Source organism: Ambystoma mexicanum, chromosome 2p (genome assembly GCF_040938575.1).
Source record: "Ambystoma mexicanum isolate Mex_15411 chromosome 2p, UKY_AmexF1_1, whole genome shotgun sequence".
Lineage (NCBI taxonomy): Eukaryota > Metazoa > Chordata > Amphibia > Caudata > Ambystomatidae > Ambystoma > Ambystoma mexicanum.
The window spans coordinates 516216651-516360829 of record NC_090923.1 but is presented as its reverse complement, the minus strand read 5'-3'; positions in this window follow the sequence as shown (position 1 = coordinate 516360829).

Below are 144179 nucleotides of genomic sequence, written 5' to 3'. Positions count from 1 at the left end.
GCTGCTCTACATATTTTATCCCAAGTCTCTTGATCAATTTCTTCGCCCATGTCCCTCTCCCATTTTAGTTTAAGCGATTCTGTTGAGCCCTTTCCAGCTTCTATTAGCGTTTTATATAAGACTGATATCAGCCCTTTTCGTTTCCGTCCTGGCGTTGAGTATGGTTTCAAACGGGGTGAGTTCACTTCTCAGCTTGTCAGAACACCTTTGATCGGCAGGAAGTGGAATACGGACAGTCTGCCTATTCCGAGTGCTTCCTCCAGCTCTGGGGGTGTGATAAAGGAGTCCTTTTTTAGGAGTTGTCCCACGCTTTCCAGCCCAGCCTCATACCAGGCTTGAAACCTCTCTACATTAGGGATCTGGTCATTGATGCCCAGAGACCAAAGATGGCTTAATGGTGATGGCCATGTAGTGATTCTTTCCATGTCCCTGCCTTCTTGCCATATGTCCCATATGGTTGCGAACAGTGGGTGTGCGTTGGATTTCTTCAACACTCTCCTTCTAGGGGACCATAGCCACTCCGAGATTGTCGCTGGGGACAGGTAGTGATTATCCATAGAAATCCACTGGGGTAGTTTTTGGTTACAAAGATGGGGGATGAGGACTCCTAATTGGGATGCTTCGTAGTATTTTTGAATGTCTGGGAGACCCACGCCACCCTTGTCTTTCGGCAGTGTCAAGTTGGAGTATGCAATTCTGGGTTTTTTCCCTTGCCATAGGAATTTTAAGATCGCCTTCTTGACTTCTGCGAAGAAGTTGGGTGCATCTGAATGGGGAGCATTTGGAAGGGGTACAGAAATCTCAGGAGGCAGGTCATTTTTATCACGTTTAGGCGCCCCAACCAGGATATGGTCAGTTTGTTCCATCTAGCGAGGTCTGCGTGAAATTTCTGGATAAGCGCTGGAAAATTGGTCTCATACAATTCTTTCAGTGATTTTGTGACCTGTATCCCTAGGTACTTCAATTTTACGTGTTCTATGGTAAGGCCCAAGGGTAGATATCTTTTGGTGTTTGCCTCAATTGATCCCTGTAAGGGGAAGAGTATTGATTTGGATTTGTTAACCTTAAACCCGGATATATGACCATATTCTTCCAGGCGGTACAGAGCCCTGGGGATGGATATACTGGGATTTGTCACATGGAGAAGTAAATCGTCAGCGTACAGCGCTACTTTGAATTCCTCATCGCCAAGACGCATGCCTGCCACTTGGGTGTCTTGTCTCACTTTCTGGGCCAGGGGTTCTACGGAGAGGGCAAAGAGAATAGCTGATAGGGGACAACTGTCATGATCTCTGCTTCCAAAAGATCAGGACTTGCCCGACTCCCTTGGAAGCAGACCCATAACCCCGGTCCGAGTGCCAGCCAGTCCCAATTGGGACCTTTTGGACCCTGTCCTGGCGCCAGTGGCACCAGGCTCATAAAGATGCCCAGTCCCAGCGCTGGAAGCGCCGGGCTCATAATGCTTGTGTGGATTTACCTGCAGCACACCATGCTGCTTACTTACCTGCCAGTTGAGCCCCTGATCCTCTTCTGTTTGGGACTACTTTTCCCGTTGGGTGGGGCAGGAGCCACTCCCTAGGTTCAGAACACTGGAACTCTTCTGGAAAGCAGGAACTCTTTTCTCACCTAGGCGAGGCTGTGGAAGGAGACACCTAAGCACTACAGGAGGCTATTTAAACCACACCCCATGGATGAATCTTGCTTTGCGTTATTCTGCATTCTCTGCAGCAGAACGCTCATCGTGTCTTCTGCTTCTGATCCTGATCCTATGCCTAAGGGAAGAGAGGCTTACCATCCTGGAATCCAGTCTTCAGCAGCACCTGTAAAGACAAAGAAAGAACAGGTTAGCACTACGGTCTTCAGTGGCAGCGCATCTCTTACCTGGTCCATCGGCTGTCACCAAGGCCTCGCGCTGCATTCCGGCATCTGAAAGACAAAGGCTTACCTACTCTTCGCATGCTCCGGAGGTCTTCGCACTGCATTCCGGCATCTGAAAGACAAAAGCTTACCAGCTCTTCGCACGCTCCGGAGGCCTTCGCGCTGCATCCCGCATCTGAAAGACAAAAGAAGGTGCGTTTAAAGACATTGGGCAACTTTATTACTCACTTGCCATTACTCCTTCCCACGCCGAATCCAGAGGGCATTCCAGCACCCTTCAGCTTCACTAAAGCTCGGAACTTGTACCTACAAGATAAAAGGGACAGTTAGTGCGCATCGTGATGCAGGCTACAAGCGCTTACTTACGTGCTTCCAGGCGCTTCTATTCCTCACGCGGGTTCGATCCTCAACTCTCATCAGCCCGCCATCCGCCATCGCCGGAACCCTGCAAAACAAGAGATAACATTACAAAAGACTTTTAAGACATTTGAAGTGCCCAGAACTTACCTTTCGTGCAGTTAACAACGGACAGCAGTCCTCTGAGGTCAAGAGGCCTGCACCCTTATCCAGTGAAGAAACTGGTTACGGCACCCTGCCCCGAGGCAGATGGAGAGCTCGGCGTTCACTTACCTAAGGTGAGGGGGTTAACCTTTGGGGTTCTACAGGAGAAGAGAAAGGGAAGAGGAGAGAGGCACCCAATAACCCCACTTCATTAATCCCATATTTTCTATCTGCAGACATCTTACTCTTCGAGTCAGACATACAGTGCACAGAGGTCCATCCCAAAGAGCCAACCGTGTGTTACACATCACCTTTGAAGATACGGCATTAACCCAGTCAAGACCAGCGCCTCTGCGGGAATCAGGTGAGCGTTACAGAACGCAAAGCCCACCGCAAAACTCCCACCCAGGCGCTATGGAAAAATCGGATACCGACCAGCTAGCCCAGTTACTTGGGGAACTAAGAGCAGAAGTGCATGCAGCCCGTCAGGAAACAAATGCTCTAAGAAGGGAACTGATTATTTCCAAGGAGCGAACAGACAATCTCGCTAGACAATTGCTACAGTCACAAGCCGGACAAACTCTGTTACCCGCATCAGGGGCAAATCTTCCTTCAGCATCCTCTACGAACCCAGTGCAGATCAACCTACCTGGGAATGTACCTCTGGCTCCGCCCGAACGATTTTCTGGTGACCCAAAGAGGTTTGCAGTATTTATTAATCAGTGCCGGTTGCACTTCTTATGCCGGCCAGCAGCCTTTCCAACTGATCAAGCTAAGGTAGCTTTCGTGCTTTCGTACCTTAGTGGCAATGCGGCAGACTGGTCGATCCCTCTAGTTAATCAAGATGATCCGGTTCTCCATGATTTTCAAGCTTTTCAGCTCAGTATGGAAAAACTGTTTGCAAGACATTCACAGGGGCAGGCCTTGGACAATGAGCTCCCTTCATTGCGACAGGGTAATCAAGACCTGTTGGCTTATATTGCGTCTTTCAACGGACTGATAGTGGAAACTCGATGGCCTGAGGACAAAAGGATTACGCTGTTTTATAGAGGTCTACGTGGAGAGCTCAAAGATGTGTTAGCCCAAGTAGTGAATCCCCCGCAAGACTGTTTGGACTATATTGACTTAGTCGTTCAAATTGACCACAGACTGCAGAACAGGAAGGCCGATCGTTCCAAGTTTGATGCTCGAATATTTTCCAAACCACCAACTCCTACCAAAGTAGTAGACTCCGGGGAACCCGTGCAAATAGTTGGCCTGAAAGGACCACTAACACAAAAGGAGCGGGAAAGGAGAAAACATCTGCAATTATGCCTCTATTGCGGAAACTCGGGGCACTTTCTTCGGGACTGTCCGGTGAAACCAGCCAAGAAGGCAGTAGGAGCTGCAGTTACCAGGGTCACAAACTCTGAGCAGGGAAACAACCTCGCCCGACAAGAATAGAGGTCCTCTTGCCGAGCGTTAAAACCAGTTCCGTGACCTCGCATTTCGTGATACCTATAGTCCTCATTAGCCCTGAACATCCGGATCGATTACATGCGATTGAAGCTTACGTCGACAGCAGTGTCATCGCCAATTATGTGGATCATGAAATGGTTTTGAGGATGAATCTGACTCTTTGTCCAAAGGCTGTAAAGGACGTCATTACTACGGTGGATGGTACGGAGATAGCCTTCAGACCAGTAACGCATACCACCCAAGAAGTGACGCTAGTAAGTCAAGATGGACACCATGAGAAGATCGTGTTCGATGTGATCAAGGCCCCTCAGTTCCAGATTATTCTAGGAATTCCTTGGTTAGAGAAGCACAATCCTCAGATCGATTGGCGAGCAAGAACGGTTCAGTTTCCAGAATGTGTCTCTACTTGTCACCCTCAACCTGGTGTTGCACTGGCAGCAATTTCCTCGGAGGCTCCCCAGTTATCTCCTGAATACTTAGAATTCCAAGATGTTTTCCGGAAGGATCAGGCTAACTCTCTACCTCCTCATAGGTCTTATGACTGCCAGATAGACCTGATACCTGGATCTACTCCTCCTTGTAGTAGAATTTATGCCCTCACCGAGCCTGAGAATCTTCACTTCCGACAATACCTGGATCAATACCTAGCGAATGGGTTTATTCGTCCTTCCAAGTCCCCTGCTTCCTCAGCTTTGTTCTTCGTTTCAAAAAAAGAAGGGGACCTTAGAACTTGTATAGATTATCGCGCCCTGAACCAGATCACCGTTAAGAATAGATACCGTTACCTTTGATCCCTGAACTCCGGGACCAAGTCAGAAAAGCATGCATATATACAAAGCTGGATCTTAGAGGAGCCTACCACTTGGTACGAGTAAAAGAGGGCGATGAATGGAAGACGGCCTTCCGCACCAAGTATGGGCTATTTGAATATCAGGTCATGCCCTTCGGACTTTGCAATGCCCCTGCCGCCTTTCAATATTTTATGAACAATGTCCTCAGAGAGCTCATAGATGTGTGTGTTGTTGTTTACATTGACGACATCCTCGTTTATTCTTCATCGGAAACTGAACATCGGAAACACGTGAAAATGGTCCTCGAGAGATTGCGTCAACACAAACTTTTCGCTAAGTTGGAAAAATGTGTTTTCACAGTGACTGAAGTTGAATTCTTGGGATTCATATTATCACCTAGCGTAGTGCGTATGGATTCAAAGAAGGTCAATGCAATTCTCAAATGGCCATTGCCATCCTCCGTAAAAGGTGTTCAAAGCATGTTAGGCTTCGCTAACTTTTACCGCAGGTTTATCCCCGAATTCTCTCGAATAGTCCAGCCCATCACCGCCTTGTTAAAGAAAAACAAACGTTTTGAATGGTCTACCGAGGCGGAACAAGCTTTCCAGAATTTGAAGACTAGATTTATCTCTGCACCAATCTTAAAACATCCTCGCCCAGAACTCCCCTACATCGTTGAAACTGATGCTTCGAGCCTTGCCATGGGGGCAGTTCTATCACAAAAGGACCCAGTAACCAATCAGTTGCATCCCGTGGCATTTTGGTCCCGCAAATTCTCGCCTCCTGAAATCAATTACACTATTACTGATAAGGAACTTCTAGCTATCAAGTCCGCCTTTAAGGCTTGGCGGCATTATCTTCTGGGGGCCCAACACACCGTTACTGTGATTACAGATCACCGAAACCTGCAATATTTGAAAACCGCAAAAGCTCAATCCTCTAGGCAACTCCGTTGGGCACTATTCTTTGCCGAGTTTGACTTCATAATTACCTATCGACCTGGTATAAAAAACGGTAAAGCTGATGCCCTTTCTCGGATGGGAGTGGAAGAACATTTGATCAATCCTAAACCTGTACCTATCATTCCCGAACAAAGAATTCTAGGTGTAATCGCCACACAATCCATAGAGGAAGTTAAGGATAAAGCCAGGCTACTGGTAACTCCAGCAGACATACAGAATTGGCGTCTGCAGGGAAAGGACTTTACGGTGAAGGACAGCCTATTATATTTCCAAGAACGGTTATACCTGCCCAGCACAGATTTACAGCAAAAGGTAATCTCTTGTTATCACGATTCTTTAATGGAAGGACATCCCGGTATGACCAAGAACTCGGAAAAGATCAAGCGCTACTTCTGGTGGCCGTCTTGGAAAAAAGATATCAGAGACTTTATAATGTCCTGTGGAGTATGCGCCCAAAACAAGAGTAAAAAGGAAAAACCAGCCGGCCTCTTACGCCCTATTGACATCCCACCTCGCCCTTGGCATACGCTTTCTATGGACTTCATCACCGATCTACCTCCATGCTCCGGATACAATACGATCCTAGTAATCGTGGACCTATTCTCCAAGATGGCGCATTTCATTGCACTCAAAGGCTTACCAACAGCAGCAACTCTGGCCCGAGAATTTCTCGAAAACATCGTCCGACTGCACGGTTTTCCTTCAGTTCTCATTTCGGATCGAGGTAGTCAATTTATTTCTCATTTTTGGCGAAGTTGCTGTCGATCGGCTCAAATTGATGTGAGACTTTCGACCAGCCACCACCCTCAAACCGACGGACAAACTGAGAGGACCAATCAAACACTGGAACAGTATTTGCGCTGCATGCTACAACAAACTGAAAAAAATTGGAAAGATATCCTTTGGATAGCCGAATATGCCTACAATAACTCTGTCCACTCGGGAACTGGGAAGACCCCGTTTTTTCTTTTATACGGTAGTCACCCTCGAACCTCGGAGTTGGATCCACTCCAAGATCTTGGAACACCATCAGTAGACCACCTGCATTCTACAATCACCCAAGCCTTTAAGGAAGCCGTTTCTCACCTTCAAAGGGCTAAAGAACAATACAAGAAAAGAGCAGACCAACATCGGAAGGAAGCCCCCCAATATCAAGTAGGAGATCAAGTCTGGTTATCCACCAAATATCTACCTCTAAAAGGACCACGCACATTCAACCCAAGATACCTTGGTCCCTATTCCATCACTACCATAGTAAATCCAGTAGCGGTCAAGTTGGACTTGCCCCCTCACATAAAGATACATCTGGTCTTCCACGTCTCTCTATTAAAACCCGTGCAACCTCAAACCCGTCTAACTAAATCTCCAAAACCTATTCTAGTTGATGGAGAACTCGAGTTTGAAGTCAAAAGCATCCTGGATTCCAAGATCTCCAAATCTAAACTATTTTACCTGATTGACTGGAAAGGCTACGGTCCCCAAGAAAGATCCTGGGAACCTGCAGAATATGTCCAGGCCCCTCGTCTAATCAAAAGATTTCATCGAACATTTCCTGACAAGCCCAAACCCCCGGAGAAGCCCGGTTTGGGAGGGGCCTTGAGGGGGGGTGCTGTCATGATCTCTGCTTCCAAAAGATCAGGACTTGCCCGACTCCCTTGGAAGCAGACCCATAACCCCGGTTCCGAGTACCAGCCAGTCCCAATTGGTACCTTTTGGACCCTGTCCTGGTGCCAGTGGCACCAGGCTCATAAAGATGCCCAGTCCCAGCGCTGGAAGCGCCGGGCTCATAATGCTTGGGTGGATTTACCTGCAGCAGACCATGCTGCTTACTTACCTGCCAGTTGAGCCCCTGATCCTCTTCTGTTTGGGACTACTTTTCCTGTTGGGTGGGGCAGGAGCCACTCCCTAGGTTCAGAACACTGGAACTCTTCTGGAAAGCAGGAACTCTTTTCTCACCTAGGCGAGGCTGTGGAAGGAGACACCTAAGCACTACAGGAGGCTATTTAAACCACACCCGATGGATGAATCTTGCTTTGCGTTATTCTGCATTCTCTGCAGCAGAACGCTCATCGTGTCTTCTGCTTCTGATCCTGGGCCTAAGGGAACAAAGGCTTACCATCCTGGAATCCAGTCTTCAGCAGCACCTGTAAAGACAAAGAAAGAACAGGTTAGCACTACGGTCTTCAGTGGCAGCGCATCTCTTACCTGGTCCATCGGCTGTCACCAAGGCCTCGCGCTGCATTCCGGCATCTGAAAGACAAAGGCTTACCTACTCTTCGCATGCTCCGGAGGTCTTCGCACTGCATTCCGGCATCTGAAAGACAAAAGCTTACCAGCTCTTTGCACGCTCCGGAGGCCTTCGGCGCTGCATCCCGCATCTGAAAGACAAAAGAAGGTGCGTTTAAAGACATTGGGCAACTTTATTACTCACGTGCCATTACTCCTTCCCACGCCGAATCCAGTGGGCATTCCAGCACCCTTCAGCTTCTCTAAAGCTCCGAACTTGTACCTGCAAGTTAAAAGGGACAGTTAGTGCGCATCGTGAAGCAGGCTACAAGCGCTTACTTACGTGCTTCCAGGCGCTTCTATTCCTCACGCGGGTTCGATCCTCAACTCTCATCAGCCCGCCATCCGCCATCACCGGAACCCTGCAAAACAAGAGATATCATTACAAAAGACTTTTAAGACATTTGAAGTGCCCAAAACTTACCGTTCGTGCAGTTAACGACGGACAGCAGTCCTCTGAGGTCAAAAGGCCTGCACCCTTATCCAGTGAAGAAACTGGTTACGGCACCCTGCCCCGAGGCAGATGGAGAGCTCGGCATTCACTTACCTAAGTGAGGGCGTTAACCTTTGGGGTTCTACAGAAGAGAAAGGGAAGAGGAGAGAGGCACCCAATAACCCCAGTTCATTAATCCCATATTTTCTATCTGCAGACATCTTACTCTTCGAGTCAGACATACAGTGCACAGAGGTCCAGCCCAAAGAGCCAACCGTGTGTTACACATCACCTTTGAAGATACGGCATTCACCCAGTCAAGACCGGCGCCTCTGCGGGAATCAGGTGAGCGTTACAATAACTCTGCCTGGTGCCGTGTCTCTCCCCGTTGACAGAGACTGAGGCTTTTGGTGCAGTGTAAACTGCTTTTATCCCCCTTCTAAATTTCGGTCCTATACCCACAGCACGAAGGACTGCGGCAAGGAAACTCCATTCTGCTCTATCAAAGGCTTTTTCAGCGTCAATGGAGAGTAAGGCGGGGTCGCCTCTCATGGTTTGGGAGACTGCGACCAAATGGAGAGTCTGTCTCATGGTGTCTGCGCCCTGCCGCCCTATTATGAACCCTACCTGGTCGGGATGGACAAGATGGGGCATGTGGACCTCCAATTTGGCCGCCAGCACCCTGGTGTAAATTTTAGTGTCAAGATTAAAGAGCGATATGGGGCGATATGATCCGCAGCATTTGGGGTCTCTGCCTTCCTTGGGGATAAATGATATGAGCGCTCGGACGAAGGAGTCGGAGGCCTTTCCTGTGTCAAGGATTTCATTGAATAGAGTGGTTAGGAATGGGGTTAGGAGGGTGCCAAAGGTTTTATAGAAACCGGCAGTGAATCCGTCCTCCCCCGGGGATTTACCCAGTGTTAGTCGTTTGATCGCTTCGTATATTTCATCTTCAGTTATGGGGGACTCGAGGTGGGCCGAATCTGTAGCAGCCATTTTTGGAAGATCAGTGTCGGTGAGGTAATTGTCTAGCTCTTGTGGGTTTAGGTCTACTTCTGAAGAGTATAGGGACTCATACAAATTTGCAAACAAATCTGGGATGGAGGATGCATGTTGTCCTAGATCAGGGGTTGCGTGAGTGATCCCCTTTAACCTCCATTCTGCCCGTTGCATCCTGAGCCAAGCCGCTAACAGCTCATCGGCTTTATCCCCCTTTTCATAAAATGTCTGCTTCAATAAATGTAGCTTGCGGGCTACCTGGCCATGCTCTAGGTAACAGAGTTCCTCACATATTTTCTTGGCCTCTTGGATCTTATCAGTGTCCGTGGTGTGCCTGCCCTGGCTTCTCTATCTAACTCAAATATTTCACTTCAGAGCCCATTTTCAATGAGGGCTCTTTCCCTTTTCTTCCGGTCCCCCTCTCATATGAGGGTCCCCATCCAGGTTGCTTTGGACGCTTCCCACACACTCTGTTTGGAGACCTCCCCGATATCATTGGTTTTAAAGTACTCTCTAATCTCTGTTTCGAGTTCCTCTCGGAAGATGGGATCTCTCCACATGGTCTCGTTACATCTCCATTTCCAACCCTTGATTGGCAAATGTTCCCATTGCATATCAACAGTGACCATGTCATGGTCGGACCATGTTATAGGGGGAATTTCTGAACCTGACGTGTTGTTGTATAGTGCGTGGGAGAAGTAGATGTAATCTATTTGGGTGAAAGTATTGTGCGGGGGTGAGTAAAACATGTATCCTTTTTCATCTGGATGTATTGCCCTCCATGTGTCAACCAGCGCATATACTTGCATCATACTCACAAAATCATTGTGTTCTCCTCTCACAACAGTATCAACAGTTGGGTGCCCCGCTTTCCGCTTTGTGGTCTGCCCATAAATTAAAGTCCCCACCTAGCATAATGTGGCCAGTGGCCTCCAACATTATTTTGGGGATAGTTCTAGAGAGGAATCGGAACTGTCCTACGTTGGGAGAGTAGATCGCGGCGATCGTTACTTCAACCTTCTCAATGGTCCCCGCCACTAGTAAGGCTCTCCCTTCTGTATCTGACCAGGTCTTGGAGACAAGGAACCCAATTCCCTTTCTGATAAGGATACCCACTCCCCCTTTGCGCAGTGCTCCCGAGCCCCAAAACTCCATGCCAAAACGTTTACCCAGAATGGGCCTCTCCTCCCCTTTCATATATTTAGTTTCTTGTAAGAGTAGGATATAAATCTTAGCCCTCCGAAACTCCCTTAGCACTAATGACCTCTTGGTAGGTGAGTTAAGTCCTTTAACATTGAGTGTCCCAACCTTCAAGGGGCCCCGTGTGTTAACATCAAGGGTGGTCATCTGTATGTGACATTGCAATATTCACCGCAATATGTCGCCACTCCCCGTGTTACGGGTCCTCAACCATTCTTAATATTTCTACCCTCTCAGCAGTAAGTAAAGATTCTGTGACAGTCACAGCCTCCCCTGTGTCTTGTGATTCCCCCTCCCCCTCCCTTTCTCCCCTTCCCCCCATATGACGGCGTCCGAGCAGGTCCAGTTAGCTTCACTGAACTTGCAATGAACCACCAGCAAGGACCAACGTCACGCGGTCCTTTCGTTAACAATAAACATCACATTAGTCTGAGCCCCAACCCCCTCTCTAACTACAACTTACAGCCATTGAATATAACTTTTCCGTTGGACTGAAAGCAGCCTCTGTCTAAATTGTACCCATAGTATCGAAGTAGTTGCTGCTGGTCTAGTTCACTTGCCCCTTCCGGAGAGTTGTTACCTCTCCGGAAATTTCTTGATCCTTTGACTCTCTGTCTCTTAGGTCAACAGAGTTCCCAATCTTGCCGTCGCCCTTAGGGGCGTCTCCGTCTTCCCTCCGTTCACGAGCTTCGACAAGTTTGGATATGCACGTCTTTATCTCCCTTTCCGATTGCAGTCTGATTCTTGTGCCATTGTGTTCGAAAGAGAGCGCGAAGGGGTATCCCCACCTATATCGGGTGACCCGCTCTTTCAACCATTTCGTCAGGAGGCTACACATCCTCCGCAGCTCCAATGTCATAGCAGATAGGTCTTGATAGATAGTTATTTGGGCTCCGTTAAGGGTAAGCGCACCTCCCCGTCTTGCCTGCTCGAGAATCTTCGCCATGTCTTGGTATCTGTGAAAGCGGCCGAGGACTGATCTCGGGCCTCCCGGTGGACCACCGGCCCTATGGATTTGCTCGGTTCTCGGTTCATCGATCTCATCGTCGGCTGCCAAGATTTTGATGATGTCGTGGAATGTTGCTTTCAGGCCTTCCTCCGTCTCCCCATCGTGTTCCGGGATCCCAAAAAACCTTAGGTTGTTTCGTCTCTCTAGATTTTCCAAATCGTCCATCTTTAGTCTGTATCCTCGTCTCGTAGTTCGAGATCTGTGATTCTGTGTTCGAGTTGTATTTCTAAAGTGTCTATGGAAGCTTGGTTATTTTCCACTCCCTCTAATCTTTCCTCAATTTTGTCTATGCGCTGTGTGATCTTGTCAATCTTGCCACCTATATTGGCCCCCATATTCTTTATCTCCGTCAGGAGAGCTGCTATGTCACCTTTCGTGGCTGCTGTCTCTCCATGTGCCGCAGATTCCGTTGCCATCTTGGGGGTGGTAGGTTTATGGTCAGAGGGAGCGTAAGCATAAGTTGCTAGCTTTATTTTGGCTTGCATGTATTTGGAGACTATGTCTCGTTGTCTCAGGTTGGGATATGGCATGGAGAGGATGTATGGGCCTCACTCTCAGGTTATGCTGCGTTCCTCCACAGTTTTTTGACGTTCATATGTAGACAGTTGTTCTGCTCACCTCCCAAAGACAGGCATGTCGCCCACAGTCTCCAGTGTGTGGTCCTCGTGATTCGCAGGGTCCCTTATGTGGAGGGGGCGTCCTCCTAATTCTGATTCGAGTCAATACTGGGCACTTGAGAAGGCGCACGCCCCTTTTTTTTCGGGGGCCCTACCCTCAGTCCCAACATCTCTTGCCCTCTGCACTGGGAGGGGCAGGTGGTATGCAGAAGCCAGGGGGTTCTGTGACCATAATCAGTAGGAGCTGGTTAATGAGCCCATGGTTCCAGCGTTCACTTCGCTCCATGCCTTTCTATCCTGCAAATTGCAGCGTGATGACCTCCTTGTGGTCAGTGCATAAGGTGCATCATCGCATTTTTAGTGTGAAAAGAAGTTATGGCAGTCCTGAAATACATTTCTTGTTATCAGGGGTCCAGGGGCAATAATCTTCTCGGAAAACACACTCAAGCCTCTGTCATGTCACCACCATAACAGTTCAGAGACATGCTCACTGCTCCTGTAGCCTGCTGCCCCTGATGGGGTTTCCAGAGGGGTGGCAAAACCCAAGTTCAGACTCCTTTGTGGTTGCCTTGGGCTAGGCTGTGGAGCGCAGGGCACTGCGGACCGTGGTTTTCCTGGGGTGGGCAGGTGCTCTGCAGTGGGTCCTCGCTGCTGCTCCAAGGATCGGGGCATGCATCTATGTGCAGCAATGTGCTCGGCAGCTAGGGCAGGAGCTGTGCAATACGCAGAGCTCCCATAGTTAATCAGTATTGTTTCCTTGGTAGGTTCATAGAATGCCGGGGCCCCAGTCACGGGCACGGCGATCTGATGCACCGCGGCCGCAGCCGCTCGTATGAGCCGCATTTGGCTGGAGGCGTGGCTTACCTCCTGGGAGAGTCCCTTGTATGCCTGGCGGTCCGCAGGCCGGGGGGGTGACACTGAGGGGTCTGTGCCGGGGGAGCAGATGTGGGTACTCCAGAATTGAGGCTTGCGGGCCGAGGAGGAAACGCTGACGGGCACCTCTCAGGTCAAGCGTTCTTCTCCGAGCGGGCCCGCTCTCCAGCATGGCCACGCTGGACCGTTTCACTTTCACTTCCAGGCTGTCGTTAAGGCGACACTTTAGACAGAACTTTCTTGGGCTTCCCAGCTCCGATTTTGTTCGGGTTTTCTTCTGTGCAGTGGGGGAATGTTCTGATACACATTTCTCAGGTCTTTCTCTATGAGGGGGTCGTGGTGTGGGGGCTCAGGTCACCTCGCAGACCTACAGAGACGGAGCTCACACTGGATAGGTGATCATCCGTGCACCCCCTGGTGGCCGATCTTGTGCCACATTTTTGAATCAGCCATTCCAGGATGCAAGGTTTTTAGAATTTTTTGTTTTCCCTTTCGTAAAATGTAATGTATGTACTTGGTCACCTATCTCCTATTCTTTAATGGTTTATTTTCTGTCATAGAAAGGTTTGGCACCTTCAGCTGCTCTTTCTAGATTTCTTTGCGCAAATGCAAATGTGTGTTGCAAATGCTTCCTCAAATCCACATATTCATGAATTGTAGATGCATTTACTAAGACGTGCTCATTGGTCCTGTACAACAAATGTTGTGGAAATCTATTTTCCAGCCTGTGATTAACTCATGTTATTGGTGTGTATCATTAGCAAAGGACAGACACAACCTATTTGCCTTTACCTTGCAAGGAAAACAATATGCATGGGAAGAGTTCCCTTTGACTATATCAACAGTGGTAGCAAATTTGGAATCTTTCTGAATAAGGCACTTCCAAATGCAGCTGAGAGAGGAACTGCAGTGTATGTGGATGACATCCCGATGAAGAATGAGGACTTAGAAAGCCATTTCAGTAAAATAAGACATGTACTAAGTCAATTACAAAAGGCTGGGGGAACAGTATCATTGCAGGAAAAAACAGTTGTGCAGACAAATATGACATTTCTTGGGACATGACGTCACAGACCAGGGATTGAAATGGATAGATGCTTTATGTCAATGTGTTTTACTTGCATGTATGTGGGTGTAGGAGTTAATGATTGATGCAAAAATGAATGTGGCAATGTTGCAGTGTTATGACTACACCATATGAGCAGATTACTTTTACCCCTTTTTACCACATACATATATTTGTGGGGGTCTTGAATTTTGCCATTTTGGGATTCACAATTTTTGCATTCAGTATTTTGGTATGATCCCCTCAAACCATGAGTGCCAACCATATGCCAGATATTGGAATTTTTTGGGCTGGTTAGTGTGATACAATGGGCAGGTCATGTTCCCTTCTCACTTGATCTTTGTCAGTCCTCTTGTCTTTTTTGACGTACATATGATGTGGGAAAATGCCTTCTACAGAAGCAAGTCTCAGAGGTCACCTTCATCTGGATTTTGATACACCTGAGGCAACTTCTCACAAAGCCCAGACCCTTACCAAGAAAACTGGCAACTTAATGGACTGTGTGTTCCCTTTTCTGGCCCTTTATCACTTTCTTATCTCTAGGAACTGAATTTCAAACCACAGAACATTCTATCCAACCCCCTTCAAACACTCACTACATGCTCATTCCTAGTGGAACATTTCCTCCTCCTCTTTCTAGCTTGTGTTGGTCACATAATTCCACCTGTAACTTTCCGACATTCTCCTACATGCTTGTACCTCCACCTCTCCCCGACGTGTCCCTGATGAATCAGGATTTTCACTATTGTTCTCTTCTCTTTCAAGTTCATTCACTCTTTAGGCCTAGGCTTGCTGTCTATGGGAACCAATATCTATACTGATATCACTCTCCAATATCGCTCTCCTTTTATGCTTTAAATGTTCCCCCTGCCTCCATTCTCTCTTCTCTTCTCCCAATATTCTTTGCAACTTCCTATCTCCAGCTAAAGTTCTCCTCCAATGTCACCTCCCTTACTACTCTGTTGTTGACTCCTGGTACTCTTAACCACACCCATTATCCCCTTGTCATTAATCACCTAGTTCTTACATTATTTTATCTTCTCCTTCACCTTCCCCCACTATCCTGCCCCCTGCTCTACATGAGTCTGCTCATTTGTCGTGTACCACCTGCCTCTAAAGTATTTCCTCCTCCATCTCCACAGCCTTCTTTTGCCTTGCAATTTCATATGCCTTTTACTCCACCCTCAGTTCTTGGTTTTCTAGGATTGATTGTACCTGCATCTCATGATCGGCTTCCATAAGTCAAAGACCAAGCCTATTATACATTTTGCAAACCCCTGCTAGCACACTGGCTCTGGTAAACGGGTGAGACCAGTCTCAGGTGGGACTCCAGCACATTACACTACATTGTAAATTTCTGAAATGAGCAGAGGGATCACCAGCTACAGTTCTTCCAGATACTAATGTCCATATTGCTTAAAGCACAGACACGTCAGGTAGCACAATCTGACAAGCCCCGGCCCTCCATATGGCGGATGGTGGGAATGCACAAGTGGTCACCCAGAACACCTCCAGACTCAGCATCAGACCATGGGTGGTGGTCCTGGGGTCCTTAGTCACCCCAAACAACCTCCAAGGCACAGGCAGGATATTTTGACACAGTACACACTATATGTGAGTTGTTTCCTTCATATAGCAAGATCCAAGCACTGTACACCACATAGTGATATGGTACTTCAAGGTACTCCCCAAAAAGTATGCCACCTTATTCCATCATAATCATTTTGTGTCACCAGAAGTGTTGGTGGCTCCAAAGAGCTTGACAACAAGGGGCGGCGCTCCTCTCATGTTTCTCTCTGAAAAATAGACCATATTTACTTCTAATGTGTGTTCTACTATAAGGAAAAGGTAGGTGCTCACAGCTAAACATTTAATGGTGATTTAGGTGTATTCGTTAAAGGGGTGAGATACTAGAGTTACTTCTTTGGAAGAGAGATATCAGTGCTTTAGTGAAGGGGTGCGTGTTAACATACAATTGTGATGAAGTGGTACCTTCAAAAGTGGCTCATTTTGTTACTAGACATTACACCTGTGAGTGGAAAAATTATAGAGCTGCTGTCAACACTGACTTAGAGTTCGTCTGCACCTGTGCAATTGACAACAGGTTCAGATCCCAACCTAACCTTGCTACAATCTGCCTCCAGCCATCTGCATTCCCCTGTGATAAAGCCCTGCCACCATACCTCGATAAAACATCCACAGAACCACTCAGTAAACTTGTACCACTCCTGGGGATGCCTCATGCAGCACTAAGAAAAAATACCTCAGTTATTTGTCCATTTGCAGTTATGGAGCAAACATGCTAGGAGACTCATGCTTGCACACGCATAACCCTGCCTCCCCAGAATATCAGAGGCCTTTCATTCACCTCTGCAAATCCCATGCTACACAACAATGATCAAGGCTTCTTTTTATATTCAAATTTAACCCAACCTGTGGATTGTTTTATTGGGCTACACGATAACCTATGCATAGTTGTGCAAAGAAAGACTAGGAGGAATATACATATTGTAGAATTAATGTATCCATATACATGAATGAACCCTACTGAAAAATGGACTTGGACCTGCATTAGCTGAGGGAACAAATCATGAGAAAGACAAAGCAGAGGAAGAAGAGAATGTAGGAACCATGGCTTGTTATTAAAACTAGGATAACTAGACAAGGATTTAGAACTAGGGCCATAAAACAGGGATAAAACAGTGAAATGTGGGCGCATAGCCATTTGTTCTTGCCATGAAGGGATTGTTTCAGTATTGTGGCCCCAACATGTTTCTGCAATGTGACCAATACAGTTACGTGATTCACTCTCTATCATTTAGCCACCAGTTGTTTCATTGTGCTTTGACAGTGTTTGTGGAGGCACCTTGGGCCGAAGGTAGATTCATATGTCCTCATGCATGGCTCATTGAATGCGATTGGTGAACTGGAAGTTAGAACAGTGAACTGCCAAATAAATGGCTACAGGGACTCTGTTTTTTTCCTCCCCTTCAATGATATCAACAATATCCCTGATTTTATTTCTGTATAGACCTCCATCACTAGCTCTTCTCAGTGCTTCCCATCAGTAGTGAAAATGCTTATTTGCACCCAATAAGGGTAGTTGGTGCATATGTTACACTGCAAATAGTCTGAATAGCAACCTAGAAGGCGTTAATCTAAACCTTTAAGGTGAACCAATTCAACCTGTCATTAATTAATTAATACATTAACTTTTTATAATGCACTTAAAACCAGAGATCAGTCTCTAAGCGCAGATCAGGATTTGAACTTGTGTGGCTCTGCCTTGTCTTGCTTCCAAGACAAACATGTTGCCCCTGATCTACTCTCCCGTCATTGTTGAACAAACAAAATAATGTGCAGGACAGAGCATTTGTTTCTATAGTAGTGCAGCAACTGAATGAGCGATACATTAAGGGATTGATTCCTGTAAAAGTAATTAGTTAAAGGCTCTATTTATGAATATAAATACTACACAGTAGGTGTTTAGTCACTACATTACTTAAACGTAATTTGCAGATTCATACAAGGCCTATGTACTGTAAGGTAACTGGATGGGCATGAATATCATCAGCCTAAATGCATACATTGGATGAGTTTGATCCTCCTTGGATGACCAATGATCCTAGAGGGTCTGGCTCTGGCACTTGAATCTAGTCCTCCCACCATGTCATATTGGCTATTTTGGATCCTCAAGTTGACCATTGCACTTTTAGTGTTTTTACATCCTCCTCTGGCATTTATGTAAAGACATCATTCTATGTTTACATTTGGTATTGCCAGCCAGTGTTTTCTTCTTGGTTGCAAATTCAGTAAGACCTTCTAAAACCTGCCTCTGAGGTGCATATTCCTCCTACAGCAATCACAAGTAACACTGCTAAAAAGCAGCTTCCGTAAACATCACTGAGCTCTCCTTCTGTACTCCTGGTGCACCGCCCAGCATTGAGCACATCTACATTATTAGTGTCATGAATGGTTGATCCCAAGTAGGCAGGAATGGCTTCCCTGTAAGTTGTTAAGTCATGCCTTCAAGGTAAAACACCCATAGACAGTTGGCATGACAACAAAGAAAATAAGGCTTGCAGGAAAGAGCATCTAATGATGTGACAATGATTCTTTTAGAACAGAAGCAAGATGGATTTTCAAAATGCCACAAAGTCTGAACAAAGTGCCCCTTTGCAAGTGCAGCAGTAATGGAAAAAGTGGAAGTAACGGAATTACACCCACTTTTACCATTCTGACAAAATACAGGTATCAGCAATTGGTAGTAATTCCATCAGAGGAGTTACCGTTGGGGAACTAGTGCCAGAAAAACAACAATAATTCCATCAGGGGCCAGATTGAAGAAATTTTGCACGGGTGCAATGTTTACACGGTATTACCAACAAAGTCTGCCCTATTTTTAAAAACACTGGGACACATTATAAAACCATTGCAACTCAACATGGCCAGTTTGGCATATTGAAAGCACCAGGGCAAAAATTACTCTAGTTAAAAACAAACATGCATATTCACTAAATTTTTGCACCAGGGCAAAATGTGCCTTCTTGGAATACATAATGGTATTAGCACTAGGGCAAAGTTTGCCCTGATGCAAAAATGCATCAAAAATGTATCTTTTTAGCACCGGGGACATTTTAGCTCTAGTGCTTTTAATATTTCAAACTGCACTTGTCGAGGTGTAATGTATTTTCATTGTGTCCCAGTGTTTTTAAAAATAGGGCAAATTTTGCACCAGTTGAAAACTTCTGTAATCTGGCCCCAGATGGCCATAATTCCCTCAGAGCTAATTCCATTTGCAGACCACTGAAAACTGGCAGTATTTACTTCAAAACACGAGTTTACCTCTACCAAATAGGTGGAGGTAGCTGATGGTAGCTGCCCCAATTGAATAAAAGGACCCCTCAGGCGGACCCAATAGCCTTCAACATTATTATGTAAGTGATGCACCTTCCCCAAACACACTTCCAAAACCATGCAACTCCTGGCAGTTGCAAATGTTGGCATCCTCTCCTGCCGCTGCTCCATTCTTGTAGGGTGTGTGAATGACATTTCTGTGCCTCATTTCTCTATAACAACCATCAGCAGCGTCATCACCATCATTTGTGTGTAATGAGTCATCATGATGTAGATGTCACGTCAGGTCAAACGCAACAGAGAATTGGGACCAAGGAGTCACAGGAGAGACATAGGGGGTATACAAGAGCAGGACAACCCACGCCCCAGTCCTAACAGCTGACACAGAGCTCACCCTGGAAGTTGATGCAGGCTGACTGGTGGTGGTGGTGGTGGTCACAGGACGTTCTCCAGCATGAGTTGAGGCAGGCTGACTGCTAGGAGTTGCAGTGAGGGAAGGTCCTTTTGGGAAAGTATTTGACTGACTGAATTCCCTAATTGGGCAATAGGCCAATAGTGCAGAAATTAAATTATCCCTCTCCTCATGTGTCCATAGTTTGATCCAATATGGGAACAGTCCCGTAGCAGATTATTTAATATGCTTGTATATAGCTTTTGCTCAAAACTGTCAATTAAATGGGGTTAGGTTTTTTATATAGTATGTCATGCAATCCAGTGTGACGAAGAGTGCTGTTTGGCTGTGACTGACTGAGCTGATCTATTCAAAGCTGCAAGAGATTATCGACTTTGGGCATTTTTAAGGGTATTTTAAAATAAATTGACTTTAGGCCATGCCCCTTACCACAAGAACATTTAAAAAAGAGGTTTTTGCACACACCCATGTGCACCCAAGAGTGCGAACCAGAATGCTGTTTGGCTGTGACTGACTGGGCTAAGCTGTTCAAGACTTCAATGATAGATCAGCAAGGAATATCGAGGCTTAGTACCAACAAAAATGAAATCTGCAAGTCACAAAGTCGAAGTTACAAGTATGCCTTTTATTCTGTACAGATACAAATATGAAAGCAGATAGCTATCTGGCTCTCAAGTACCTAGCAGTATGTACCAGAAGACACTGTGAAGGGAGAGAGTACTGGACATTACAAAACTCTCAGTATTTATACTTTCTTTCCCAAACCCGGTTACATTGTCCCACCCCTCTTCAAGTTACACAGTTGCTAGTGTTCATAAACAGTTCACATGGCAAATACAGCATTGTTGTTTCCAGGTTTAAGACACAATCCTTTACACACGAAATACAATGATGACAAGCTGTGCTTTGCTTGGCTGTGTAGACTCTTCCTTGTTCTTGAGCTTTAGGGTAAGCCTAGTTCCAAGAGATGAGCACAAAAGGTTACTCCCAAAGCACATGGCTTTAGTTGCTTTGCATTGTGTTCAATTCTTTAAATGAAGATGAGACTTGTAGACACAGATAACACTTTGAATGGCAGTTCATCTTGATTATAAGGTCTCTTTGCACTGAACAAATATTCAGCTTTCAGCAGCCTTAATGTTGACATAGGCACAAAGTTCACTCTACTCCGTAACAGCTAAAAAACACAAGTTAACCATTTCAGGACAGAAAGCAGGAGTTAGAATAAAAAAGGCAGACGATTTTGAGATGGCGGCGAAGTCAATTCCATTCAGGGCATTTTAGACGTGGTTTTCTGTATAATGCGAATGTGCTTAGGTCAATGTTTATAATCAGACGGTATTCATGCGAATATGGTTTAACAAACCATCCTTTTGGCCTAAGCCAAGAGCATTACTGAGATATTCGTATTATCAAAAACCATGCATCAATATCCATACATCCTGAATCACATTCTTCAAAGACATCAATTGCCATTAGCTCTTTGATGGTAATATCCTGCATTTCTAAGGCATTAGTAGCTTTCTCAGGCACATGTGTCCTGGGTCTTAGTGTACCCATTGTTTGTGCACAACATCCTCCTATCATGGAACATATGACAGGGAGACATTGTACACAACAACAACAGAACAGGAAAATAATAAGGATTATCATAAGGAATGCAAAGATTTTCCAACCCCATGATCGCAACAAATCCCAGAACCAAGTAATAAGATTCCAGTTTCACTCTGGGACATGTACTTCAGTACTCAAGGCATTTAAACTTTGGATTGCCTTGAATATAGTCGCGGAGGAGTCAGGTACAAAAACACAACATGCAGATCCCACCATTTTGCATACACCACCACGCTCAGCTTGAATGATGTTTAGCACCATTCTATTTTGAAGGGCTACTAACCTAATTGCCTTTTGCTCTAGCGTCATGTTGTACAAAATACTAGTGGTCCTATTGATGGTCTTTTTCAGTACCCTTGCTAGTCTTCTGACATCTCAGAATTCATTATTTGACACCAAAATGGCATGAAGGATTTTGCCACATTACCCAAGAATTGTGAAGGTGTATCACCATTCTAATCCCACCTTGGGCGAGCTTTGGAGATTTCAAAGGTGGTAGCATCATATACTCCTGGCAGTATTATACCTAAGTAACAAGTACCCTGCCAATATCTGGGTAACCAAGGGTATGCCTCATTGCGGCAATCAAAATACACATGGTCTCCTATATACAAAGGTATGTCCTCACTAGTTAGATTTGCAATACTAGTACAACCCTCAAATGTATCCATTGGTCGATAACCATCTCTTTGTATGCAGAAATCAACAGAATTGGGACTATGATTGATAGTATAGGAAGGGGGCATGGCATCCTGGTTGCCTACTGGAGTCATTTTGAAGGAAATCAATGACTGAAAAGGTCTAGAGAGTCTATCAGAAGGCCTAATAGAAGCAACATTGAGCTTGCTCATATTTGCAAAGATAGAACTTCCTAAAGGTGTTAAGACCACTTTTCAAATTCATTGAGTTGAGTCCCATCAAAATTCTCAGTAATACTATTGTTCCAACGAGCAAAGAATAGTGCTCTAAGTGAGGCAAAGCAAAGGAAGAGGTTGAATATACCATTCCAGTCCCTTTTCCCCATGTTGCAACAGGTGCGAACACACCAGCAATTTGTTTTATTCAGAATCGCATGGGTAGCGTTCATAACCATTGAGAGAGTGTTATTATGGCCACCCTGTCTATGTTGTAAGTCTAGAGGAGAAAGAGTGTGCAGATGCATGAAGGGTGGAGGCACAGTGGGGACTTTTTCAGTGGGTAGCAGAAGATCAAGCAGATGCACTCTTTCGAGATACCAAAACCCAAGTGTAAATACAATTATTAAACAAGTTACTACTAAGGCCCAAAAAAGTTAGGTCCTCAGGGACCATGACCTTTGATGGACAGATTCATCTTTAAACAAGTGACCAGTATCTTTTCCAGAACGAGCATGTTTAAGAATGGGCATTGTTTCTCAGAGTCCATTTAGAAGCCTCTCCGTTAGGCTCTTTTAATTCATCCGTCGGTGGCCCCCAGTCACGTGGCTTTTGTTGGTCCCTTCCTCTTATTTGAAGCAGCAGAGGAATGACAGGGGACTGATTCAACAATGATCTTCTTGTAGGTGCAACCAATGCTGTACTGTAAGTCTAATTTCTGGACCGCAGATTGTACCTCAAGACTCCAGGTACAGTGTGATCTGCAAACGAGTGTTGTTGTTTCCTGAAGGCAATGAGGTCAATGGGGGAGCAGAAGCAAGATTGCTCGATGGTGAAAAAGAACATGCAGAAGAAGCAGCAATCTGCCCAGGCCCCACAGGCTCAGGAAGGATTTCTGGGACACCCTCCGTGTCAGTTAGAACAGGATTGTTGTGAGCATCAGGGTCACCATTCCCTTCTCCTTGCATCTGTCATAGACCAAAGGAAAAGGAATCTTCTTTGTATGTGTCGCATGGATCCATTTCTTCTTGCCGGTCACTCGGATGTCAGTCTGTGTAGCCAGGAAGACTTGGTGCGGTCCTCTCCAGCGTGGTGCAAGACAGGAGGCTCTTTAGTTTCACGAGCATCCAGTAACCAGGTCGAAGTCAATGACCTGGACCCTTGTAATTTACTAGGAGGGATCCTCGCACCTGTTGATGAATCAAATACAAGTTCTGAGTTAACTGGTCACAATAGTCAGTAACAAGTACATTTTCGACATCTTTCAGTAATTTGGGCTTTGGGATCTTAAAAGGCCATAGAAGGGAGGCCAAAACTACTCCTTGGTGTCGGGGTTCCTTTGCCACTATTGTGCTGTAGGCATACCAAGCAATTTTGGACAAGACGTTCAGCAGTTTTTGGAATATTTACATTAACCCAGACAGGTTCTAACATTTTGCAAATCTTTTTGGCACATATGTGAGGTGGACCATGAACCATTGTCACCATAGCAGTAACATAAGCATTGTGCAGCATCCATTTTAGTTTTTCAGTGTCTACCCAACAACTTGCTGGACCCCCAGCCCACTGTTTCATTGCATCTGGAGTAGCATCATCTTGAATTTCTTTTATGCAACCAACTCCTTCATTTATCACACAAGTGTTAGTGACCCCTTTTGTTGGGTCTAACATATATATTTTTGAATGAAAATCAGTCGCAGTTTGTTTGGCCATTCTGTCAGCAAAAACATTTCCTTTTCCCACATCGTCTGTTATTCTCTGGTGTGCAGCGCACTTCATTATTGCTAACTGTGTAGGAAGCACAAGAGCTGAAAGAAGCCGAACAATCTAGGTGCCATGTTGTATTTTAGTTCCATGTGAGGTCAAGAAACCTCTCTCTGCCCATAGTCGACCAATGTTGTGAACCACCCTAAAGTCATACTGACTGTCCGTATATATGTTCACACTAAGCCCTTCAGAAAGTTCACAAGCTCTGGTCAATGCAATAATCTCTGCAGCCTGCACAGAATTTTGCAGAATTCTTTTGGTTTCCACTACCGTGTTTAAAGTGGTGATTGCATAAGTTTGAAGCAGGAGCCATCGCAAAACAGCTCCCCTTGTGATTTCTTTAAGGGTATATCATTTAAATCAATTCTGCCTTTTGTTTCTTGCTCCATGGTATAGAGGCAGCCATGTGACAACTTGTCACTGCAAGCAATTTCTTGTGGAAGAGGCAATATTTTGGCCGGATTTAATAAGCAACATCTCTTAATTTGAATATGTGGTGCAAATAGAATCAGCTTGTATCTTGTTAATTGTGCTGATGTGAGATGTTGTGTTTGCGTTCTGTTTAATACAACGTCTTCAGAGTGATGTACCATCACAGTTAGGGGGTGACCGAGAACCATACTCTCACTCTGTTTTACAGATGCAGCGGCAGCAGCAACAGCTCTCAAACATCTCAGCAAAGCGCATGCAACAGGGTCAAGTGTGGAGGAAAAAAAACTGCACGGTCGATTCTTTCCCCCATGCTCCAGTGTTAACACAGCCGAAGCAATGCTTCACATTCATGCACATACAACACAAAGGCCTTTTCATAATTTGGTGTGACCAAAACTGGCGCTAAACACAACGCAGCCTTTAGCAGATCAAAAGCTTTCTGGTAATCCAAGTTCCACAGTAAAGGCAAAAAATGCCCTTCTTTATCAATGCCAGCATTGGAACATTTGGGATCCGCTGTCTACAGTATGAAGCCATACCTATCAAGGCTCTGACCTCTATCTGTGTATTTGGGACAGACATGCTAGAGATGCTTTGTATCCGTTTAGATGTCAGTGTTCTTACATCCTTCGACAGGAGGTAGGTAGCCAAAATTGATGACCTCCTGTTGACAATATTGAAACATTTTTTAGTAAAGCCTTATGTCCATGTTGTGCTGGATGAGTAAGCAGCAACATGGTGCCCTCTTTGCAAGCAACTTCAGAATCAGCAGCTAAAGGTAAGTCGTCTACATACTGTAACAACATTGCAAGTAGAACGTAACTCAAATATATCAAGCTGTTCCTTCAATGCTCTATTGTAGATGATTGGACTCTCAGTGTACCCTTGTGGTACATGAGTAAATGTAAACAAGCATCCTTCTAGGGTGAACACGAACAAATATCTACTGTCAACATGTACAGGGATACTGAAGAAGGCATTCTTTAAATCCACAACACTAAAATAAGTAGCTGAAGCTGGAATCATGTCGATTTTGTAGTCACATCAGGTACATTGTTGGGGCAACAACCTTATTGATATCGTGCAAGTCAATAAACAAATGAAACAGAATCAAATTTTCCCCTTTCTTATAGACTGGTAAAATCGGACTATTACACACACTCCCTGCTATTTCCTCAATCACACCAATGTGTAAAAAATCAGAAACAGTACTCTTCAAAGCCTGCTCACCTTCTTCTTATATTGTGGAATACAAAGTAATTTAACACCTGGTTCCAACACAATTTTAACTGGTTCAATTTGTAAAATGCCAACATTATTGTCAATAAATGCCCAGAAACATGTTTGAACTTTTATGAATTCAGATGGTAAAGGTCTAGACAAAAACTGTGGAACAGAATTGTGGTTGAGAGAAATTGTTAAATGCACTCTATCTGGAGAACAATCCATTACAGCATTCAATTCTTTAATTCTTTCAACAAATTTAACCCTATTAACCCTAAAAAATATTCACCACAATTTGTCGTCAAAAGAAATAGACATGAATCATTAAATGGCCCCAGTGCAATTGGTAGGGCTGAGAGACTGGACTAACCACTGGTGTACCAGAAAAACCTACAGGAATGTTATTCTGCCCTGACAGAGGAATATCCGGAACCCGTGACTGATCAATGGAAACCTCTGTGGACCTGTATCTATCAAAAATATATGCTTCCTATTCCCCTCTTGCATCTCAACGTAGGGCCCTTTTTTATCAACGGGAATACGTATAGGTTCCAGACTCTGCTTTTTTATCAAAAATGTTCCCACTATTGACACTATGTTGCTGAATATCCTGTGAAGATGACTTGATTCTGAGTGAACTAACTTCTACCAGGACCCCCTATCCCAGGACGGCCCCTGGATCGTCTACCCATGGCACCATATGTGCTTCTCGATCTTTGCTGATTAGCCGGGCATTGTGCTCGCCAATGGCCTTCCTATCTACAATAGCCACATTGGTTCATGTGTACAGGATCCAGTTGTGCATTATTCTGTGGCATAAACTGACCTCTAAACTGCATATTCCCACCCCTAGTTACTAGTTCCTCTAACAATTTGCTGCAACAATACTTTAATTTTCTACCTTCTCTTTTTCCATATTAACCCTATTCTCATAGTACTGAGCCATATGTAATACTTCAGACTGTGATTTCACTTGCCAAGCGCTCTCGGAGGTCATGATTTGTGATTGAATTTATGGCAACAATCTGCGCACAAACTTGTCTACAAACAGCCTTTTCCCTGACTCTGTACTTAAGTCATGACCACTGAAATTTGAAACCACTTGTTGAAATCGATTTAAAAAATTCAGTAGCACCTTCAGATTTCCCTAGAATGCAAACTGTAAGCTTGTCCCACCTATTCTTCTTTCTGGGACCAAAGTTTTCAATTTAGCTACTATTCTGTCTGGCAACATCAATATCACCTGCAGCGGTTTCTCACCAGTGTTCCTTTCCCCATCTATTTGCACCAAGTTAACCCATGTATCACTCATCCCTGCCTGATCATCTGTTTCCATAAATCAGCAGGTATGATCAAATCTATATCACAGAGCGTGAAAACTGATGAATGCAAGACAGATTCAATTTCTTTATAAAATCCTGTTGGATTCTTCCTAATATCTGGAATTGTTTGTCTGATGCTATTCACTTCCTGTCTAGAAAATGGGAAATGCACAAACTGTGAGACATAATGTGCTGCAATAGTAGTGGCTGGTGTGCCTGCTGTTGCATCAGCTGGAATCTCTACTTTGGGAACAAATGTCAGAGGAACCTTCGTCATTGACAATTGTAAAGTAGGCAATTCTGAACGCTGATTAAGCAACAAAGCTAAATCTAGTGACAAAGTAGTCAAAGCAGTATCAGACGAAAATGCTCTTATATAAATGACCATCAAATCTGTGGGACAACAAACCTTTCTCTTCATAAACTCATCTTGTAGATACTCTACCATCACCTTTAACACTTTCCTTTGCATTGCAGGAGAATACTGACTAAACGTGTCATGCACTTCAATGGGAGAAATTGAAACATCCGAAATCCATCTAAGAGAGTCTCTTGTGCAAATGCGCGTTTCTTCACTCACTGCTTTCAATGAAGGAAGAAATTGTTTCTGCACATATGAGGCTTCCAACCTATTACCATCTAATTCAACATTATGTAACCGCTCTAGCTCCCTTTTGAAACTCAAATACATTCTCAACATGCTCATGTACTTTCTCTGCAGTGTCCCTTGAGTGGGCAAGGACATTCAAATCCCTCAAGCCCTGTGGGACATTCATGTCCATCAAATTACTCCAAATATCAGCTAAATGCGTTCCCATCCCCTCTATCAAAACAGCCTGTTTGGGAATACTTTCTTTGACAGAAATCGCAACTAAAACAACTGATTCTTCACCCTCTTCTATATATTTCTTAGCCCATGCATACAATTCTCTATTTCTAGCTTTAGATACTTTGCCACGAGTCACTATTCTAGAATTCGCAGTCGCCCCTTCAATCACTACAAGTGGAGCAGAACAACTTGGAAAAGAAAGTTCAGACAACTCTTGTTCAATAGGTAGTGGAGACACTACCGCTGGTGGTCGAGATGGCATTATGGGAACAACAAGTATCGGTAAGGGTGGAGGTACAGGAGGAGGAATAACAACAGAAAGAGGAGCAACAGCAGGAAGAAGAGGAACAAAAGCAGGAAGAGCAGGAACAACAACAGGAGGGGGTGCAACAGCAGGAGGAGGCACATAAGGAGAGGAATATATTTTCTGTACCCCAAGTTGAAAAGCCCTATCCATACTTTGAATAGATTCTGGCTGTTTCTGTTGATCATTCAATTCAGTGTTTGACATGTGTCTGTGTGCATGTTTTTCTTTATTCTTAAATTGTTGCATAGCTTCCTTTCTCCAATCTTTAATTACATCAAATGCTGCAGGCGTAGCCTGTTTCTTCAACAATATGGACTCTAAATACTCTATGAGAGCAATTTCAAAACTACAATAGACTGGGCCCTGAGGTTCTGGAGCACATCTAGTTTGTCTGTGCCAAATATCAATAAATACAATACTATTTAGGATGTACTTACAGTAGATTAAACAAGCCGGCGACCCAACAGGTGGCGCTGTTTGGACTCGTCCCAAAGATTGTCTATCTTTGCGGAATAAAACTCTGAAACAGGAAGACAATTTCCCAGGCATGTCAGATCACTGGTGTTACCTGGCATTGTTTGTACTCATGAGAACAAAACTGCAGCCAATATCAGGGTTCTTAGGAATCGGGGCACGACTCACCTGATTTCAAAGATACCAAGGATCCGATCGGATTACAAAGGATCAACGTGGCTCGTGATTTTGGCAAAAATACCTGCCTCGTTATGGGGACCCTCATCAAGATGTCCTCCTAAACTGCTTGTTCACTGTCCAGGGAACGGATCGTGCAGTACTGTTGAGGTGTCGCGTCTCATACAAAAAGGGCCCCTTTTTCAACCTCCGATCCTGGTCCGGTAGCCGCGTCCTTGATCAGCGAGGACACATCAATCTTGAGGGTCCCTATTTGTGTGCCATCTGATAGATCAGCAAGGAATATCGTGGCTTAGCAACACCAAAAATGAAATCTACCAATCACGAAGTCAAAGTTATAAGTATAACTTTTATTCTGTACAGATACAAATATGAAAGCAGATAGCTATCTGGCTCTCGAGCGCTTTGCATGCACTGTGAAGGGGGAGAGTACTGGACATTACAAAACTCACAGTATTTATACTTTCTTCCCCAAGCCCAGTTACATTGTCCAGCCCCTCTTCAAGTTACACAGCTGCTAGAGTTCATGCATAGTTCACATGGCAAATACAGCATTGTTGTTTCCAGATTTAAGACACAATCCTTTACACACAAAATACAATGATGACAAACTTTGCTTTGCTTCGCCATGTAGACTCTTCCTTGTTCTTGAGCTTTGGGGTAAGTCTAGTTCCAAAAGATGAGCACAAAGGGTTTCTCCCAAAGCACACTACTTTAGTTGCTTTGCATTGTGTACCATTGTTTGAATGAAGATGAGACTTGTAGACACAGATAACACTTTGAATGGCAGTTCATCTTGATTACAAGGTCTCTTTGCACAGAACAAACATTCTGCTCTCAGCAGCCATGCAGGCCGATTCATGGAATCAACGTGCGCCGAAAAAACGGTGCACGCGTGCGAAAACATGCGATTCTCAGTGAAATAGCGAAAATCGCAGTGCAAGTGCGATTATCGCAGGGAAAGTGCGATTATCGCACAGAAAACATCGCACATCAATTCATGGAAGTCCGTGCACGCGCAAAATGTGGGATGTGCGCTGAAAAAGTGCGCGGCGCACGCTGGCCACGCTGGCGCACAGGTCATCGAACGGTGTGCGATAAGGCCACAGCGATTTCGCACATAGCGCGGCGCACATAACAAAAGTAGGCGTAACACGGGGCGTTACACGCAGAATGGGGAACAACTCGTGAAAATGTGGGCGTCACGGGGAAGTACAGGAGGCAAGTGCGCAGAACGCCCACACGCTTGCCTACAACACGTATTCATGGAATCGAATAGGGAAAAACAGCGCACGGCCAAAGACGCGCACAGGCCCATATATGTCCGCCACACAAAAGCAGGCGGTAGCATCCCTGCACAAGAAAAAAAAAGTGTGCCAAAGTTGTACATGCGCACGAAGTACCACACGCGATCAGGCCCGCGGGAGCGTGTGCGTGTATTTCAGGGGAGCGCAAGAAGTTTCACACGCGATTGGTCTGGGTGCATGTATTTCAGGGGCTCGCAGGTGTTTTCACACGTGATTGTCCAGGGCGCGTGTATTTCAGGGGTGCGCGAGGAGTTCCACACGCGATCGGGCCTGGGGGAGCGTGTGCGTGTATTTCAGGGGTGCGCGAGAAGTTCCACACACGAATGTCCTGTGCGCGTGTATTTCAGGGGTGCGCAAGAAGTTCCACATGCGATCGGGCCTGGGGGAGCGTGTGCGTGTATTTCAGGGGTGTGCGAAAAGTCTCACACGCGATTGGCCTGGGTGCGTGTATTTCAGGGGCTCACGGGTGTTTTCACACGCGATTGTCCTGGGCGCGTGTATTTCAGGGGTGCGCGAGAAGTTCCACACACGATCGGGCCTGGGGGAGCGTGTGCGTGTATTTCAGGGGTGCGCGAGAAGTTTCACACGCGATTGGCCTGGGTGCGTGTATTTCAGGGGCTTGTGGGTGTTTTCAGACGCGATTGGCCTGGGTGCGTGTATTTCAGGGGTGCGCGAGAAGTTCCACACGCGATCGGGCCTGGGGGAGCGTGTGCGTTTATTATTTCAGGGGTGCGCTAGAAGTTTCACACGCGATTCGCCTGGGTGCGTGTATTTCAGGGGCTCGCGGGTGTTTTCACACGCGATTGTCCTGGGCGCGTGTATTTCAGGGGTGCGCGTGAAGTTCCACACGCGATCGGGCCTGGGGGAGCGTGTGCGTGTATTTCAGGGGTGTGCTAGAAGTTTCACACACGATTCACCTGGGTGCGTGCATTTCAGGGGCTCGCGGGTGTTTTCACACATGATTGTCCTGGGCGCGTGTATTTCAGGGGTGCGCAAGAAGTTTCACACGCGATTGGCCTGGGTGCGTGTATTTCAGGGGTGCGCGAGAAGTTTCACACGCGATTGGCCTGGGCGCGTGTATTCCAGGGGTGCATGAGAAGTTCCACACGCGATTGGCCTGTGTACGCGATTCCATTGGACCAAAGGCCCTGAGAGCGCAGGCACGTCTGTGACGTGACACGCGCGGGCGTGTCCCTGTACCCGGGGGAATGTTACAAGACCAAAAACTGCATGTCCGAGTGTCAGCCCGCGTAATTGGAGGATAGTGCCTCAGTGCGTATACACGGAAGTGACGTTGGACGTGTGGTGCGTTTTAAAAGGTGCGTGTAGTACGTCATTTCCTTCTACGTGCTTCCTGTGGAGAGCGAGTGGGTGAAATCGATACTTCTTGTCGGTTCACACGCGATTTACTTCACAGCGTTTCTAGTTCGTACTCCCTATTACCTTTGTCAGTATTTTTATGATTTTCTCTTCTACCTGTTTCCTCAAACAGCGTTGACTTCTCCTTTTGTCCTATCTCCTCAGACAGTGTACAATTCTTCTTTTGGCGGGGGTGTTGCCAATGCGCACACGCGCGTATTTTTCATGCTCTTTTCCCAGGCAGACGGTGAGTCGCGCATGTATTTACCAACTATGCGAGCCCCGTGTAGCGTACCCCTTCAGAGGTCATTGTAGGCTGCGTGTGACACGCATACGTTCATTTTTGTGTTTCTGGGTGCCACAGCATAGTGCAGGTTCCTTTTCCCACGCACGTGGTCTACGAGGGGTCGCGTGCACGGCATTTTCTGTTTTAGGGGTGCCTGTGCGTTGCGTGACCCGTCATCTTTCCCCAGGGGTTATATACAGCCTTGCTAGAGCACTTGGGTACGAATTACATCTAGTACCCTACCCCTTTCACCCCCAATTGCCCAGGACAATTGTCCACTGCAACTCCCATACGCACAACTCCATCAGTGCCATTGCTGGGAGGCGAGCAAGTGGTAAGGGTGGCAAAGGTGGCCGAGCCTCAAGAGGTGGGCGTGGTGGGCGCGGTAGGGGACGTGGCCAGGATTTGCAGACTCCCCCAAGCCCCCCACATGTGGAGGACCAGTCAGGGACACACATCCCCCCCCATGGTTGTGGGAAACGTGGCTGACACCATCCCTGCTCAGCCCTTGTTGGACCGGCCCGTTGTGGCACCTGACCTAGCACAGGGTGACTCCCAGGCTGACTTCCAGGTCGCCAAGTCTATGCCATGGGTGGCGGCGCAAGCCAGTGTCACCAGGCCACGTGGTACAGGGGCAGCCATGTCATATGCTGCCCTGAGTAGGCGGGGTGGGGAGGCTGCAGGGGCAGCTGCAGCTCCGTCCACCCCAGCTCTAACTCCCCCAGCAAGGACAGTGTTGCTCCCGGTACATCAGACTCAGGTTCCCCCTGCCATCATCACACTTCAGCTAATGCCTGCAGAAAGTCATGTGGTCAGTGTGCCATCGCACACTACTACTACACAGTCCACCGGTGCTCCTGCCTCTACTGTCCAGAGCGGCGTAGGGCACTCCGGATCCCCACCACCCACAAAAAGAAAGAGGAAGAGTGCTCGTCCAGTACAGGCTGATGACCCCGACACGGCTACACGGTCCGGCACGCCAAGGAAGCCTAGCTTCAATGATGCCGAACTGGATGCACTTGTGCAGTATGTGTCCGAACATGACGCCGAAATGTTGGTCACTTCAGGGTGTAGGATTACACCTGCTCGATGTCAGGCACACTGGCAGTCCATCGCGGACAGCATAAGTGCCCTTGGGTTTATGAGGCGCACAGCTGTTGAGTATTACAAGCGCTGGAACGACCTTAAGCGTAGGGCAAAGAAAAAGCTGGCCTCAAGTCATGCCGCAACTCTGGTGACTGGAGGTGGGTCTCCACTAGAGGACATAGAACTCACTCTACATGAGCATGTTGCTGGGACCTACGTCACAGAGGAGCAGATCCAAGGTGTGGGAGAACTGCCAGATTACGAGGCATTGTCCGGTGAGTGCACATGCATGTGTGTGTGTGATCCATGTGTATGTAGTTTGTGGGAGGGGTTCTGGTTGAGTGCCAGGTCAGGGTGTGTGTGCCTGAGTGTTTTGTCCCACCCATGTGCTTCATCCAATGCATACTGCGCCCCGGGATTTGGGTATTACAGTATCCCTTCTGGCCACAGTAGGCGTTTTGCACTACATTGCGCCAGTTGCCCTTGAAGTGTCATCTTGCTACCACATTGTTCCGTATTTAGCTGTGTTCATACAGGCTGATTGTAGGAATTCACCTGGTTCTACTGCGCATCACTCTGCCCTATTGTCACATATATGACATGCCCATGGTACATGCCATCTGTGTGATGGCATGTGTCATGTATGTGTATTGGACATGCCAATCACAGGCCAATGTGTGATGGCACTGCTAGCAAGCATGCAGCTGATCTGTTGCTCTCCCATCTTGGTGTCATCAGTGTCTGACATTTTCCTCAACTTTCAACTCATGGACAGTGCATGCATGGGAGGGTTATAGTCATGTGGGATATGTGTAAATCAAGTACTGGTACTGTAGCTTGTCTGGCCTAATAGCGTGCCATGGTGCTAATGCTTGTTTCCATTTTTGTCTTTCTTGTTTTTGCAGAGGATGACGCACCTGATGCTGTTGAGGGAGAGGAGATGGTGCAGGCCCAGGAGGGATCTGAAGCACGACCAGGCACCAGTGGGGGACGTGGTTTGGTGGTGGGGGAGAACCCTCTCTTGCTGCAGGCCATATTGTCCCGGGGTGTCCCTGGCTGCACCTCCCCAGAACTCTTTTCAGGTGTTCATTCAAATAAGGCCTATGTGGATTCGCAGGTATGTGTTCATGGAAGGGATACTGTTCTGTCCGACCCACCTGCACCAGGGGTAGAGCCCACTATGGGGATGTCAGTGTTGGTAGGTGCGCCTGTGGTGTTTACGGATGCAGGGCCACACTCCGCAACATCTGATCCTGTTCCTGGGCCAGCAGTTCAGAGGGGAAATGCAGTCCTGCAGCCTCAGGCAGTGCCGACACAGCAAGGCGCAGTTTGCCTTGCCCCAGACAGGTGTGGTGCCCGCCAATGCGGTGGCCGTCCGCCACCAGGCAATACTGCATGGGAGCAATCCATTTACGGTATGGTCAACCAACAGGCAGCATCATCCAAAATGATTGCTCAAGCCATGGAGAGGGTGGCCACTTCCATTGTCCCCCCAGAAAGGCAGATGGAGCTACTACAGCAGGCAACAGACTCCATTTGCCAATCAGTCAGGGAGGACATGTTGGCGTCCAACAGGGACAGACAGGCGGCCCTGGACAATCTGAGGGAATCAATTTCTATAGATGCCCAGGGACAGAGGGAAGCCCTGAGGGGAGAGGTCCGGCACCTCAGGCAGACTCTTGTGGACCTTGAGGCTTCCACTGTCACCAGGACGGAACGCTTCTGGAGCGCGTCACCCGTACGCTCTCAGCAGAGATGCAGGCAACTCGGGCGGAGGTCCGGGCAACACGTCGGGTGTTGCATGGGGATCTCTGCATCATATCCCTCCAGAACGAGGCCTTCCAGGCCCGCATGCTTGCTGCCATGGAGGACCAAACTAGGGCATTGCGTGGGCTGCCTCCCATGGCACCACCACCTCCTGTGGCAGCAGCAGCAGAGGTTGAGGCGAGCGAATCCAGCAGTGAATCTCCCACTATTTAGTAGCCGTTTAGGCCATGAGCCCATGGAGGTGTTTTTTTTTTTGCAACATTCACGCAGGTGGCTGTTGGTGGGCACCCTGTCCTCGGACCTCCTGGGTGGCCTTCCACACACCCCCTGGCCCACACATGGCCATTTTTGATTTTTGATTTTTGATTTTTTGTTGCAGTGTGTTGCCTTGTGTGGCTCCCGTGGGCATCCACTGTATTCCGGCTGGGCACATGCAGGCTTGTCCTGAGTTTGGGTTAGATGCTTGGGTCAGTGAGACACACGCCCCTCCTGCTTCCCGTTTCCATGGGCTTGGAAAGGGTGTGCCCAAGTGACAGTGAATTACACAGTGACGTTGGACTCCCATGAGCTGTGTGGGCAGTCTGTAGTTAATACTGTGTATACATTCCTAGTGCATATTGTTGTTGTATTGTGCACTGCATGGTGTATTGATGTGTGCTTGTGCATCCATGTCTCCCTCCTGATTTTCAGGCTCATTCCTCATGTCTTCACAAGGCCATCCACTTTGGAGATGGAGCTCTAGTTGTGAGCAGTGGACTTCCAGATGTGTGTGGCAACAACACTGTACAGGTGGAGGTGGTGGATGTGCTGGCATTCTCATGTTGTAAGACTACGCATCCTTTGCCTTAGTACTGTCATGTTTATGCTATGTCGATTGTATTGTGGTAAGTATTTGGTCATGTGTGTTGTTGTTTCTACATTCATGTGGGCATATTGTGTGTGGCCAATTTCCATTAGGGACACTGTACTTTGTGACACGTGTCATGTTTGGGGGATGACTTTGTTTGCTCTCACATGGCATGTCATGCCATGGTGTGTTGGGTGGCGGTGCTGGGGAGGGGTTGGGTGACATGGCACTGTTGTCATGTTGTGTCTTGCAAGGGGGTAATGATTTTAGCAGCATAGAAGTGTGTCTTTTGAACACAGCATTGGTGCTGTTTGTGTCGGTTGGGAAGCACACAATGGAACACTTCCAGATGTACAATCTCAGGCTGGTATGGTTATGACAGTTGACTGTCCATTGAGACATCATAATTGTCAGTAACAATCATCATTGATTGTCAGCTGGTATGTGCCAGGGTTGTGTGCACTCCACAGGGGTGTGATTTTCTGTGAAGTAATTAGCCACGAGCTGCGTACGAGCTGCCTCACCCCGTGCCCTTTCCCCTCCCATGCGCAGTGGGCATGCATGTGGTTGGGGATGTGGGGGCACCACCATGTCCACCGCCAGGCCCCGGCGTGTTGCAACGTTGTGCAGGACACATGCTGCCACTATGATCCTGCACACTACTGGGGGAGCGTATAACAGCTGCCCGCCAGAACGGTCAAGGGAGCGAAAGCGTGACTTGAGCACTCCGAATGTGCGCTCCACGATGCCCCGGGTTGCAATGTGGGCTGTGTTGTATCTTACCTGGGGTGGCGTGGTGGGGTTCCGAATTGGCATCATCATGTGGGTGCTGAGAGGGTAGACACTGTCCCCTGGGGAGGTGGTGATGGGTATCATCAGTGGGGTTGTGACATTACTCAGTATCTGACATGCATGCATGCGCAGTGGCATTTATACTCACCGAGCAGCCATGTATCGCCAATGCCGCCCAGCTTCTATGTCCTGGTTTAGGGTAGACATTCTGTAGATGAAACTGTCGTGGGTGGAGCCTGGATAGTTGGTGTATACTGAGGTGATGATTACCTTGGCATCACATACTACCTGGGTGTTGATGGAATGCCAGTGCTTGCGGTTTCTATAGATGTGCTCAGTTGCCCTGGGGGGACTTAGAGCCACATGGGTGCAATCAATGGCACCTAGCACTTTGGGGAATTGTGCCACCCTGTAGAAGTCCTAGGCAACAGCCTGCCTTTCTGCAGGTGTTCTGGGCAGGTATATGTGCCTGCGGACTGATGGGTGTGCAGTGATGATGGCCAAGACCTGGTGTAGGCAGCGTGACTGCGTGGCCTGTGACACCCCCCCACTATGGCACTTGTCCGCTGAAATTATCCAGTGGCCAGGAAGTGCAGTACATTGAGGACCTTCTACAGGGGGCTGAGTGCTTGGGAGCACAGGGTGGTTGATGTGAGGTCATCCTCCCACTCACTGACCAGGTCGAGTATTATGTGAGGTGGAAACCTGTACCTCCCATACACATGGTCATCAGGCATCCCAAAAGGCTGGTTCTGGGTGTAAAAATTCTGGCCCGGACTATCCTCCTCTTCCTCCTGCGGTATCCCACGGCCACTGCTGCTAGGAACGGTGTGTTCATCCTGGCGTCTGAACTTGTTTGCTGTTTGCGTGCATTTTTATGCTATGCGGGTGGACGTACGCCTACTTCCTGCTGGCGTACGTGTTTCCGGATTGGACACGTTTGTTTCCATGAATACGTGTTGTAGGCGAGCATGTAAAACTTCCTGCGCAGCCCTGGAATACCTGCACCCAGGCCAATCGCGTGTGGTACTTCTCACGCACCCCTGAAATACACGCACACGCTCCCCCAGGTCCGATTGCATGTGAAACCACCCGCGAGCCCCTGAAATACACGCGCCCAGGCCAATCGCGTGTGGAACTTCTCGCGCACCCCTGAAATACACGCACCCAGGCCATTCGCGTGTAATACTTCTCGCGCACCCCTGAAATACAAGCACACGCTCCCCCAGGCCCGATCGCGTGTGAAACCACCCGCGAGCCCCTGAAATACATGTGCCCAGGCCAATCGCGTGTGGAACTTCTCGCGCACCCCTGAAATACACGCACCCAGGCCATTCGCGTGTAATACTTCTCGCGCACCCCTGAAATACACGCACACGCTCCCCCAGGCCCGATCGCGTGTGAAACCACCCGCGAGCCCCTGAAATACACGCGCCCCGGCCAATTGCGTGTGGAACTTCTCGCGCACCCCTGAAATACACGCACACGCTCCCCCAGTCCAGGTCGCGTGTGAAACTTCTCGCGCACGCGTGTTCCCGACACCCGTAATACGCGTTCCCCGCTTTGCGTTTGCTGTTTGCCAGTCCGGTAAACTGGTACAGGTTTGGCGCAGCCCTTTGCGATGGTTTTGCGATCTTGATGGCTTTTCCTTGCGCAAGGGCGTTCTTGGGGGCGTAACTGGCGCTGCTGCAGGGTCGCTGCGCCACTCTGCGCCACGTCTGCTTTTGGAGGTGGGAATCCATGAATACGCTGTGCGCGGAAATTGATTTTATCGCACGCGGCTGGAGCAGACATTTGCACGGGCACGCTGTGCGCCAGCCGCGTGCGACACTTTTGAGAGGAATTACATGAATCGGCCTGTTAATGTTGACATAGGCTCAAGGTCCACTCTACTCAGTAACAGCTACAAAACACAAGTTAACCATTTCAGGACAGAAAGCAGAAGTTAGATTCAAAATGGCAAGCGATTTTAAGATGGCGGTGAAGTCAATTCCGTTCAGGGCATTTTAGACGCGGTTTTCTGTATAATGCGAATGTGCTTAGGCCAATGTTCATAATCAGACGGTTTTCATGTGAATATGGTTTAGCAGCAAGATACGACGGATACTTACGAAGAGCTTCTCTCCTTGAACAATTGGATTACTCCTCGGATTTACTTACCCAAGTACATTTTATATTTATTCACAGAGATTATCGAATTTGGTCATTTGAAAGGCTATTTTTAAAGTGAATTGATTTTAGGCCACACCCATTGTCACCGGTACATTTGATTAAGATATTTTTGCGTGTACCCAAGTGTGCAGGCCAGAGTGCTGTTTGGAGGTTCAGTTCGTCGGTGGGCATAGGGTGTTACATTTTCAAATTTAATTTTATTTTGTGGGAGAACACATTTTTTACGAGACAAGTGCTGGGGTTTTTGATGTAGAGTTTTTAACATAATTCGTCCACACTTTTGCTTTCTTTTCATTTTCATTTGATTTCGTAAACTGAATTTAGAAATCTATTTTCTTGTTTACTCTGATAATGGTATGTCTTATGCATACATGCTAAAGACAACTATGCCACAATGTGTTTTACTGCACCACGGCAGGAGAAAAATTGAAAGGAATCACTAGAGAATATGCACTATTTTAAGAAACAACTGTCATCCCACTCTAAATTGGTCAGCATACATCAGCGATCAAAATCCTTAACCTTGAACATCAGGGGATATTGGATTAAATTAAAAGATGAGGTTGTAGAAGAAGAGCCAAAAGCCCCTTCCAAAAGCTTTGCCCCATGTTACCTATATGTTGGGAACCAGAAATTGTGACAAGTGCAGTACCAGTGAGGATACCTATACCGCAAAGAATTCTTGAAACTAGCTATCCATTGGGACACCCTATATGCATTCACGAAGATATGATGGTCTTCTGTACCAGAGTCCCAGAAGAAGTGTGAAAATGAGCAAAAAAGAAGACTGGTGACGCCATGCGAAGCAGACCTGACACACCCTGAAAAGATACATAAGACAAAAGATCATAGACATGAAGATGATCATGCAAAGAAATGCTGCAGAAAATACAAATTAATTGTACACTTGTACAGATGCAGTAATGCAAGTAGACAGAGTCATCTTGAGGCTGGCAACATAGTGAATAGATTGCGGCGATGTACCAATGTATATACATAAGAATGGATAGAACTTGGATGTTCCACAATGCACGTTAGCAAAGCTTGAACCCTGTGAATGGAAAGGGTTTCAGTGTGGATCAGTTGGAAAATAGCTAGGGGCGAAGGAGAATTCAAGAAAGGCTGGCTGGCCCAGCACCAAGAGTAGAGGTCACTGTGAGCCTGGTGGTCTGTAAAGTAGCTACATGAACGTGAGAAAGAAACAAATTTCTGTTTGAGGTGAAATGAAAAAACACTGAAGGCATCAATAGTTTGTCATTTAATAGTATTATATGCATCAGAGAGCTCGAAAACATGGTCTCCAGTCACATGGTCAGATTGAAATAGACTTTGAGTCGAGCTGCACCAAATCAGAAGATAGAACCATGCCACACTCTCTTTCATTCTCAGGCAAAGGGAGCTTCTGCAAGGCCAAGTTCAAAACCTTAATCGAATGGCAGACAGAGTGATGATAGATGTCAGGCTAATTGGGTGGGAAGCTATGGTCAAGACCAGTCCACAGGCACCTGGTGTACCAGTCTGGATGCCGCTCACGTGTGGAATATTCCAGAAGGCTACAAGGGTGCCAACCAATTATAGAGGGCCATGTAACAGAGAGCCCTATAGTTTGTGTAACCAATGGATCATCATGTATTTTGTGATGATGAAGATGACTTGCACTAGAGGAGGGCTTAGTTGTCCACCTGATGTTAGAGACCCAATCGCATCCCTGTCAGTATGGAACGTATACTTATATGTTCCCTGGAAGCCTATCAAATCCCCAAATAGGTTTTTGTAGTGTGCCACATAGTGTGATGTCTGTGATGACGAGGTTTGACTACAAAAGTTGTGTTTTTTATGAAATTCATAGAGATCATGCTTTGCAACATCCGTTGATGTCCGTTGTAACTCCATGATTTAGACAATTGAAAATAAAACAGTACTAAGTTTTTCCAACTTCCTGAGTCAGTTTGATTATTGATGTATGAGTAAGTTCTGCATCCACATCCATCTCTAAGTATTGCTACCTCGTCTTAAAGGACCCAGGTCCATGGGTTCAGAGTGAAAAGTAATAAAGCAGCAGAAAGGCAAGCAAGATTAGAAGAGGGGGCACAGTGGGACCAAAACCCAGAGAGTTTTAGGGAGTTAGTAACACATTTTGATGATACACCCGATTCAGCATTAAGTGCAGAAATAGATCAATGTGTATCAGTACTAGCAAGGGAGTAGGGCATTTATACAGGCTAATATGCTACAGACACCCTTGATTGAGTGTAGAATACAGAAGGAATGGATTGAAGACCAAGTACCTCAAACCCCGGTTGTCACGATAGACCAGGTTAATTTCTAGAGAAGATTTAGAAAGGGCTACTTTTTTATCCCAAAAGCAACATTTGGGGCTGCAGCCCATTTGTATGGACTTATCAAAACAGAGGTCCTTAATCATGCAAGATTTGCAACCACCCATTCAATTAAAAATAATAAATTCTAAGGATCTGTTTCCTACACTAGCTACAGCTTCAATAACAGACTGTGGCCCTCATTCCGAGATTAGAGGTAGCCATGGGGCTATTTGCGCTAGGACCACTATATTGTGGCTTTTTTACATGGAAAATCTTGTCCCCCTGCACAAGACATCCATTCGCCTGCAGGAGCAATTATTTGCTCCTGAGGAATATGCAAAAGAGAACCAATTAATTAATAATTTGGACAAGTCAAATATTGTTATTTTATCTCCAAAGAAGGATTCTAAAAGAACTGTAGTAAATTGGTTTTAATATAAGAAACCATTACCCGTACTTAATGAATATAGATATCTTGGAATGAAAACTAATAATAATAAACAATAACCCCCTTATAGAATGGATCACAGGTGATAAATGGAGACTGCTGCCACCCAGCTCCTATTATCCATAGGAAGTATGATACATTTTCTTCCCTTCCTGTTATAACATTCTATAAACAAAAGGTGGTAACTATGTTGATCTATGGGGCTGAGACTAAAATGGTTGAATATACACCAGACTGGAACAGATTGGAAGGCTTGATTTGGAAGAAATTATATGATTTGGGTTAGAACTATTATCATTAAAAATCATGAGCTTGTGGTGAGCCTTGACATCACTTAGGAAATGTATCCTAAATCAGCATATTATGAATTCAATAATTCCGTCTATTGCTTATTTTCTTTTTAATTATGTTTTCATTTGTATATCGCACAACAGGACTCAGGCTCGTGTCACTGTTACATAGGTAAACAGTATATTTAGTTGCAATGGTACATACAGAGAGTATTAAAAATATTACACTGTAGACAAATTGGTTACAGTGGCACAAGAAATAATTACATTGGTGTACAAAGTTCAATAGGTTACAGGGAACATGATTACGCAGGCTTGAGGCACAGAGCGGGTGTGCAGGCAGAGGTTAGGTAAACAACCATGTTTTGAGTGCTTTGCGGAATGCATGGTGTGAGGGCTTGTTTCTAAGGGTGAGTGGCAGGTAATTTCATTGTCTGGCATCAATGAAAGGGGAGCTAGCGCCACATGATTTGACTCATTTTACTCTGGGGATTGTGAGACGGTGTGAGAAAGGTGTTTTTGTGGGTCTGGAAGAGCCTGTTCTCACTAATTTCGAGGAAAGGTATGGGGGAGATGTGTGAGTGATGCAGTTGTGAGTGATGGGGATAGTTTTTAAAAGGACGCGTTCTTTGATGGGGAGCCAGTAGGCTTTGCGTCTGATGGCAGATATGTGTTCTCTTTTGGAAATATTGAGAGCATCTCGAAGTGCAATGTTTTGCATTATTTGGAGTTTCATTATGTTCTTTGCTGTAGTGCCAGCAAAGAGGACGGTGCCGTAATCCAGTCTTGAGCCTGTTATGGCTCTGGCGATGGAGAGGCATATCTGTTTGAAGATGAGATTGATTGTTCTTTGCAGTCTTGGAAGATCGACTGTATGGAAACAATGGCTGCTGCGGATATTACATCACATGTATTGCTAACAGATCCAGATCGGGCAAAGATTAAATTATGGTTTTATGACTCAGGGTTAACATGGGAGGGATGCAGTGATTATAGTATGTTTAAAAATGGCCACTTTGAAATGAAGTCGATGAATCAAATGCCTTTGGATTTATCAAAAGGTCCATGTCCTAAATATAGAGCATGGTTTTTAAGATTTTGTTTCAATGTATTGCCAAGTAAGGAGATCATAGGTACACAGTTAAAATCATCAATGGATCAGAGATTGTGCCAATTTTATCTGAATCAAAATGAAATGGAGATGTTGAGGCATATTGTTGTATCTTGCCCAAAGCTTTTAGATAAAAGGAAATTGTTCTTACATTATTATTTTAGGGAATACATATTTTTAACAGAGGATAGTTTATGGGTGATGATTTTTTAGTCGACAACACATCTCTTTGATCTAAGCTAATGTATAATGAGGAGAAGGATTTTTTGCACTGTGGCCTAGAGTATAATTGAGGGAAAATGGTAAAAAGGGTTGTACTTGTTTTATTAAGTTTGTTGTAAATGTATATAATGTAAGATTTGTTCAATCAATTCTTAAATGAAATGATTTTATATGTATAGAAAGGTGGGATTATTTTTTCAGCCGTAACAATAAAAACGTTTTTTTTTAAAGATGCTACAGTTGCTATAGCCTTAAATTCAACTTCATGAAAGGCTATTGAAATTACTGTGGTGCTCAACTTTTCTTGGACACTGTGGACTATTAATACAAAACGTCCTGCTAAAACCATGCAGGATATTCTCTGGTAGTTTGCTTAGTGAGATAATCAGTAGAAGAGACCATTACAGTTTATTTAGCATACATTAACATAAAAATACTTCTTGTGTCCAGTATCTGTGCTTTTATTTTTCCTCATTGATACAGCATACCCCGACCTCAGGGATATTCAAATTCAGTTTTACAAAGTAATAATTACAGCAAAGGGACTAGCTTTGTAATGCCCTTAGGGTGAGGGATGGGAAAAGGACATAGATGTTTTGGAGGTCTTGCGGGTATTCATATCCAAAAGTGTAGAACGCTTAGAGGAAAGGGGAAGTGCCAGCTATGGTTAAGGCCAGCAGATAGCTAAGTGAACGGCTCTGTGATGAGGTGTAAAAACGGGAACCCACGTCTAAGAGCCAAAAGAGGGCATCTATGAAAAGAAAAATGGTTATAGGTTCAAAGGGAAGACTTTTAAAAAAAGAATAATGTTGAGCATTAGATGTTTAGTTATTTTTGACCCGCTTGTGGCTTTTTCCCGGTCTGGGGTCCACTGCAGGTCACTTTAAAGGGAGCACCCACAGCGTAAAGTGTCCTCCCACCAATCTCCTTCACCTTGAAGGGTGAAGCAATGACATTCGCTGTGATGTGTGTCTGAGAAGTCTAAGAGGGCAGTATGTTGTGACCTTTTGCTTGAGATATGCATGCCTTCTTTCCCATCAAGCCTTGTGTATGACGCATAGAGTCCTAAAAATAATACAGCAGCAACAGGTTACTTGATGCACAGAATCATTGCCAGTGTGATTTAGTTCCGGGTCCTCAAGCGAAGTCTCAGTCTTGTCGCCTTGATTTGATTGATCTGGAGATTGTGATTGAGGTATTTAAAGATCTCAGGAAAAGGCTATTTCAATTGTCCCTCTAAGATATTGCCATATCATTTTTTACCTAAATTGTGTTCAAGAGCAGTAGGACATTCTTTGTGATGTGCAACTGGAAGTTGGTTTTCCTGGACAAGCACTGCATATTTTCAAAGATAACTTCAATGTTTTGGCAGTAGATAACAAGGCCCTGAGAAAGATGCCATGAGAAGCCAGACATTGTGGGAAGTAATGTCAAAATATAAAATTCCAGTTTGGGAGACAATTAGGCATAGGAAGTAATCAATCTCTAAAGAGAGGCAAAAAGAGCTAGAATAAGAACATTAACCGGAAAAGAGCGGGGCTTGTCACACATAGTAAAAATGAGAGAGTGAAGGGGCAGATAAAGACATGGGGTAAATGAAAAGTCGGTCACGGAGAAAAAAAGGGCATGTGTGTGTGTGTCGTGTGCATGCTCTGTGGGCATTTGTATGTGTGATTCTATCAAAGATGCACCAAAGATAACAGTCCAATATGCATTATTTGGCAACGAATGTGGGAATTGAATGTCAAACTTATCAGCTCCTCATACCTGTTTATTATTTACATTTTTGCCTTAATGTGCCCTAATGTCATTGCAGGTTAAAAACGACATGAATCCTAGAAACATGTTCACATTGTCACATGTTTGTTTACCTTAGATTACATGCGGGAACACCACTCAATGGCACCAAACCTTAATACCAACGCCCAAGATACTAACTCTCACAGATATCCTTTGTCCAATCACAACGCCTGCCCCACCTTCACATTGGGAATAACAGTAAAACTCAACTGTCCTTCGAAGGTGTTAAACCTGGAGACAATATGTATTCAGAAAGTTGTGAAAGAATGTTATTTTGTGATCTAAACTGCAGACGTTCTGGAGCAATCCTGATTGGTCCTGGTATGGTGTTTCAGTAGGCTAGGGCAGAGCACAAAGGCATGTTTCTGTTTTTTCTCTTTGCATGCCTGTTTAGTCTTGAACCTCGTAGACTGTGTTCCACCTTTGCCCGCGGCTTTTGTGGCTTGGCACCTATTGGAATGTGTCCCAACGGAACCTTTGAAGCTAGGTAGGCTGTTGTTCAGGCAGCCTTTGCATAGCCCGTTTTGAAGGGTATCATGTCTGGGATGGGTATGAATAGCCAGTGTAATTCTTTAAGGAAGAGGGTGGTATGTTCACATTTTTTAGTTCCCGCTATGAGGCATGGCACACTATGTTGAACGGCCCTTGGGGAGGGGCAGGTGTGTGGCATGTAGGGCTCAAGTTGAGGGTACATGCGGGTGGACATAGTTCCCCCACTTTTTCAGAGGGCACCTTGATATGCTCATTTCAGGTGGCACCAGATTCAGTTGGTATGTTAATGAGTCCCCTCACTTTTGTTTTTAGAACGTGACCCCTGGTGGCATGTACAATGGTGAGGAGGGGTTAACTTCGATCAATGTGTGAGATGAAAAGGGCCTAGATCATAGTTCTGAAGCCTCATGTAGGAGAAGGGATTTATTTTCTGCAAGAGTACTAGTTGATACCAGACTACTTTGCCTTTTTATTGATATGTTGCCAGAAAGAGAGATTGCTGTTAATAATAAATCTGTGTGATTTGGCCTATGGGGCCAACTAAACAGTGAATCCATCAAGTCATTCAGCCACCCTTCGATAGCCTCCTTTTTTGATAGATGGCCTAGTAAGAGAAATTTCATTTTGATGGGATTATGTTTCTTATGGGTTCTTGTCATCAAGCATGATGGTGGGGGGGGGGGGTTTGTGGCTTCACATTTATTCAGTACAATTCACTTTGAGAAATCACTGAGTGTCATGGACATATTCATAACTTGATATTTAGGGTAATTGAGAAGAGACCTGAGTGGATTCATACATAGATTGAAGATCACCAGTGAGAGTATTGATCCCTGGGGCATTCTACAGCTCACCAGGCAATGGTTCCCAAGTATTCCATTGGGCTTCAGAGGAGAAACATATAGTCAAGCACTGGAGGTTTTCCATCCAATTTCCCACCAAGGTTGTAATTCAGCAAAAGTCGTGGTACATCCGATATCACCACCGATACCATCACTTTTTACTATTACAGCGATACTCATTAAGAGATAGCTGAACTAATTCTTAAATTCATATAGAATGCAGAGTGTTTCAGAGTATTGTAATTGGAAACTACTGATATATACAGATACACCATATTTATTAACTGCTGAAGTATTTACTGAAAGGAAATAGCATTTTGCAAGCATAACAGGTAGGGCTGTGTGTTTCTAGCACCAAGCAGCTACGCTGTTACACTCACTGAATTTCAATTTAATGGAATTGAACAAACCTTGAAATTGAGAATGAATATAGTGGGGCAGAGAATGTAATTGATTTTTGTCATTTCATTAGTCACAGAACCATATCTTTCTAAAAGGAGCATAGTTGATGAAATTGTTTCATGGAAAAAGGAATAGGGTTTTATACATGGGTTTATTTTGCTGAAGTCAAACACTTGCCATTCATGACAGGAGATATGAAAAAGAACAAGGAAACTCTAAAAGTCACCACACTGACATATTTTTAGGCTCAATATATGCAACCCACCATCAGGCCTCTCGACCTACTACAATACACAAACACAGCAGGGCTAATTTATAATAAATGAATTATTGTACCGCTCCCGGCATGCTCAATTTATGCTGCATGTGGAAAATAATTCATACAAAACCAGCCACAAGTCCCTGGATATCAAATACAACATTGGAGGTGAAAAACTAAACAAAACAATTGTCCACAGATTTTGCTGAAAATGATATCAAACCTTTGGCAGAAAGGATGCCAGGGGGAAATTATATATAAGGGGAAGATTTGAGTGCATTTAAAACTTGAGTTAGAACAGGGGGAAGTGACTAGTTTGTGTGACTTTTGTTACAATTCTGTATGTGCTTCCCTAATTTGTATTGCCCTACCATTGCCACTTTGGAACAACATACACTGAAGGTTAGCCTAACGCAAAATCAATCAAGTCAACCCAAGACTAACCCTGCTAATAACTCTCTAACAATCTGCATACCCACCACACAACCCAGACCTCACCACAAAACAACCAAACTGCAGGCACTCTACCAATTCTTCACAACACCCAACACACATATGAAACACCTGCATACAACCACACACAAAACATCACACAATGACAATCAGCTAAAACCAGACGAGCACACAGTGACCGGTTTTTCCAAATTGAAGCTACCAACAGCAAATCAAAGCTCTTTTGCACGTTTCCCTCTCATCCCTATCTAACTAATGATCCCTGCCTCCTTCCTTTTCAGATCTGCCTGAGTGCCTGTAGACCATAAAAAAGGCCAGCAGTGTGGTACAAGTAACAATAACATCTATCCCCACTTGCCCACCCTACCGCCACTCTCTCTAACCCCATCTGGCCACCCTTGTATTGTATTGTATTGTATTTTATTTTATATAGCGCCGGTAGCCCGTGGGCATCAGGGCGCTTGCACTTACAATACAGCAACAACAAGACAGACATAAAGTAACCAACACTGCGGCCTATTAAGGACCCCGAAACATTGCTTTCCCCAGGCTCTTCATCTGAAGAGGTATGTCTTCAGGTGCTTCCTGAAAGTAAGGTGGTTCACCTCTGACCTCAGCACTTCGGGCAGGCTGTTCCATAATTTGGGGGCCATCACCACGAATGATCTGCCCAAGCCAGATTTCAGCTTGAAGTTAGGGACTGACAGCAAACATTTTCCCTCCGAGCGTAAACTTCTCCTCGGTATGTAGGGCACTAGGCTCTTTTTCAAATATACCAGCGCTGAGCCGTAGAAGCACTTGTGCACCAAGCAGAGGGCCTTGAACTTGATACGCTCTTCAACCCTGAGCCAGTGCAATGATAGTCTATCTGCTGTGGTGTGGTCTTTCTTCTTTAAGTTCTTGACAAGCCTGACCGCATTATTCTGGATCACTTGGCAGCTAGATAAGTCCTTAGAAGAGGCCCCCAACAATAGAGCGTTACCATAATCAAGCCGTGATAGAATAATGGCTCTCGCTATCGTGGCCATGTTACCTTCATTAAGGAACAGCTTGATAGCTTTCATTAATCTCAGGTAATACGCTGTGTTCTTTTGCAGGTAGCTGGTCTGGGCATGGGAGTCGACCGCAGAGTTGACCATCATACCCAGTGTTTTCACTGTAGGAGCCACCAGAATGGTGGCATTTTTGATTAGAAAAGAATTGTACTCAGGCCCCAAATTTGCCAGCTGGCGGCTGGAACCGAACATCATCAATTCGGTTTTTGAGTCATTCAGGCACATCCAGTTTGCCTGCATCCAGTCGTCTATTGTCATGTAAATCCTGGCGATCAGTTCACTGTCCATAGCGTGGTGTCTGCCCCCCAGTTCCAGTATGAGTTGGGTATCGTCCGCGTAATTCGTGAACGACACACCTGCTTCCACCAATAAGCTACACAAAGTGAGCATATATATATTGAATAGCATGGGAGATAAACTAGCACCTTGGGGAACTCCAAAAAGGATGTCACAAGGATCAGAAAAACTGTTACCCCAGTGGACTCTGGCTTGGCGGTTAGATAGAAATGAAAAAAGCCAGTCCAGGGCTCCTTCAGAGCACCCCACGTTTTCTCTAAGTGCCTTGATGAGTAGATGATGGTCCACTAGATCGAAAGCGGCACTTAGATCAAGGAGCATTAACAACCCTAACTTGTTCTTATCGAGCAAACTCAGCATCCGATTCTGCAGGTCCAGCATGGCTGTCTCAGTACTGTGAGACGCCCTGAAGCCTGACTGTTGCTGGTGCAGGACTTCCTGGATTTCTACAAAATGTTGGAGTTGCTGTGTTGCGACCTTGTCTAGGAGTTTAAGTATGAAGTTCGAGTTAGTTATCGGACGAAGGTTAGCTGGGTCCTTGGGATCCAAGCCAGCTTTCTTTACAAGCGGTGTGATAGTGACTTTCTTCAGATCTCTAGGGACTGTGCCCTCTTGGAAAGATGCATTTACTATTCTCCGAAGGACCGGGGCAAAAATGTCTTTGTGTTGGAGGATGATACTAGGAGGTAGGATGTTTTCTGCACAAGTAGTAGGATTCATATTAATCAGCAGCTCAAGCATATCTGCCTCCGAAATGGGGTCAAATTTGAAAAGCTGTTCTCTGATAATTGCCCTCATTTGTGTTGGTGGCAAATCCTGTTTAGCAGAGGATCTAGCCTTAATAATGTTTTGTCTGGCTTTATCCGTTTTGGCTTGAAAAGCATTTAGGACCGTATTGCAATCTGCCTCTGTGGGCATAAAAGGAGGAGTGATGGACGCAGGTTTCTCAATACTCTTCAGAATATTGAAGAGTTTGCTGGTCTTGTTGTCTGCATGCTCTATTTCAGAATTGAAAAATTCCGCCTTAGCTGTCTTAATTTTGTCCCTATATTCCTTGTCTTTGCTTTTCCATTCATTTTTGCTAACCTCAGATTTATCTATGGACCATTTTCTTTCCAAGGACCGTTTTTCCTTCTTCAGTGAGTGGAGCTCTGGTGTAAACCATGTTTGGCTGTTGTTGTTTTTCCTAGCAAACCTTGTAGTGAGGGGTGCTTCAGACTCCACCAGCTCGAGAAGATGCTTGTTATATTTGTCTAGAAGAGTATCACATGAATCACATGTGATTCCCCAACAATCTCTAGACCATCCACCTTACCTCTACTCTCCCTAACCCCATCTACCTACCCTACTTCCACTCTCCCTACCCCAACCCGCCCACCCTACCTTCAGTCTCTCAATCTTAACCTGCCCATTATTTATCTACTCTCTCTACTCCCACCAGCCAACCCTACCTCCACTCGCTCTAGCACAACCCACCCACACTACCTCCACGCCCTACCCCATCTTTCCACCCTACCCCCATTCTCTCTAACGCACCTAACAACTCTACCCCACTAACTCTAACCTACAGTCTATCATCCACACCCACCCACCCTACACCACTCCCTCTAAGCCCACCACCTAGCCTACCCAACTCTCTCTAGCCCCACCTACATACCTTACCCCCACTCTCTCTACTCCAACCCACCCTACCTCCACTCTCTCTACCCCACCCATACACCCTACCTCCTCTCTTTCTACCCAACCCACTAACCCTAAGTTACACACTCTCTACCCCCACCCACCCTACCTCCACTCTTTCTACTCCACCACCCTACCTCCACTCTTTCTATACCCACACTTCCTCCACTCTTTCTACCCTGACCAACTCATCCTACTTCCACTCTTTCTACCATTTACTCTCTCTACCCCATCCACTTTACCTCCACTCTTTCTACACCCACCCACCCTACCTCTACTCTTCCCCTCCAACTACCCTACCCCATCCTACCATACCCCACTCTCTTTCCCCAACCAGCCACCCACCCTAGCCCCACTCTCTCTACCCCAACCTATCCACCCCCACTCTCCCTACCCACAGCCATCCTACACCCACTTTCTCTTCCCCCAGCTACCCTACCCCCATCTACCCCAGCCACCCTACCCCCACTCTCTCTACTCCTAGTCACCCTACCCCCACTCTCACTACCCCACCCACCCTACCCCCAATCTCTCTAATTACACCCACCCATCCGCACTACCCCAGTCTCTTTACCCCAACCATTGTAGCCCCACTCTCTCTACCCCAACCACCCTCCCTACCTCCTCTCTCTCTACCCCATCCACTCACTAAACCCCCACTCTCTCTACCCCAACCACCAACCATACCTCCACTCTCTCTACCCCATCCACCTACCTGACCCACACTCTCTCTATGTCCACCCACCCTAGCCATGCTTTCTCTGCTCCCACTCAACTCTCTCTACAACCCACCCACCAACCCCACCCACACTCTAGCCACTCTCATCCTTACTCTCAAACTCTCACTTCATTTCTTACCCTCTCACTCTCAACCTTTATCACTCATGTTTCCTATTGCTCATCATTGATGGCATCCTCAATCAATTGTTTCCTCCCTTGCTCTATTTGTTTCCTCCTCATTCTCTTGCACACCTGTATGCCTTATTGCAACCTCCTTTGAAACTTTGAACACCCCTCCTTACTCCCTGGTGCCTAGCAATGCATGACCTTTTTCACAGTTCTGCAAAACTGCTTTCTCAGCCAAAAGTGCATGTTCAGCCTGAAAACATGTTATGTGAATCAGGGCAAACAAACAAAGTGTCCATCTTTCATGGACCCTCCCGTCCCTTGCAGACCCTATAAATACTGAAAAAGATGTTTCAGTCAAATTTACACCAATACCTTCTATCTAGTTACACAATATTTATACTCAGTAATTAGTGCCACAACTTTTGAAGAGATTTGAATTACCTCAGTTGGTACTTTATTCAATACATAAAGGAATGTTATGAATTTTGCATGTCAATAGATACTTAATTCGATTCAGCATTCATTATGTTCATGCATTTTCTCAACATAAAAAGCAATGTTTAAAGCATGAGTTCATATCAAAAACATATCAATACAAATAATAATAAATAAGGCTCCACGCGTTTCAAAATAGTTCTCTCTTCTTCAGGAGCAAAAAGAACTTTGATACTCAATATTTTTGTGGTCAAACTGTGTTCAGATAGTAATTACTCAGTACTTTTGAGTGTCCATTCATACCAATTTGAATTAATGGGAACTTCTTCTAGTAATGTACCAATTGAGTTACTGGTACAATTTCTCAAATTTCAGGATTCACCTGTAGAGTGTATAATGGATTTGTGTTAATTATAGTTAATCGTGTATGACATTTAGTTGACGTCCATGAAACAGAACCATCTACCAATGCCAGTTGATTGACACAGGCAACTCACATCTCAAGCCATACTTTCTATTATGCTGGTGAGTAATCAGCAATCATTTACACCACTATCACTACACAAGCCATTAGCGGTTCCTAATTTTAAATACCTGTATTCTAGGTTACCGTGACCAACCTTGACTTATTATCATTTTTTTTAAAATAACATGTCATACCTGATTAACTATAGTTAACACACATCCAATATACACTCTACAGGTGAATCCTGAAATTTGAGAAATTGTACCAATAACTCAATTGGTACATTACTAGAAGAAGTTCCCATTAATTCACATCGGTATCAATGGACACTCAAGAGTACTAGGGAATCACTATGTGAACACAGTTTAACTACAAAAAGATTGATTATCAAAATTATTTTTGCTCCTGAAGATGAAAGAACTCTCTAAAAACGCATAGAGCCTTATTTATTATTATTTGTATTTATATGTTTTTGATATGAACTTATGCTTTAAACATTGCTTTTTATGTTGAGAAAATGCATGAACATAATGAATGCTGAATCGAATTAAGTATCTATTGACATGCGAAATTCATAACATGAATAAATTACCAACTGCGGTCATTCAAATCTCTTCAAATGTTGTGGCACTAATTACTGAGTATAAATATTGAGTCACTGGATAGAAGGTATTGGTGAGAATTTGACTGAAACATCTTTTTCAGTATTTATAGGTGTGCCAGGGATGGGAGTGTTCATGAAATATGGACACTTTGACATATCTGTTACTGACTTTCGATACCAGAGTCAGCTATTTCTCCCTTGAACCCTTAATATGCATTAAATTTGGAAGAACTACCTCACAGCTCTAAATTGATGAACTCCAGGATATCACAGATACAATACGGTGTGCTTTATCACTTCTCTATTTTGAACTGTGAATCAGGGCAAGAATTTCCTATTCAGTGGGCTTAAGCTGCATGAAATGATTCTTGTTGGGCAAACTGCTTCGAGTACATCTCGAAGAACCTGCATATTGGGTGGTACGATTTTGACAAACCTTTAGAAGTTTTCCAGAAAAGCTCCTAGAAAAGGTGTTGTGTGTTCCACAAAACACTGGCATCAAGCTAAGTCACAACTAATGCCACATAATGCACTCGGAAAAGATATTGTTTTGACTACAGGACGGTTTCAGTTTTGTTTGACATTCTTTAGGGGATGAAATGTGCTGTCGATCATCATGTGGCAACAGTTCATCCATAACTCTTGTTTGGGCGTTTACCGGCTAAAACACCAGGACAACAAAACAATAGTAACTTGATTTCAGTTTGAGTGGCTGACAGACAAAGAGCAGATTAACCGTTCACTGTGCTGTGTGAAGGACTACTGAGTGTTACTGCTTCTATTGAGTCAGACGACATGATGCACAGATGGGAGAACTAACATTCATAAACATGAACCACCACTAACCCTGGCAGACCCCTGCCGGAAGCATCTGTCCTCACATGTGCAACATGACATAACTTCGAAAGGTCACATGGCAAGATCAAATGATAACAATGTCAGGAGGAGAAATGTTGAGTGGGCTTTATGTTCATGGGCAAAGTTGGTGAATACTCACAAACAAATAGCAAAAGGTCAGAAATGAGTGCAGATCAATAATAAGAGCTTGCAATACTGTATGACATTTATTTTATAGTATTAATTTTGCACTTACATCCAAGCGATGCTCAACAGTTGCAAATAGGCAGGACAAATAAATGACTTTAAATAACATTAGTGCCCAGCAAGGGACAATCAGATTGTTTCAAACAATCTGATTGGCCCTGGCCGGGTCATTACCCAGCCAATAAAGCCTGCCGCATGCCTATCAGAGCACTGAGTACCGCAGAGTTTCTTCCTTTCTTCACTAGTCACAATCGAAAAGGAGAAGGGACTATCTGTAGTCCCTTTCCTCTGTTTCCATGGTGACCCTTTTCTTTGTTTTCTTTTTTTCCATCTGTTTAGGTGCCGTCATGGAAAGGGAGAAGATACTGGGCCTCATTATGAGATGTGCGGAATGGGTTTAACGGTGCCGGTAATGGTGCCGGCGCCGTTAAACCCAGTCCGCACTATTATGAGGTTCCCTCGCGGGACCCGTTGTGGACGTCTGGTTTATCCAGACGTCCATAGCGGGTTCCTCGAGGGAACCAAGGAGCTAACAACGGCCCATTATGAGTGGGCCCATTGTTAGCTCCCTCCCCATTCCCACCAAGCCCTCCAAACTAGGAATGGCCCGGTAATTCCCCATTCAGGGAACCCGGACCCGGACCCGATTTTGGAGGCAACCATGGCACTAATAGCGCCATGGCTGCCTCCAAAGTCGTAATGAGGCCCACTGTGTGTAGTCCCTTCTCCCCAATCCATGGAAGCTATTTTTTGCTTTTTTGCTTGAGTGTAAATTATCACCCTGCTTGGGCTTGTAAATATTGCCTCAGGGGCATTACCCGACCGGTAATGCCCCCCCCCTTTGGTTTCTAGTGCTTTAGTTAGTCTACTTTGTCATCCAGGAGGGAATTCTTTACCATGGCCCAAACATATAAGGCACCATATAAGGCACCAGCTATGTGTGCTGGGCCTATGGGATCTTTGGCACAATCCGCAGAAACTGACTAACTCTATTAAAATGGAAGTGAAGTTGGCCGCTCGATGGGCCTCATAAGAACACCTCATAAGCTCATGTTCAGAACTGAACGTTGGTTTGAAATATTGGACTGTGAAAACTGTTCAAGGCACCAAACAATGGGCCTCATACTAAGTCAGCCAATGGGGTAAAAAAGTGCTGGTATTCATGGATACCAGCACTTTACCGCACTGGACTACTACGGGTTTTCCGGCGGGGCACCTGGGTTGCCTTCAGCTAAATACTGGAGGTAAGCCAGATGCCCTACCAGAAAAAAAGCCCTCATTATCAGCACTGGCAAAGGCGCTAAATCCCCTCATAGAGTCCTATGGTGCTCCATGAATGGGGATTTACACCGTCACTCCGGCACCTGTAATCTGGCGGCAATGCTGCCAGATGGATGACAGAAATGGTAACTACATTTTCTGGTATCTTGGCAGCTCTTCTGCTAGGATACCGGCAGCTTCAGACTGAGGCCCAATATCTTTATTTAATGACACCCGCATACGCACGTACACTGTTTACAGAGCTTCGAAATGGTACACTTAAGGTTGCAAAATTCACCTGTGGATGGAAAGATCATGCCTCAGAAAACTGCCCATCGTGTGATGCATGCTCAAAAATGATAATTCACTTTTTGTTTGTTTGTTTGTTTGTTTGTTTATTTTATTTCTAATGCGCTCCAGACCCGTGGGTAGAAGGGCGCAGCAGGTAGGATAATGCGAAGCTTACAAAGTTGCCAATTATACAAGGTACAGTAATATTATACAAGTTATACAAGGTACAATAATAATATACAAATTATACAAATCCGGAGTCGTAAAAGTCAGTGAATTGCATAAAGGATGGTACAGGTAACACATCATAATTCAACAGGAGAAAAGGGACCAATGTCGGGTGTCATGCCTGGGAATAGAGTGGGCCGGTGACTAGTGGTCCTTCTAAATAGTGGGTAAGGTTGATCTGCTCTTAAGTTGTTAGGTAGTGGATTCCATGTTTTAGCAGCTTTCACGGGGAAGCTATTGCCACCACTCGTAGTTAGTTTATATCTAGGTACTACTAGGCAGTTGGTGTTGGTAACTCTAGTTGGTCTGATAGAGGTTTTTTTCTGTATTTTGTTCATGAGGTAGCTTGGGGCGGCATTGTTGAGAGCTTTGTGTGTCAAAGTGATCATTTTTAATTGTATTTTGTGGTTTGTGGATAGCCATTTGTATTGACGTCTGGTGGCGGAGATGTGTGCTCTTTTATTTATGCCAAGCGCTGCTCGCAAGACGTTGTTTTGGAGCGTTTGTAGTTTCTGGATTGTTGATTTATTAGCACCACTATAGAGGGCATTGCAGTAGTCAATCCTGGAGAGAATGAGTGCTCTGGCCAGGATCATGCAACTATTGTTAGAAAGGAAAGGCTTACCTGCTCTTATCAGTTTGCAGGTATAGGCGGTGGTGGAAGCCAAGGATTTAAGCTATTTATCAAATGAAAGTGTGGAGTCCAAGTAGAAACCAAGGGTTTTTACTTCCTTGGAGACCCTAATAGAATTTCCGTCAATATTGAAGGAGGAAAATTCCTGGCCTAGTTTTTTGGTGTTTATGTGTGTTCCCAAGATTATCAACTCCGTCTTGTCGTCGTTCAAGCACAAGCCATGGGTGGCCATCCATGCTTGGACAACGAGATATATCCTGTTCACCAACTTCAAGTCCTTCCTATGATCCCCAGAAAGTGGGAGGAGAATCTGTGTATCATCTGCATATTCTGTGTAGGTGATACCCAGAAGGTCCAAATCGTCGAACAAGGGTTTGGTGAAGATGTTGTATAGGGTTGGCGAGACACAGGAACCCTGGGGAACGCCACACAGTATAGGGGTAGGGTCAGCTGCAGCCGATGGGGAGAATACTCTCATTGTTCTTTCACTAAGGAAAGATTCTAACCACTTGATGGCCTCAGGAGAGAAGTGGGCAGCAGAGTCCAGGTGCCTGCAAAGGACCTTGTGATCGACCAAGTCGAATGCGGCTGAGAGATCGAGTAACAGCAGGAGTGCTGTTCCCCCCCATCTCTCAGCTCATGGACTTGCATCTTTAAGTCGATTAGGGCGGTTTCCATTCCATGTAGTGGGCGGAAGCCAGATTGTCTAGCTCCTAGGAGCTTGTGCAGGTAAAGGTGTTTTTGTATCTGGATATAGCCGGCTTTATCCAATATTTTAAGGAGGAATGGCACTGTAGTAATGGGGCGATAGTTGGTCGGGATGAGTGGATCTAAGGTCTGTTTTTTGAGAAGTGGGAGCACCCAGGAGTGTTTTAAATTGGCTGGGATTGTACCTGATGTGAAGGAGGCATTAATTAATGTTGAAATGAATGGTGAGAGGTCTCTGGCAGCATCTTTTATTAACTGTGCTGGGCAGATGTCGCCCTTGCAATTGGATGGTTTGAGTGAGAGAATGATTTTTTCTACTTCTAGTGGAGAAGTTTTGGCAAAGTGAAGTTTGTTGTTTGCCTCAAGTGAGTCACTGTGTGGTGAGGTATTAGGGGAATACTGTAGATTGAGCATATCTTTTTTTTGTTGTATTTTGGTTTGGAGTGTATTAATTTTGTTTGCTAGCACATTTTCGATGTCTGCGCACCAAGTCTTATCGTTGGTAACTAGATCTTGTATGGCTATTGGTGACTGTAATTCTTTCAGTATGGAGAAGAGTTCTCTCATGCTGGAGTTTGAGTTAGTGATCCGTTCATCATAGGAATTCTTTTTGGCAAGGTGCACTTCTTTTTTGAAGTGTGAGGAGATGGAGGTTAGTTTCGCTTTATTTTCAATTGAAGGGCATAGGCTCCATGAGTTTTCACTTTTTCTTTTTAGAAGTCGTAAGTCTCTTAATTGGGGCGTGAACCATTTGTTAAGGTGCGCTTTAGGTTTGTTTTTCTAGGTTTGATCGGGGCAATTTTGTCCAGTGTGTTGAGCATAATCTTATTATATTCTTGGACTAGAGTACTAGGGTCTAGATTGTCAGGTAGAGCGTTTAGCGTGGGTAGGATAGCAGGGATGACTTTTTCCACTGTAATACTTTTTTTATTTCTAGTTAGACATGGTGGTGCTAGCAATGAGACCGTAGGAGAGGGTCTGGCTGTGGATAAATTAAAGGCCACGAGTGAGTCATCTGTCCATGATTGAGGAGAGATGGAGGTGATGGAGACTGTGCAGTTGTAGTCCGCTATCCAGTCCAGTGTTCTCCCTTTAGAATGAGTGGGTTTGTTGACTTTCTGAGTCAGGCCTGAGGCGTTGATGATGTTGGCTATATCTAGGGCTTGTTTGTCCATAGGATCATTAAAGCCAAGGTTAAAATCTCCTAATAATAGGAGTTCAGAGGTAGGTTTAAGGTTGTTGGTGATTAGACTATACAAGTCCTCCTCAAAGGTGCCGAGAGGACTGGGGTGTCTGTATATTAGGTGGATTGTGAGAGTTTGTATGTTGTTTATCTGGAATTTAACCGAGATATTTTCACAGGATTGTAGGATTTGAGGAGGGGATGTTCTGAGAGAGAGGCTCAATTTAGAGATAATGGCGATTTCACCACCTCGTGAGCCGTCCCTATCTTGTCTTGTTATTGTATAACCTTCTGGAATGGCTAGCATTAGCGATGGGCCAGCTGCGTTGTGTAGCCAGGTCTCAGTTACTGCCAAGAAATCTAGATTATTTTCTGTAATAAGGTCGGCTATGTCGAGGGCATGTGCGACAAGGGATCTCACATTGAGGAGTGCTCCTCTGAGTACTATTGTCTCTTTAGACATGTTGATTTGGCTGTGGGTGGTTAAGTTGGTGTCTATGGACTTATACTTTTGTCTTTTAGTTTTAGTGGCATTTGTTGTTACAGTCTGGTGAGGCTTTTGTAGATAGTTTGTTTTTAGGTTAGTTGGTGGTATGGTTCTTCTCGGTGGTTCATATAGTTTTGTGAGTCTAGCGCAAAGTTTAAGATTTCAGTCTAGTAAAGTGCGTGGGAGGGAGGTGATGGTTTCACCTCTGGCGCTAATATTATTCGGTAGAGAGGTGGTAGGGTTATTAGTCACTATGTTAGTCAGCGTGTGTGGGATAGGGTCTGACTCCGAGGAGGAAGAAGCAATGTGGTATTCCTGGGTCATGGTGATAAAGAGTAGAGTAGCAGCTATAATACTGTAGTGCAATGATGGATACAGCATGTTCCAGCGAGTCAAGATATGTGCACGTGGGTGCCTGAGACTAATGGTGATAGGATAGGACTAGCTAGTCTTGTAGTGTTGGTAGGTACAGTAGTAAGTCATAGGAAGCTAGTTTGTTGGCACAGCTAGGTTCAATGGCAATAGGCAATCAATGGCAAGGCACATATGGGCTAAATGGGGCATTCAATGGCAAGGCACATATGGGCTAAATGAGGCATTCAATGGCAAGGCACATATAGGCTAAGTTATATAGCATATAGCAAGGTTTGACTAAAAAGCAGGAAGGTAGCATCTAGGTTCAAAGACACAATGTGGCTAAGATGCAATGAGGGTAGCATCTAAATCCAAAAGACACAATTTGGCTAAAATGCAATGGTGGTAGCATCTAAATTCAAAAGACACAATTTGGCTAAAATGCAATGGGGGGCAGCATCAAAATTCAAAAGACACAATTTGGCTAACATGCAATGGGGGTAGCATCTAAATTCAAAAGACGCAATTTGGCTAAAATGCAATGTGGATAGCATCTAAATTCAAAGGACACAATTTGGCTAAAATGCAATGGGGGTAGCATCTAAATGCAAAAGACACAATTTGGCTAAAATGCAATGGGGTAGCATCTAAGTTCAAAAGACACAATTTGGCTAAAATGCAGTGAGGGTAGCATCTAAATTCAAAAGACACAATTTGGCTAAAATGCAATGTGGGTAGCATCTAAATTCAAAAGACACAATTTGGCTAGAATACAGGGAGGGTAGAACCTAAATTTGGGACACAGTATGGCTACAGTGCAATCAAGTCATGCCTAAGTTCAAAGCATAATTTGGCTAGAATGATTAGTATGATGCAATGAGTACAGTGAAGGAGCACATTAATGTGTGATGGCGCATTTAGGCTGGGAGGATGGTAGTGCAGCGCCTATGGGTGAAATAGGGCACATAAGTGGTCAGATCACCAAAGCAAAGCAATTGAGGCAGCTGAAGTGCATGAACCAATATGACATTTAAGAGCAAACACTGCAGAGGTATGCAGAGGTGCTGCGGACGAAAACAGTACCTAGGTTCAGGGATTCTTTGGCGCCTGGGAAGCCAGGTGGAAGCGTTAGTTGAAAGAAGTATGTACGTCAAGCAGAGGTTCTGGCCGACGGCCTGACGGCAAGTGACAGGCTCGGGACAGGCAAAGTGAAAGCCTTTGTTTGTGTGGGCCGGCTCAAACTCGCCTGCCGGCTCGTGATTGGTGCATAAGAGCACCAGGAGGGCCAATCAGGGTTCAATCATGCTGTGATGGAGGCGGATGCACCTCGCACCGATCTGGCGGCCATCTTTGAGTTGCCACAACTCGTGGTGAATAATGGTGGCAAGAATCGAAATTGTAGCAAAACGATACAAAATGGGTGAAGCTGGCTCAAATACGGGCCAGATGCGACTTCTGACAGTGGTAGCAGAAATATTGTTATTCTGTGAGAGATATAATGATTTGTGACGAATATATCTGTTGCCTTTGTTTAAAAAGGCTGGTGTGCACAGTGCTATAGATGCTTTAATTTTATGCCAATCAACTAATATTGTTATTGACATATACTTTGTGGCAAGATTTGTGTGCAGAGCTTGGCATCTCAGGAATCGTATACATAAGTAATTTCACGTATGTGAAATATAATGAATTATGTATAAGAACTATGTATGTGTAACGCTCACCTGATTCCCACAGAGACGCTGACCCGAACTGCTACCGTTTCTTCTATCGTGAGGCACAGGGCCCGGAAGATGCTCTGGACGGGGCCTCCGAATTTGGATTGCCTGGCTTGTAGAGTAAGTTTTCTGCAGGTCGAAGAAAATGGATTGATTACCAGCTGGGGTGGATATGTGTTAAAGATGTCATCACCACTGTGGATGGGACTGAGATCGCCTCCGGGCCGGTAACCCATACCACTACTGAAGTGACATTACTAGGCCAAGACGGGCATCGGGAGGTAATAGTGTTCGACGTGATCAAGGCTCCGCAATTTCAAATAATTCTGGGAATCCCTTGGTTGGAAAAACACAATCCTCAGATTGATTGGTGAGCAAAGACGATAACGTTCCCAGAGTGCTATCTACGATCATCAGATATTGGCCTAGCGTCAGTAACGGCCGACAGTTTGAAATTACCGCTAGAGTATCGAGAGTTTCAAGATGTTTTCCAAAAGGAACAGGCTAACACCTTATCGCCCCACAGGTCATACGATTGCCAGATAGATCTACTACCCGGTGCAACTCCTCCTTGCAGCAGGATCTACGCCCTTACCGAGCCCGAGAACCTTCACCTGCGCCAGTACCTGGACCAGTACTTGGCCAATGGTTTTATTCGTCCATCGAAGTCCCCTGCATACTCGGCTCTGTTCTTTGTGCCAAAAAAAGAAGGTGACCTCAGAACCTGTATAGACTACCGCGCTCTGAATCAGATAACAGTAAAAAACAGATACCCTTTACCTCTGATACCGGAACTCCTTGACCAGGTGAAGGATGCTTGCATATATACAAAACGAGACCTACGGGGGGCTTATAACTTGGTACGGATCAAGGAAGGCGATGAATGGAAGACAGCTTTTCGCACTAAATATGGGTTATTTGAGTACCAGGTGATGCCTTTCGGACTATGCAATGCACCAGCGCCTTCCAATATTTTATGAATGATGTCCTCAGGGAGCTCATTGACGTCTGTGTTGTCGTCTACATAGATGACATTCTTGTTTACTACTCTTCGGAAGCAGATCACCGAAATCATGTTAAAACAGTACTTGAAAAACTTTGCCAACACAAACTATTTGCCAAACTTGATAAATGTGTTTTCCATGCCACTGAAGTCGAATTTCTGGGTTTTATCCTGACACCCAAAGGAGTCCACATGGACTCGCGAAAGGTGGACGCTATTCTCAAATGGCCATCACCTACTTCTGTAAAAGTCGTTCAGAGCATGTTAGGCTTTGCCAATTTTTATCGCAGATTCATTCCGGAGTTTTCACGAGTGGTACAACCCATCACGGCTCTCTTAAGAAAGAATAAACGTTTTGAGTGGTCTGAAGAAGCTGAACAAGCCTTCCAAGAGCTAAAAGCCAAGTTTACTTCTGCGCCAATACTGAAGCACCCACGCCCAGAGCTCCCTTATATCGTCGAAACCGACGCATCCAGCTTAGCAATGGGAGCGGTCCTCACACAAAGAGACCCAGAGACTAACCAATTACCTCCCGTGGCGTTCTGGTCTCGAAAATTCTCGGCGCCTGAGGTTAACTACGCCATCACAGACAAGGAACTGTTAGCTATTAAATCCGCCTTTAAGGCCTGGCGTCATTATCTCCTTGGGGCCAGACACACCATCACGGTGATCACCGATCATCGGAATTTACAGTATCTGAAAACCGCCAAGGCTCAATCCTCTCGACAGCTCCGCTGGGCCCTGTTCTTTGCCGAATTTGACTTTGCTATCACTTACCGCCCCGGCAGCAAAAATGGCAAAGCAGATGCTCTTTCCCGGATTGGAATGGGAGACACCATTGTCAACCCAGAGCCTGTACCAATAATTCCTGAACAAAGGATCTTGGGCCTAATTTCTTCACAATCCATCAAGGACATTGAGGCAAAAGTTAAACAATTTCTGAACCCAACAGACTTGCAGAACTGGCTACAAAAAGGAAAGGATTTCACTTTGAACAATGACTTGCCTTATTTCCGAGGACGATTATTCCTACCACACGCCGACTTGCAAAGGCAAGTAATCTCCTGCTATCACGATTCATTGATAGAGGGTCACCCTGGCATTGCCAAAACAGAAGAGAAAGTGAGAAGACAATTCTGGTGGCCTTCGTGGAGAAAAGACATGAAAGAATTTGTGATGTCCTGTGGTGTGTGCGCTCAAAACAAGGGTCAAAAGAAAAGACCGGCTGGTCTTCTCCAACCATTAGACATTCCACCGTCTCCCTGGCACACCCTTCCTATGGATTTTATCACAGACTTACCCTCCTGCTCCGGGTACAACACTATTCTCGTTATTGTGGATTTGTTTTCCAAGATGGCCCACTTCATTCCGTTAAAAGGATTCCTTGAAAACATTGTCCGGTTACACAGATTCCCATCGGTACTAATCTCAGATAGAGGAAGCCAGTTTATTTCCCATTTTTGGCGTAGTTGCTGTCAATTGGCTCAAATCAATGTAAGACTCTCAACCAGCCATCACCCCCAGACCGATGGTCAAACTGAAAGAACTAACCAGACTCTCAAACAATATTTACGATGCATGCTACAACAGTCAGAGAGCAACTGGAAGGACATCCTTTGGATAGCTGAGTATGCATACAATAATTCTGTTCACTCTGGAACCGGGCAAAGCCCCTTCTACACTTTGTATGGAATTCATCCTCGAACTTCCAACCTCGACATCTTTAACAACTTTTGGGCAAAGAGGTAGGTTCATCCTGGAAGCCAACTCGCGGTCCACATAATTTCCTATAGCTCCACTGTCCAAGTATGCCTTAATTGCATGCAATCTTTCTGGCTGCTTTGGATTTACGAGGACCATTGGCATAATGAAGTGTGAGGTCAAAGAACTGGTTTTTAAGATCGGCAAGCGGACCTCTACGCTTGTCGGGCAAGGTCGTTTCCCGGCTCAGACTTTTCGGAATTCTTGTCGGAAGCTCCTACGGTCTTCTTAGGTGGTTTTACAGGGCAGTCTCGAAGGAAAGGCCCTGAGTTCCCACAATAGAGACACAGTTTCATTTGCCGTCTTCTGTCACGCTCTTTCTGGGTTAAGGGGCCCTTTACATACCCCAATCTGCATAGGTTCGGTGCCATCGACACTTTTGGAGTTGCTCTGAGTCTTAGTGAAGATTCGGGTTTCAAACCTGGATCGATCTGCCTTCCTGTTTTGAAGCCTGTGATCTAATTGGACCACCAAATCAATATAATCCGAACAGTCCTGAGGTGGATTTACGACCTGGGCCAGGACGTCTTTGAGTTCGCCGCGTAGACCTCGGTGAAATAGCTTGATTCTTTTCTCCTCGGGCCAACCAGTTTCCGCAACTAACCTATTGAAGGATGCAATGTAGGCAAAGAGATCCTGGTTGCCCTGTCATAGGGAAAGTAGTTCATTGTCCAGGGCCTGCCCCTGGGAATGCCTTGCAAAAAGTCTTTCCATACTCGTCTGGAAGGCTTGGAAATTCCGAAGGATTGGATCATCTTGTGTAACCAGTGGAATTGACCAATCGGCGGCACTGCCGCTAAAATACGAAAGTACAAATGCTACCTTGGTCTGGTCATTCGGGAAGGCCGCGGGCCTGCAGAGAAAGTGCAATCGGCATTGATTTATGAACACTGCAAATGTTTTAGGGTCTCCAGCAAAACGTTCAGGTGGTGCCAGTGGCACATTTCCAGGTAGGTTGATTTGAACGGGATTGGTTGAAGTAACTGGGGTAAAATTCCCCCCTGAATTGGGCAGAGGGGTTTGCCCCGCTTGGCTCTGTAATAACTGTCTGGCAAGATCGTCAGTTCGTTCCTTTGACACTATTAACTCTCTCCTGAGGGCGTTCGTCTCCTGGCGAGCAGCATGAACTTCAGCCCTTAATTCCCCCAGTAGCTGGGACAGTTGATCTGTATCAGAAGTTTCTGCATTGTGGTAAACTAGGGTGTTTTTCTCCCCTCGCAGGATTCTCAAACTTAGGTGGCCCTGACCTACTACGCATTACTGTTTGCTCTGCATTGTGGTAAACTAGGGTGTTTTTCTCCCCTCGCAGGATTCTCAAACTTAGGTGGCCCTGACCTACTACGCATTACTGTTTGCTCTGCATTGTGGTAAACTAGGGTGTTTTTCTCCCCTCGCAGGATTCTCAAACTTAGGTGGCCCTGACCTACTACGCATTACTGTTTGCTCTGCATTGTGGTAAACTAGGGTGTTTTTCTCCCCTCGCATGATTCTCAAACTTAGGTGGCCCTGACCTACTACGCATTACTGTTTGCTCTGCATTGTGGTAAACTAGGGTGTTTTTCTCCCCTCGCAGGATTCTCAAACTTAGGTGGCCCTGACCTACTACGCATTACTGTTTGCTCTGCATTGTGGTAAACTAGTGCCCTCCACTCACTTCCTGTCTGCACACTTGTGTCGTCCGCCTCCCATCCTATTCCATGGTGCTCTCTATCTCGCCTATCTACTCTAACTGCTTCTCTATTGACTATCCTGCTCTCCTCACTAAATCCGGTAGGAAAAAGTTTAAAAAGGACATCCTGGTCTCCAACCCAGGCCTCCCTATCGCTGACACCTACACGAGCGCCTGCTCCAAGGAAACTCTCACTGACATCCTCTTTTTCGTGCCTTCACCTGACCTATGGACCCTTCACATGGTCGCTGTGCTCTCTCCTTTCTCTACCTCTCCCATTAATGGTGGCACCCGCTGGGATGTCCTCTTGGCCCCTTTCCACTCCTCTAAAGCCATCATTAATGTCTATGCTAACGGGACCGTCTTGGTCCAAGGCCCTCAGGCCAACCTTCACCTCTTTGATAGACGCTTCCCATGCCTTATCAACTTCCTCTCCGCTCCCGCTGTCCCCCCTCCTCTGTCCTCGGCTACCTTGCCTCTCCCCTCCCTCCCTGCCCCTTCTCTTGCTCCCTCTTCAACTCCTTCTCTAACACCTCCGCAGGGCGTACCTCTGATCTGTACCCCTCCCCGGAAGTCTTTCAAGGATGGCAACCCTCTCCACATTGCCACTCTAAACTCTCGCTCTGCCATCAAGCACTCCTCTGATATCTGTCGCCTTCTTGAGGAACTGGACCTCGACGTCCTCGGTCTCACTGAGACTTGGTTCACTGCCAGCTCTGCCACCTGCTTTGACACACTCCTACCTGACGGCTACAAGATCCTCTCCGTGCCCAGGCCCAACCGTTCAGGGGGTGGTGTTGCCCTTATCTTCCCTGAGTGGATTCCTGCCACTGTCACTCCTACGCAGACCTACTCCTCTTTTGAATGTCTTGTCTGCCGACTTTCTCTCTCTCCTAGCTATTCCCTTACCGTGGCTACTATCTATCGGCCACCTGGCCAAATTTCCTCCTTCCTCTCTGAGTGGGCTGACCTCTCCTCCTCACTCCTGTCCTCAACCACCCAACTCCTCTTTCTCGGTGACTTCAACATCCACCTCGATGCCTCCTGTCCCCCCTCAGGTCTCTTCCGCGAACTCTGCAACTCTCTCTCACTCTCTATTCTCCCGTCTGGGCCTACTCACTCTGCAGGGCACACTCTTGATGCTCTGATCTCTTCTGACCTTCCCCTCTCCCTCCCTCTCTCCACTCCTCTCTCTTGGAGCGATCACTTTCTCCTATCCTCCCACCTCTCCCTCCCTACCCCACAGGCAAAGCCACCCTCCTCACTGCCACCCACCTTCTCGGTCATCCGACCCATGAAGCGCGTGTCAGCTGAGGCCTTCGCTGCTACCTTCTCAGCCCCTTCTCCCCCCTCGGCTGACTCCCACCCTGACGCAGCCCTCTCCATGCTCTACTCCTCTATATCTGATACTCTCGATATCCTTGCCCCCGTCATGAGAATCCGCCTGAAGCCCAAAGCCAAATGCAACTCCTGGTATGACTCGGATCTTGTCACCCTAAAACGCAAGTGCAGGGTGGCAGAGAGGAAATGGCGTGCTTCATGTTCATCCTCTGACAAACTGGCCTGCCGCCTGCTCCAAAGGCAATACCGGCTCTCCGTTCTCACCAAGAAGAGAGCCCTTATCCAAGCCCGCATCTCTGAGGCATCTAACAACTCGGCCGAACTCTTTAAAATCTGCAAGGAGCTGGCCAACCCTGCTGCAGTCTCTACCTCTCCTGTCCCCTCCCAGGCCCTCTGCACTGCACTGGCCTCGCACTTCATCTCAAAAACTCAGGACATCCTGTCCTCGCTCTCCTCCTCTCTCCTCCCTCCCTCTCTTCCCTGCTCTTCCTCTTGCTCTCTTGCAGCCGCCCCTCCGCCCTCCTTCTCTGATTTTCCACCTTTTTCTGCTGATGAGGTTTCCAGACAAGTCCGATCTATGAAAACCTCGTCTAAACAGGTTCACCCCTGTTCCTCCAAAACCATCAAGGACCACATCGACTCCCTGGCTCCTGCCCTAGCTGACTTTTGCAACCACTCATTCGCCTCTGGAGTCTTCCCATCCCCCCTCAAGCACTCCCTTGTGCACCCCCTCCTCAAGAAACCCTCTTCTGACCCCTCCTGCCCGGCCAACTATCGCCCAATCTCCATCACTCCCTTCCTGGGCAAGCTCCTGGAGAAATTGGCCATCTCCCAGCTTAATCTCCATGCTGAATACGTTGGTAATCTTCATGACCATCAATCCGGCTTCAGAGCGGCCAGAAGCACGGAAACTGCTCTCCTGAACATCCGTGAGGACCTGCTCCTGAACCTCGATTCCAACACTCCCTGTGTTCTCATTCTGCTCGATCTCTCCTCTGCCTTTGACACTGTCAACCATGCCATCCTGCTCAACCGTCTCCGTGATAACCTGGGTATCACTGGTCAGGCTCTGGCATGGCTGACCTCTTTCCTTTCTGGTCGACCCTCCCAGGTCCAAATGGGCTCCTTCCTCTCTGACATCTTTTTCTCCACCTGTGGTGTCCCCCAGGGATCCAACCTCTCTCCCTGGCTCTTCAATCAGTATCTGGCACTCCTTGCCCACCGCATCGCCGCTCTCTGCCCCCACTTTCAGTGCTATGCAGACGATACCCAGCTCATTTTCAGGCTACCCTCGGCCTCCTCCTCTCCTTCCCTCGTCTCCGACTGTCTGTCTTCTATCCAGGAATGGTGTGCCGCCAATGACCTCTGCCTTAACGCCAGTAAGACTGAGATTCTACTCATCGGCACACCCACTCCCTCCTTTCCTGCAGCTCTCTGGCCGGCCTCCCTTGGCCCCCTTCCTGCCACTACCTGCAAAGCTAAAAACCTCGGGGTCATCTTCGACTCCACACTCTCCTTCTCTCCTCATATTTCCGACGTCTCTAAGAAGTCACATTACCAGCTGCACCTCCTCAGAGGTATTCTTCCCTTCCTCTCCTTCCCCCAGAAGCTCACGGTCTCCCGAGCCCTGGTTCTCTCAAGGCTGGACTACTGTAATAGCCTCTATCTTAATCTGCCTGCCTCCACTCTCCGCCCTCTGCAACTTATCCAGAACAGAACTGCGAGACTTGTCCTTGGCCTCAAGCCCAGGGACCGTATCTCTCCAGGACTGAAATCTCTTCACTGGCTCCCAGTGGCTGCGAGGATTAAGTTCAAAACCCTCTGCATTGTCCACAAGGCCTTCTGGGGCCTGGGGCCACAATACCTTCAACTCTCTCTTCCTAAATATCTGCCTTCACGAGCCCTTCGCTCATCCGTCTCCAACTCTCTCATGGTCAGCCGCTTCTCGAAGCAACGAGCTGGGGGCAGATCTCTCTCCGCAGCAGGGGCCTCCCTCTGGAACAGCCTTCCTGCCTCCCTGAAACTTGAGGAGAACCATCTCCGGTTCCGGAAGCACCTCAAAACCTTCCTCTTCGCTTCTGCCTTCTCTCTCCCTCTCCCCTGCTAAACCTCCTTAACTCCCCTTCGAAGTCTGCACTTAACCTGCATCTGGGCCACTCTGTGACCTCGGCCCAGGGCCCAGCCACTCTCCACTTGCACTGCCTCCCTGGCTCCCCCTGCACTTCGGGACTGTCACTGCATCCCTACAGCCGCCTTCCCAGCACTTGCTCTGCACTTACCTCGCACTTGCCACCAGCTGGCCCTTTTATTTATTATTTATTATTTTATTACGCTACTTACCCTGTATTGCACTTTCCCCCCCACCTCCTCCCCCTGCACTTCTCCTTTTCCCATTACCTCTGCACTTGCGCGATCTGAATGACACCTGGCCTAGTAGGATCGCTTGTCTGTCTTCCCCTTGTTTCCCCCCCTCCCTGCCTCGTCGCGCCTTGAAACACTCGTGTATAGGCGCGTTACAAATACCATATCATATCATATCATATCATAGCGCCTGGGTAGGAGATTATTGGTAGTCTTCGCGTTCTGTAACGCTCACCTGATTCCCACAGAGATGCTGACCCGAACTGGACTGCTACCGTTTCTTCTATCGTGAGGCACAGGGCCCGGAAGATGCTCTGGACGGGGCCTCCGAATTTGGATTGCCTGGCTTGTAGAGTAAGTTTTCTGCAGGTCGAAGAAAATGGATTGATTACCAGCTGGGGTGGATATGTGTTCCCACCAATCTCCCGTTTCTCACTCTTCTTGACCCCCAACTTGGTTTCTGCGAGCTCTCACCTTAGGTATTGTAAAGATGAGCTCTCCATCCTGCTTCAGGTGCAGGGGTGCGTAGGATCCAGTTACGTCACTGGATGGGAAATAGTTGCGGACACTGTGTCCTTTCGTCTCGCCTGCGGTAGCCGTAAGTATGAGTCTCTTTTCTCCACAGGAGCCGGGGCCCAGAAATCTAAAGCAGGTAAGTCTCTTGGTGAGTATTTGTTCTCCGTGCTTAGTTAGTGCTCACCATGTATTCCTCTTATGCAGGTGCTGGGATGTAGCTGGCGTTGTGGCCGCGGTGGAGGAAGGTAAGCGAAAGAAAAGCGACTGTTTACTTCTAATGATTGTCTTTTTCTGCTTACAGGTGCCGAGATGCTGCCGGCGACACAGCCGCTGTCGCGCGTGATCAATCACGTAAGTAAGTGGAAGAAATGTGGCCGCTTTAGAGCGGGCACCTCTAATGACTGTCTTTTTCTGTCTTTCAGGTGCCGAGATGCTGCCGGCGTCGTGGCCGCGGTGGAGTTCGACGAGGCCACGGATGGGTAAGGCAAGGCGGCGCGGCTGCGAGCGTTTGAGAGCGCTGCTAATCTTGTACCTTTCCTTTGCAGGATCGTCGGAGGTAGGATTGCTGAGGCCGGATTCCGGTAAGTATAATTTCTAATGCTCGCCTTCTCTTTTCTTGTCTGTTTGCAGGTGTTCCGGGTGCTGGCGGGCGTGTCAGGAGCCAGGATGCAGGAGCCGACTCAGTGAGCATCCTGCTGCTGATGCAGAATAATGCGAAGCACGTGTATTCCATCGGGCGTGGTTTAAATAGCAGAGAAGTGCTTCAGGTGTGTGTTCTTCCACCGGCCCCACCCAAGTAAGAAAAGAGTTCCTGAATAGAGGAAATAGTTCCTCCCAGCCCTGATGGCTGGGGACTTCAGCCAGACTGGATTGTTCTGGGTAAGTATGCAGCATGGTCTGCCTCAGGTAAGTCCACCCAAGCATTATTACACAGTTTATCAATATGAGCCCGGCGGCTATGGCGCCGGGACTGAAGTCCTTTATGAGCCTCGCGCCAAAGGCGCCAGGACACGGTCCAAAGGGCCCCTGTAGGGGTCTGCTGGGTCTGGAGATGTGGAAGAAGGGTCTGCTTCCGGGGGAACTGGCCCAGTCCTGGCTCCTCGGGAGTAGTGCTCATGACAGCATGCTAAAGACACATTTGTCAAATGAATCAATAAAGTAATTATAAGTTTAATTTTAATGAACAGAAAGCAATGAACTAGTTATAGTTGTATGAATTGATTGAAGATCAGAAGATATGTTTTAGGAGAATAATGAAAGGAATGAGGTGTAGGGGAAGTGCGGATGGAATAAGGTAAAGATCAGAGCATAGGAGTAAGGAAAGCAAAAGAATTGAAAAGAGAAGGGCACAACGGGGTGGGGCAGTGTACAGATCAAAGGCCCTGAGAGGGGGCATGATATGATATGACGTTCTAAGTCATTTATAAGGTGCTTGTACACAAGTGTTTCTAGGCGAGACAAGACAAGGGAGGGAGGACAAGACAAATGATCTTACTAGGCCTTGCGTCATTCAGATCATGCACGAACGAGAAGTGAAAGGGGAAGGGGAGGGGGGAAGTGCAAAGGAAAGGAGATGGGAAATCAGGGCCACAATGCTCTGAGTAAGTGCAGCCATGGCAGTGTGGCTCTGGGTAGTTCAAGGAGAACAAGAGACTGCAGGGTTACCGTTACAGCCCCTAAGTACGTGGTAGGCCTGGAGGCAGTGCAAGGATGACTGATCAAGAAAGAGTCTGGCACCCAGTGAGACTCTGAGGGTAGCCAAGCAACCAGTTGGTACAGCAGATAGGTAGTTCAGGTAGGTCAGCAGGGGTGGGAGAGAGCAAAAACAGAGGAGAAGAGGAACATTTTGAGCTGCTTCCGGAACGTCAGGTGGTTCAGCTCAAGTTTGAGAGGGGCAGGGAGGACTTTCCAGAGGGAGGCACCTGCAGAGGAGAGAGATCTACCCGACTCTATGCCTGGAGAAGCGTCCAACCCTTAGAGAGTTGGAGGTAGCTGAGCACAGGGTTTGAAAAAGCAGGTACTTTGGAAGAGATTGTTGGATATTGTGCGGGCACCGTCTCCAGAAAACCTTGTGTATAATGCAAAGGGTTTTGAACTTGACCCTTGAACCCACCAGGAGCTAGTAGAGAGATTTAAGGGCTGGAGAGATACGGCCCCTGTGCTTTAGGCCAAGGATCAGTCTTGCAGTCCTGTTCTTGATTAGTTGCAGAGGGCAGAGAGTAGAGGAAGGTAGATTGAGAAAAAGTCTGTTGTAGTAGGCCAGCTAGAGAGAGTCAGGGCTCTGGATACAGTGAACTTCTGTGGTCAAGTGAGAAAGTGAGAAAGGGAAGAGCCCCTTTGAGGAGGTGCAGCTGGTAGTGGCACCTCTTGGCGACGTCTGAGATGTGAGGAGAGAAAGAAAGAGTGGAGTCAAAGATGACACCAACGTTTTTTGCCCAGCAGGAAGGTGAAGGAAGAGGCCACAAGGTGGGCGGCCAGGGAGAGAGTGGAAGCATGGGCAGGGGTCCCAATGAGAAGGATCTCTGACTTAAAGGGATGCCCTGCATGAAATCGTATCTAGGTACACCCTCCATCTGTACACCCTCCATCTGTGCAGCCACATTTGTTTCTGCATGTTTTTGGATGCCCTGCATACAATCCAATCTAGGTACACCCTTCATTTGTACAGCCACTCTTCATATTGAACGGTTTTTTAATGCTCTGTGAAAAATCCATTTTAGGCACATTTACTGTCCAATCTGGCATGTCACATTCTCACGCACAAGTCTCTGTATTCTCTGTCAGCCGACGTCATACTACCCTCGACTCACCCCCCTACTGCCTTCTCACCTTAGCACCCAACATTGCCTACCTTCTGTGCATACAAAGTGTCATTCGCAACCAACCTAACATGACCTGTTAGCCCTCTGCTGTAACTGTACTCACTTTCCACTTAACTATTACGACCTGGCTGCATTTGGTTGCAAGTATAATTTGGATCCTAACAGCTATGCATCTTGTTACCCAGTGCTCAATTATGCATCCCAATACCTCAGTACCCATTCTGACCTGCACGCTATACTGAATATGCATACTATTTACATGTTTCCTTTTACCATATCCCTCTGTATACCTAATGTAGCCCCTCCCTCCTTACTATCAGACGTGGCTTGCCAGTTTGTACACCTACCTGATTATGGACACCTTTGTATACATGATGTAACCCCTGTACCATGAGGCGTGGTTTTCCAGTGTGTACACCTACCTGATTATGCCTGCCGTTTGTATACCTGATGCAGGCCCCCTGTACCATGAGGCGTGGCTTCGCTCGACTATGCTCTTCAAGAACCACTCTTATGTTGTAACCTGTATGATTTATCCTGCACTTTGAAGCAGGTTCCCTGGCACTCAATGTAACTCCCGCCCTAATGCCTGAGGCTTTGGTGCGCTGCTATAAATGAAAAAATAAATAAAATAAATACTGGCATTAAGGCAGAGATCGTTGGAGGCCCACCAATGCTGAACTGCGGATAGACAGTCAGGAATGATCGAGAGAAGAGAGGAGGCTCAGGGGAGCCTGAAGGAAAGCTGAGTGTCAGCCGCATAACTCTGAAAGTTAGAAGAGAAGGTAGAGATCAGGTGGGCCAAAGTCGCCAAGTAGAGGTTGAAAAACCAGGGTGAATGTATAGCGCCCTGGGGAACGCCACAGGTATAGAGAGAGGCAGTGGAGAGAAAGGGACCAAGTTGGACCTGGGAGGGGATGTCTAAGAGGAAGGAGGTCAGCCACTCCAGGGCCTGATCCATGATGTCCAGGTTCTCACAGAGTCGATTGTTTGATCAGAATGGCATGGTTGACAAAGGAGGAAATGGAGCCCAAAGAGGAAATATGCAGAGTAGCTAAGCTATTGATACATTTAAACACAGGTCAAAGATAGTAGCTATTAATTGGTAGGAAATGCAAGTCATCCAAGCGAATTTCCAGAAGATGACACAGGCAGCAGTGAGGAATCTGGAATAGAAGACACAAGGCAGAATCAAAGATGGAAAATGTCATAGGCTCGGATGCCAGGTAGAATTAGCAGAAGTAGCCAAGTTATTAAAAAAAAGGGTGAGAATAAGAGTTGTGGTAGAAGAAAAAAGATGAATCTTGGTGAAGTTGTAAAGTTGAAAATGTCAGGAACAATCAAGAAAAGAGATCTGAACAGAAAAGGATAGTGTCCTCAGCGGACATGAAGGTCAAGAGCAGAAGAAGAACAAGTAAGCAGATTGTGGGGAAAGCAAATAAACTGCATAGGGCGGCTTAGGAAGTTGAAAGACAGTCAGAGATGGAAGAGTGAAGCTGATTAGTCGAGGAAGAAAAGGGCGCACATAATAAAAACATTCGGCATAGTTAGTTTAGAATAAGAGGTGACACTAGAAGAAAGAAGTACAGTGTAGAGGGAAAATAGTAGCTCTCCAAGAAATGAACCTTTGCGGGACACTGAAACGGAGATGGAAAGTGTGAGAGTGTAGAGGAAGGAAGGATTGGCAAGATAAAGCTTTGCTCAGGAACTTGCTCATTTGGTTATTTGGGGGGACTGGTTAGCATTCAACCTATACCTGAATAACAACACGATGCTGTAGAATTTGCCTTGCCAATGCATTGTCAGCAGATCCCTTGATTCATCACCACCAGACAATGTAGCCAATGATTGCCACCATGTTAGCTCATTCAGGCTGTGCTTACCAATATTGTGCTACTGCTACAAGATTACTGCGCCACTAGATGTCTGCAGTGTCAGCCACGCAGCCCGTATATTGTCTGGTACAAAAGCTGCTGGTTATGCTTTGGACTTCTAAGTAGTTGGAGGACTGAGGAAGATTGTCACCTGGTCCAGTAAACAGCATGTCTGTTCTCTCTGAAAGAACTGGCTTCCAACTCATCACTTCCTTTGGAGGGTCTTGTGGTGGTGAAATTCGTGAATGGTGACAGGTACAAGTTTATGTTGCACTTTTCGACACTCAAATGTGTCTGTGCATGGCCATTATTCCCAATATTCTGTAAGGGAATTTGACTGCCTCTAACTGACTTTCCGCCATACGACGCTGTATGCCCACTCACTGTCTCCACCGTACCCCCTCTACAATCTATGTCTCCTGTTCCAACACTGTACCCTGTCCTAAGCCTCACTTTCCCCTCGTTTTTCCATCTTCTTCTCACCAACTTCCCTATTTCTGCTAGTAACCTAGGAATTATCTTCAATTATTCCCTTTGCTTCTCTCTTCATATCTCGAATACATCCCATTCCTGTCGCTTTGGTCTGTACAAACGTACTGCTTAATGTTTCGAGACCCCCCATTTTCGCTCTGTTTACCTCCTTGCTCTTTCTCTCCAAATTTCTCTTGCAAATCTCCTCTCTTATCTTTCCTATAGCTGACATTCTCTCTTCCCCGTTCACTGTTTTCTGTCCCTTCTTGAATAATGTGTCATCTTTATTTTAATAATTGTACCATTGTGAAGTGCTCTTGCGAAAACGTTTCATACATTTAAATAAAGAAAAACACACACATAGAAACCCTCCACCTGGTTGGAATTTGCAGAGATGGTAGGTAACTCTGCATTCTTACCTTGGACAGTCTTACCCTCAGGCAAGACCATGTGTATACTGTTATTTTTATGGATGATGCCTGTCACTTCTGAAATTTTGTCAGGATCTCCTGTGCCTGACTTGTACATCTTCTATCACAGGCATGAGTTCAGACTACTCCTCACGAGACTCGTGTAGGGGGCCTTGCATGACCCATGTTGTTCTACCAGAGGCTCTTGCTTCTTCTGAGGCAAACCTCCCTTTACTTTCCACTAGGTTATGACAATCAAGCTCAGCCAAAGATCCCATCCCCCATCACCACCTGCTAGTAAGTGTTTGAGGGTATGCACAGCTACAAATGCTGTCTCCCACAGTAGCATGGTTGCTATGCTTGCTTGTTAGCTTCTGCCAGCTACCATATCATCTGCATTAAATGGCCCTTCTTCTGCAACGACCACTGCACCAGATGTTTCACCTCCTGCTCAGCCAGCTCTGGCAAGCACTCCATCACTGGCTCTCAACCTCTAATACTGCAATGCCCTCCTCCTATGGCTATGACTCCTCGGGTAGCACCTGGTGTGTGATGATGACGCTGCCTTGCTTGTGACTACAGCCTCAGCTGGTTGTCCATGTTTGTTCCGTAACTTGGCATCTTCCTTATTCTGGAGGAGACTTGCAGCTCTTCATCGTCTATTCCAAATTGAGATTTCCTTGCCTTGCTCTAGTTGTGAAATGTTATATCTCAAAACTAAGGCAAAGGGTGGTGACTAAGGCAAATGAGGAATTGTAGAGGGCCACAAAAAAATTGAGAAGCGTTCCCAGGTTCACAAAAGCGCTACATGTAGAGAAAAGTAGAGAAAAGTGTTATTTTTTATGTTCATGTGAAACGGAAAAAGAACAAAGGGCAAGTAAAACACTTACGTGCTATTTCCTTACTTTTTAAAAGAAAACATGAGCGTAACAAAGAGATGTACACAAAGGGCTCTAAAAACATTTCTTCAAGGAAAAATGATGAAAGCAGTAAAATGACACACACCACAACCTGGTCTCAAAACACAGAAAGAAATGTCTTTTTGCCCATTTTTTTTGTGAGTCTGCATTGTACAGCAGCTTCATACAGCCTCAAATAAATAAAAATACACAGGAACAGCAAGTGAGTTCAGCCATTTATAGGCGGTTTGAGGCTTTTGATTGGCCTGTTGAACTATTGGTAGTCTTGACGGCACCTCGAAATCTGATGAAATATTTGGCTTTCCGACAACCCTGCCTGCATCTTCCAGTCTGATCAAACTTCTGCGAAATGAGTTGAGGAACCTGCAGAGCTGTTTTTTGATGAAGTTGGAGAACACCTACTTTAAAAGTATGGAAAGTCTTAACAGGGAGATGGCAGAAGACAAAGTCTAATAAAGAAGCAAACTGCTCGGATAAGCAATGTCAGAGCGAGAGCAAGGAGCATCATCAGTGGATTTCCAAAAAAGAAAAAAAAAGAAACGGTTTACTGACTGACCTTTAATGGTGAGTTTACCATAGAAAAACAAGTCTTTCAAAAAAGTTGTCCTTAATTTAAATTAAGGTTGCACTGATTAGTAGATTTAAGAATTCAACCGAATACTGAATAGCAGGACAGGTTTTCGGCTGGAGCCGAATACAGAGCCAAATATTGATATTTTTAATAACTAAAACTATTCAGACAAGAAAAACACGTTGTAAATCAATAACACTTTAAAATGTGTACATCCATTATTTGTTGCATTTCACTTCTTTGTTGTCTACAGGGGAGGTTTGTCCAACCCATGAAAGGAATACATTATTAGAAAATGAATCGTTTAATAACAGCACAGTTTGTTTTTTGTGCATTCATAGGAGCCGCTTGTTGGGCAGGATTGAAGTAACTAAGACTAGCCCAAAAGTATAGTTCACATGTATGCCCTCATTTTGAGGGGAGACTGGGATGTGACTACTCAAACTTCAAATGTTCCTTTTGGGCCTGTCCATCTTTAATCTTCTAGCTCCAGTCTAGCACCGAAAAACAGAAGGAATGGTTACATCAATTAGCACCCTGCTGACTGCTGAAGTGCTACTGAACACAAACCTTTGGGATGTGAAAGCCGTGCTTTCTACCTGCAGTACTGAGAGGAGATGAGACATTTGGAACATTTATTTTCATTCATTGTCAGAAGTCTTCTTCTTAGTTTTTTGGGTGGTATATGTTTGTGAAAGACGCCAGCTAAAAATATATAGGGAATGCTGAGTCTTCCATGGTTCTCAGTTGATTCTATAGAGAAGGGACGGTGCTGACTTTCAGATCTTTGATTGGCATGTGCATGTTTCTTTTCTTAGTTGATTCACTTGTACATCAATTTGGTCTAATGTTTCTAAATTGTAAAATTGCCATCATTACAAGGTTGTCGGTAACCCACCAGTGCCACCAGTGGGTTTCCACCAGTACATTACAAGTCCCGGCGGCCCGGGATATCAGGCGGCAGAAAATGTTGTGCCCTATTCCCGTGGAGTCGCAGAGGACTCCACGGGAATGGGTGCACGGAAGCACTTGTACTGTTGTCAGCAGTGCTGGTGCTTCCATGGCAACCCTGCCTACTGGGGCCAATGCGCCCACCAGGTCAAACCTGCCGGGCACATCTGCTCTGGCAGGCAGAGTCGTAGACTGCCAGTCGTGAAAGGGTGCCGGTATGTTGCTACCGGCCCCCTAGTTTCCAGACCGGCAGACTCGTAATGAGGCCTCTTGTCTTTATTACATAAATATCCCTTTGTTTAACTCTCTAATGTAGGGAGGAATATTTCTGCAGCCACAGACTGGGGCATTTTGTTTATCAAATATTGAATAGCCATATTCTTTAGTAACATCTGTCACTTTTACCCAATACAAAGCGATTCATTTTGGCAACATGAGAAATTTGAAGGGCAGGAATTGTCATCAATGTTTCGATATTAGAAGCACCATGCACACTTCCCACGGAGCCATTTTACTTGCTTTAAAACCTTGGCCTGCAAGTTGAATAAAGCTATTTGCTGCAGGCACACTACCTCCTCAGCTACTTTACTCAGGGTTTGGAACTTCCTGGGATCTTTGCAGTAGTTAATCCACTTCATTGTATTACTTGGATTGGGAATGGGTAGGATTGGAACCCGTAACTTTCAGATTACTCACAGAGGTCATCAGTAAATCAATAAGCCCCTAAAGCCCCTAAAGAAAATACATTTTCCATTAGCTGCTTTGCAAACTTTTGTTTCAGCTCAATGGTTTTATACTGCAAAATACCAGGAAACCGGAGACATCTCATTGCACACTCAAAATATTGTGAATGTTCCTTCATCTCACCGGTGCCCAGGAAACCACCAGAGGAAGTCTGTCTGTCTGTCCAGCACATGAAGGGCAGGGACTTTGTTTGCACTTTCACACCTCTGTACTCAATCAAAAAGTGACAGCAGCATTTGTTTAATGATCATTTTAAAGGATTAACATAACATGACATGCCTGAATGGTTCCAGGCACAGACGACAAAGCAGTACTTAATGTATTTTATAGGAACCTAAGTATTTGGTCTAAACCAAGACGCTCATTTTTAGGTGGACCTATTGGAATGTTGGTTGCTGCTGGACAATGGGAACGTCCCCCTTACTCCAATGTCAGTAGTGAATGGATTTCTCTGCAGAATGGTCATCTGGAAAGGGAGAGAGGGGGACGTGGCAGTGGCACGATACCTTGGGCCAGTAGACCTTGCTTGCCCTTAGGGACAAATAGGCCTATGGCATAGTTTACTTCCCCTCTCAGGGTACCGAATAGGCCCAGGCAGTTCGAAATGCCTGCAGCTCACACCATCGCACTTGACATGATTGAGAGCCTGTTGGAGGTCAGAAACCATTGCATCTGCTTTGTTTGCAGGAATGGGCAGTGAGTAGGCATCTGTCCCAGACTTGAGAGTAGCACATTTAATGGACTGGAGATACTCGCAGGCCGAGGATCCTGTTGCTGCCACTGTTAGGGGAGGGAATGCTGCCTTGTGGGTGTTGAGAAACCATTGTTCCAACATTGAGTATAACTCAGCAGGATTCACTCAGATGCTTCCCAATGGTATCATGCTGGCACAGCAGAAGTGAAACAGAGGAGGGACTCAGGACCCTCAAAGTTGAGAATCAGCATGGCAGAGCGTATCGTTCATGTCGCTGCTCTCCTCTTGGAGTGATGGGGTTCATTCTGTGTGGGCCCTCCCAAACCCCATTGAAAAAGAAATCAATCTGGAGTGCAGATGAGCTATAGCAACATAGTAACATGACCCGTCTTGGCTGCCCAGCTGTCCAAGGCAGCCTAGCGATAACATCAGGGCCGCTCCTCATGGCTGTGGGTCTATGAACATCAACTGAACCTTTTCAAGTTAGGTGACAGGTTAGAATGGTGGAGATAGTGATCAAATGTGTTCTAGCTGTGATCTGGAGTTATAATGCGCTGAATATGCCATTCTGAAATGAAGGTGTTAAAATGTTTCCAAATTAGTTACTAGCATTAATGTGGTAGATCCATGGCAGTCTGCATCTACCCATGGAGGAAGCTTAGCGGATGTTTCAGAAATGTCATTTAGAGATTGCAGTAGACATTTGCCCGAGTGCTTTCCTTATTTCCCATTCGCGCCGGAGGGGGTAATGCATGCAATACAAATGCTCCCCATAATATGGTAGTCATAACATCCAAATGATGTTGGTGGGGCGCTTTGAGGAAATGCCAACTGCCAACTCTGAAAAGCCCTCACTTTATTACATTGTTTTAATGTTGTATTAATTAATAACATTTTGCATGTAATTCCATCTCAGAAACTATGGCCCCTATGATTAAGCCCCATAACAAAAGCATAGTGACACATGTACCCTGCTCATCAGTCTCCTGATAGGCAGCCCCTTCTTTCCAGTGGCACACAGCACATTTGGAGACAACATGTGCCCTCTGGGCAGCTGCTGTGGCAGCCAAGTCGTTGAAGCACAGAGGATGCTTTTCAACCTACGCCTTTGTTCCAAAGCTACATAATTACGATGCATTATTATCTTGGAGGCAGTTTGATCTTTAAGCATAAGCCTTGCATGAGTTAGGTGCATGGTGGCTGATATTTCACATAATTATTAAAGCCACGTCTCATCTGAATCTTACATGCGTCAATGATGTGAGCCCAGGTAAGCTGAGGAAGTATTCTGTGTATTCTAGCCCAACAGCCTGTCTCTGCTCTGCCAGCAGGACAGGAGACTGAAAGACCATGGCCTGATTTACAAAGCGTTTTTCACTGGGATTCTGCCATTGTACAACCTTTTTTTTAAAATCAGGCCCGTGTCTCTCCTTTGATCCTTTGTGAGGTGGGTAACACATCTCGCCAACAGTAAGAGCAACTCAGAGGAATCTATGTTCAGTTAGTTCTGTCCTAGGCCCTCTGCAAGATCTCTGTGTTTGGGACTCCACTGTTGGAATGGAAATAACCTAATTGGAACATGCCTGTTACTGAAACGGTGTTGTCATCTAGTGTGTTACTAAGACAAACATGTGATGGAGGTAAAAGTTAATTTCCTTTCCCGTCTTGCAATCATATTAAGTTACCATAAATTAGGAGAATCCTGATATTAGGAGGCCTGAGAAATACTTTCTCAGTGCAATGTTTTTGTTTACATATATTAATGTGGGGTTTGTAATAACGAGGATTCTATAGAAATGCACTAAGAACTCATGGTTGTAGTCCACTCCTGCAATCATTCTCCATAGCAAGTGGGCCTTATCTGACATGTGATTTCCCCCACATCTGGACTGGGCGAGGCTGATTGCATCCCCATTTCCAGGACACAATACCTGTATTCCCTCCCTCAGACGTGTTGCTTCTGAATCTAAAAAGTGAGGGTTAACCGTCATCTATATAACCGTCACATTTCAGAAAGTCTGTGGTAGAGGTTGGCCGGCGTGTATTTCCACCTTTGACCTGGTAGAAAAGGCCAACCAGCAGGATAGATAGAGAGGAAAGACCGTTGCTTCACATGCATCTATGCTGTGCTGAATACCTTGGTGTTTTTAACATGTATTTCATGATTTAAAGACTCTGCTAGGCAAGATCGCTCACTTCAGTATTTTTCTTGAAAGTTTCAAATGATTCAACATTTTAATTCTAGAACAGGCCCCTATTATATTTGTGGTGGCTTTCCGAATGGGAATTTTGCATAAGCCAAAAAAAAATGTTTACACCATGTGGCATCCCCGGATATCCACACCATTATAAAAAAAATGGATGAGCTGTAGTGAATGCCTACTTTCATAAATACTGCTTGCAGTATTTTCAGGAAAGCTGCATGTTTTACTTGTATGCATTTTCTAATCCATCATCATCCTTACTTTGAAGATTTCAATGGATCTCGCACACCAGCAGTTCATTTACTTTTTTAACTGAACACACGTGCCAATTCCAACCGTTTTGTGGCAAAGACACGCAGAAAGTAAGCAGTTACCCTGGCTCAAGATTGACGTCGAATTACGCAGCAGAAGGAATTTAGCCGGAAGTAAATTGCGAGTGTTCAAAACCAGCTTCAATAACTTTGTCATCGATAAACCTTTGTCTCTTTTTCTTAAGAAAGCACTTGCCTAGTGTGCATTTGTATTGCATGCAGTTTGACCTTCATCTTTTATATGTAGCACAATATAAAACACCTCATGACAAAAATATAGATCATTGGTCAGCGTTGCTTTTCAGAAGAGACATGTAACTACTGTCGCTAGAAGAGAATCTGGAAATCATAGTTTGGCCATAGAGCATGAAGGCACAGCGACGAGTCAGCAAATATAGCCAGGAACCAAGGTGAAATTGTCCCCACATATCTCAGAAAACAGCATGTACAGCAAACAAAAAAACAAAACAAAAAAAGAATTTCAGAGCCATTGAGACAGCACAATGCAACCAGGAAAAGCAGCGACAGTTCATACTGTTTAATTATTAGAACTGTTTGAAGGGCAATTAGTACGTTTTTAATAAAGCATTACTTTTAATCAGTGTTGTATGCATTTTCTTCCTGCTGTAAAGAATAGAATGAATATAAATTAATTATATTATTATGAAAATTAGGAACTTTAAAATACTACATCCTAATTAATATTGCATAAAACAAGATTGAGCTATTGTGAAACATCTGTGAAAGCTAAACGGTGTTTAATGACACAACCATTCACGCAGACAGACTTATAGAGGATAAACACATTTGTTTCAGTTGGCTTAAATATATTTTCATATTAAATGAACTATAGATTTAGATATAAAGCCCTGTTAAGTCCCGCTTTGCCCCGGGTTGCTCTTCAAAAGTTTCTGTGGACACTAATTACAACGGATTAACAGCGTACTTCAAGTTCCAACAGGCTCCTCTTACCTGTTACTGGGCGGAGCTATATAAACACGACCGTGCGTGCACCGCGCGCGCACACCCGTGTAAAGCCCTGTTAAGGCCCGCTTTGCCGCGGGTTGCTCTTCAAACGTTTCTGTGGACACTGATTACAACTGATTAACAGCGTACTTCAAGTTCCAACAGGCTCCTCTTACCTGTTACTGGGCGGAGCTATATAAACACGACTGCGCATGACCCGCGCACGCGCACCCGTGTAAAGCCCCGTCAAGTCCCGCTTTGCCACGGGTTGCTCTTCAAATGTTTCTGTGGACACTGATTACAACGGATTAACAGCGTACTTCAAGTTCCAACAGGTGAAGATTGAAGCAAGGACGCTCTTAGAAGTGTATACTTTTTATAAATTTGACTTGTGACACGTCTTTCTTTTTATTATTCAGGCTCCTCTTACCTGTTACTGGGCGGAGCTATATAAACACGACCGCGCATGCACCGCGCACGTGCACCCGTGTAAAGCCCCGTCAAGTCCCGCTTTGCCGCTTCGCCGCGGCGTCGCGGTTAGCAGAGCGAGTGAGTTTCTTTTTATTTTTATTTTAATTTTATTGTTTTTAAATTATTATTAGCAATTGACATTATTGTAACACAGCCAGCAGGGGTGTATTACAGGCCTTTTATTATTGGCTTGTTTTGCTCTATTACAACGAAGATAAAGAACAAAAATGTTTACCTTGTGCACGGATATGCCATGCCCGGAACGTTTACGTGCTCTTTTCCAACCTGTGCTCAAAGACAGCCCTGTGCTTGCTTCAAAAGCAGTTCGTCCATCTGCAAAGGATCCTAATTGGGATAAACGCTCAATGAGGAAACGGACTCGATCCAAAACTCTAACTGGTGATCTACAAGACTTTGGATTTGCCTCTTTGCATTCTCCATGCCCTATGGCACCAATGTTAGAATGCATACATTTAAGTGTTTTGAACATGGAGGCACAGCCTCTCCCCGCTGTTCAAGACTGCTTGGCTGCACTGCAACCTTTAATGAGTTCACCGACGGCACAAAATATGAATGCTGACAATGAGGCAGGTAAACAATTATGTAACATTTCCTTGTCAGACACTATGTTGCTTCAGAATGCTCAGTCAGATATTGTTAGATCAGCACCAAAGCACTCTAATCCTGCTAATGCTACAGATGATGCAATTATTGATTTAGAGTCATCAAACTCTTGTTTTACGGCCAAGGAAGCTGAATCTAATCTCTCGAAATTGCCAGCATTATTTGAAAATGAAAATATTTCGGAATCTGAAACTTCCATATCATTTATTCCTCCGACTCCGAGGAGACCAAACAGAAAAAGTCTGATTGAAACCTCAAGCTCCTTCTCCAAAAAAGCATCTCTAATAACACTTGAGATAATGAAGACTGCACTAATGTCTCTTGCCAAATTATTTGAAGCTTTGGACTCAAAGGTAAATTTACTTCACACTAATGTTGAAAATATAATGAGCTGGCAAAAAATATTTAGTGATTCCATGGCCCAGAGAAAAGTGTCTGATGACGGTGTTTATGCTCTTCTATTTAATCAACTTGCAGAGATACTATCAGTGCAAAATAAGTTTACTAACCGATTAGATGTGTTATCAAGTGTAACTGAAGCTGGTAAGAGCACACAATGCTCTAAGACTGTTGTTCCTTGTGTTGAAGGCATTATACCAGAATTGTCTGCAGATGTGGCAGAAATGGTACCTTTACCTCCACAGTTTATGGCCACGGATGCATTGGCAGTTGTCTCTGTTGTTGCTCCTCTCATGCCTAAAAAAGCACAGCCTCGTAAGGAGGCTTATACGATTTTTGCAAAAAAAACAAAAAAGCTAAACTCTGAACCTAATATAAATTTTAAAAAATCAAAAAATCAAAAGTCCAAAGGAGTGGCCTCTAATGGACAAACAAGACAGTTTTTTAAATCTCTGTCAAAACCAGTAAGAGGCTCAATGCTAGTATCGAATGCTATAACCAAAAAATATCTAAACCTGATGCAAGAAAGGAAAAGAACGGAAAGTAATGGTGTGAGTAGTCCTCGAGTTGATTTAACACATTCTCCGTTGGATGAGCTGGTGCAAGTGGTGGAAGACATGGAAATTAGCTAGGGGAGTGTGTTGCCAAAGATTCAATCTGCACCCACTCCCCAAGCTAATTTAGTGATTAATGATGAAAAATCTGATTCTACACTTAATAGACAAGAACACAGGAAAGCTGTAGATGAGTACATGAGTCCATTTCATCCAGCCCCGATGGTGAGCCATCCACTGCTGCAAGTGAGTTCCACAAGTGCGGAAAAAGCTGGGCTGGGTGCTGATACAATTGTAAATGATGTGAAGCTCTTAAGCACTCATGATGCAAAGATTCCAAATAATAATTTGCTTGAAAATGTATGGTATCCGACTCTCAGTACCCTTTGCAGAATAGTATTCTAAGTACAATTAAAGACTGCTTAGTAGCTCTAACTTCGGAACAGAAGACTCTTAAATCCTCGATGAAAACTCTCATCAGTAATAAATCTGACTTTGCAAGTACCCAAGATGTAAGAGCTAATTTCTAGAGCGTCACATTTAAATCTATAGCAGATGAAAGGATTTGTAATTTGCATGCAGAAACTTCTGTTAAAAAAAGAAATACTTACAAAGGGAAGCTCTAAGGCTAAACAGCCTCCCCAAATGTATTCATTATTTCTTAGCTGTCGTGGTGATTCATTTCCATCTTACACCATGAATAGAAAGAGCGTCATGCAAATATTTTCTGTTATTCTAATTTTGGAAGAACTCTCTACAAGTGACATTGAGCAGGTAGAATTTCCTGATGATAATGACCCAACTGTTTTGTGTCTCTGAATAAGATCTCACATTATTTTTAATACCATCTGGTCTGCAAGATCTGCTCTCTATGACTTGGGTTTTAATTTAATTCCAACTACTATAGAGACCCTGCTTGCGGAGGTCTCCCAACAGTTAGGAAGACAGGGGGGTAATGGTGTTGATCCTATGGTTCAGGGCTGCTGTTGTAAAAAATGTTAACTAGAAGTCGATGAACCTTGTCCTCCAATTCATAAAGTAACAATTGTGAGCTGGAACACAAGAAGACATAAGCACCTACTGAACAATTCGAACTGTAATCTAAGGGTCATGATATAATTCTGTTGCAGGAAACTTGGTTAACTGCCCCATTCTCTTGGGACAATCATTATGTTCATTTAGTTCCTACTGTAAAAGGTCAAAAAGGAAGACCAATGTCTGGCCTAGCAACCATCTCTAACATAACTACAACAAATAATATAGCAGACTGGCCCTCCCCGAACTCCTATTTACATTGTTCTACACTATTGGTTCAGAAGCTAACATTTGTAATAGTTAACATATATTGGAATCCGATGGCAATCCTAACTTCCACCTTTTTTAAAGATCTTAATGCTATTATGGAAAGAATAGTTACTATCCCTAACGTATCACATGTTATCCTGGCCGTTGATCTGAATTTACATCTCTTTGCACCAGCCAGGAAGAGAGGTTCGGAGCGGGTTACTCAATGGCTTGAATTTGTACAGACTTGGGATTTCATAATGTTAAATGGTGCAGTAGAGTCTGACATTCCACCCTCTTATACCTGGTTAGGTGGATCTCAAAAAGCAACCATTGATTACATGTATGTGGATAGAGGATTATTTGCTAAAATATCCAAGTTCAGTATAGTGCCAACTGCATCTAGTGATCATTTGATGCTGACGGCCGAAATTATGATCCACTCCCATAATAAGGCCCAATCGCAACAAAAGCAGCTGAGTAATCTGACTGTAAATTCTCAACAAAATAGATTACAGTGGAGCAAACCTGCATTAGAAGCATTTGCTTGTAGTGTGATAGATGATCACTGCTACTTAGAGAGAGACCTGACCGCACCTGAATACTACGACAAAATGCATCTATTTGCACTTTCAACCGTATCTGGTGTTAAGAAATCTAATAAGCCCTACGCTCACATTTTTGACCAATCTGTCAGATTAAGGAAAATGCTATTTCGGAAACAGAAAAGACAAATACTATCTCTTCCGGCGCATTATCGTGAGTCATCTTTACGCAAAATAAAGACAAACTATAAAAACTGGATTCATGCGCATAAGGCAGCAATGTATCAAAATGATGATGAAAGGTGGTTACAAATGATTAAGTCTAAAAATACCTTGCAGATGTGGAAGTTGATAAATGCTGGCTCAGCCTGCCCACATCTGATATCTCAACTTAATGGCGTTTCAGGAAAAAGGTGGGTGAGCTATTTTCAAACATTTATGAACTTCCACGTAATAACATCTCACAATTGCCATATGATCTTGCTCATAGTTCTTTTTCTATTAAATTTGATTATGCAGATGTACTTTTCTATATAAATAAGGCCAGCTCTTCAAGAGCTCCTGGCACAGATGGCTTATCAAATTTTGTTCTCAAACAGAATCCAGAGTTATGGGCATCTATCCTATACGCTGTTTTTCAAGCTGTTCAATTTAAACAATCAATTCCGTTGTCATGGTGTAAAGCTATAACAGTGCCAATATACAAAAAACGTGATCAAACAAATCCTGCAAGTTATCGACCGATAGCGCTTCTTCAGGCCCCTGGTAAGATCTGTAGTAGAATTGTCCTAAGAGACATTAACATCTGGGCTTCAAGTGTGAACCGTTGTGATCCTTTTCAAACTGGATTTGTTGCAGGTCTCAGCACTGCTATTAATATTACGACACTGATTGCAATCAAAGAATTATATGCAGTAAGAAATCAACCTCTTTATTTGGCGTATGTAGACTTTCGAGTCGCTTTTGACTCTGTAGATCGACAGTTACTTTTTGAAAAGTTGATAAGATTTGGCTGTCCTCACTCACTAGTAACGATAATATATTTACTCCATTCCAATACTTCAATGCAAGTTAAAAATGAATTTGGAGGGATTGCTCTCTGAAGTTATTTATGCTAGACGTGGCCTGAAACAGGGCTGCATACTTGCTTCCACACTATTTAATCTGTTCCTATTGGATCTAGGAATTGAAGTCATGGAAGTAAGGAACGATGCACCAAAACTTGGAAATCAGCCTATAGCATGGCTCCTTTATGCTGACGACTTGGTTCTTATCTCACAGACGCCAAGTGGCTTACAGAATATGCTTAATAACTTAGATCAGTATGTCGGCAAAAACAACCTAACTTTAAATTTGGAGAAAACACAAGTTATGGAGTTGGGGAGAAACAAAATGAGGCAAAAGATATATTATGATTGGTTTTTGAAAAATCAAAAATTGACACTAGTAGATGAATATAAATATCTGGGTGTTATATTTAGTAACTCCTCTACAAATAAACCACAGCAGAACCATCTAAATGGCAAATTGTTCACTTTAATTGAACAAGCTAAGATTCTTCAATATAAGTATAGGAAATGTTCATGTGCACATGTCCTTATATTCTATCAGCAAAAAGTAACTCCTATTATTACTTATGGGGTGGAGTCGTGGTCACCATCTAATCCTTGCTTCTGGAACAAAATTGAAGCAAAATTTTGGAAGAAAGTTTTGGATCTCCCCAACTCAGTCCCGTCGGCATTGTTGCGGTTTGAATTAGGTATTTTATCTATGCATATACAAGTGCCGTGGAAGAGATGCTGTTTGTTTCGAAAATGTATCATGCGTTTGGCTAACAATAATTTGTTGACCGTATTAGCAAATTATTTAATGCGTTCTGAGCATTCATTTCCATCCAAATGGAGAGCCGTTGTTCTATCTGATTTGTCTGAAGCAAATATAACACTAGATCTCTTACTTAATAACCCAAATAAAGCCAAACTTAAACTACATCAATGGGACTGGCACTTGACGCAACAGAGTTGTCTAAAATTGAAAGATTTTGATAGAGCACTATTTGGGCATAAAATATTTTGACAAGCAGCAGATTATCTATTAAAATGTCCTTCATCCAATCTAAAAAAGCAGATACTAAGATTTTGTTTGAATTTATGGCCCACAAATCAAATTCTATTGAGAAGAGGCCTTATCTCAATGGAAACATCCCATTGTCGATTTTGTAAAGTGATAAAAGTCCAAGAAACATTGAAACACAATATTAATCAAGTGTGTTGCTTTGAGAAAACAAAGAGAAAGTATTATTAATAAACTGACACGGTCAGATCACATAATACGCTCAAATGATGATCTATGGCATGAGTTATTCGCAACATCTAAAATATCATTAAGAATAGCGACCATTCAATTTCTAAACACAGTACTGTATATAATGTGTTTGGGTTAGTAGGGTGATGTGTTACTGACTAAGCTAATTGTACTTATTGGAAACTTTTAGACATATTATCTTATTTCGTATGCAAAATTGTGATGTTTGATGCTTAAATATGTTGTAATCTTTCTTTGTTTTGTAATTTTTGTTTTGAAAGGTTAATTATTTAGCCAACCAAAATAAAAAAATAATAAAAAAAAAAAAAAATAGAATGTTAGACTATCTATTGAGCAATATGGTTTTGGATGTGACATCTGAACTCTGCATACACGGAATGTATGCCACCTTGCACAAGAATTTTAAAAAATACTTCGGATTGATCCGGGTGGTCACCAGGGGGAGATTTTCACCAAAGATAAATTGGTAGAGTAAGTGTAAAACGATATTTGATATAAATATCCAGGATCGTAAATGGCAACTGAGACGTGAACTCAGGGCTTGTAGGGGGGCAGATTATTCTTTGGCAATCTCTTACGAGGTGTTTGTATAAAATTTCTTAAACGACAGTACCATACTTGGCTCTTTTATTATCGAACATCACAACAAAGAGGGAGATGGGAAACATTCATTCAGATTCTTGGCAGCAGAGATACTCGTAGAATTTGGCAATCACTGACTGAGATTGACGGTGGACTACTAAAGAAAGTAATGAATCCAATCCCCTCTGATCAATGGGTACAATATGTGAAGGGTAAGTTCTACAATCCTAATATTCATTCTTATTGTAATATGAGACACACAGATACTTGGCCTCTTCCTATGAGCTTTAAAAGTATTAAACAAGTGATTTTAAATTCCAAGTGATCGAATGCACCTGGTCCAAACGGTCTAGCTGTCATGATCCCTGCTTCCAAGGGGTCAGGACTTGCCCCACGACCTTGGAAGCAGGCCCATAACTCTGATCCCAGGAACCAGCCAGTCCCGATTGGGACCTTTTGGACCTTGTCCTGGCGTCAGTGGCGCCAGGCTCATGATGGTGACCGGTCCCGGCACTGGAAGCGCCGGGCTCATATCTCATATTAGGTAAGAGTGCTTGGTGGACCTACCTGTAGCAGACCATGCTGCTTACTTACCAGCTAACTGGTCTCCTGATCCTTCTCTGCCTGGGACTACTTTTCTGTCTGGGTGGAGCAGGAGCCACTCCCTGGAAGCAGAACACAGGAACTCTTCTAGAAATCTGGAACTCTTTTCTTACCTGGGTGGGGCCGTGGAAGAAGACGCCTAAGCACTACAGAAGGCTATTTAAATCACACCCGATTGGTTCCACGTGCTTCGCGTTATTCTGCATCTGCAGCAGGACGCTCACCGTGTCAGCTCCAGGAAACCTCCAGCTCCAGATCCTGTGAATACGAAATAACCTGCTGGGATCCAACCTTCAGTCTTCTTCAGTCTTCTGCAGCTCCTGCAAGACAAGGGCACAGGTTAGGCTAAAGCAAAGGCAGCGAATCTACTTACCTAATCCAACGGCAGCATCCGAAGCGCCTTTTTCTGCCTTTCTCTTCCGGCATCCGACATCTGCAAAGAGAAAGAACATCGGTCAGTAATATTTAACTACAGAGCCTGCTTACCTGTGTTACGTTTGCTTCCAATCTGTTCGCGCGGCTCCTCGGCACCTGCAAAGACAAAAGAGACATTACGGTGCATTCTACAGCGCTAGAACAGTCTTTCTACTTACGTGCCATTAGAAGGATAATCTTCATCGCCACAGCATCTACAAGGGAAAAGACATAGACTTTAAAGACTTAAGACTTTTGAAAGGGAAGAGAACAATCTAAAAGGAACTTTATTTCTTACAAAGGCACGCTCGTGCATTAACGGCGTCATCGCTCTCAGCAAATCCTCTGCTATCAAGAGGCAGAGCTCGCATCCAGTGAAGCAACTGGACCCAGCGCCCCTGCACAAGACGCAGGATGGAGAGCCCGGCAATTACCTATATAAGGTAAGCGCAATATCAACCCAGTTCCACGGGGAAAGAAAGGGCGAAAGGGGCAAGGAACTTTCCAAACCTTCCAAACACTAATACCTTGGTTTACCCTTGCAGACATCTCACTCTTCAGCTTAAACTGTCGGTGGGAAGGGGGCCCAGTCCGGGAGCAAAACGAACCCTGCGCCTAACACTGAAGACAGTATCCTCGCCAGATCAAGACCTGCGCCTCCGGGGGAACCAGGTGAGCGTTACAGAACGCGAAGCCTTACCACATAATTCCCGCCCAGGCGCAATGGAAACCTCAGACACAGACCAGTTGGCCCAATTACTCGGGGAGTTGAGGGCGGAAGTACACGCTGCACGTCAGGAAACAAATGCCCTAAGGAGGGAGTTAGTGGTCTCCAAAGAGCGAACAGACGATTTGGCTAGACAATTGTTGCAAGCCCAAGCTGGACAAACTCCTCTACCAACCCCAAGTGGGGGCCACGCTCCTCCAGCTTCTTCGAATCCGGTGCAAATCAATCTACCAGGAAATATACCTTTGGCTCCGCCCGAACGCTTTTCAGGTGATCCAAAAAGGTTTGCTGTGTTCTTCAATCAATGTCGCTTGCACTTTTTGTGCAGACCCGCCGCTTTTCCAACGGACCAGGCTAAAGTGGCCTTCGTGCTCTCTTATCTCAGTGGCAGTGCCGCAGATTGGTCTGTTCCTTTAGTGTCTCAAGATGACCCCATTCTCCATAACTTCCAGGACTTCCAAGCCAGTATGGAGAAACTGTTCGCAAGGCACTATCAGGGACAGGCCTTGGACAATGAACTTCTTTCACTACGACAGGGCAATCAAGATCTTCTGACTTATATTGCATCATTTAACAGACTAGTGGTGGAAACCGGATGGCCGGAGGATAAGAGGATCACACTGTTTTACAGAGGTCTGCGTGGGGAATTAAAAGACGTTCTGGCTCAAGTGGTAAATCCTCCACAAGACTGTTCCGAATATATCGATCTGGTAGTGCAATTGGATCATCGTCTACAGAATCGGAAAGCCGATCGATCCAGATTTGAAACCCGACTTTTTTCAAGGCCACAAAGTTCTACGAAAGGAACTGATTCTGTGGAACCCATGCAAATAGGGGGTGGAAAAGGACCTTTAACCCAAAAGGAGAGAGAAAGGAGGAGACAACTGCAATTATGCCTCTATTGCGGAAACTCAGGGCACTTTCTTCGAGATTGTCCAGTGAAGCCCAAGAAGAAGATAGTAGGGGCGTCTGATAAAGGTACCGAGAATTCTGAGCCGGGAAACAACCTCGCCCGGCAAGTGTAGAGGTCCGCTTGCCGAGCGTTAAAACCAGTTCTTTGACCTCGCATTTCATCATGCCCATGGTCCTCGTGAGTCCTGAACAACCTAATCGTATGCATGCCATTAAAGCATACATTGATAGTGGCGCAATCGGGAATTACTTGGACTGTGAACTGGCCGCCAGGATGAATCTATCTCTTTGTCCAAAGACAGTGAAAGACGTCATTACCACCGTGGATGGGACGGAAATAGCTTCCGGACCCGTAACTCACACCACCATGGAAGTAACGTTAGTAAGCCAAGATGGGCATCAAGAGAAGATCGTGTTTGATGTGATCAAGGCCCCGCAGTTTCAAGTCATCTTGGGAGTTCCTTGGTTGGAGAAACACAATCCTCAAATTGATTGGCGAGCAAAGACAATCCGGTTTCCAGAATGCGCTTCTACCTGCTACCCTCAGCCCTCCACCAAACTAGCTGCAACTGTTTCTGAGAGTCCACAACTGCCTCCTGAATACCAGGAATTTCAAGATGTCTTTCGGAAAGACCAAGCTAATTCTTTGCCTCCCCACAGATCATACGACTGTCAGATAGACCTGATTCCTGGATCCACTCCTCCATGCAGTCGGATTTATGCCCTTACTGAACCTGAAAATCTCCACCTAAGGCAATATTTGGACCAGTACCTGGCTAATGGATTCATCCGTCCTTCGAAGACCCCGGCCTCCTCAGCTCTGTTCTTCGTACCAAAAAAGGAGGGAGACTTAAGAACGTGTATAGACTACCGTGCCCTGAACCAGATTACAATTAAGAACAGGTATCCATTGCCATTGATCCCAGAACTACTTGACCAAGTCAAAAACGCCTGCATATATACTAAGTTGGACCTCAGAGAAGCCTACCACTTGGTGCGAATAAAGGAGGGCGATGAATGGAAGACGGCCTTTCGTACCAAGTATGGACTGTTCGAGTATCAAGTGATGCCTTTCGGGTTGTGTAACGCACCGGCCGCATTCCAGTTCTTTATGAATGACGTGCTCCGTGAACTCATTGATGTGTGTGTAGTTGTATATATTGGCGACATTCTGGTTTATTCGTCCTCTGAGGCAGAACACCAAAAACACGTCACCGCAGTACTGGAGAGGCTCCGCAAACACAAACTTTTTGCAAAATTAGAGAAGTGCGTCTTTCATGTCACTGAGGTCGAATTTTTGGGATTTATTTTGTCACCTAACGGAGTTCACATGGACTCGAGGAAAGTAGACGCAATCATCAAGTGGCCCTCACCAACATCTGTAAAAGGGGTTCAAAGTATGTTGGGCTTCGCCAACTTCTATCGCAGGTTTATTCCAGACTTCTCTCGGGTAGTCCAACCCATTACAGCTCTCCTCAGAAAAAACAAACGTTTTGAATGGTCTACCGAGGCAGAACAAGCCTTTCAGGAGCTAAAGACTAAATTTACCTCCGCCCCGATTTTAAAACATCCCCGCCCGGAACTACCTTACATCGTCGAGACCGATGCCTCCAGCCTTGCTATGGAACAACCTAATCGTATGCATGCCATTAAAGCATGCATACGATTACAGAGAGATCCAGAAACCAACCAGTTGCACCCCGTGGCGTTTTGGTCTCGCAAACTATCAGCCCCAGAAATCAATTACACCATTACTGATAAGGAACTGTTGGCTATTAAGTCCGCCTTTAAGGCCTGGCAGCATTATCTCCTAGGAGCCCGACACACAGTCACTGTCATTACTGACCATCGTAATCTACAGTATCTTAAATCAGCCAAAGATCAATCCTCCAGACAACTTCGCTGGGCATTATTTTTTGCCGAATTTGATTTTATAATCACCTAACGACCAGGCAATAAGAATGGTAAAGCGGATGCCCTCTCTCGAATTGGAGTAGATGAACACATGGTTAACCCTGAGCTCGTACCTATTATTCCTGAACAAAGAATCCTGGGTCTGATCGGCATGCAATCCATTGAAGAAATTGAAGCCCAGGTTAAACAACTTGTAACTCCAACAGACATACAAAAATGGCAGCTTCAGGGGGAAGACTTCACAGTAAAGAACGACTTATTATACTTCAAGGAACGACTTTACCTACCCTGTACCAGCTTACAAAATCAAGTCATCTCTTGTTATCACGACTCCTTAATGGAAGGACACCCCGGTATGGCCAAGACCGCGGAAAAGGTCAAGCGTCACTTTTGGTGGCCATCTTGGAGAAAAGACATCAGAAACTTTGTCATGTCCTGTGGAGTGTGCGCCCAGAACAAGAGTCCTAAGGAAAAACCAGCAGGCCTCTTACAACCAATTGAAATCCCACCTCATCCCTGGCATACCCTTTCCATGGACTTTATCACCGACTTACCTCCCTGTTCCGGATACAATACAATCCTGGTAATCGTAGACTTATTTTCAAAAATGGCACATTTCATCCCACTAAAGGGGTTACCGTCAGCAGCAATCCTGGCTCGAGAATTTCTTGAAAACATTGTTCGGTTGCATGGCTTTCCTTCAGTTTTAATCTCAGACAGAGGAAGTCAATTCATCTCCCACTTCTGGCGGAGTTGCTGTCGGTTGGCTCAAATTGATGTGAGGCTTTCCACCAGTCACCACCCACAAACCGATGGTCAGACCGAAAGGACCAATCAGACTTTGGAACAGTACCTATGCTGCATGCTGCAACAGACAGGAGGAACTTGGAAGGACATCCTTTGGATAGCCGAGTACGCTTACAATAACTCAGTCCACTCTGGAACCGGAAAGACCCCGTTTTTTCTTTTGTATGGTAATCATCCTCGAACCTCTAACCTGGATCCACCTCAGGATCTTGGAACACCAGCAGTTGACCACCTACATTCAACCATCACCCAAGCCTTCAAGGAAGCTACTACCCACCTTCAAAGGGCCAAGGAACAATACAAGAAAGGAGCAGATCAACATCGAAAGGAAGCCCCTCAATACCAAATAGGAGATCAAGTCTGGTTATCCACCAAATATTTACCCCTAAAGGGACCACGCACCTTTAACCCAAGATACCTGGGACCCTACTCTGTCACTGCCATAATAAATCCAGTAGCGGTCAAGTTGGATTTACCCCCTCGCATGAAAATGCACCCAGTCTTCCATGTTTCACTACTAAAACCTGTTCAACCAGAAACCCGATTGACTAAATCTCCTGAACCTATCCTAGTCGACGGAGAACTTGAGTTTGAAATCAAAAATATCCTGGATTCCAAGATCTCCAAATCAAAACTACACTACCTGATTGACTGGAAAGGCTACGGCCCCCAAAAAAGATCTTGGGAACCTGCAGAACATGTACATGCACCCCGACTAATCAAGAAATTTCATCGAACATTTCCTAACAAACCAAGACCTCCGGAGAAGTCAACCTTGGAAGGGGCCTTGAGGGGGGGTGCTGTCATGATCCCTGCTTCCAAGGGGTCAGGACTTGCTCCACGACCTTGGAAGCAGGCCCATAACTCTGATCCCAGGAACCAGCCAGTCCCGATTGGGACCTTTTGGACCTTGTCCTGGCGTCAGTGGCGCCAGGCTCATGATGGTGACCGGTCCCGGCACTGGAAGCGCCGGGCTCATATCTCATATTAGGTAAGAGTGCTTGGTGGACCTACCTGTAGCAGACCATGCTGCTTACTTACCAGCTAACTGGTCTCCTGATCCTTCTCTGCCTGGGACTACTTTTCTGTCTGGGTGGAGCAGGAGCCACTCCCTGGAAGCAGAACACAGGAACTCTTCTAGAAATCTGGAACTCTTTTCTTACCTGGGTGGGGCCGTGGAAGAAGACGCCTAAGCACTACAGAAGGCTATTTAAATCACACCCGATTGGTTCCACGTGCTTCGCGTTATTCTGCATCTGCAGCAGGACGCTCACCGTGTCAGCTCCAGGAAACCTCCAGCTCCAGATCCTGTGAATACGAAATAACCTGCTGGGATCCAACCTTCAGTCTTCTTCAGTCTTCTGCAGCTCCTGCAAGACAAGGGCACAGGTTAGGCTAAAGCAAAGGCAGCGAATCTACTTACCTAATCCAACGGCAGCATCCGAAGCTCCTTTTTCTGCCTTTCTCTTCCGGCATCTGACATCTGCAAAGAGAAAGAACATCGGTCAGTAATATTTAACTACAGAGCCTGCTTACCTGTGTTACGTTTGCTTCCAATCTGTTCGCGCGGCTCCTCGGCACCTGCAAAGACAAAAGAGACATTACGGTGCATTCTACAGCGCTAGAACAGTCTTTCTACTTGCGTGCCATTAGAAGGATAATCTTCATCGCCACAGCATCTACAAGGGAAAAGACATAGACTTTAAAGACTTAAGACTTTTAAAAGGGAAGAGAACAATCTAAAAGGAACTTTATTTCTTACAAGGCACGCTCGTGCATTAACGGCGTCTTCGCTCTCAGCAAATCCTCTGCTATCAAGAGGCAGAGCTCGCATCCAGTGAAGCAACTGGACCCAGCGCCCCTGCACAAGACACAGGATGGAGAGCCCGGCAATTACCTATATAAGGTAAGCGCAATATCAACCCAGTTCCACGGGGAAAGAAAGGGCGAAAGGGGCAAGGAACTTTCCAAACCTTCCAAACACTAATACCTTGGTTTACCCTTGCAGACATCTCACTCTTCAGCTTAAACTGTCGGTGGGAAGGGGGCCCAGTCCGGGAGCAAAACGAACCCTGCGCCTAACACTGAAGACAGTATCCTCGCCAGATCAAGACCTGCGCCTCCGGGGGAACCAGGTGAGCATTACAGAACGCGAAGCCTTACCACATAATTCCCGCCCAGGCGCAATGGAAACCTCAGACACAGACCAGTTGGCCCAATTACTCGGGGAGTTGAGGGCGGAAGTACACGCTGCACGTCAGGAAACAAATGCCCTAAGGAGGGAGTTAGTGGTCTCCAAAGAGCGAACAGACGATTTGGCTAGACAATTGTTGCAAGCCCAAGCTGGACAAACTCCTCTACCAACCCCAAGTGGGGGCCACGCTCCTCCAGCTTCTTCGAATCCGGTGCAAATCAATCTACCAGGAAATATACCTTTGGCTCCGCCCGAACGCTTTTCAGGTGATCCAAAAAGGTTTGCTGTGTTCTTCAATCAATGTCGCTTGCACTTTTTGTGCAGACCCGCCGCTTTTCCAACGGACCAGGCTAAAGTGGCCTTCGTGCTCTCTTATCTCAGTGGCAGTGCCGCAGATTGGTCTGTTCCTTTAGTGTCTCAAGATGACCCCATTCTCCATAACTTCCAGGACTTCCAAGCCAGTATGGAGAAACTGTTCGCAAGGCACTATCAGGGACAGGCCTTGGACAATGAACTTCTTTCACTACGACAGGGCAATCAAGATCTTCTGACTTATATTGCATCATTTAACAGACTAGTGGTGGAAACCGGATTGAAAAAAGATCCAGATAACTGGGCTCAGATCCTTCTAGCTCTCTTTTCCCAGGTTTGTCGCTCTTGCACCGTTCTGACGACATGGCAAAGGTCGGTGCTGATCCCGGTTCACAAAAAAGGTGAATGCAGGCAGGTCACCAGTTACCGACTTTTGTCCATGCTGGACGCTATGGGCAAGGTTTTTGCGAGCCTGGTGCTTAGAGAGTTGGAGAGTTGGAGTTGGAGTCTTGGATAACTGCTGAACACGTTCTTCATCACACCCAGACTGGATTTAGACCTGGGGCTAGCACCACTCATAACATCAAAGTGTTAGACTCACTCATTAATACTCATTAATACTACAAAGAGTAATAAAGATTCTACTCCATACATGTTATTTGTTGATTTTACTAGTGCATTCGATCAGGTCATAAGAGAAAAACTTTGGATTAAGTTGATTAACCTCAACTGTCCTGTCTGGCTAGTTCAAATTTTAATAGCACTACATAGTGAGAACAGGGCTATGGTAAGATTAAATAACGATGGTTCTGTGACTGAACCTATTACTATTAATATGGGAGTAAAACAGGGATATGTAGCTGCGCCCACGTTATATAATCTGTATATCTCTGATTTACTTCCTCGTATGAGACTAAGGTCAAACTGTCGCCCTAGACTGGGGCCAACCCCTGTGGTAGGCATGCTCTATGCAGATGACCTGATACTGTTCAAGAGCTTGCTTGAAGAGTTAGCACAGTACTCCTCTGAGCTGGGCCTGACCATAAACTTGAGGAAGACAAAGGTAATGCAGATTAGCACTAAGAGATCTATTCGGCTGGGCATCGAATCAAACTTGGGCCTGATCGAGTTTGCTGATTCCTATCCGTATTTGGGTCTGGAGTTTGACATAACTTCTAATTACAATAGGATAATTGCATGTAAGAAAAGAAGAGCTAAAATACTAACACTACAGGCATGTAAATTCTCAAAAGGAAATGCTGGCTTCAGCCTGGCAGGTACTATAAAGTTATATCAGGAGTGCTTTGTCCCAGCTGTACTCTATGGCCTTGAAGCACTAGCTATGCAGGACCTAAACTGGCTCAATATTTTAGAAGGCCAATATTGGCGATCTGTGTTAGGTCTGGGCCCTTCATGCTCTATGCAATACCTGAGACTTGAGCTAGGCCTAACCTCATTGAGAGGCATGGCTTTACGTGCCAGGGGAATTTTTTATTTGAAATCTGTCTCCGCACCGAAATGTAAACTGCTCGCGATAGTGGGAAATAATTATGATACCGAGAAGGTTAAGCAGGGTGATAATTTTAAAACATTGAATGAATCACTCTTCGTTGAGATTTGTTGGATCCATGCAAAAAAGAAAATGCGACCATTTATTAATTTGAAAAAGTCCTTCATGGGCAAATTAAATCACTGGGATTGGTGTGAACATTATTTCCACCTTGAAAGGCTGAAAGGGTACGATGCTGTGGTCAATGTAATACACAGGTATCGGAGAACGCAGCCTTACTTGTTATTATGCCCGGATCCGATAGTAAGAGATTTCCTGCTAAGGCTTCAACTCCAGGTACTTTCTATTACAGGGGTGTAACAGGGCTTGCTTTTTAAAGATAGAATTTGTCGCATCTGTAAGAATCCTTGTAATTAAGAAACTGCCAGACATGTTCTCACCTCTTGTCCCAAATTGGGCTCGTTATATATGAACCTATTGGGAAAATGTGTATATAGCTATGAGAGCATTGTTGGAGATTCCTTTTGGGTCTACTGTCTTAATTCATATACGATATCCTCTCAACTTGCCTTGTATAGAGTACGGATTCAGGTTAGAAAATTATTGTTACTAACTTAATTTGGATTGCTTGAATTGATTTTAGTGACAAACTATTTATCTGGGATATATTGACAATGTTATTAGATATGCGTATATTTATACTTTTTGCAATATTAGAGTTTCTTCAATTTTTATTTTTATTATGCAATTTTAATGTATTTTTTATTGTGTTTAGATTTGTGAAGATGGGATGATGATGATGATTATGAATGACGTATGAATTGATATGAAGTTATATGTAGTTATATGAAGTTATAAGAAGTCCCATGAAGTTTGTACTTTGTATTCCTTGTAATCCTGTAAATTTGTATAGTTATGAGGTATATGTTTAATGCTTCAATGCTGAAAGTATTTATCTTGTTCATTGTTATGTCTTATGTCTCTATGTTTTATGAGATATTTTGTGTAAAGTTCTAATATTTGAACTAAATCACAATAATCTTATTATTATTATTATTATTATTAAAAATACTTCTAATATGTTTCCCATCGATGTATTGGTTGTTCAAAGTGTTGGATATGTAATAGCTGGTAGATCATTAACAGACTTGAGACCAAGTAAATATTCAAGTGACATGTTTCATAGTCACATGTCATTCAAAACAGTGTTCAAAAACCCCAGGCCACTAGTCCTCCCCAAAGCCTCCTTAAATGTTTAATTCCAATTCCCCCTCCTCCTCTCCTTATTCATGGTTGCCTTCTTGGTGAAGGAAAGGTCACTCACAGGATCTGGGATTTCCTCTTTGGCCATTTCTGAGAACTTGTTGGGTGTGTAATAGTTTGCAGATTTGGGGTGGGGTACAACAGTGTCACTTTTCATACCCAGTAAATCTATTATGCTACTGCATTCTTCGTTCTTTCCTACTTTCACTGTGCGATTGTTTCTGAAGCACAGGGAAGGTTTTACCATCTTTGTAATGTCTATTGGCCCATTTTCATCTTCCACCCTAATTAGCAAGTTGGCTGTATGTGTCCATTCCTCAAAACAAACTGTATTGGCATTTTCCAAAAAGCGAGGTGCTGGGGATGGGAGTGCTGCACTTTCTACAGAGAGATGGATTTTCAGGCCTAGTAAAAAGATGCCATCTCTGGCCTAGTCCAAAATGGTATCTTTCTACGGGGGTAGGATCTATATTATATTTGCTATTTGCTATGAGGTTTTGAAACACTTGTCTATAGGCGCATTATAAATGCCATGTCATATCAGGTGGATGACCTGGCCTCCACCCTTGGATAATACATCGGTTATTCACCGGGTTTGATGCCAGGAGGGAAGGGGAGGATAATTAGCTTCCCAACACCTGCCAGGCTTAAAGATTTCTTCCTTTTCTTACTGTCTTCTGAACAATCACCACTGCAATATGCAGGTGGCTCATATAACAGATTAGTGTACTCTGTCACTGCTTTCAGTTCCTTTAACGGATACAGCCTTATATCTACTGTACTCTTGCCGTTTATTTCCAACAGAGTAGGGGGAGCACCCTTCTCTATGCTCTGATTAAGCACCCATTCTTCAGGGGGCGGATCCTCTTGCTCCTCCTGGTACATTTTTCAGAGCTTTAAAATAGATAATCTTTTCTCTAATTTCTTCCCTGTGAATGCTGCGTGCAGGTATGTGGTTATTTGTTGCAAAACTGCTTTCGACAGCAATCCCCCTTGTGGCCACGGTATGAACATCTTATCTGCCGTGCCTTTCACCCATTCTGCACTATACTGTTTGATCTTGGGCATGTGTTTGGCCAATGTCTTGCACAAGTGTATCAGTGGTGTGTCTTCTCCCATTCTGACGAGTCTCAGTCGTCTGTTTATAATTATCAGGGTTTACACAAAAGTATGTATCAGAAAATCAATCAACATGAGCATGCTCCACACTTGCTGCTCAAAGCCTTTACGTCTCAATAATTTCAATCTACTCTACAATCAACATACTCTTTAGTCAGCGCCGACAATGACCTAAAATGAATAATTACCTTTTGTCTCTAACAACACAGCCTATCTCTGCTGTTTTCTCCCAACACTTCTTTAAACATAAAATTCACAAACAGACAAAGAGTCAACATCACCTAAATGTCATGACCTCCTTTCTCTTAGCCCCTAAAATACTCTGATGGGAGTTTAAATCAAGTCCTTTCACAGATTTATCTGTGTGTAGCCTATATTACCCACTTGTATTTTGAAATTATTTATTCTACATTCCTTGAACAAGGACTATCAGGCTTTCAGGAACTACATGCCTCACCATATCACTTTATCATATATCTTTGATGTTCCTTCATCACACACTAAAACAACGCCTGTTACTTTCTGCTTATTACAATCCTCCTTTTCCCCCACACTATTGTCAGTCTCTTAGTCTACTCACCATTTGTTCTTCATCTGCCGGCCCTCGGTATCCTCTCTCCTCCCGCCATCTTTCCACTGACGCCTTCGGTCCACTCTGCGCCTGTGCAAACCAGGAGGGATTTCATCAAAGAGGGACCCATCCTACCTGTATCTTCTTTACTTGCAAGCTTGACTATGTTGGCCATTCTCCACAGGAAATTTTGCATCCTTCCCGGTAAGCGGCAGAGGGTGTTGGATAATCCGAAAGTCTTGAGTCTACTAAATTGATGGACATTTTATTTCAACTATCTGACCCGCACCACTTGAACCCCAGTAAAGGGGCTCTTTAAGATGATGTGGCACTATTATAGGAAGGATGGGGATGCAGAAATTACTCAATAACCAATAATAAGGTTGACCCAAGAAGTTGGAAAGGTGTACTCTGTTTAAATAACAATTATCTAAAACTGGGAGTACAACGAACATCAGCATTTTTCACACAGCATAATCTCAGGCATTTCATAAAAAACATACTTATATACTAAATATTCGTCATCATTGATGTCATACTACGTGGCAACTTGTGAAACTTATGTGGGGCTGTGATAGCGTAACATGGAACATCTACATATACTTTCTATGGGGGTTGAAGTTGTGATTGGGTCTCTACTGTCAGGTAGACACCTAAATCCTCCTCTAGTGCAAGTCATCCACATCGTCACAAAATAATGATCAATTGGTTCTCAAACTATTGGGTTCTATTGGGTTCTTTGCTACGTGGCCCTCTATAATTGGTTGACACACTTGCACCCTTCAAGAATATTCCACTCGCTAGCAGCACACAAGCTGGCAGCCCAGCTCGTCTTCCCAACCAATTAGCCTGACATCCATCATCACTCTTACTCTGTGTCAGACAATTAGCCTTTGAACATGGCCTTGTAGGCTTCACAACTCCTGAGAATATTAGGGAGTATGAGTATACTCGCATCTGCTTGCCTCGAAATCATTTGCTAGAGTCTATTTCCATCTTGGTCATGTGTCTGAAGACCACACTTTGAGCTTTAATTCTGTATTTGATGGTATTAAATAAATACAACTTGGCACTCATTGTCTCTCAGCTGCACCTTGGCAGGAGTTGGGCTCATTCTTTGTATTAATTGTATCCTTTGAATAGACAACCAGTTCTCGGCTGCCCTGGCCTTCTTGACCCTGGGCCAGACAAGCCTCCTTGATTTTCTTTTGCTCGTTAGCCACTGTTTATCAACTGCAACACACTTCAGACTTTTTAATTCATGGGATCCCAGTTTGCTGAAAACGGGATGTGGTACACAGATTTCTTATACTTCATATATACAGCTTGACGTTTCATATGCTCCATATATACCATGGTGGCACCGCCTGCAATGTATATACTACATATAACTATCTTCTACAATCACTTCGTCTGCTTGCGTTCCTGGCTCTGTACAATTGTAAAACGGCTTGCATTTTCTTCCATGCTCTTCACACGTGAAATCTTCATCTTGCAGTAGCAAGTTAATCGATTGCTTTTACTTCATCATCTGATTCCATATGTTCTCTTCATACTCTCTACTACTAACTTTTCTCAATGTGTCACGTTACGTGTTGTCACATTACCATTCTGCTCTTTTATTCGTTTTCTCACATTCCCTAGAAGACTATCAGATCTCCATGGATACATATAGAATGGTTTCCTTAATGGGTATTTTGCTTCAAAGGCTGCTCGTATTATTGGCATCATTACAGGTGTCACCATTGTTGCTATCTCTGGCTCCCAACATAAAGGCAGTTTAGGGGTGGATCTGGGAGAGACTTTTGGCTCCTCCGCTACAGGGATCTCCTCCTGGGTGAATAGGACATCCTGTTTTTGTTAGTTGAAAGTGTAAGGGACAAAAATAGGTTTAGAAACAGGATGGTGGACATCCTAACACTCGTTCGGTGGGGGGCCCGAAGTCTGAGAACCGTGTTGCAGAGAGTTGTGGTGACCAGAGAGGTTCAGACGAAGTGGACCTAACTGGTGGCAGCAAGGGAGGCAGCCAGACTGGCAAAAGCAGAGCAAGCAGGTAGACGCAGGCAGCCAGAGACGTGAGGGAGAATCCAGAGCTATGGAACTGCAAGGAGAAGGAGAAAGCTGAGCATGGCAGCAACAGGGTAGCTCCACTCTGCCCGCCGAAGAGAATGTCCCAAGGCATCCTAAATGTAGGGAAAGGGTAGGACCGGTGACAAGAGCATTGAGGGAGCTGTAGGAGATGAACACCCATGCAAACACACCCGGAAGAGTACAAGGGGATACAAGTGGCACTTTATTTGATAAAACCATTGTACATACAAGTAAACACATCCCAAAGTGCACAAGCGGATACACATTGCACTTTATTTGATGCACACTTTGTAAACCATGCAAACACATCCCAAAGACCACAAGGGGATACAAGTCACATTGTATTTGATACGAACTTTGCCAACTATACAAACACATCCCGAAGAGCACAAGGGTGTACATCTGGCATTATGTTTGATAGAAAAGTTGTAAATCACGCAAACACATCCCGAAGAGCACAAGGGGGATGCAAGTGGCATTATATTTGATACAGACTTTAGTTAATCACACACATTTATTCCGAAGAGCACAAGGGGATCAAGAGGAATGATATTTGATATGAACTTCGTAAACTATGCACATACATCCCAGAGAGCACAAGGGGATGAAAACAGCATTTCACAGAGTGACCCGAAATTTGTAAAGCAGATAAACACATCCCAAAAACTACAAAGGGATAACTGAGAGAGTATGCAAGCTGATATCCATTTTTATGTTGTTGTTTTATTACTTCATAAAAATATAAAATACAATAAAATCAAATTAAAAAACAATCAACAATACATACGTACAACACATCACACAATGTACTAAATAACACTAAACATCTACAGTAAAAGTCACCATTTCACAAAACAAATTTACAATGTTTAAAACAACCAATCACAGATCACAAATCATTTTCCAGCCTTGAGAGAAGACACTTTGACAGCCTAATGGCAATCATTTCTAAACCTGTACAATTGCTAACGTCTTATGCAGGTTGAATCCAAAAACTCTTCTCAACCAAATATTCACATTTCTTAGTGTGTGTATTTGTTCCACATGTTTACTATGATATGCTACATAAGTCCTATGCATAGGTGGGCATAATGTTAAAACATGCCTAATAGTCTCAACATGATTATGATTGAGATAGGCTCCCCGTTAGCCACGAATTCCAATTTATTAAGACAGTAGCATAAATAGCCTTCCTATTTCTGGTGATGGCATGAAGTATTGCAGAAACTAACTTTTGCCAATAAATGAAAATTATGCCATTGAGTTATTTAATATACCCGGCCATATGTTTGGCCAAGTGTCTTATCGCCAACATAATGGCCAAGATGTGGCATGTTTTTTTATGCAAAAGAAGATCCTTGGTATAGATGAGATCTCATAGCCCAGAATGGTATAACTGTCAACTGTCTTAATGATGCCTTCCCTACATGTAACGAATGGACTACTCAATCTTTTCACCCAAAAGCCATAAACGGAGTGTTTCTCATGTTAACCTTTAGCACATTATTTCCAGCATAAATCCCTCGGGACCTGGGACCCACTTTCAAGCAGGGAAGTCCACCAGCATGCAGTAGGATCTGGGACCCAAATGGAATCAGACAAGGCTCAACAGTAAAATCTCTAATAGTTGAAGTCTCTCACAAGTGCAGAGATAACTACAATAGCAGGCTGGAACCTAGAAGCAGTTGGCGAGACCTTGACTAGAAAAACAGAAAACCAGCAACAATGCAAACATCTTTTGGGACTAAAAAATTGTGAAGTCAGTCAAGTGCGGCAGGGTAGTGAACCATACTTGATATGACATTGTGGACGTCTACGTTTGGGTAAGGCAGGTTAGTGAAACAGACCTGATAAAGACAGAAAAGGTTTATTTTGTTTCAAAGAACAGAGGAAAAGGATTCCTCCAGAAGATCTGAGGAAGTGTATAATGTTCACAAGTGGAAGCAAGATCCAAAAAAGGGGTTCCCCCCAAGTTCGAGGAACAGCGTTTTCTCATTGGTCTGAACATGCACGCAGTGAATATTTAACCACATTTTCTTTGCACAAGAACTGTGTCTTGGATCTTGGAGTCTACATCTAGAGTGAGAGGGGCCTCATCCTGGGTGAATAAACATACAGTTTTCGTTAGTTAGTTGAAATTGTAAGGGACGGGAATAGGATTAGACACAAGGCAGTGGAAAAATGTTACTTTACAGACATCCCGACTGGGTCCTTAGTGTTTGTGTTGAGGCAGAGCAATCCCTCATAGTAAGTAGGGCAAGATAGGCTTTTATTTTCCCTTTGGTGTTATAAGTAAAAGATGTTACCAGCTATTGTGCCGCCTCAGTGTTAGACTCGTACTTCTGCACCCTTACATTATGTATAACAAAATCATTATCTGCTGTGTAGACTACAATGGTGTCAATGAGGCGCTGCAGTTCCAACTGAGTATGATTTGCTACAACCACATCGTCAGGGCACAGTAAGAGCTTGCAGTTTAAGACTGTACAAAACTGCAGTGGAGAGACGGTCCTCTTGGTGTAAACCCCATGTGTATGAAATTATTTAGTCAAGTTACCCAGCCCATTCAACCTAACCTGAAGTGAGGTGCCTTTATGTAGATATACTAATATTACTAACAGAGAATCAAGGATCTCCCGAGTCTTCAATTTAGACCAGAGCAAGGCACGATTCACAGAAATTAAAAGCTTGGGAAAAATCATTTGCTGCCACATATAAAAGTAAAAAAGTCCTTCAACCAAGCTTTCTCTTGCAAACAACTCATAATTAGCCCATTAACGAATGTTCCCCTACCATTTCTGAAACCTGTTTGATGTTTATGTAGCCTCCCTATTGAGTTTGCTCATGCTTTTAATTCATTTAACACCAATGATGTGAAGATTTTACTATGGTTATCAAGAAGGGAAATGGCCCTGTAGTTGGAGGGATTATACTGATCACCTGTTTTGTGCATTGGAATTATACTAGATAGCGTCCAAGTGCACTGGTATTTTTGTAGCTAGAATATACGAAAATAATAAGAATAGGGTGTTTGCACATAATGTGATCTCATTTTTTATAATATAATTGCTCAAATCTTTGGGCCCAGGAGCTCTTGACAATGTTTCAATAATTCTTTCAATATCCTGTAAATCGAAATCAAGGTCCCAGTCCACCCTTATCATTACAGCAGATGATTTTTCTATCTGGAGACTTAAATCATTTCAAAAAGTGTGTTTCCCAGGAATCCTCCATTACAGGATTACTTTGTAAACTATCCTGACAGGCAGAGAGGGATCAGAACTGCAGTGTCGTCACCGCCCTCAACATACGTTCACCGTCATTATGAATTAAGCTATAACAGTATCTTTATAAACCTCACTGTGCGCCCCAATTCCTTTTTCTTTTCTTGAATCACTGAGTCATAACAATGTCTACGCCAGTTTTTCTTTTAGCTCATTCACCCTACGCATTTATCCTTGGACCAGAAAATACAAGTAAAATTAGAAGAGATGATGGTCTCTATTTTAATCAATAAAGTATAATAAAGTGGTTCACTCATTAAGACTCTTCCCATCAGGAAACCCCTTTGTGATTGTATGCTTTTCTGATTTATTAGCAAATTCTTATGTTCAGATGAACACTCCACCTCTATTTTTTAAATTAAGTTCAGCCATTAAGACATTGTGGGACATAAATCAAATAAGCCTCGGGTCATAATTAGGTAATCAGTAGTTGTTTTCAAATTACCCGATTTCCAAGTGTAGTACCCTTCCAAACCACACTTGATATTCCTGTTTGCAATCTTAAGATCCCAGTATTCAAAAAATGTTCTCCATCGTTTACCATATTTATAATGGGTAGCCCAAAGGCCCTTGCCCCCACTCTCTTTGTTACATTCATTTATACTAATAAGAAGGCCTCCGGATGGCCGTTCCCCTCTAGATGGTACAGCAATTTGCTTGATGTTATTGTACCAATCAATAACAATCCAGGATGTTAGCAAAACTTCTTGCAAACATATAATAATGTGTTCACCAAAGATATTTTGCATTTCTATGTTATTTATAAATCTATTAAAACCTTGCGATTCCCAACATATTAGTGCACACTTTTCAGCAAGTCCATGATTGTGAAAGTCCTGCTCCTCTATCTCCTAGTTTACTAAAGCCACCCTGCAAACCTTTAGGCATCCAAAGCCAATCGTCATTATTTGTTTCAGAGTTAATTTGCAGGAGACTTCAGCTGAACAGAGGTACTTGCTGGGGCTCCGCTAGGACAAATAATTTTTAACGATTCACTTTGCCATTTATCAAGACCAATGTCCTCCACATTATTAGATCTGGTAAACCTGTTATAGATAGCCACCTGGCCTGGCAATATGGCATATACCATTTGTCAAATGACATCAACCTTGGCCAACAGCATTTTACTGCAAGCTTTGGTGCTATATTAATCTCCACAATGTCTGTTCTCCTCTCATCAAAGAAGGATACCGATTCTATATTGTTTGTTGTCAGAAGTGGAACACGCGGAACCTCATGAAATTGACGAAGAACATTAGATATGCTCAACACCACCCCAGCATCGGTATAAACAATCAGTTCTAATATCACTGTATTTGGTATCACCTCATCTTGAGAGGATTTACACTCAAGACTACTGTACAAGATGTTATGCCTGAGCGATGATGTGTTACGTTGAACAGCATAGAGCAGTGGGTGAAGCAAGGGTACCACTCATTGTAGCCAGTGCAGTCTGGTTTAGTCTGAGTTTCCACAAAGAGCATAGGCTCTTGCATAGTTAGCAAAAATGAAAAAATATAATTTTCACCCTGAACAATTGTTTAAAAAAAATGTAAGTTGCTCAAAATATATTCAGCAACATGTGACCCCATATACAAAATATTAAATAGCAATTATTTTCTGGCCATGGTGAAAGGTCTACAAAATATTAATGGTATTTCCCGTTCTTGGGCATATGGTGTGAGTGTCATTCTCTTTGAGGCTCAGAGCGCGGCCATTTAGGACCCGTAAGAGGGTGCTCGTCTTGGGACATTTTTTCAGAAAGTCCTTTATGGTTCAGTTGATCAGAGTAATAATGCAAGATGGCTGTCACACATGCCAGATTATATGTCTGAGTAAGCACAAATTGCTTGGAAAAATATTTTCCCTAGCACTGTGCCATTCACAGTCCTGTACAGAAGAAAGCAGAAATAATGCAGACCTCAATTGCTTATTTTACTTTTCTATATGATTCTTTCATTCCAGACTGTTGTATTCCTTCATTTAACAAACCAGATTTATTTCTGGTCCTTTTTATTTAGTGTGAGTGAACATTTACACTTTTGTTGTAGCTGGTCTGCAGACATCACAATATTTCCTTGTATGTGTTTCTTTCAAATGTGTTGCACAGGATGCAGTTCATATATTTATTTGTAAATGTGGATTTTCATTTGCCTTCAAGGGGGACAATAATGCATTTGGCAAGATACAAGATACAAGACACACATGCAACTGTGCTGTAGTCTCTAACCTGCATCTTTCTATCTGCAACACTTTGGACATCCTTGCCCCCTGTCAAGAGAATCTGTCTGAAGACTACCTCCAGGAACAACTCTTGGTATGACTCTGACCTCCACCCTGAAACGCAATGGCAGGAAATGAAAGGAAGTGCAAACTGAGAAACGGGCCTGCTGTCTGCTACAAAGGCAATACAGACTCCCTCTCCTGTACAAGAAGAAAGTCAACATCCAAGCCCATATCTGTGTGGCCTCTAACAACACAGCCAAACTCTTTAAAATCTGCAAGGAACTGGCCAATCCTTCTGCAGTCTCTACCTCTCCTGTTCCCTCCCAGGCCCTCTGCATGGCTCTGGTTTCTCACTTTACCTCTAAAACCCAGGACATTCTGTCCGCGTTCTCCTCTTCCTCTCCCTCAGCCTCTCCCGGCCCTCTTCTGGCCACTTCCCCCTCTCCTCCCCCTTTTTCCTCTTTCTCTCCGACAACACCCAAAACTGTTTCAAGACAAGTCCTATCAATGGAAGTGTTGTCCAAACAGGTGCTCCCATGATCTTCCAGAACCATCAAGGATCACATTGACACCCGCGCTCCAGCCTTGGCGATTTCTGCATTCACTCTTTTGCCACTGGATCCTTCCCCTCTCTCCTCAAGCACTCCCTTGTGCATCCCCTCCTTAAAAGGTCTTCTGCCGACCCTACCTGTTTGGCAAACTATTGCCCAATATCTATCACTCCTTTCCTGGGCAAACTCCTGGAAAAGAAGGGCATCCCCCAGCTTACTCTCCACACTGAATCTGTTGGTTGACTCTATGACCATCAGTCTGGCTTCAGAGCAGCCAGAGGCATGGAAACTGCTCTCCTGAACACCTGTGAATATCTGCTCTCTAATCTTGATTCCAGCCTTCCTCCTGTCCTCATCCACCTTGAAGTTCCTCTGTTTTTGACACAGTCAATCAAGCCATCCTGATCAATCGACTTTGCACGAACCTGGGCATCAGATATATGGCCTTGGAGTGGTTGACCCCCTTCCTCCTTGGGTCCTTTCTCTCCACCTCCTCTCTCTCCACATGCAGTGTTCCCCAGGACTTTATCCTCTCACCCTGGCTCTTCAATGTCTACTGGCCCCTTTAGCCCACCTGATCTCTACCTTCTAATCTAACTTTCAGTGTTATGCAGGTGACACTCTGCTCTCTTTCAGGCTCCCCTCAGCCTCCTCTCCGCCAATGCTCATTCCTGACTGTCTATCCACGATTCAGGATTGGTGTGCCTCCAATGACCTGTGACTTAATGCCAGTAAGACGGAGATCTTTCTCATTGGTTCCCCTGCTCCCGCTTTCTCTCTCTCACTCTGGCCGCCGTCCTTGGGCCCTCTTCCTTTGCCTTCCAGTCAGGCAAAAAACCTTGGTGTCATCTTCAATTCTACCCTCTCCTTCTCTCCTCATATCACTGACCTTGCCAAGAATTCCAACTACCAGAGCGCACCTCCTGAGAGGTATTCTTCCTTTTCTTACTTTCCCCCAGAAGCTCACTTTCCCCAGAGCCCTGGTTCTCTCTAGGCAGGACTACTGCAATAGCCTCTTTCTTAATCTACCTTCCTCTACTCTCTGCCCTATGAAACTAATCCAAAACAGGACTGCAAGGCTTATCCTTGGCCTCAAGTCCAGCGACAGTATCTCTCCAGACCAGAAATCTCTGCACTTTCTCCCGGTGGCTGCAAGGATCAAGTTGAAGACCCTCTGCATCATCCAAAAGGCTTTCTGGGGCTAGGGCCCACACTACATCCAACTCTCTCTTTCAAAATACCTTCCTTCTTGTGCACTTTGCTCAGCTTCCTCCAACTCTCTGAGGGTCAGACGCTTCTCCAGGCAGAGAGTGGGGGGTAGATCTCTCTCCTCTGAAGTCATCCTGAAATCCTCAAAATACCTCACTGAAAAACTCAGCATCCCCAGAGGCCTATGATCCACCAGAAGTAAGGACATGTGTAAGCTTGATCTCCATCAGTACAGGAAGCAAAGATCCAGAAGACAGATCTTCTCTGTCTATGCCCCAGGACTTTGAAACTTCCCCCCAGTCATCATCAGACTGTCCCCATCACTTCAACAGCTTAGGAAGGAGTTCAGGACCATCCCCTTTAAGGAATAGCTCCTCCATAACACAAAGGTCCAGACACCCTCCACACCCACTCTACCTGAGACTTGGTGATCTGCTCCACTCTGTTTCCTTGTCTGGTTGCTTTTAGATCCCTTACAGCCAGAATGCCTGCCATCTCCTACCCTGTTGTTATCTCCATGTTCCCTTGTTTCTCGGTTTCCCTTGCCAGGTTCTTCTCCCCTTGATTGTAAAGTGCTCTGTTGCTTTCCCAAGTTAGGTTTGTGCTCAATAAATATCATATTAATAATACTAATAATAAACACATGAGTCAGTAAATCAACACATAGTGGATGTTATGTTATATATCTTAAACAAACAGTAGTCTCTTGTATTTTATATGTTAGATTGTGGTGGCCATGAAAGCCTGTATTGGATTTATAATTTTGCATACAGCACAATCCAAAGGGCTACACTATTTTCTGCCATCTTTCTCTCTCTTCTTTTTTGGTCTCTCATGTCCTCCCATATTGTCACTTCTTGCAATAGTTGTACACCAAAAATATGCAAACCGTACGTTAGTTGCTCCTTAATGTTTGGAACCATTCCTTTGGTGTCCACTAGCTGGTGGAAATAGTCCACCAGCATGCTCACATTTTGATTAATTAATACAAGATTGAACATTACATTTAGAACTGTAAAGAGGCCTTCATTAACATCATAGATTATATACACAAATTGTAAGATTTCATATCAAAATTATATAATACACTTCATTCAAACACATTCCATCTACAACAGAATACATCGTTATGCCACTTCATCACGTAAAATTCCACTTAATTATTGTTACAATGGCATGCTGAAAAAGCTCTGACCTCGGTGGGAGGCCGTGAGACTCTGGGGGTAGTGGTAGCATGTTGACCATGTGATGTATAACATTTTTTCCTTAAACTATCAGTTATGCCTGAAGTATCCCAAAATATGTTTCTTACTATGATAAATTGACTTCTGTCCTGCAGGAGCAAAAGGATGAGTAGTGGCTAACGTGCCCACCCTGCACTCACTACAAATCAAAAGCCAACACAATTATACAGGTAAAACAGGCACAGTTAAGAGATAGACCTCCTTTGAATTGTGTGGTAATGTGGACTGAAGGAAGGATATAATCTTTAGAGGGATTTAAGCGTGGTTCAATAGGAACCCAACCAGCAAAGTTTAATAGTCCAAAATGAACGAGTGTCCAATCAAGGCCTATGAAAATATATATACTTTAATCAAACACACTATGTACAATAATAATCAACTAGAAAACAGTGCAAAATCCTACCCTTGTAGAAGGAAACACAGAATATGCAAAAATAGAATAAATGCAGCACTCTGGGTAATGTGACAGGGCGAGAAAGGGCAATTGAAAGACTACAATGTTCAAAAGGATATTTCTTGAGGTTGCAAATGCCATTAAAAGGACCTATCCTATCTCTAGGGCCCAAGGATGCCCAAAGGGGCAGATACCAGACAATAATACCATTGCAAATGTCTTTGTGGTTCGACAGCTTTGAATAATTCTTCTCTCTGTCTTTTGTGGGTTCTCATCATTCCGACGATGCAGCAGTTGCGATGACCCAGCAAAAAGCTGGCTTCGAGTCTAGGTAGAACTGAAGGTATCTGTTAGGGAGAATTCTCATAAATGTGCTTATTTTCCTTACCTTTTGAGACCCCCAGCAACTTTGCTGGATTTCTAGGACTTTAATTTTTACATGGAAAGAGTGTGAGACTTTGTTCCCACTCTTTCATGTATTTTGATTTGTGTTTTACTTTTGTGTTCTTTGAATATGGAGTTTTAGACCATTCCATAGGCTTCATCATATTTCTTGTTGTCACACAGCACCCTCAGTGCAGTGGGACAGGGATGTCTTTTAGACTTCCCAAGGTTTAAATACCTTCTGTGAGACTAACTACTGTCTCTCAGTGAATGTAAAATTAAATTGACTTTGCTAGTCTTTTTAAATTGCTAGACCCGGCACAAACTGCCTTACAGCAGAGTGCTGGAGGGAATACCTAGTGTTCCCTATGCTTAGTAAACTCATGTAGCCCTCAAAAGCTACCCTTTCCTCTCAGAACGGCTGGTGATAGTGGTATTACCATCATTTCCCCGACCGCAACCTGTTTAAACGCTCCGATAGCTGAAATCCACCGGAGCCATGTTTTTCAAGATGGCGTCTGAGCCCCCTCTGTAAAAAAAGGTTCCAATCGACTTTTTTCCACCATTTCTTTTTGGAAAGGTTCTACTAGTGTTTGTCTCTGCACGCCAAGCCAGGTCTGGTCCCTTCGTTCATTTGCCCTTAGCCGGCTTCTGTACTGAAGCCCCCCCCCCACTCTGGCGCCTGAGTGTCTGGGGTGTACAGGATGTGAGGGAGGTGCCTGAAACTCCCTGTGCTTAGTTTCCTAGGAGACCTGAATGCACTCTGGCATGATTAGCTGTGTGTGTGACAGCTAGGCTGGAATGAATGGGATAAAACTGTTTAAAAGCAGGTCTCTGGGACTAGGAAGGAAGTCAGAGTCGACCACTGGAACGAAAGTAACGAAGACGAGCTGAAGGAAGATGACTGGTGCAACTCCTGGACCATTGGTTTTACCCAGTGAAGCCCTGCTGTAGATCTGAATTGCCTGAAACTCCCTCGACAGAGAAGCCCTTCAAGGACAACTTCTTCCCTTGAGCTGGTGGTAACAACCAACTCGTAAGACACCTGGAAACCATCTCCATACTGGTCGAATTTTCTTCAGAGTGCTGTTGAAAACTGGATAGCCAGTGCGAAAGATACCAGATTGTGGACTTTAAGGCACTCACACCTTAAACCAACGTTTTGCCAAGCCTGTGGATCCGTCCCCATGCAGTGCAGGAGCCTCCCACCGTCCTCCCTCTTGTCCCCATGACTGAGGCTGAGGAACCGCGAGATCTGCAGGAACTGCCAGGAACAAAACTCTGCTATCCTATCCAAGACACTGATCCATTGACTTTGACCCAGGCCTATTGAATTGAATTGGCTCTTGTAGTGAAATGAAACTATTTGCCCTGCCTATGAAAGTAATTGTGTTTGATTCTTATAACCTTTGTCTTTCTACCCTTTTTTAAAGTTACGGAAGTGCCTTTTTGCTCCCACTTCAAGGGAGCCTAACTTGTTCAGAATCATATTGGTTTGGTATTGTAATGTATTATAGTGTGATATTGAGCTGTTTCTAACTAACTGTGTAAATAAATGTATATTGTTTTAGCAAGAAAACTTGAGTAAGTGTTTGTTTGAACCACTGTGATTGCAAGTCCTTTGTGTAAGACCTTGTACTGCTCACATCCCTCTTGGGATAAGCCTGGCTGCTCAGCCCTGCTACCACAAAACCGTGTAGTACAGACTTATACCAAAGGTGAGATTGTGCTTACACCTGTAGTCTTAATTGTGTGTAGTATTCCCAAAGGGTACTGCATGTAATTCTTACTAACACTGGTGGCAAGTGGTGAGGATAAAGTATAGTTGTTACATTGAGAGTGCTGCTCTTACTGTTGTTCAAATAACATTCACAAGGCTAAGCATCACTAGGAAAGCAATTGTTTTATCATGCCTGGTATGGATAACTACAGACAGGAGACCCTAGTCATTTTAAAAGTTGATCAACTAAGAGAAATGTGTAAAACTAGGAACCTCACTGTTAAAGGCAAAAAGAATGAATTGATAGAAACATTGTTGGAATGACAAAATCTAAGAAATAGGTCTGCTATACCTACTTCTGCAGAAAAAGAGTCCAACTCAGATGTTATTGATGCGTTTGAAGAGGCAGAAGAGTCTCAAGATGTAGGCCCTACTGTACCTCTACCTGCTCTTAGGCCTCAACCTTTAGCCACAGGGACCCTACCAGGTCCAGTACTGAGTTCAGAGTTTGTCCCTCTTGAGAAGATGAGACTTGAGTGAGAATTCAAAAGGCTCCAAGCACAAACTGAAAGTAAACATCAAGAACTTCAACTAAGGGAAATGGAATTACAACATGCTCTTGAAATGAAGAAATTGTCCTTGAGAATGGTTCTCTCCCAGAGTCTTCTAGGTCTTCCAGTCCTAAGAGGCCTTGCATGCCCAAAGATGCAGTAAGTATGTATGACGTTAAGCTTGATATTTTGGATTGGTTGGCTGCTTTTGAGTATAGCTATGGATTCAGGAAACTACAGGGAATCAGCTGATTCCTTGGCTTTTGTCTAGGCTACCCCAGGTTGCAACCTGGAAACCATCTCCATACTGGTCGAATTTTCTTCAGAGTGCTGTTGAAAATTGGATAGCCAGTGAGAAAGATACCAGATTGTGGACTTTAAGGCACACCTTAAACTGATGTTTTGCCAAGCCTGTGGATCCGTCCCTGTGCAGTGCATGAACCTCCCAACGCCCTCCCTGTTGTTCCCACGACTGAGGCTCAGGAACAGCGAGATCTGCAGGAACTGCCAGGAACAACGGCCTCAGTTACAACTTTTCTTCATTCAAAAGGTACTGTGCAAATGCAATAGAGAAATCCTCTTTGCCGCGGTGAAAGTTTGTGAAACTTTCCCAACTTTGGAGTCTTGTTCGCTCCTAAACTGACCTATAGCTCTTTTTCGTGCAAACTACTTCTAAGAACATTGGCAAAGGCTTAACCGCTTACTACCAGAACTGTGCTATCTTATCCAAGACGTGGGCCTCATTACGAGGTTGGAGGTAGCCTTGCCGGTTTTACCAGCAAGGCTACCTCCAAACTCGCATCCGGGTCCGGCACCCGCGAATGGGCAATTACCGGGCTATTCCGGGCCAACTGGACCCGTGGGTGCTGTGCCCGGTACTTCCCCATTCCCATTTGAGCCCAATAGGGCTCAATGGGAATGGGTAGGGTGGTAGTACCGGTACCGTTAATAATAATACCGGTGCTACCATCATGTTCTGCTTGCGGGTGCCGGTACGGCCACCAGGTCAGACCTGGTAGCTGCAAGGGCACTCGCTAGCAGAACTCCTAGTATGGCGGTACGGTAGCAACGGTGCCAGTAGCGATAGCGGTGCCATTGTTGCCTTACATACTTGTAATGAGGCCCAATGATCCATTGACTTTGGCCCAGGCCTATTGAATCAAACTGCCTCTTGTAGTGAACTGAAACTATTTGCCCTGCCTATGAAAGTAATTGTGTTTGATTCGTATAACCTTTGTCTTTCTACCCCTTTTTTAAAGTTACTGAAGTGCCATTTTGTTCCCACTTCAAGGGAGCCTAACTTGTTCAGAAACGTATTGGTTTGGTACTGTAGTGTATTATAGTGTGATATTGAACTGCTTATTACTAGTCGAATGTATTCTTACTAAATGTGTAAATAAATGTATATTGTTTTACCAAGAAACCTTGAGTAAGTGTTTGTTTGAACCACTGTGATTGCAAGTCCTTTGTATAACATCTTGTACTGCTCACATCTCCCTTGAGATAAGCCTGGTTGCTCAGCCCTGCTACCACAAAACGGTGTAGTACAGACTTATACCAAAGGTGAAATTGTGCTTACACATGTAGTCTTAATTGTGTGTAGTGTTCCCAAAGGGTATTGTATATAATTCTGCCTAACAGTATCTGTGGTCATAACCGTCTACTTAAACTGTATCGATCGGGTGGTCGCCAAGTTTGGTTAGTGGTCATGGTTCAACGGCAGTTGAGCTGGTACCAGCATGTGCAGGTGAGTAGATTCAATGCAGATGATGGAGGAGGCTGTTTGGGGGGCAACAATGTTGGATAGATTGACAGGAAAGCACCTGACTCACTAGACACCACCCACCCCTCCACTCCCGCCACTCGGTACAGCTTTACCCCTTCTCTGTCCTCCTCTGTATCCTACCACCCGCTGTATATCTGTTCTGTGGTTACCACTGAAAAGCGCTCCATTTTGCATCAGTAATGTTGTACATCTCTGGAAAACACTTTTTTATGTATATGTAATGATGTATAGCTCTGTAAAGCGCTCTGTTGCTTCTCAACACTGTTCCAAGCTCAATAAATGCTATAATAATAATAATAATAATAATAATAATAATAATAATAATAATAATAATAAAGACGCGTGGTGCTCTGAATGGTGACTCAAGAAACGCATATTAGCTGTACTTTGCTCGAGCTGAGGCAACAGCGGGCTTCAGCTGGCTCAGTGCAGCAGCAAACGAATTCGAACACCAATCGACGCATGATGGATGCCAAAGTCACCTTTTAAGGCCCCTGGAGGTTTGGTTGGCGTTGAACACGCTCGAATCATAGCTTGCAGAGGGTCTGATCGAAAGCACAGGGATCTTAAGGAGCTGTGAGCCCCATTACAGGTTCTCAAGGGCCACATACATTTTCTCAGACTCCCATACGTGATGAAGGCTGGCACACACCTTCAGTGAGTCTGCAACACAGTGAGGTCCTCGGAATCAGGGTTGCTGGCAGACATGCAAGTATTGTTCCAGCAGCAGAGTTCACTGCCAATGTTCCCTGGGATGGTTAAGAGACAAAGCTTGAGTTTGCCTTGGAATACCTGCCTTCACCTCACAAGTGGAGGATTTCTGAAAGGACTGATCTCTAAGCATTGTCCAGTGAAATTCTGTTGCATGTTTGCTTTCCAGAGATGAAAGTGGGGTGAGTACCCTTCTTTTAAAGGTAAAATTCCAAGTGATTGGACTAAAGTTATCCTGCATTAGGGGTCCAATCCCTGCTCTCAGAATGAGTTCACTTATCCCTTCTGACATCACAACCAACATGTTTTCTTTTTTTTGTATTGTGTTATAGCTCATTACCAGCTTTTTCACACATTTATAACAAAATTATTTAGCAAATTTTAAATAATGACATATCAATTTCATACAATACAGATTAAGAATGCTCACAAAAAACAAAACACATTCACTAACTTAAAGATGCCAAGACATTGGAAAAAAAGACGAAATAGAAATTACATTTCCATATTTTTCAGTGCAATACTCTATTAAGGCAGAGTGAAACCTTATTACCACACCCGTAAATAATTGCATGTTGCCATAAACAATAACGTCCATACCCAAAACCAAACATAAAACAATGAGAATTTTGAAACAGTCATAAATCATTCATAATGGGAGGACTTAACCCAAATCACTGATATTGGGAAGACTTAACTCAACCCAATGAGTTCAAACTCAAAAGCCTGCCATACCTTAACTAGAGCAAGCAACCTAGTCAGACTGCAACCTGACCATCAATTAATGATTTTGATTGGTCATTTAAAATGTGCATAATACCCAGAGGTTTGTAAGCGCAGACCCGGGGCTCGTACCTGTGTTGCTCTGAGTTGTCTGGCTTCCAAGGTAAGCACTTTGCCCCTGAGCCATCCTCTCGAGTCCAAAGACAAAATACCTCACAAAAGGCTTTCTGCTACAGGAAGTGGATGAGATATGAAAGAGAGATCGAGACAGAGAGGAACAAAATGTCAGAATTTTCCCCCACCTGTACAGATGTCTCCCTGGCTACATTAACCCCTGCCCTTCTCAACAGAATCAAATGTCTTTCGATATGCAGCAACCTGGTGTGAGGCCTAGCCCTTTGTGAATGGGTGTGTCCTTTAATTCCTGCTCCCAGGCCAGCTTCCTGCAGAGTGGCTGTCTTTGGGGAAAGAGTGTTAACTGCCCTTACTAAGAAAAAAGAGAGGCAATCCCCCAAGGGTATGTAGAGGTGGAGTCAAGTACCCCCACCCAAAGCTCCTCCCTCATGCTGCCTATATGTTGGGAGCCAGAGTGTGAGACACGTGCAGTACCAGTGAAAATACCTATACCGAAAAGAATCTTGGAAGTAAGGTTCCCATTGAGGAAGCCATACATGCATTCACGACAATATGATGGCCATTTGAATGAAATCCCGGAAGAAGTGTGAAAGAAGATTGGTGGTGTCATGCAGAGCAGAGCTGACACACCTAGAAAAGAGACAAAAAGCTCCAGACCATAGACATTCAATAGACTCTTAAGAGGAGGTGTTAAAGATGAGCAAAATTTCGGGCTCGAGATGAAGATGCTCATGCTACAGAAATAATGAAGAAGCTATCAAGTCATTTTACAATTGAACAGATGCAGTAACGCAAGTAGACAAAGCCTTCTTAAAGGTTATTTATGCAGTGAATAGATTGCGGCTATGCGCCAACGTATATGCATAGTAATGTATGGGCTTTGGATGATTCCACAATGGCCAGCTGGATCCTGTGAGCAGAAAGGCTTTTCAGTGTATCGCAATTAGAAATCAAAAACCTAACCATGGAGGTGAAGTCAAGAGAGGCTTGGCTGGCTCAGCACCAGAAAGTCAAGGCCACCGTAAGCCTGAATGTTCAGCAGTGGTTACAGAACGTTTGAAAAGAACAAAACACCTGTCTTAGTTGTGGAGCGAGAACATTGAAGACATCAGAGGTTCATCATTTAATAATATTTTAAATGCAGAAACACTCTAAAACATGGTCTGCAGTCACATGGATGGATGAAAATAGATACTGGGAACGAGCTGTATCGAAACTAAGAGACAGAGTATGCCTATACTCCCTCTTATTCTCCAGAGCAAAGAACATTTCCAAGGCCACTGTTCAAAGGGCTAACTGACTGGCAAGAGGCAAGAGTGATGGTAGATGATAGGCTAATTGGTGGGAAGCTATGGTTATGACCAACCCACCAGCACCTGGATGCTAGCTTGCGTGTGTGGAATACTACAGAGGGGTACGAGCATGCCAACCAATTATAGAGGGCCACGTAATAGGGAGCCATACAGTTTGTATAACCAATGGGACATTGTGTATTTGATGGCGTTCAAAGAAACCTGCACTAGAGCAGGGCTTAGTTGGCCCCCCCTGACAGTAGAGACCCAATTACCTTCCCTGACAAGTATGACACGTATACCTAGATGTTCCCTGGTAAGCCAATCACCTAAGTAGGTTTTTGTAGTTTTCCACATAGGCTGACATCAATGATGACATGTTTTTACTATGTAAGCTAAGTTTTTAATGAAATGCGTTGAGTGAGAAGATCGTTTATGTTCCTTGTAACTCCCTGTTTTAGATAATTGATATTAAAACAGACATATTTTTTGGCAACTTCCTGAGTCAGTTTGATTATTGATGTTTGAGTATATTCTGCATTCCCATTTATCTCAAAGTATTGTTACCTCGTTTTAAAGGGCTTGTGTTGGATGCACAAGTACCTTTCGGTTGGCAGAGGTAGCATTGCCCCAAATAGATATAACCCTTTCACAGCTGAACTGGGCCCACATGTGTGATATTAATATAATGTTGTCTGGGATAACTAAGAGAGATTCTGGCCACCATACCCTAACTCAGGTATGGCTCATATTTACAGGTTAATGTGCCACCAGGACATAATCCTCAGAGTAATGCAGTTTTTGGAACATGGGTGCATATCTGAAATGGAGGCTCTGTGCTGCAGAGGCATGGCTGTTACTGCAGCTGCCTACAGTGAACCTGTGACTTGAACCTACTCTGTGCCTCTGTAGGGCGGATGGTGCCATTCGGTTACTGTTTTTAGTCATGACATTTTTTGACAGGGAATTCTGATTAGCAGATTTCCCTTCCCAAAAAGGAATTAACCAGATCATTGTATTTACTAATTAAAATCAGAAAAGCAAGGCCTACTATGCCCTAGCCGGATGGCCATTGTTCATAAGTTCCCAGCCAAACAGGTTGAGACTCACACTTATAAGGTTCTGACTCATCCTCAAGGCAAAGACATCTACTGAGGCCATCTGCATTAAAGTGCTGCAACCCATGTTTGGGTTTGACGTTCATCGGCAATCCCTGTAGGGATATGGACCAATGCAACGACTTGGGATTCTCATCCTGCATAGCCATAAGCCACCGCAGAGGTCTGTGGTCTGTTTGGATGGTAAAACGAGACCCAAATATGATATGATATGATATCCATTTATAATGTACCTATACACAAGTGTTTCAAGGCGCAATATGTAGGTTTTCATCTTAGGAACCACCCACATGACCGCAAAAGCCTCCTTTTCAATTGTGGACCCAGTTTTACTCTCTCTTGCTGAAGCATCTACTAAGATAAGCACAATGTTGCTCTACCCCTTCAAAGCTTAGCTGCACTAACACTGTGCTAATTCTGAACTCACAAGCGTCTGTCTGTGTGATGAATGTTTGCCCATAATACAGGGTCTTCAGAACGGGGGTCGTGAGCAACCCGTCCTTCAAGCTCTGGAAGAAGGTTTGTCAGGCAAAGGTTCAAGTGACCTTCTTTGGCATATTATTGGATGTTACATCATTTAGTAGAAGTAAAAGTGTCCCATTCCCATTGATGAAAGGCGTGAGTCCCAGAAGGCCCTAACCTTAGTCTGGGTAGTGGGTGCATCCCAATCCACCAATGCCTGGACTTTGGCCTTTAGAGGCTATTTCATATCACCACTCACTTGGAGTCCCAGGTAAGTAACAGTACTCTGCATAATCCAGCACTTGTAGGCTTTGATAGTCAAGCTAATATTCTGCATAGCTTGAGCACCTTTTTCAGGTGGGATAGATAGTCTTCCCAGGTATGGCTGAAGGTAGTGTTATTAGGCAATATAGGCAATACTGAAGTCCTCCAACCCAAATAGTAAATGATTCACTATCCTCTAAAAGGTGGCAGGAGCATTCTTTAAGCCAAAGGGCCAACACGCATCACAGTAAACTGGTAGTGCCCTTCCTGTTTATGGAATGTTAACCTTACTTTTAATGTGTATGACAAATCTTGAGGTAGTATCACTGCTTTAGATGGGGGAGCCCCTTCCATGAAGCCAGGGCAGTGAGGCCACTACCCGAGAGTCCCCAAGGGGTTGGTACTCAGACGGAGCACCTCATGGGGAGGGAGGACCCCATTCAGAGTAGTGACCATCTTGGGAGAACACAATATCCCTTTAACCCTCCCACCTTCTCTATAAAACCTTCACTTACCCTCCCATCACCCTCCCATCGGCTGAGCCCCAATATACCCTTTTTGCACATCTCAGAAAGAGGCCACTGAGAAGGAACACACTCATAAGGTATTTAATGACAGCACTGACTGAAAGAAGAGGCCAAGAGCAATGTGTATCAATGTTGAGAACCGAGGCATGGAGTCTAGTTGTTCAAATCACCGATGGCCTACTTCCCTTCAAAATGAGAGAGAGAATCAGATGATGGTGTTTTCTACCTCTCGACACAGACTGGCAGCATGGCAAGCTGTGCGAAGAAGGTCAGACCAGAGAAGCAGATGGAGTAGGGGAGAGTAGCCTGTCCGCAAAGGTCGCAGGAAGCAGGAAGCTTCCTGCAGAAGAGGGTGTACTCTTGCAGCTACTGTTATTTGGGATGAAGAGGAGGAGAGTGAATCTTCTGAACTTTTGTCTGTAAAAACCTCAGAGGATGAGGCCATTTTTGATTTAAAAAAGGAGAAGCTTAGGCTCCAAGAAAAAGAGCTTGAGTGCAACTTGGCAAGATTAGAATTTGAGCGAACTGAAAGGCAGAAGGACAGAGACCACTAGATGGAGCTTGCCAAGTAACAGACTCCACAAGGTTCATCCAGGGGATCTGGAGAACGTTCTGGGTCCTATTCACATCCAAGGTTCCCTAACAATCTGCTCAATGTTTATGATGAGAAGAATTACATAATTGATTGACTTGTGACATTTGAGTATGCATGTGACGTACACAGAGTGAGTGATGCTGACAGGATTGCATGGTTGCTCAGCAGACTGTCCCTTTCTGCAGTACAATTATAAAAATGTCATAGGCTGAAAGGTAAGACTTTGCAAAACATAAGCAAACTCTCATTCTAAAGTTTGGGAAACCCCCTGCCCAAAGCGTGAAGAGATTTGGAGAGTACAGAAAAGAAGAATGTATGACGTATGATACTTTTGTTAAAGATTCTTTGAAAACGTGTGAGGCTGGGTGGAGGGTTATCAAGTAATCACCTTGGAGGGCATGGTTCACTTGGTCATGCTTGAGCAAATGTGTGCCTCTTTTTCCCCAGAGCTTGAGAAACATTTGGCTGACTCTAAGGAGTTAAATATTAAGTGGTTAACCATTGCTGCTGATTTATGAGTCTCACATAGAGTGCCCTGTATGGACAAACCTGCTTCTGGTAATCAGTAGGAAGGAATGAAGCAGAAGGAGAAATAGAGCAGGGGTGCAGGTTAAATCTTCATCCCGCAACGCCCACAAAATATTTAATAAGGAGAAGCCACAAGAGTCCCAGTGGGACTTGTTCACTTGTGTAGCCAGTGACCACAAGAAGGGGGACCCCAAGTTTAAGGGTAAGACCTTCGGTGTCCACTCTGCACAGGATGAGGAAGTAGAGTTTGCAGGGATGTGCTTCCCTTCATATTCCTTCCCCACAGGTGAAGGATCTGAAGTTAATCTAGATCTAATCTAGAAACAAATAATAGCAATTACGTAGTACATCATTCCTGAGGTAACTTGAGAAATATACATTGTATTTCACCTGAGTTCACAGACTTTTTAAAATAACTTGACCTCCAGCCTAATTCTAATTTCAAAACAATCACAGTCATCCCTCTCTAAAAAAAAAGCAAGCGGCTGAGCCAGATCTACGGCTAAGTTTTGCCCTGTCCCTCTCCTTTTGTACTACTCTAAAGTGCTTGAAAGGGTTGTGTTCAAGCATCTTACCAATTTCTTAGACATCCACAACCTTCGAGACACCCTAGAAGTAGGTTTTCGCTCCTGTGACTCCACGGAAACTGCTCATATGAATGTGTCCATCTTCCCTGCCTCTGCACTCCAACTTATGCACTATCCTAATTCTCCTTGACCGGTCTGCTCCCTTTGACACTGTTGATCACTCTGATCTCATTAATACTCTCTTTCTTCTTGGGATTCACAGTCGAGCCCTTGTCTGGATTGAATCCTGCATTGCACCTCACCAATTCTCTGTCTTCTGGAGCAACAACATCTCTCAACTCACTTCTCTAACTGTTTGTGTTTAATAATACCTTGTCTTGGGTCCTCTCCTCTTTACACTCTACCCCTCTGCTCTTTGGCCACTAATCTCTTGGGTTTCCATATCAACTCTTTGCAGTCGGCATACACATTTTCTTCTCTTTTCATGAACTCTTCTCGGATCTCTCTAACAAAATTTCAAACCGTCTATCTGCCATTAAATATGGGATAACTTTGCACTTGATGTTAACTTCTACCAAAACAGAGTTGCTCTTCTTCCCTGCCAAAAGCTCTCTCTCATCTCTTCCTCTGCCTATCCAGTTCCTACCTGACACTCCCCCCTACTCTTCTTCAGGTAGAAACCTCTGTGTCATCTATGACCTTTCTCAAACCTTCTGTAGTGTTATCTCCAAAACTGGAAGAGCAGCTCACCTCAACCTCCTAGATATTAACAAAAATCATGCACCTCCTTCCTTTCAACACTGCCAAGCATCTCTTAACCACTCTTGTCTTCTCTAAACTGGACTATTGTGCCAGCATCCTCTTTGTTCTCCCAACTATGCTTTCCGTCCTCTCAACAAGAACAGTAACTTTGAAACCAGGACTTGCATTGAACTCCCTGACTTCACACCTACTTCTTCATACCATCACCAGGCTGGATGGCTGATGATGCAAAAGTGGGCCGGATTGTAATGTCTTCTCTTGGTTCAGAAATGTATCCATGGTAAGGCACCACAGTATCTATCCTCGTATATCCAACTCTATATCCAACTCTGCAAGCCGTCTCGAAATCGCTTCTTTGTCTCCTTGACTACCCTTGTGGCTCCTTGCCCAACCTGTGCTTCCTCTCACTTCCTCTTCATCTCTCGTTGTGCTTCACTTGCACGAAATATTCTTCCCCCGGACATCCAAGAAACTGTTCACAATGATTTGCTCAAAACCAAACTAAAAGCCTACCTCCTTGCCTCAGGGTTATCCTCTTAACCTACCGCTCATATGCCTACTAGCTAACATTTTTTCATAGCCTGTAACCTCCCTCTGTCCCTCACTTCTTCTGCCCCCACTCTAGCACGTCACCCATCATAGCCACACCCTGAGCAAAGAGGGCCGTACCATCTACCTGCACTTAAAAATGTCCAATGTATAAAGTCCTTAATCTATGTATGTCTACGTATGTATTGTCCCCAGTGACTGTTACATGTACTACCCTCCACCTCCTGGTAAGAATGTCCCTCAAACTCACCCATTGTAAGAAGCTCACTGCTTCCGGTCAAATCTGATTTCTTATCTATTGTATGTTCTTTTGTGATCAAAAGGGCATTGTTCCTCTGTATTAAATTAATTAAATAAATAAATACAGCCCCATAGGGCTCAAGGGGAATGGGGAAGCTGGATGCACCAGCACCATTCGTGAACTGTGCCGGTGCATGCAGCATGCTCTGCTCACGGGTGCCAGTACGCCCGCCAGGTCAGGCCTGGTGGGCACGAAGGCACCCACGAGCAGAACTCGTAGTTTGCCGGTCCGGTAACTGCGGTACCGGCAAGTTTACCATTACTGTAGTTACCGGACTGGCAAACTCGTAATGAGGCACAATTTCTGCGGAATTACCACTGTTGGTAATTCTGCCAAAATCCCCAGAGTCCTATAGACTTCATAAATGGGGACTACCACCACCATACCCCCACTTGTATCCCAGAGGTAATTCCGTCAGACCAAGTGGGGTAACAGTAAATCCGTCTGGGGGTATCTTGGTGGATTTACTGCCGAGATACCATACAACTCATAATGAGCCCATGGGCTTGATTCACAAAACATTTTTCAAAAGCAAATAAATAAATGGGATTCTTCCACTGAAACAGCGTTTTCAATCATGATTTATGCCTTCCGGCATACATTCCAGCTATTATAAATATATTGCAGGCCTCCGTGTAGTATACAGATATTATTCAAATGTTTAAATGTAGAAATTATAGACTACAATATATTATATTTCAGCAAAATCACCTGGTATAACATGTGCGCCCAAATATTTTCATTGTCTAGCAAAAATGTATGTATGTTTATTGCAAATGTGATGTGTTGTAATCAGAAGACAGAACAAATAAGGGTTTCTTGTCCATGAAATGGGGAAACATTCTGTAATTTGGCTGCCTTATGGGGACTTGTGTTTGACTGCCATATATTTCATGGAAATAAGGAGGCATTGGCAAAGCTAAAGTTTTTGGCTTTTTATGTACATTGGATAGGCATTTGAAAAGCATTGCCATCGTATCCTCAGGATCTAATACATGTTGTACGCTATTACCAACCTATGGACAGGCAACATTTGTCATTATTTGTTATGATATACCACCAGAAAACAACTTAGCTTCCATTGCGATAAAAAAAGTGACTTTTCCTTCCACTGGACCATTACTGAGTACAATAGACTATCTACCAATGGTACTGACTTTTAGTATGGTGTCAATGACTGATGTGGCAGCCATTCACTGTGGGCTGCCACAAATACATATTGTGTTGTGATCAGCAACTATAACTTATTGCTTGAGGTCTCCAGAGCCAAAGAGCTATCCAAATTAGGCCTGGTCTCTGGCAATAATGAGTTCATTCCTGAAAGTGACTCCTGGAGTGACAGAATATTTGTCTTACTCCTGTCAAACTGGTGAAAGACAGTGAGACCCTAGAGTGGTTCTTTTTTCTGGGACCCCCATCTTGGACCAGCAGGGATGTATGTAAGACCACTCGCGTTGTATCCTGACATTAGGATGAACCACCAGGGAGATGTCACACACCAACTTTAGGACTAAGAGCCACACATGCTGAGGAACCTTCCACCTCTCAAGGTTTCCTTTGATGGACATTTTGGGCTTACTTTCCAATAACCCACCTTCCTGTTAGATTCTTTACTTCTCCCAGTGGAAGCAGGCCTTTCTCCTCAGGCATTTAAGCATAGTTTATTTCTCTGTTGGCCCATACTTCTCTCTTCCCTAGGGATCTCGTCTACCAGCAAGCTTGGTAGTTCAGGAGTGCAATAGGATCCAAGATTTTCTGGAGGTCTTTCTTTGAAGCGTGGATTAAGGACACTACCAACTACCTCAACAGAAGTTGTGGGAACGACAGGGGGAATATTTTTCTTCTCTCTGCCTCTTTTTCTGACTCCCCTGACTATGGATTTAGCCTTAGGTCCAGGCTTTCCCTTAGGCTTGGCTAAGGCAGCCTGGTTCTGAGACCTAGTGCTCTGAAAGTTTGGGGAGTATCTTTCAGGATCCAAGTCTAGAAGATTAAGCTCACCCATTCTAGGAACAGTTTTCCTAATTTTCACAGATGCCCTGACCATTTCACTACTCACAACTCTAGTGATAGATGCTACTGGAACACTGAGAGAGGGCCTACCAGCCTACTGATTATCCCCCACAGGATCTCTGACAAGTACATGTGGCTGGTTTACTATAGAGGACGCAACATCAGTAGGACTGAGTCCAGTGTTCCTAACAGTAGAGGTACTTGCACCTGTTACCTGAACACTAACCTCATATGAAACATGACTAAGGGACAGGACTGGGATGGAAGTGTATGGCATTCTAGTTCCACAATTTCCATTCTTGCCACTCCTGCCAGGTTAGGGCAGTCTGGGTGAATTAGCTCCAAACATCATCTGGTGGAGGGTTTTGAATTGTCTTCCCTTTGATGTAACCTTTTCTTTGGTCGAGGTTAATATCCGGATGTTTGTTTATGATTTTTTTTTTTTAGAGGATCCACAAGCCTTTTAATATTTGCAAGTCTTCTATATCTTAAATGTAATGATTTGTGATTTCAATAGCAATTTCCAAAATGAGTTGCTGTCCTATTGCTTACAGTGATTTTCTCATTCACAAAATACTTTTCCTCAACTTTCAGAATATATGTTGTCTTGCTATATGGGGAGTTTCTTTCTAATTTAAATAACCTTAAACTATTTGTGAGATTGTCTTCAATCGACAGAATGTTGGATTGTCATATTGTGTGAACTTCTCTGACTCATTGAAAGTGCAGGCTGCAACATCACCTGCGATTCAAAGAATGAACATTTGTATTGATCAACCTAACAACTTCCTCTTTGTGAATGTGTCTTCAATTCTCAGAATACAGTGTTGTATTCTTGAATGCACTTCTTTCTCATTCACACAATGCTTTTGGACTTTGCCTTCCAAGTGCAGTGCTGTATTGTATTTCTCATTCACATGACACTTCCGACCTATCCTTTCAATATCAAGAGAGAGGCAATGTATTATTGTATGCACTTGTTTGTCATATACAGAATGGTTTTGGACTTCATTTTACATTCCCAGAATGCAGATTTATATTTGTGTGTGCACTTTCTTTCTCATTCAACAAATCCTCTCGCACTTTAGCTCCCACAAAGCCAATGATGCATTCTAATATTCAATAGCTTTCCCATTCACATAGCTCTTTGGTTTTGCTGTCCAATCCCAGAATGTAGTGTGTTAGTACTTTGGGTGTTTTTCAAGACCTTGAATTATGAATCTAGTGCCCAACATTTAAATTCCTTGAGGTCCCCGATATCCTGGCCTTTCTGCCCACTGTTCAGTGTATAAGTCTTCACTTTCTTGGTATTCAGCATCTCCAAGGATTTCAGTTTGGTTCTCTGCAGCATCTCAAACTCTTAGCATATGGCTTGTTTATCCACAGAAGTGTTCAACACATGTGGCTCCCAGCATCTAATTCCGATCCTTTGAAGCGCTTTAGATTCCTCTCTTTTACAACTCCCCTCTTGGTAATTCACCTGTGTAATGGATGAGTGAGCCTCACATTTTTCACTTGGATACCCTGCAGCATATCATGCTCCTTGGAATCACCTCTTTCCAGAGCTGTAGAGGTTTTAGCTTCTCATCATCTTCCTTCACTAACTCACCAGAAGGTTTGAAGCTTCACCTGCAACATTTTGCTATGGCCAATTCCATGCACTTTCGTGCTTCTGCCTCTCCTTCATGTAATGCCATTTGTCGATGCATGGGCGATAATGGTAACAGAATTAACAGAGAAAACAGACTCCTCTGCAGAGAAAATTAACCCTTTCCTTGGGGAAGAGACAGCACAGTAGGTAAGACGAGTCACTCAGGCAGCCAGGACAGCCAATTCTAATTGCAAAATGTCAAGGGTGACTGAAGATATTCTTTGCAGGTAGGTAGAAAGTCTTACACAATGTTTATAGGAGATAAAAACACTCAAAGGGCCACAAGCTGGGAGGCTTGTGAGGGGCAAAGCTTTAGCAACTCGGCAAGGTAACTAAGACAGGTCTCAACTGAGACAAAGCAAGCATGACAAGAGGTAAGTTTGCTTACAATGTAGATTACCTCTGGTAAGGAGAAATGGTTCCTGCTGGTTTCTGTTCCTTTGCAGCTCTGCAGATCCTTTTGTTCCTTGGCCTCAGACATGGGGACACTAGGAAGGGCATCTGGGGACTCCTGCTCTGCAATGGGATGGTCAGCGGCAGCAATGGGCAAACTTGGATTCAGCGGTCCTTCAGTGTTTCAGCTCCTCGTGTCTGACAGCAAATAGCAACACCATGGTTCTCAGATGCCACTTCAGACTTTCCTTGCTTCTGGGGTCCAGCACTCTGTCGGGGTGGCTCAGGCTTGGTCAGTCATGCAACAGGCAAGTCCAGGGGATCTTCCTAGTGCTCGGGTATCACTTAAAAGCAATGCACACAATCTGGTGTTCCTCTCCCTGGCACTTCAGTTCCAGCAGCAACTGCAGTGAAAAATGCAATCAATTTCGAGAAGATGTCCAGGTGGCTTACTTTGGAGTTGATTGGTCCCACCAACTCAAAGGCAGAAGTAGTCCTTACAAGGCTTCTGTAGTCAAGGCACATTCAGAGCTTCAGCACAGAAGCAGGGCTTCACCAGGTAATCCAATGTCCCAGGAGATGCAGCAGGCATCTCTTCCAAGTTCTTTTTTGGATTACTTCATCCAGTTGTCGACTCTGTCTTCCAAGCCAAAAAGCCTTGCCTTTTATACAGTTTTCTCCCATTCATTCCAGTCTAGCTGTCAATCTCACAGCATGGTGGCTGTCCTTGCTGGACAGCGAGCTGGCCAATCACCTTTGGGTGCATTCCTGTAACCAAGGGGATTAAGCACAGGGAGTTTCGGGCACCTCCCTTACTTCCTGCCCCTGCCAGGCATACTGGAGCCAGTGGCAGGCTTCACTCGTGAATCCCGCCAAAGACAAAAGGAAAAAAGAGACTAAACCTGGTTTGTTACGCAGAGTAAATCTCTTGAAGGACCTTTCCAACAAGAAATGGTGAAAAAAGAAGACCACGGCCATTTTGACAAAATGGACACCCATGGGTGTCCTACTGTAGCTGCGAACGCAGCTCGTGGTAAAAACCCATAACAGTAGCAAAAAGTAAACCACTGCCATCAGCCATTAATTGCAGAAAGGGTAACATAAACATGTTACATGAGAAACTAGAGAAAGGGGATAGTAAGTAACCCCTACAGCAACCTATTGAAAGATAGTGTGCTGGGTCTTGAATGTTACAAAATGTAAGTAAAGTCAATTTCACTTTACTGCGCTTGGAAACAGTAGTTTATCTAAGAGAAGGTATTTAAACTTTTGGGAAATCTAAGAGACTTCCCTGTGTCACTGCACTGAAGGTGCTGTGTGACACAATGTAAAAATGATGCCTATGGAGTTTGTCAGACTCCAAAGTCAAATGAAACAAAGCAAATGAACCACATTTAAAATTATATGAGAGAAACACGTCCTAAAGTCCAGAAAAAGAGCTGAGGATCTCTAAGGTAGAAGGGAATTAGCACATGTCTGAGAATTCTCCCTAACACTAACATGCTAGTTCATAAAGAAGGAGATGGGGAATGACCACTCCAGCTGGGAACACGTTGAGTGAATGCTTCTGCCGGTGCAAAAGAAGAAGAATGGACATGATGCTGTACCATAAGAGCCAAAAGACACAGTGCCCTTTGGCAAATCCAGGTCATGCTAATCTGAAATGACTCTACTGCTTATGTGAAATATCACACCTGCTTTATTCAACAAGACCCACGGTGGTGAATAATTTCCCCTGGAGCTCATGCTGCGTGCTCTTCAGCTTACTTAATGCAGTACTGATCTGCAGGAAAATAAGAACAACCCTTTCTGTGAACGTTGACCTATGATATGACATATTCAACCAAGATGTCAAAAACAACCACTTGTCCATCAGGAATCTTCCCCTAGCCCCACCTGAAGAGGCAACCCTAAGAGTCCCTAGAAAACCCTACCACGCAACTATATTCATCGTGATGTGGGATCAAGATGAACATAATTCTGAACGTAACTCAAACGTACTCGCACTCTGCATTTGACTAAGCCCGAAAGTAACTGGATGTAACCAATTCCCTATGCACAAACTTATGACTAAGCTTAAAAGTAACTGGATGTAATCCATTCATATGCACAAGACTAAGACTAAGGGGGTAATTCATAGAATTCAGCGCACAAGTGGCGCACACGGCTGGCGCACAGTGTGCGCGTGCGAATCCCTGCGCCAGCCGCGTGCGCCAAAACCCATTTCCGCGCACAGCGTATTCATGGATTCCAGCCACCAAAACCAGCCGTGGCGCACAGTGGCGCAGCGACCTTGCAGCAGCGCCAGTTACGCCCCCAAGAACGCCTTCCGCGCAGGGAAAAGCCATCAAAATCCCCAATCCAGCGCAAAGGGCTGCGCTAACCCTGTACCAGCATGGCAAGCGGGCTACGTGTATCACTGGGGTGCGAGGGAAGTACCTCACGCGATTGGCCCCGTGCGAGCAGGGTACGCGTATTACAGGGGTGCGCGGGAAGTTCCATACGCGATTGGCCTGTGCGCGTGTATTTCAGGGGTGCGCGGGAAGTACCACACGCGATTGGCCTGGGCGCGTGTATTTCAGGGGCTCGCGGGTGGTTTCACCCGCGATCGGCCCTGGGGGAGCGTGTGCGTGTATTTCAGGGGTGCGTGAGAAGTTACACACGCGATTGGCCTGGGCGCGTGTATTTCAGGGGTGCGCGGGAAGTTCCACACGCGATTGGCCTGGGCGCGTGTATTTCAGGGGTGCGTGGGAAGTTCCACACGTGATTGGCCTGGGCGCGTGTATTTCAGGGGTGCGCGGGAAGTTCCACACGCGATTGGCCTGGGGGCGTGTATTTCAGGGGCTCGCGGGTGGTTTCACACGCGATCGGCCCTGGGGGAGCGTGTGCGTGTATTTCAGGGGTGCGTGAGAAGTTCCACACGCGATTGGCCTGGGCCCGTGTATTTCAGGGTTGCGCGGGAAGTTCCACACGCGATTGGCCTGGGCGCGTGTATTTCAGGGGTGCGCGGGAAGTTCCACACGCGAATGGCCTGGGCGCGTGTATTTCAGGGGTGCGTGGGAAGTTCCACACGCGATTGGCCTGGGCGCGTGTATTTCAGGGGTGCGCGGGAAGTTCCACACGCGATTGGCCTGGGCGCGTGTATTTCAGGGGTGCGTGGGAAGTTCCACACGCGATTGGCCTGGGCGCGTGTATTTCAGGGGTGCGCGGGAAGTTCCACACGCGATTGGCCTGGGCGCGTGTATTTCAGGGGTGCGTGGGAAGTTCCACACGCGATTGGCCTGGGCGCGTGTATTTCAGGGGCTCGCGGGTGGTTTCACACACGATCGGCCCTGGGGGAGCGTGTGCGTGTATTTCAGGGGTGCGTGAGAAGTTCCACACGCGATTGGCCTGGGCGCATGTATTTCAGGGGTGCGCGGGAAGTTCCACACGCGATTGGCCTGGGCGCGTGTATTTCAGGGGTGCGTGGGAAGTTCCACACGCGATTGGCTGGGCGCGTGTATTTCAGGGGTGCGCGGGAAGTTCCACACGCGATTGGCCTGGGCGCGTGTATTTCAGGGGTGCGTGGGAAGTTCCACACGCGATTGGCCTGGGCGCGTGTATTTCAGGGGTGCGCGGGAAGTTCCACACGCGATTGGCCTGGGCGCGTGTATTTCAGGGGTGCGTGGGAAGTTCCACACGCGATTGGCCTGGGCGCGTGTATTTCAGGGGTGCGCGGGAAGTTCCACACGCGATTGGCCTGGGCGCGTGTATTTCAGGGGTGCGCGGGAAGTTCCACACACGATTGGCCTGGGCGCGTGTATTTCAGGGGTGCGTGGGAAGTTCCACACGCGATTGGCCTGGGCGCGTGTATTTCAGGGGTGCGCGGGAAGTTCCACACGCGATTGGCCTGGGCGCATGTATTCCAGGGGTGCGCGGGAAGTTCCACACGCGATTGGGCTGCGTTTGGGTATTAGGGGTGCGCGCAAAGTTTCACACGCGATTGGGCTGCGTGCGGGTATTAGGGGTGCGCGCAAAGTTGTACACGCGATTGGGCTGCGTGCGGGTATTAGGGGTGCGCGCGAAGTTTTACACGTGATTGGGCTGCGTGCGGGTATTACAGGGGTGCACGCACATTTTCACACGCGATTGGGCTGCATGCGGGTATTAAAGGGGTGCGCGCGAAGTTTTACACGCGATTGGGCTGCGTGCGAGCATTACAGGGGTGCGCATGAAGTTTTACACGCGATTTCAGCAGGGTACGTGTATTTCAGGGGTGCCGGGGAGTCCTACATGTGATTTGCCAGTGTGGGTCCTCCCAGGTGTTCCCTGTACACCCTCCACGGCCCCTGCAGGCAGCCCACACCACAGGGGACTACCCTGCATCCCTGGTCATGTCCCGCAGGCAGCCCACCCAACATGGGCATGCCCCCCAGCAAAGGCACATGTCTCCTTGCACCAATGATCACCAACTCATGTCCCCTTGCACCCCCACCCCCAGCATTGCGGGGCACCTGCCAGCAGGCCCCCACCCATGTCTCCCAGCACCCCCACCCCCCCAGTCACCAGGGGCAGCCTCCACCAGGCCCCCACCCATGTCTCCCAGCACCCCCACCCCCCCCAGTCACCAGGGGCAGCCTCCACCAGGCCCCCACCCATGTCTCCCAGCACCCCCACCCCCCCAGTCACCAGGGGCAGCCTCCACCAGGCCCCCACCCATGTCTCCCACCACCCCCACCCCCCAGCACTGCAGGGGTACCCACCACCAGGCCCCCACCCATGTCTCCCACCACCCCCACCCCCCCCAGTCACCAGGGGCAGCCTCCACCAGGCCCCCACCCATGTCTCCCACCACCCCACTCCCCCAGTCACCAGGGGCAGCCTCCACCAGGCCCCCACCCATGTCTCCCAGCACCCCCACCCCCCCAGTCACCAGGGGCAGCCTCCACCAGGCCCCCACCCATGTCTCCCACCACCCCCACACCCCAGCACTGTGGGGCACCTGCCAGCAGGCCCCCACCCATGTCCAACACATGTCACCCACCACCCCCACCCCCCAGCACTGTGGGGCACCTGCCAGCAGGCCCCACCCATGTCCAACGCATGTTCCCCACCACCCCCACCCCCCAGCAGTGCAGGGGCAGCCACCACCAGGCCCCCACCCATGTCCAACTCATGTCTCCCACCACCCCCACCCCCCAGCACTGTGGGGCACCTGTCAGCAGGCCCCCACTCATGTCCCACTCATGTCCCCTTGCACCCCCACCCTCCAGCACTGTGGGGCCAGCAGGCCCCCAACCATGTCCCCCTGCCCCCAGCTCCTGACGATACACAATCATGGCAGTAATTGGCAGCATACCCAGCACAAACACCCAGCCAAGGATTGCATCCACCCACATAGCAAATGCAATTACATGATACAACCCCAATGGCAAGTATATAAATGAACACATGTCCGTCACACACACATACACAATGGGTGCAAGTGAATGTCAAAACCCATATCATGACATGCATGAAACCAATGAGAAAATACCACAAAAGAATGTTATAAAAACATGTATTCTTGAAGAAAATGAAGTAAACTAATCAAACATACAACAATGGGGATAACAAAATAAATTGTCCATGTCCGATAAGTAATGTAAAAATCCAAAAAACAAAGGAATCCAAAAACTAATGTTGTCCAATGCAAAATCATGGTGAAAAAAATAAGGAAAAACCATTGCCTCATGGTAAACACAAATATAAATCAAAAAAATGTATTTTAAAAAATCCAACTATACACAAGAATATTCCAGGGTCCATGAGCCCAACACTATAAATGAAACCTACTACTACCTAATAAAAAAACTATATACAGAAAAGTGGCCATTGTCCGAGCGGTCTAAAAAAATCTCAAAAAATAAAGGAAACCTAACACTAACTAACTAAAGAACTATATACAATGGCAGCGGGCAAGTCCTGCGGCTCACTCTGTGATGTTGCCGGCCAGGGCATCATCGAACTCCATGTCGATGTCCTGGAGGCGGGACTCTGTCCTGGCCCCGAGGTCTCGCAGGGATAACCCCATGTTCACCTCAAACTCCCTGCGAGCTTCCTCGAGGCACTCAGCCCGCCTCAACGCCCGACGCATGGAGAACTCCGCCCTGACCATGGTGAGCCGCTCCTCTTCCGCCCGCTGCCGCTCCGCACCTATCCGCTGGACCAACTGCTCCCACACGGAAGACACTACCATCCCAGGGTTCTCCTGCCCTCCGGCCGATGCCTGCCCCTCTGATCTTGATGGCCCCGAGCCATGATGCCTCCCACGTCGAGCCTGCTGCTGCCTCCGACGCCACTGCCTCTGCCAGCACGACGGCATCCAGGATGATGGAAACCACCGACGCCGTCGTGCACGTGCCCTGCCCGATGATGCTGTCACATCCTCCATCTGCTGGGGTCCAGTTGCTGTGTTGTCCACCCCTGCTGGACCTCTGACTCCCGACTGTGGCAGGGATGGGATCACCACCAAGCTGGCTGCATTGGTTAGGGCAGGTCCACTGGGGGCCCTGGTGGCATCTGGGCCGGAAGACGGCAAGGAGAACGACTGGCGTATAGTCTCCACAGAGGAGGAGAGGGCCGCCAGATTGGCCGACACATGCAGGAAACCCCCGAACATGGCCGATCCCAATTGGGCCACGTCGGCACGGTGCTCTTCGTGATGACGTGCGTGCTCCTCCTGGGAAGCACGCACGGCATCACGAATCACAGCCGTGCGCATCGCGACCCCAATCAGGACCTTCTCCACACGGCCAGGGGTCCCCTCGTCCGCAGGTGGAGGGGAGTCAGATGACATGGACATCCCCTCTACCTGCGGACGGGCCTGGGACGGGGCATCCCTGCTGGTGCAAGGTGTTGCACCCACAGGTTCAGGGACAGCGACATGCACAGGCCCCTCCACGGTGACCTGTGCTGCCTCCTGCCCCTGCCCCTGGACTGCACCACTTGCACCAGCAGGGATGCCCCCACCAGGCCCCATGTGCGCCTCAGTGGCGGCCTCCTCCTCCTCTGTGGAAACCACCAACCTGGATGGCTCCTCGCTGTCTACCGCCGTAGCAGGCCCCTGTGGGGGCTCACCCACCCCTTCCGCTGCAGCCGTGGGGTCATCCCCGCTGCCTTGCTCCACAGCGCCGTCTCCGCCCTCTCCTTCACTAGCCTCTGCGTAGAGGGAGACATAGAACACAAGCATCAGGGTACTGTACAATGGTCCCCTAGACAGGAAGCAATAGCAGATGAGTGCCACTGTCAAAGTACACTTCCATCATGTCACACCACAACACATGTGTCAGTCCAGGCAAAACACACACAGTGACAGTCATGGTGCGTGCCATGGACATTTCAATGCATGTCCAATGGACTCTCGAATCATACAATGTAATGGGACTCAAATGCATCATGGGGCATGCCTATCACATGCACACACTTCACCTCAGTCACATCCATCTGGCCCCGTACACCCCAATCACAGTGCATACAAGGATGACTAGGCTGCATCAGTGAATCTGTACATTGTCACAGACATGTGTCATGCATCCATGGCACTCACAAGTCACAGACACGCAGGTCAGGCACACAGACATGGATACCACATATGTATCTGGCATCAGCACCCATCCCTCGCCCCCACCCATGTCCAGGAACAGAGATTGCCATGCTCTCATGTGTGCAATCTGCACAGGGCTCCCCATGTCGCATTCAAACACATGCAACAACCGTGCGGTTCACACATTACAGGTCGCACATGCATTCCCATGATGTCCCTGCACACATACATGCGTATATGGCCTATGTCACACATGCAGGCAAGTATCAGACAACCAGCACACTGCAACATGCCCTGTCTCACACAGCAATGCTTGGCCACTTACCGCTCAACTCCAGACGGGTCTCCCTCTCAAGGACCTGGGCGTGGAGCGCTGGGTGTGCGCGTTCCAGGACCCTCAACTGGATGGAACTCATGCGGCCCCGGCCCCACTCCACGAGGCGGCGGGCCTTTATGAGGGTCCTGGACCTCAAGTCTTCCCAGCGCTTCTTGACCTTCTGGATGGTGCGGGTTGCCACCCCCTCCGCGTTGATGGCAACCACACAGTCGGCCCAGATCCTCTCCCGTCCTTCCCTGTTGGCGCGGGACGATCCATCATACTGCCCCAGGACTTGCTCCACTAGGACACCAACTTCGGTGGCAGTGAAGCTGGTGCCCCTCTGCCCCTCTGGCCGGGGGTTGCCACTGGTGTCAGATGTGGATGTGCCCGACATGGCAACCCCATGGGCAGGAGTGGGTGGGCAACTGGGTCCTGGGGCTGGGCTGTGGAGCGATGTTATCCGAGTCGGGAGTCTTCTGTTCCAGCAGGGGTGGACACAGCAACTGGACACCTGCAGATGGCTGATGTGCAGGCACCAAATGACAGGGCACGGTGGCAGCAGGCAGGCAGGCAGGCAGCAGCAGATGGCACGTGGGAGGCTGCTCGGGGCACTGGGGGGCAGTAATTCGGCCTTCTGGGCAGGAGCGTGGTCTTCCGTGTGTTTTCGCGTGGCCAGCTTGATACGGAGTGATTTGGCACGTGAAAATCCTGCACGTCAGCGTGAAAATCGAGGAAAGGCCCTTAGCACGTAAGCGCATCAGCACGCGTACGCGATTTCATTGGACCAAAGGCCCTTACAGCGTAAACGCGTCTGTGACGTTTTGCGCACGGGCGTTGCCCTGGCAGGGCTTGGTGATCCCGCGTCCCTTTATGTTCTGTACGTGCTTTTCGTGCGGTGCGTGTGTTTTCCATCCGTTGGGGTTCACACGCAATTACTTCACAGCGGGTGTTGGCTACGCGTTCTTCTACACGCAAGGCAGACGGTGAGTGGTACCCCGCTCCCCCAGGCCCGAACCCCTGAAATTCACGTAGCCCGCTCTCCCAGGCCCGATCGCGTGAGAAAGTACACGCGAACCCCTGAAATACATGTAGCCCGCTCCCCCAGGCCTGATCGCGTGAGAAACTTCACGCGAACCCCTGAAATACATGTAGCCCGCTCCCCCAGGCCCGATCGCGTGAGAAAGTACACGCGAACCCCTGAAATACACGTAGCCCGCTCCCACAGGCCCGATCGCGTGAGAAACTTCACGCGAACCCCTGAAATACACGTAGCCCGCTCCCCCAGGCCCGATCGCGTGAGACGCGAACCCCTGAAATACACGTAGCCCGCTCACCCAGGCCAGATCGCGTGTGTGTCTTCCCGCGAACCCCTGGAATACACGTACCCCGCTCAATCGCGTGTGTAACTTCCCGCGCAACCCCGAAATACACGTGCCCCGCTCGCACAATTGCTGTATGTTGCCACTTTTGTAATGCGCAGGGACGCTACCGCCTGCCTTCGTGTGGCGGACGTGTATCGGCTTGTGCGTGTCTTTCGCTGTGCGTGGCTTTGCCCTATTCGATTCCATGAATACGTGTGGTTCAGGTGCGTGTGGGCGTTCCGTCTGCTTCCCTGCAGTACATCCCCAGTTACGCCCTTGTTTTCGCGAGTTGTTCCCCATTCCGCGCATTACGCCCCGTGTTCCGCCCACTTTCTGGTGTATGCGCCGAGGTTGTGCGCTTTCACTGTGCGCGTCGCGCACGTCTTTTGGGATGTTGCAGTGACGTGTGCGCCATGCACGGGTTTGGCGCACATCCCGAGGTAAACACGCACAGGGACTTCCATGAATCGCACGCCTGCGCGTGCGCCTGTTTTTTTCCGCTTGCGCCTGCTTGCGCCTGCTTGCGCGAAGATTTTCGGCGCACGTTTGTTCCATGAATCGGCCCCTAAGTATGAAAGTAACTAAATGTAACCAATTCCTTATGCACCTTATCAGGACTAAACTTGAAAGCAACTGGTTGTAACCAATCTCATTTTGCTCAAGACCGAACGTAACTGACTGTAACCATATTCTTAAGCAATAGCGCACAGATGCCCTAGAGTTAGGTGCACTATACAAATGTAATAAATAAATAAATAAATAAATAAATAAATGTATCACAACCACTGCATGATAGCTCAGATAAGAATGTACAGTACATGAGAGAACTCATACATGTGTTAATTGAACTACCAGCACATGTGAACATCAACTGAATGTCTTCTTCTATCAGCCGGTACTCCTTTGTATAATTGTTCTTTGCAGAGTGATGCTTTATTGTCATAATCATTGGTTCACTCTCTTACACCCCACTCCTGAGAACCTGTGCACACATGATGTTCTATATGGCAAGTGTCACCGCACTTTGACAAGTCAGAGGCATCTGATGCAGCACTATATTTTTCAGCATAGAGATCCCAGCACAGTTCACCCTCCCAGATCTCATGCCTTCCACATGCTCCATCAAACAGAAAAGAATAATAAATAATGCATAGGTTTTCATATTACCAATGCAGCATTAGTATGTGCACATGTAATATCATACTTTATTTTTTGACACTGTTTTATGAAATAACTTAAATATAAGTAACCAAAGACAATGGGCCTCATTCCGAGTACGGCGCTAACCAATGGCGCTATTAACGCCTTGGTTGACGCCGTACCCGGACCGTCAGCGCCTTGGTGGTTGGCGGAATTACCGCCCCATTCCAAGGTTGGCGGGGCGGTAATTCCCCAATCCCCATTTACCCTTCCCCATTCCCATTCTTGCCCCATAGGGCATAATGGGAGTGGGGAAGGCGTCAATTACGCCACCGTAAATTACGGTGGCGTAATTAACATCAAGGTCCCTTAGCGCCATGGTATTTAACGCCTGCTAAAAGCAGGTGTTAAAAGCACCATGGCGCTAAGGGAACTCGGAGTATGGCGGTAAGGGATTACCGCCACCGCTCTCGTTAGCGGTGGCCGCTATCCCTTACCGCCATACTCGGAATGAGGCCCAATGGGTGATCTTTCTGGATTCGATACGGGGCTATTTGGCAAAGTTCAACAAGCTGACTGGGGCAATGAAGTATTATGGAAAAGGCTGCTGAGGGTCCACATGGGGGTTCCTCCTTACAATCGTGGTTCCACTTTTTACAAGGTTACATGAAATGATTGCATGCTGGTACAATCCTCAGTGCATCACTCCTTCCTCCATTACTTTCCTCTTGATCTTTTCTTTCTTTCATCTCCTTTCATCTCCTTTCCTCTTGTTCACCTGCTCCTTCTTGCTGCTAATGGTTCTAATGACTACGGCAGCAGGATGCTCCCGGCTAGGGACTCTCATTCTGGAATTATGGGCTGTTATCAGCCGGGTCTGTCTGCCTTGCGAGCCATTAATGTCTCATTATATGTGTTAGGGTTACATAAATGTTTTGTTCAGCTGTACCATGCATTTTATTGAAAATGATAAAGTCCACAGCATGGCATCGGCAGATGTTTTCCTAGGTATGTTTATGCAGCTATGTACACTAGGGACAGAAATTACCCTTCTATGCATTCTATTGAAAAGTATGTGAGGAGGTGGGCATATCAGATACCCTTTTTGACATCCTGTATAGATCCACCCAGCACATTTGTTTTCTTGGGCTGTGCCAACGTATCCCTTAACATATGTGAACAAATGTTTTTTAACATTTGGGGGCTGTTGCAGTTGTTACCTTATTTGGTGGGGGAAAACAAAAAGCCAATATTTTGTATTTGTATTTTGGATTTGTATTTTGTGTACATTTGCTTGTATTAAACACTTTCGCCAAAGTGCTGAGCATTTCTTTTAATACCAGATGGTACACTTACAATAATGAGCCATAGTGACAATTAGTTCAAGCAGTAAAAGGAGGGTATAGAGATCAGTTACTAGAAAGGGAAGAAGGATGTGAATTATGAGACGGTATGGAAAATGAGCAGAAAGCTGGATGAACGTATGACGAAGGAAATAGCTTTCCAATGGTCAGAGGGCCAGAAGGGAAGAAGAACAGAAAAGGGAAATAGCGCACAGAGTTTTGAGCAGTAAGTAGAAGTTGATTTTGTGAGGTAAGGTAGCAGAGGGCGAGTATAGAGATATTAAAGATGAGCTATAAATTGGAACAAGACCATGGGCCTCATTACGACCCAGGCGTTAAGGGTTAACGCCGTCGTTAACCCTTAACGCCTATTCTGATTTTAACGGCTGCTCTTAGTTTACACCATGGTGGTAAAGTTGGCGCAATTAGCGCCTGGGTCGTAATGACCCCCCATGAATGCATCTGAAGACGACAGAAAGATATTGAAAAAGGATATGTGGATAAAAAGTAAGAAAAGAAGTAGATATTAGAAAGGACATAATAGAGGATCATGGGAGAAGTGAGAATAAAAGATGAATAGATGAGTTATTGACTGAACAGAGAAGAGCAAGATGGAAAGCAGTAAGTCAAAAGAGAAGACCCTATGGGGGCTCGAATGGGAATGGGGAATGGTTCCCGGAATGGGGACTTACTGGGTCCTCCAAGGTTGGAATGACCCGGTAAGTCCCTATTTCGGGAACCCTGACCCGGAATGCGGTAAGGGGTAGCCATGGCGCTAATAACGCCATGGTTACCGCCTACCACGTAATGAGGCCCAAAGACATTTGGTGTTATTTCATGGCTGGGAGAGAGTGTAGAATGGTAGGGAATAGAATGAAAGTAATGTGGAGCTGTTTTTGTAGGTGAAAAAGGGTTTGGAAAGTCTGCAGGACATTATTTTGATTGCAGGGGGTCAGGGCGAATTGTATTACTTGATAGTGTACAGTGCATACTTCTTATATAGTTTGTTGTATTGTGGTGATTGAGGCCAGTGGCCAGACTCTGGGGGGCATAGCCACAGGCCATGGCACCAACAATATGTGCACTGGGCAAAACCACCACAGCAGTAATATGTGTATAGTAAATATAGGTAATGTAGCAGGAGTGTGGATGGCCAAATTACATTAGTAGGAATATGTGTATAGTAAATACAGGTAATGTAGTGGGAGTACAACGTGTTTGCAATATGGAGGAATGATGTAATTGAACTGTTTATGGCACCTATTTGTATTTGTATTTGTATTTATTTTGCTTATATAGCGCTTTACTCCAAAATGCTGTACATTTTAACAACTGGATACATATAACATTATAACAGTAGAAGCAATTTACAATTATGAATCAAACCAACGAAACAGTAAGTAGAGCAATTAAACTGAGAGGGAAGAGGGATAGTAGAGCAATTGAAGTGAGAGGGAAGAGGGAGGGGTGAAGAGGGATGGATGAGGGAAAACAGAAGGGGGTATGAGGGCGAGAATGGAGTGGGTGGGGGGAAGGGGAGGGAGAGGATTATGGGGAAGAGACAAAGGAAGGAGGGGGAGCAGGAAACTTATGATTGTAGTACAATTGAGGATAGTGCTTATAGAATATATATGTATTTGATTATAATTGCTGTTGTTACATAGTGTTGTAGCGTTATGAAGCTGCAATCTCTGGTTTATTTTCTGTGGGAAAAAACAGTATAATTGGTTAATCAGGATAGTTCTAAAGCTGTAGTTGTATACACATTTAAATCTATATTCTCTTTTTTAGACCCTCAAAAACAGTACATTGTAAGTACTACCTTTGGTAAAAAAAAATAGTGTATGACACACTGCTGCTATATTGACATTACATAATCATTGAAGAAAAAAATCTGTACTGGATTGAAAAAAAAAAAAATATTACAGTTACGTGAGTATAAGGGTGATGGTATGTTTGTTTGAAGTATGTTGTGCTTAAGAGAATGCTTGAAATAGTTAGATATCTGTTGGTGTATTCTAACTTCATTAGAGGTTAGAAGATGTTTTGTCGTATATGAATTGAGATTACCTATTTGAAGTGCTTTGCAATGAAGTTTTTTTTTAAGTAGTTAGATACCTGTTGGCGTATACTAACTAGAATGACATTTAAATGTGCTATTGTAGTATTAGCGATGTAGTTAGATACCTGCTGCTGTATTCTAACAGTTAATTGTACTATAGTTTAGTGACAACATTTATGTTACAGGAATATTAAGTAGCCATTTGTTATATTTGCTGGAAACCTATGTTTTGGAGTATCAGAGTATCCTTACATTCAAACCAACCACTTCCTTTTCTAACATATGCAGTGTAGTGGCCTGAAGTGATTGAGGCACCAGTGTGGTATACTATATCTACTGTTGTGAAGGTTTTCTTTCCAAGAGATACTTGGCCATGTGTGAAGCCTGTAAGCTTACACTTATTTTTGGTAGCATATGAATTGTACCTTAGAAGCATTAGTATGACATATTGGTTATGTGAGTTTATTTGTATGGTGGAACGATTGTGTGAATTGCAAAAAGGGCATACTATGCCATGATGTGCATTCTGCAGAAGCTGGTGAAATGGAATGGATTCAGGATTTGGTATGGATACATATACAAATTGTTCATTAGGGATGTCGTCTTTTGAACCATGGTTGCAGAGAGTGGATGTTTGTTTGCACATATATGAAATTTAGATGTTTTCATTGATAGGGATGTTTTTGGTGTCTAGTACTTGGAATATGTATATTAGGAATTCTTGTGGATCTTCCAGTGTGTTTATTGTAAATGTTAACATTCCTGCACACCAGTCCAATTCTTGCCTTATACCTGAGACACTGTAAGTGTTATCAGGATTATTTGTGGCATTTCTGTGAAGGACTGGTCTGAATCGTTTCAGTAAATATTGTGAACAGTTGGTGACAATAGAAAGAGAAGATTTATTATTACATATTTAAGAATGTACTCCTTTTGTGTTAATGAATTTAAATAGACCAGAGAGTTCTGTATGTGGGTTGCAAAACACTTGTACTGCCAATATGTTGTACGAAAAGGTACTTTATACATGATAACAATGCTGTTCATTTTCATTCCAGTCATTTATGTGTGGATCTGTTATATAAGTGGTGCATGTTTGTGGCATATCCTGCATTTACATAGTGGAATCATGGCAGACTGGGATTTTGTGTCCAAAAGAGTAATACCTTGATGTGTGGTTCAAGCCACTATTTATAACTTCGCCAGTGACAGCGGAGAATACTGTGGATTGATGTAGCCAGCAGTATAATATGTAATTTTATTGATATCCACCTTACCAAACTACTTGCCCATCTTCATCCTCGCCCTCTCACTTGTATCTAGAAGCTCAACATCTGCAGAGCTTTGGTACTTTTTAGGGTGTACAATTGCAACAGCCTGTTCTTTAATCTACCCACTTCCTCTCTCGGCCCCCTCCAAGATAATTTGAAATAAGACTACAAGATTTATCATCGCCCTGAAGACCAGGGGCCACATATCTCACAATGGGTCTTCAACCTTTACTTGGTACCTCTAGCACACCTAATCTTTATATTGTTTTCTAACTTTTAGTGTTATGCGGATGAAACTCAGCTCTCCTTCAACCTGTGTGTTTTGCATCCTCTTCTCGCTTGCTTATTGCTGACTGTGTATGTGGTGATTCAGGAACAGTGTGCCTCCAACAATGTCTGCCTTAATGCCGGTAAGACTGATATCATTCTCATTGGACCCCTGCTACTTCTTTTGATCTTTCACTCTGCCTGTAAACTTTGGGTCCTATGCCTGTGCCTTCAGGTGAGGAAAAAAACCTTGG